This window comes from Medicago truncatula, chromosome 1 (assembly GCF_003473485.1).
Source record: "Medicago truncatula cultivar Jemalong A17 chromosome 1, MtrunA17r5.0-ANR, whole genome shotgun sequence".
Lineage (NCBI taxonomy): Eukaryota > Viridiplantae > Streptophyta > Magnoliopsida > Fabales > Fabaceae > Medicago > Medicago truncatula.
In genome coordinates, this window is record NC_053042.1 from 55,736,136 (window position 1) to 55,857,508 (window position 121,373).

A 121,373-nucleotide genomic window follows, 5' to 3' on the forward strand; every position below is an offset into this window, starting at 1 on the left:
GGTGTTTTGGCAATATTGCGACTGAGAATACAGTTTGTCAGTTTGAGCATCTAGAATATTTCAATGATGGGTGTAATAACTTGAAAAGTTTCAAATGACGATTTGGGAACCCATAAGATTACGATGACGCATGCCCACCAAGTGTAAGCCGCAAATAAGAAGGTTTGGGAACCCATAGAACTAACCTTGAGCCAATCACTCACATCCATGTCGGAGAAATTTTTTGGATCATTAAAACCAACAAGCTGCCAAGTACTTCTAGAGAAAGTGCAATCTCGCACACAATGAAGAAAGGTCTCTTCAGCAAGACCACAATGAATGAAAACAACTGAGGGGGAGATATTCCTATGGTCGAGATGAGAGAGGGTGGGGACAGAGTTGTGGCAAGTCAACCAAAACAGAAACTTAAGCTTTTTCAGAAGGTTTAATTTCCGAATCCAAGTCCAAGAGCCATTTTGATTAGAAAGAGGTAGAGAGCTAGCGCGGGACAACATCTATGTATACCCACTTTTTTCTTTCAAAAAACTAAATTAGCCCACCCAAATTGGCATCGGGGGAGAATCGAACCTGAGACCTTGAGAAGGAGCACACTCCTAGGTCTCAAGTCAATACCACCTAGCCAACCCGAGTTGCATGTATACCCACTTTTGGTAGTGTATGTTTCATTTTTGTTTGTTGTCCAAATGAATGTGTCGTCTATGGAGGCATTAAACTTGATATGCATACTATTGATGAGCTTAGATGCCATAGGAGGGATATGCGAGTTCAAAACCTGAGTATGGAGGTCATGAATGTCTATGAATGAATGCCAAGAGAAACCATCTTTGAGTGCATTTTTAGTATGAATAATGGAAGACTAAGTGGGTGAATCGGTAGCTTGAGTGCAAGGGACAGGAAAAAAACAGATTTTTTTTTTGTCTATCACTAAACTACAACACAATTGTCTCACACACAAGTTATCTAAAATACAAAAATAGTTTTTTGTCCACAAAAAATCATATATAACAAAAAATGATTCAATACCGTAAAAGTTTGCCATGTGCTGTTATGCCTTGTACTTGTTGTTTTGTCATGTTCTATTCTCCCTTATGTTGTACTGTTTTGTCTTGCATTGTAGTGTCCGATACATATTGTTTAACAAATCAAACACACCCTTATATTAAGAGACATATGGAATACTAAGAGCATCTCTAACGGGGAGTCATTTATTTAATAAGTACATCAACCTATTAATGACCCCATTGAAGGAAAAAAAAAGTGGATAGTTATTACTTACCAACAACTATATAACGAGTTCCTCTCTTAAACAACTAATAAGTCTCTCTTTCATTTTTCAATTTCTTTTTAAACAGTTAGCATATATTAATTTATTTATTTTTTTTTATAAATAAACGATGTTACCCAAAAAAATCTATCTTAGATTCTTTTTAGTTTATTACAATTATGGATGCTAAATGGTCCAATAAAAGAGACACAGATAGTATATACCACTACCTCCGGTCCTTATTATAAGAAAAAATTGATTTTTTAGTTTCATCGTGTAAGTGATGTATCTAATTTATATTTATAATAAGATACATTAATTGAATCAAAAAAGTTAATTGTTTTTTGTAATAAGGACGGGAGAGACTATATTGAAGAGGGTGGGGCCGAATCTGGTGTGTGCAGGAGTATGAAAGTGTTGGCGTAACGTTACAATAATCACATTGAGCAGAGAGAGAGAGGGGAAGAAAACTCAAACTCAAACAAAAAGCGATTCGTCGTTACGTATAGATTGTGATCTCTTTTTCTTTGAATTTCATTCCATGTCGCCAACAACGAATAGCTTCTAACTATTCGGATCTCTGTGCTGTGCTTTGAGTGTTGAATTTTGAGTTTTGAGCGATGGCAGCAGCACCTGCAAGAGCTCGTGCCGATTACGATTACCTCATCAAGCTTCTTCTTATCGGCGACAGTGGTTCGTTATTTCATTTCATTATCTTCCAGATCTTCATGTTATCCATTATTTATCAATTCAATTCATATGGGGGATATTAATTATCTTTACTATCACGCACACCCAATTTTACATAAATTTAATGTAATCTTATATACCAAAATTTGTTAAGAATAATGACCATAACCCGGGTAATAAATGGAAGATTACTAGAGAATAGAGGTCATAGGAGATGTTTCATACGAGGCCACTGTTCTCAATGGTGCAATTTCCACCATTACAACTACTTGAACCATGGGTGCCACGAGAATGGCAGTTGCCATGGCTTTTCCTTCAATATTCTCAATATCATAAGGTTCATATGGCCATCCGTTAGTTAAAATTCTACCATGCCATGGCAACGCCGCTATTTTTTTTAATGAAAATTTAGGGACGACTCACTCCATGCCAGGAGACTCACGAACCTCGTTCATGATTTACAATGGATTTTATATGTAATCTACCAGTTTCATAATTTCGGACTAGAACTCATGTCACAGTTGGTGTGAGCGGAAAGTCTAACTATATGTGCCAATCGCAATTGGTTCATCGCTGCAATTTGATGGCCTTGTATCTTGTTTGGTTTAATTTTTCTTATAGTTTAAAAACATCTATCCTTTTATTTTTATGTTTTTTCGTACTTTTATGACTCAACTATTTGTAGGTGTGGGGAAGAGTTGTTTGCTTTTGAGATTTTCTGATGGCTCCTTCACAACCAGTTTTATCACCACCATTGGGTTAGTATCTGGACACTTCTTTTATCCCTTGTAATAATGCTATAAGAGTTTCTTTCTCTTTCAATATGCTTTAGAAATACAGCTAACTTGGGCCTATAGAGTTCGTTTGATATATAATACTTATTAAATCTCATTTTTAAATATAAATACTTTGTCAACGTTGGTACCGAATTTCCTTTATCTTATACACATAAGTAATTGTACTCAAGCAGACATATATCTATATTTTTTCTGAAAATAAAATCTTATTATAAAAATGTATGGCAGCATTGATTTCAAGATAAGAACCATTGAACTTGATGGCAAACGCATTAAGTTGCAAATTTGGGATACAGCTGGTCAGGAGAGATTCCGAACCATTACTACAGGTATGTGTTTTGTCTTGTGCAAACTTGTTCATGAATTCAAAATTGATGGTTGTCCACTTGGTCTCCTACACTGGGAACTCGTAATTAATAGGCTTACGTGTTTACCCACATTCCTGTAGAAGTTAATTGAAGTATTATAGATGTGATTATTTAACAATGTGCCGTTAAACAGAATTAGTTATACAAGCATTATCAACAATTTTTGTCCACCTGGTCTCCTACTTCTATTGCTTGCTCAATTTATTTGATGAAAGGAACATGTCTTAAGATGTTATATTCTGTTGCAGCTTATTATCGTGGAGCCATGGGTATCTTGCTGGTTTATGATGTTACCGATGAAGCTTCTTTCAATAGTACTCTCCTTTCCCTGGTTTAATTTTCTGCTTAAGACAATTCATTTTGATGTATTTATTATGCACCAATGGCTGAAAATTGCAGGCTTCATTTCTCCTAGTAAATTGTATTTCCTTCTTATTTCCCCATCCATTCTTGTTCCTTGTGACCTCTAATACTCTCTGATTCACATTTAACTAGCCAGACAATCAAATGATCTGTTTTTATTTTTATTTTTTATGATTAAGCTTCCATTGTTTATTCTGCCTGTCTTTTGATGTAGCTCGCTTCTTTCTGTTCAGATATTAGGAATTGGATTCGCAATATTGAACAACACGCTTCTGACAATGTAAACAAGATACTTGTGGGAAACAAGGCTGATATGGATGAAAGTAAACGGGTATGTCCATCTCTGGGCCCTTTCTACTTTTACTTGACATCTTAGCTGTTTGTGGTATGAGGTTAGTTGACAAAGCAATTGTTATATGATTGACTCTTCTGTCCATACCACATTTACTCACGGATCTGAGATTTAGTAATATCTGTCTGCTTTCTGCTGTTTTTGTGTTATATTTTCCTTCAATACAAACATAAGGTGTTCTTTTTTCTCTAGGCTGTACCTACCTCCAAAGGTCAAGCTCTTGCTGATGAGTATGGTATCAAGTTCTTTGAAACTGTGAGTTGCAATATGCTTGATATTCACATTTTGTTTACATTATATGATTTCTATATACTTATTTTGAAGAACACATGCAGAGTGCAAAAACAAACATGAATGTGGAGGAAGTTTTCTTTTCAATAGCAAGAGATATCAAGCAAAGGCTTGCAGACACCGTTTCTAGTACTGAGGTACCTTGTTGACTCTTTCCTATCTTCATTTTTGTAGTCCCGAGAAGTGGAAGTTTATGCATGAATGGAGTCTTCTCTCCTCTCCATTATTTCCTTTTCTTCTATAAGTAAGAATTTGCCAACAATTACTTATTCTGCTAACTTGCAGAATAAGTACATAGTTTTGCTGCTTCTTTCTTGTTTGGCTTGTTTCTCAATGATGATATTTTCTTCTATGGTGGTTCAGCCCCAGAGTATCAAGATTAACCAACAAGATCAGGCAGCCAATGGTGGTCAGGCTGCACAAAAATCGGCTTGCTGCGGTTAATGAAAAGAACCAGTATCTGCAGTAAGAGGGTGCAGGTTCCCAGTAGCGCTCATTTGGGTGCTAATGTTATTCTGATGACAATATTAGTGGAGAGCATGTATTTGTTTCCTCTTTATCTTCCAACTTCACATGTCGTGTTTTAAGATTTACATTTTAAAGTTTTTTCTCGTGTAATTGGTGGAATTTGTGCTGACTTATTTAATTGCTTCAATTTCGTCTTTTATATGTAGTCTCTAACTCTTGAAAAGATATCTTGACAAATAGATTATGGCAACACTCCAGTTACAAAGTATACCAGTCCCAAAATTATAGTTGCTTAAGAACATAGAAACAACCATAAGAATGTTTTTACATGATAGAAACGGGAAGCCTTGCATAAAGAGCTGGCATTTGGTAAAGAAAAACTATGAAGATGGAATGCAGAATAACTACATAGTTTGGTTGCTTCTCTCCTTTATGAATGGGGAGCCTTGGATAAAGTCCTGGGTTTAATTTAAATACAATATTTATTTTGATAGAAGAGAAGGCCTATGTCCAATTTTAATTTAAATACAATATTTATATGTTTTATATTTTTTAGCATATTAAAAACATCACTTTTGGTCCTCGTGATCTTAACTTAGTTGTTAGGGAGATTGCAATATATATGCAAGAGTCGGGATTTGAACACGGAAACTCCACTTATTCACTTAAGAGACGATTTTTTTAGCCGAAAAGCCAGTTGACAACAATAAAAAACGTCACTCTTTTATAAAACAAATGTCACTATTAGCAACTCATTTCTTCTGCATATAAACAGGTGCTAGCTAGCCATGGTATCTACTAGTGTGGTTCATACATCACGCTATTGCTTAGAGAAGATGGATTTTTTCCTAGCTAAGGATTATAGTTTTTGAAAGTTATAATTATGCAGAAATTGATCACACGGATGACATCCTCCCAATTCATCCATTTCCTCAATGTTTTGAAGGAAGTCTGAGAAAACTGCATCAACTTCCCCTGGCGTGAAAGGCAATGTCTTGAGCGATAAAAGTCCTACAATATTAGTTTGAATTTGTCAACTCCGTCATGCTCCTGCGTGACCCCGCCTTGCCCATCCGATCATTTCGCATCAAATGCACTGGATGCCATTTAAAGATATCAATCGATTTGTTCCTGTTGCTGTTCAACGAGGACTTGTGAGTTTCATCTTAGATTTGTCCACTACTTACACTCATTTTAAAATCACATTAGGTCCTACACTTGAAAGTGTTTTCAGTTGTAGAAACCTTGTGGTTATTAATAAGCTTCTCGAAGGGTGTCCCGTTGTAGAGGATTTGCAAATCACTGATTTACTACTCGGAAAGTAACGGAGAGTTTAAAATCTTATCCAATTTCGTCAAAGATAATGTTTTGAATTTGCAGAGAGGAAGGGGATTGTTGGACAGAGACCGAGTAACAATGCTATTTTGTTAAAGTTACAATAAGTTGAAATTGATTTCTAATGTTTGTCTAGATGTCCAACCAACAATGTCAAGCTTTTCTTAACATAACTCACCTCGAGCTTCGGCTTATCTTTGTACCCACTTGAACTGCTTGATCAAAGTGCTCCAATATTGTCAGAATCTTACCCTTCATGAGGTTTTTACTTATGTCATTGATCAATTTTATAAATTCTGCTTTCAATTAATTTATATATTATTTTCCTAATTTATTTATGTTATTTTGTTAGTTTGATGGACATGGAATTGGTGACAAAATGTGCATGAAACCACGGAATCTATTTGCTCCGGATTGCCTTTCCTATAAACTAAAAACATGCTCTCTTATAGGTTTTAAAGGATCGACTGTTAGGATTCTATTTATAGCGTATATTTTGGCTAATGCGAAATTACTGAACACTGACGATTAAAGCCTCAAAAGGGGATTTAAACAGAAAACACCAAACTCTGATGCAACTATTGCGGTGTCCAAGGGGCTCTCCTACATGTCGAATTTTATTTGTTGAGGAAGGTTAGTGGATGTCTACTTTGGTTTCAACTTTCTACTAGTTTCTTACTTGCTAGTTGCTACTATGTCTATTATATTAGATTTAGATATGTAAACTTTTCTTTGATATTAATATGGTAGTATTGAATGGTTTCAAATACATCAAGTCTATCACCCTTAAAAAAAATAAAAATACATCAAGTCTATTTCATTAGCTCCTCTATGGCATATATTTTCAAATAAATATTTGACTATTACTTTTCCCATTTTATGGCCTTCTCGCACGCTCTATGCAAATTACGAAAATGTCTTTGGATTATAAAATTCGGAACATGAATGCGTGTTCCGGAACATGAATGGTATGTTACTTCATCTTTTTTTTTTTTTGACAAAATGTTACTTCATTCTTTTGTAAAAATTATATGTTAATGTTATATTATGTACCTAAAAATAACTCATTCTTAACCTCAACATGTAAAATGTTTTATTTAAATAATTTTCCTTTTATCGAATATTTGGCCTTTACCGTAAATGATACCTATTAACTGTTTGTTGAAATGTTTCTTCCACCTGTTTATATATATTGCAAAATTCTGATGTATTTTGTGGTAGATATTTAACAAAGAGAGTTCAATTCTAATTTGGATGAAAAATGTAATATTAACAAAAAAAATTGTTGCTATAATCTTTCAAAACCCTTTTATTCCAATAGGGCGATTTGTTTTGAAGAAATGGGGGAAATAAAGCGATGCCGATTTGCTTTGTTCATGAAAATAGGAGATTAGGTGTGAGCATTAGGGTTGTTCATGAAAATAGGAGATTAGGTGTGAGCATTATGGTTAAAACAGTAAAATTATGCAATAGGATTTAGGTTAAAATTAGGGCTTACGGGTTAACTTTAATATATAAGAAGATTAGCTGTGAGCATTAGGGTTGTTCATGAAAATATGAGATTAGGTGTGAGCATTATGGTTAAAACAATAAAATTATGCAATAGGGTTTAGATTAAAATTAGGGCTTACATGTTAACTTTAATATATAAGAAGATAAGAAGATTAGATGTGATCATTAGGGTTGTTCATGAAAATAGGAGATTAGGTGTGAGCATTAGGGTTAAAACAATAAAATTATGCAATAGTGTTTAGGTTAAAATTAGGACTTACGGGTTAACTTTAATATATAAGAAGATTAGGTGAGAACATTAAAGTTGTTCATGAAAATAGGAGATTAGGTGTGAACATTAGAGTTAAAACAGTAAAATTATGCAATAGGGTTTAAGTTAAAATTAGGGCTTACGGGTTAACTTTAATATATAAGAAGAGAAGATATTTATTGTAGAGAGAAAAAATAGAATGAAATAATAAATGGTTAAGAGTATTATAGAAAACACACATAATTTTATCAAAAATAATAAAATTTATTTGGTTTTTTGGATAATGCAATTTCTCTAAAATGGACATGTATTTTAAAATAGAACTAGTTACAAACCCGTGCTTCGCACGGGTTGAATTATGTATTTTTTAAAAAATTCCTCTAAAGGAGAGATGTTCAAATTACGGAACATTGCTATTCTTCGTAATTTTGAGAACGAAGGTCGCGTCCTTCGCACGGGTTGAATACTGTTTTTTTTTTTAAAAATCCTTACTATATGTTTGAATAAGTCAAATGAAACTGATTTCCTAAGATAAAATCCAAGTGTACTAAGCCAATCCCAAAATGTTACGGCACTAAATAAGGACCATCACTTAATTATTTAAATTCAACAATAGCTAGAATTATTCAAGCCAATTAACATCACACCATATACTTGAATAATTAGATCCTAAACATCTCAAGATACCAACAAAAGTCCTAATATATGTAGATTCTACTACACCGCGATTGCAGAGAAGTATTTCACCAACTGTTGTGTATCGGACAACACTCAAGCAGCTTGATCCAATTCCAACTTCCAAGACACATAAACCATCCTAACCACTGCAAAAACACAGGTGCAGATGAGCATGACAGCCGAAGAATGACACAATAAAAACAACCGAGCAGACCAGCTACAAAATCTCATTAACCTTCCATTAATCTAGGACAGAATGACATAGTAAGATTCAAGCAAGTTGAGTTTCAAAACATATATTAGGATTAACCAGTATCTTATAGGAGCTTTTCTCTTATATTGAAAGCACAGAGTATGCATGGTCATTTTTATTCACATAAAGAATAAGCTGTGTATCATAGATATTAATTAAAATGCTTGAATTGTCTGATATTTGAACTTGACAAAATAAAACTTATTCAATAGTTGTTGTAAATTGGAAATTTATCTAATACACATGGTCATGGTTTTTCTTTGAATTGTATATGTGAGAGAGACAAAAAGAAAATAACTTTACCTCTAATTTTGGAGATAAGGATATTCTTAGATTGAGAAATGGTGCTTTGACGGGGAAGACAATCGTATAAGACATTGCTTCAGTCGACCCTGATAATGATGAAGCAGAGATTTAGTCTTACATTGAGCACATTCGTGTTCACAAGTCTAATCATAGATTGAGAGACATGATTATTGAACTTCAATAGGGATGACATAGAATTATGACTCATGTTCAATAAGATATATGTATAAAGGGGTATAACTTTATAAATGTATTGGTAAGAAAAATGTTAAAACCATATCATCAGTTTTTTAGTTTTTTCATGACAGAGGCACACATTGTCTCAAAACTTAGGTAAGCTACCAGGGAACCAAGAAAGAGAATGAGTTACCATCTCAATGCTCTTAGTAAACATAACGTGGCACAACTTTAAAGTGTCTATCAAATGCATATTTTTGAGCATTAAAATTGCCATTGTTACTTCTAACAAATTCCAATTGATAAAATTTTGCCAAGAAATGCAAGAACTAAAAAACAACATAACACTACATTTTACGACAAAACACAAAGGTGTGCATGGAAGAAGGATTACAAAGAAAGTCTGAAATACACAAATCAACATACTAAGACACAAAAACACCTATAGTCCAGGACCAAATGCAAGAGAGAAATGTCACACTAATAATAATACCCCAGCAACAGGGACACACCTTATAGCTATATAGAATATTGAATCAGCCCATAAACTGTGGAAATGCAAATACAATTGAAAGATCTACTCTAATCCTGCTTCACCAGCAACTAATCTTTAATTACTGATTGGAAACATCTCATGACTCAATTGAAAGTATCCAGGACTGACTGAGACCTCAGTAAATTTTCAGTCAGTAATTGAGGCAGGTGATTGAAATTTCAATGAACTGAATGTCTCCTAACATGTGACTTTGACACTCTCTAATTGAGTCATGAGATGTTTACAATCAGTAATTAAAGGACCAATGGCAACAATACATAAATTCAAATTCAGACAGTTTGTGACAGTGACTACACCAGTTGAGATTGTTATTTTCTGAATGTTGAGCTCTAATTTATTTTAAGCATCTACATATTTAGAAATACAAAATTAAAAATACAAAACTCATAAAAACTACTGTCCTGCAGTCCTTGAGGTAGTCACCACTTTCTTGGAATATGCCTATTAGCTCTAAAAATTTGATACACATACCTGAGTTATTTCTTCGGAAGTGTCAATCATTCGTGCTCTGCTTTTCAAGTTTGTCACAACAGCATCAACATCCATATTTATACCTCGCCTCAGATCCATTGCATTCATTCAGCTGCTACTGATTTGCATCCTTCCGTAAATATTGCTCGGATAAGAACTGTAGCACAGGTGGTTCCTGCCTAAATTTATACCACTCATTAGTCGGGAGACAAAATGCACAATATCAGCATGTCAAATGTGGCCTTATTTAGATTTAATTTCTAAAAAAGCATAAGATACTCCCTCCCTCCACATTTTTTTTGGATTTTACAATCCGAAAGTAAGACGCACGAGAAACTTGGAGGTGATGAAAAATTCACAAATTCATTATCATAAAATTTGTTTAGAAGTGTCTCCAGAAATTCACAAATTCATTATCATAAAAATCTCTCTAAAATAAAAAGAAATTGAAAGAAAATGAAAAAAGGATCATGTGTCTCTAACCTGTTGCATCACAAAGGGAACTACAAAACCATTGGTATTCATGTTATTGTGAAGAAGTGTTTCATAAGGCACAAAATTCATCTCTTGTAAATATTCATAACTATCATCATCATCATCATCATCAACCCTGTTAATTCCAGAAGTTCCTTCACCATCTTTTCCTCTACTATTACTCCCCATCATAAACACAAACCAAGATTTTTTATAAAATCAAACACACAAATATTACCTTGATTTGTGAAAGGTTCAGCAAGCCACTCCCCGCAATTAGAAACCTTCTATCTATCATCATCGCTTGAACCACCCTCTTATGCGATATGATGTGTTGCTGCAACTCTATGGGAAACTGCAAATTAGGAAGAGATGTAGAGAACTCTATGAAAACAACAAACCACAAATATTTATCTCACTAAAACATAATCATAAACTACCCAAGAGGTGGGTTCTACAACTAAAGGAACTCACCTTAAACATTTTTTTTAAAGTCTCGACGCTGCTTACGTCCCATTTCAGCTCCTGCTATGCCCCATAGGCACTTTTCTCAAAACAGCTTAATTGCAGCTTATGGCCTCTGCATGTTCCGAATTCATTCCAAACATCAACCCACACAACCAAACACTTATGAACAACTTTTAGATCATTTATTCAGCAACTTAAACTTCAAAATCGCTTATTTTGCAATTTTCATGCCAAAACCCGCATAGCTTTTTCTGCAGATTTTCAGCACTACAGTCCAACTTCTAATGTGTTTTCTGAATTCATTCTTGATCCAAATCGTACAAAATTTATATCTAAACTGTAGGGAATTGAGGGCAGAATCTTAAAATCCAATAATTTCTCCATTTTGGGTTACACAGCAAAATTTTCAACCCATAATTCATAATCAGTCCAATACACTTTTTCTAACAATCTATCCATAAAATTCAGTCATGGTTCAACCATAATCAGTCACTTGTAGTTAGGCTAAACCAGCATTAAACAAAGTTAGGCTAAACCAGCATTAAACAACATTGATCGATCATGCATTCACTAACCAAATCTAGAACTTTAGTTTCACACCAAGCCGATTCATAAAACTCAAATTTTGGATTATTTAAAGTCAACCATATACCTTATAATTCTATGACAGAACAGCTGTGTTTAAATAGCAACTGGGACATATAGGCAAATCATAAAATTATGAAATTAAACATGAAGAAACTACTATATGTCCAACGCAACTGGTCCTACTCGAAAAAGAGTTTCCAGTCTTAAGATATTAACTTTCTAAGCTGACTGACACAACATAATTTGTAAAATCGAACAGCTGATTTCATAAAACCACTATAAATCACATAAACAATATAAAAATATAAGACTTGACAGTATTAAAGTAGTAAAAGTAAGCTTTCCAATCTAATTGGTTTCACTCAAAATTGATTCCAATCGCTCAATCTATACCCAATTTAACTCAGCTACGTCATAATGTTTTTATGCAGAAAAATAATCATATTTGTTTCACTCACAACCGCTACATGGCATATAATTTATCCAATAACAACTAATTCTCCTCTTACACAGCAAACATAAATTGTTTATCATGAGATACATAATAATAGTAATAATAATCTCAATGTCACTTCTAAATCTATCCAAAACAGAATTTGTAAAAGAAATCAATAATTAGAACATTGATGCTACAGCATGCAAACAACAATAGAGCAAGTACATTCATTAATCATAAATCAATTTTAGTAACCCACCCTAGAGAGGTTTTAAGGTTTGGGTTTAAGACTATGTTACCTTAGATTTTATCCAAAAGAGAGATACTTGAATCCCTAATTTTAACTTGATTTTGCAACTTCCATGATGGCTATAGCTTCTTCAATGGTGACTTCTCCTTTTTCTTTACTGTAGATGGAGGTTGCAGCTACAACTCTCTTCTCTTCCTTGTCTCTCGATCTCATAGTTCTCCTTACTTCTCATTTCTCTCTTTCTCTTTCGGTAACCCACTCCCTCTCACTGCCTCTTCTTCTTTTCTTCTTTTCCTCTTCTACGTTCAGCCCCTTTCTTCTCTCTCTCTCATCTTTCTTTTCTTTCTAATTTAATTGTAGATTTTTATATTGGTATTACCAAAATGCCCTTCTCTCAAATTACAGGATTACTAAATTACCCTTTAGGAGGGCAAAAATGGAAAAATAAAGGACATTCATTTTCTTATTAGTATTAGTATTAGTATATATAGAGGAGATAAAGTTTGCAAAATTAAGAAGGCAAGCATAGGTAATGATGCAATTCCTTCAAAAAAAAAAAAGGTAATGATGCAATTTGCAAGGCAGGTTCAAAAATAGATTATGGTGAAAGCTGTCGTAAGCGGTTGCCAACAGACGTAAATGAATCATTCGACAAATTTATAAATTGTATTTATATATGGAGGAAACATAAATTTTAGATTGCCTCATGCTTAAACTCCCCTAAAAAAAATTGGTCGAGCCTGTATATATCATTTGACAGTTTATAAAGATACAATTATCATTATGTATTAATAAAAATCAATTAAAAATTTGTCAAAAAAAACCAATTAACAACTTTACAAAAAAAAAATCATTTAATTGATTCAATTAAGGGCCCATTTGTTATAGTTTTTTCTAATATTTTGGTAGTGTAATATATTTTTTTAATTTTTTTAATAAATAAATTTTCAAGAAAAGTTTCAAATAAAAAATTCATTTGAATAACTTATCTTAAAATGTCATTCTAAGCATTTCATCATTTTGTTATAATTTTATAAAATTTTTGGATACTAAAATTTTTAAAAAATCACTAAAAAAAGTTATTTCAAATAACTTTTCCTAAAACTAAATTCAGTTTAATCTTATTAATTAATTCTCATTATCACATACATACATACATACATATATATATATATATATATATATTTAAAATTTCAGTATTCAAAAAAATTATAACAATAAAGTGAAAAATAATAGCTTATAATTTGAAGAGAAAACTTAATATTAGATTGAAAATCGAATAATAATCTATACTATATACAAAGAAAACTACCTCTTTCAGCACTTTTAGGCTGAATTTTTCCTTTCTAAAAATACCCTTAATTTTCAATACAAATAACATATGTAATAATTAGATAAAAATAAATGTAAATATTGAAACAAATGTAACAAACACGATATATATATATATATATATATATATATATATATTTTCCTTTATCATTTAAAAAGTGTAACAAACTATATGAGTATATTTATACTTACTTTTTCATGTCCTCGTGAGTTTAGCTCAGTTGGTATGGATAATGCATAAAATATGCAATGTTCGGGGTTCAAATCCCGACCACCACCAAAGGAAAACTTACTTTTTCATTATCTCAATTATACCTTTAAACAACTTTTTCTATAATAAAGATTTTTGTTGGTGTCATTAAAAAAAAAAAATTAGATTATATATTTTTTTGTTATATTATTGGTGTCATTGAAATAAATAATTATAATTAATTTGGTCTTTTATAACTTGAAAGCAACAAACATTTATATTTTTAGTTTAATCAAAATTAAAATTTCATAAAAAAATACTGTTTATAATTTTCAAACGTTAGCGCAATAAAAAGAATGGAAAAACGAGCACGTAAGGGCCCATCTTTTCGCTAATAATAATAATAGTTTGAGTTTTTCTATTTACACCCCATATTTTTCTGGTTACACCCAAATTTTCTTAAATTTTTTTATAATACCAAAATTGCCCTTTTATATAAATTTTCTTAGAACCCTAATTTTATTCATTGTCAGTGAGTTTCACCCTCTTTTACCCCACAAAGCGATCGATCAAATAATTTGATGTTCAATATCAATCTCCATGAAAATTAAAGAGTGAATCAAAATATTTTTCATCTATACTCAATTGGATATAAGTAAGTGAATTTCTTCTTCTATTTGCTAGTTTCAATTTTTTTCCTTCAACTGCAATGATGCACTGTACGATTACGGTTTTAATTTACATTGGCAAGGTTAACTTAAATTCAGTTTAAGTAGGTTCATGTAAACTTAGTTTACATGAACCTACTTAAACTGAGTTTACATGAACCTACTTAAATTGAGTTAACATGAACCTACTTAAACTGAGTTTACATGAACCTACTTAAACTGAGTTTACAAAATCGCAGAACAAGGAAAACACAAAATCAGAACTGAGAACCCATAACAAGAAAAACACAATCGATTGAAGAACAACACTTGCTAACCTGATTTGCTTCGAATTTTCTTTGAAATCATGAATGGACGTGAGAAAGTATGGTTTTGAAAATCTTCGCAGAACACAATCGATCGATTGGAGAATTATGGTTTTGGAAGAAGGGTTTTGGGGTGTAACCAAAAAAGAAGGAATAGGCTTTTTGAAAATCAAATTTTATGAAAGGGTAATCTTATCATTTTGGGGTGCAACCATGATTAACTAGGGTGCAAGTAGAAAAACTCTAATAGTTTTAGACTTGTCAAAAAATGTAAGTTAAGGAAAGGGAATATAATGTAATTTACTTTATTTTTATAAACATAATAATATTGTCATGTTTATATTTTCCTTAAAAAAAAATAAACATGACAATATTATTATGAAACCATATGTAAAAATATTGATAGCAGAATTGTAGTGAGTTCTAGAAAATGGATTTGGGACCCACCAAAAAAGAGAAAGGATGCATGGACAAACACAAGACATGAGATGAGATTCAGTGTTTTCTGGAAACAAATGATCCCATTTGGCAGTTCCATTGAAAAAGTTGAAACACAACAACACTATCACCAACTCAACAATCACATCGTATCAGGTTCTTCTTTATTTCTATCCTCTAACTTCGCTGTTTCTCTTCCTCCTCTTTGCAACCATCATTCATTAATCAATCAATATCCCAACATTTTTATAGCTTCCAATTATTCTGGAATTATATATTTAAATTTTTTTTTAGATTTTATGGAATTTTTGTTGACCTTTGACTATCTTTTTACTTTAGAGTGAATCACAAGTTAGTGCGTGAACTTATGATATTAGTAATCCTATATACTACATTCATAGCATTTCCATTTAACTGTTTCATTACTGTTATGTTGCGTCGTATAGAAGATATGTTGATGCCATTTTGATATCAATTCCTTTCCCCTGTGCTGCCTTTTTTCATTTGGTGCATAAATTCAACTTCTGTATCACAGTTTATATTTATCATTTCTACATGAACATTTTCTCAGTAGATTTATGAGGTATATCTGTTTTGTTTTAGCCTTTTGATGAAATTCTCATCAATTTCTTGTTATGGGTTGGTTATTGATAGGGAAAGAGTGATGTGTAGTGAATAAAGACATTGAGTGAATTTGAAGGCATGCATTACCATCATTAAGTAATTGGTGATACTCTTGATTGTCCAATCTCCTGAGTGAGCCATGGGATGGTATAGGGCTGTTTCCGGCATAGCACAGCATTCAATTAAGAGAAACCTCTATCGAGGTGGATCCTCATGTTATGCGAGAAGGACCACAATCGTTCCATCAACAAGTAGAAACTTTCAGACAACAGTTTTCAAATCCAAAGCACAAGCTGCACCTGCACCTCGCCCTGTTCCCCTTTCTAGGCTTACCGACAATTTCTTAGATGGGTCGAGCAGTGTCTATTTGGAGGAGCTTCAAAGAGCATGGGAAGCTGATCCAAACAATGTAGACGAGTCTTGGGACAATTTCTTCAGGAACTTTGTGGGCCAGGCTTCCACCTCTCCGGGAATTTCAGGTCAAACAATTCAGGAGAGTATGCGATTGCTGTTATTGGTTAGAGCATACCAGGTTAATGGCCACATGAAAGCCAAGCTAGATCCTTTAGGTCTTGAAGAACGTAAAATCCCCGATGAGTTAAACCTGGCCCTTTATGGGTTCACCGAGGCTGATCTGGATAGAGAATTCTTTTTGGGTGTGTGGAATATGTCTGGATTTTTGTCTGAGAATCGTCCGGTGCAGACCCTTAGGTCTATTTTGACACGGCTCGAGCAAGCTTATTGTGGAAGCATTGGGTATGAGTACATGCATATACCTGACCGTGACAAATGTAATTGGCTAAGGGAGAAGATTGAAACCCCTGCGGCCACACAATTCAGTCGGGAGCGTCGTGAGGTTATTTTTGATAGGCTTGCTTGGAGTACACTTTTTGAAAACTTCTTGGCCACCAAGTGGACATCAGCAAAGAGGTTTGGGCTTGAAGGGGGAGAGACTCTTATTCCTGGAATGAAAGAAATGTTTGACCGAGCATCTGATCTTGGGGTCGAGAGCATAGTTATGGGAATGGCACATAGAGGAAGATTGAATGTTTTGGGTAATGTAGTTCGGAAGCCGATTCGTCGGATATTTTGTGAGTTTAGTGGTGGCGGTCTACCAGTGGATGAAGTCGGGCTCTATAAAGGAACTGGTGATGTTAAATATCACTTGGGAACTTCTTATGATCGACCAACCAGGGGCGGGAGGAGAATACATTTGTCGTTGGTGGCAAATCCTAGTCACTTGGAAGCAGTAAACCCACTTGTTGTTGGAAAAACCCGAGCGAAGCAGTATTATTCAGATGATGCGGAAAGAATGAAAAACATGGGTGTTTTGATTCACGGAGATGGTAGTTTTTCCGGACAAGGCGTAGTTTATGAAACTCTTCATCTTAGTGCTCTTCCAAATTATACTACAGGTGGGACTATACACATCGTGTTCAACAATCAAGTTTCGTTTACAACTGATCCCAAGTCAGGAAGATCTTCGCAATATTCTACTGATGTTGCCAAAGCCTTAAACGCTCCCATATTTCATGTCAATGGTGATGACGTGGAAGCAGTTGTCCGCGTATGTGAACTTGCTGCTGAGTGGCGTCAGACTTTCCATTCAGATGTGGTTGTCGACTTAGTATGTTACCGTCGATTTGGCCATAATGAGATTGATGAACCTTCTTTCACACAGCCTAAAATGTATAAGGTGGCCCTTTTATTTATTATTCTCTTATTCTTTAAATATGCATATTGCTTTTTGACAAGTTAATCATATATTAAACTTTCTTGGCTATGTATAGGTCATCCGAAACCATCCATCAGCTCTTGAGATTTATCAGAAGAAACTTTTGGAATTAGGGGAGTTAACTAAAGAAGACATTGAGAAGATACACAAGAAGGTCACATCAATTCTAAATGATGAATTTTTGGCCAGCAAAGATTATCTTCCAGACAGAAGAGATTGGCTTTCAGCATATTGGTCTGGTTTTAAGTCACCTGAGCAGCTTTCACGTATCCGTAACACTGGGTATAGTAAATTGATGTTAACGTTGCATTAGTCTTTCTGTTGTTTGTAAAACAGCTGAAATCTATGATCAATCTTGTGCAGGGTGAAGCCGGAGATTTTGAAAAATGTTGGGAAGGCAATCACAGTCTTACCTGAAAACTTTACTCCTCACAAAGCAGTGAAGAGGATTTATGAACAGCGTGCCCAAATGATCGAGACAGGGGAAGATATTGACTGGGGTTTTGCAGAGGCACTTGCCTTCGCCACATTGATAGTTGAAGGTAACCATGTTCGTTTAAGTGGCCAGGACGTTGAAAGAGGAACGTTTAGTCACCGCCATGCTGTAGTTCATGATCAGACAAATGGGGAGAAATATTGCCCCCTTGACCATGTGATAATGAACCAGAACGAAGAGATGTTTACTGTTAGCAATAGGTAATTTTCTTCCACATGTTTATGTAATGGTATTGAGAAAATAAACCAGGTTTACATGGTTAATTTTCTGATTTTTTTAGTCATGCAGCTTAAGCTCCTGAATCTTAGAATTCATATCTGGCTTAAGTGGTCGTCAATGTTGCTACTTTTTTTTAAGTCTAGCTAAATTTAAATTTGTTGCTTGATTTGTAGTGAAATGTGATGTTTGTAGTACCCTGTTCAAGATGTATGATCCATTTACATACTAAGTATCATTGCTAGGAATTATGATACGTGCCTTTATCTTGATTACTGCTGGATTTCATTTCTCATATAATATATTTATAACACTTGATACTTATGTTGAAGTAATGATAGGTTTTTTTTTTTTTTTTTTTTTGTCTCATGACTAAGTAATAATTGATATGCTATGCAGCTCACTTTCTGAGTTTGGTGTTCTTGGATTTGAATTGGGGTACTCAATGGAAAATCCTAATTCATTGGTGATCTGGGAGGCACAATTTGGTGATTTTGCGAATGGTGCTCAAGTCATATTTGACAATTTCCTGAGCTGTGGTGAGTCTAAGTGGCTGCGTCAGGCCGGGCTCGTTGTGTTACTTCCACATGGTTATGATGGCCAGGGCCCAGAGCATTCAAGTGGGAGATTGGAACGCTTTCTTCAGGTTCTCTATTTGTGAATCTATGTTCTTTTTTCCTTGAAACTTCTCTGAAGCATTTATTCTTTCTGTATGAATCTGGTTGCCAATTATGGTCTACTTTGTGATCGACATACAGCCTTGAATTAAAACAATTTTTTTGGAGGCAGATTTAGGATGGTGGTGTTTTTAGTGCACACAAAAAATTAATTTAAATAATTGTCTCGTTGCTTCGTTTGGAAGTTGTTGTCTTTCTGCATGTACATCCTTCATCTTTCAATGCTATTCATTAGATAAATTGAACCGTGTGTCTACTGAATTCTTTCCAGATGGCTGATGACCATCCTTATATTATTCCCGAGATGGATCCTACTCTTCGGAAACAAATTCAGGAATGTAATTGGCAGGTTGTGAATGTTACAACTCCAGCAAATTTTTTCCATGTTTTACGGAGACAGGTTCGTAGTTGGTACAATAATTGATAAATGTTAGCTTTGTCACTTGAAGTTATATTATCTAATTTTCTTATTGTTGTTTTTTGTTTTATCGCAGATACATAGAGAATTCCGTAAACCTCTCATTGTAATGTCCCCTAAGAACCTGCTTCGCAGTAAAGCTTGCAGATCAAATTTATCTGAGTTTGATGACGTCCAAGGACACCCTGGTTTTGACAAACAAGGAACCAGATTTAAGCGCCTCATAAAAGACCAAAATAAGCACTCAAATGTTGAGGAGGGTATTAGGCGTCTAATACTATGTTCTGGAAAGGTTTGCGACCCTCATTCAAACTGGCTGTTCATCTAGTGGGTTTCATCTTAACCATATTTCCGAACATTACTCATTGCTTTGACTGTTTTCTAAATATGCTTTTTATGATCGTCAATGTCTTATAGGTTTATTACGAACTTGATGATCAACGAACAAAGGTAGATGCAAAGGATGTTGCAATATGTAGGGTGGAACAACTTTGTCCTTTCCCTTATGACCTTGTCCAACGAGAGCTCAAACGATATCCAAGTATGTCTGTTCAAAATTCTCTTTAGCAATGGATTCTGATTTTTTTTATTGCATGTTGAGGTTTGATTATGACATATTGTATGCCTGTTGTCGTTAATAGTGTGGAAACTAGTTCCTGTTTGTGTCTTCTCTGCTTGACGTTTAATTTCAATTTTTACCCTATGATATTGTTGCATCTTTTACCTATCAATTTAGTAAGAAGATCAGCCATATCGACACTGATAGTGTTTCTTTTTTGCTATCAAAGCAAGAGTAATAATTTGGAGTTCTAATCTCTGCTTGTTAGTCGGGAGGATTCGAAAGCATCTAGTTTTCTTTTCGATAAAAAGTTTTTTTTAGCTCCTATCACTACCAGAAAAAATGTTATTGAAATTAATTTGAATTCTTACGGTAATAGATTTCTAGATGTCAAAAAATGTGGACAAAAGCCAAAGTCAATTCATTAGAACATTATTGAATTGATGCTCACATTCCTCTAAATGTAGGAAAGCTTTGGACTTTGATGTGTGTGAATGTGTGAACTAATTAGTAGAACATGGCTTAATCATCATTAAATTTTGGGTTAAGCATTATAAATATTGAATTGCAGGATATTAATCATTTTAAGTCTTCTGTGCTAAACATTTTACTTTTTTTGTGCTATAGATGCAGAGGTTGTTTGGTGTCAAGAAGAGCCAATGAACATGGGTGGATACACATACGTTTTACCGCGGCTTATAACTTCCATGAAGTCTTTAGGTAGGGGAGGTTATGATGATGTTAAATATGTCGGTCGTGCTCCCTCTGCAGCCACGGCTACTGGTTTCCTCAAGGTTCACCACAAGGAGCAAACTGAGCTAGTTGAGAAAGCCCTTCAAAGTGAACCGATCAATTATCCTTACTAAGGGTTCTGCATATACATTATTTTGCTTCTGAGAAGGATAAGCACCTGGTTTGGAGGGCAGCTTATAATTCTATATAATTCTTAATTGCAGTCCCCGTGAGCATAAGTCCAATTGGCATGAGACGTTGCAATATGAAATGGCCGGGGTTCAAACTTCAAACCCCGAATTCCCACTTATTCATAATTTCTAGTTACTAAGCTATTTGAAGAAGAAGAAAAAATCTTAATTGTGTCTTTATATAATTTTGTGACTTGTGCTAGAGGGCTTTAAAATAACATAGCCTCTAGAATGATCATTGGTCCCTCCAATAAATTGTTTGTCCTTTAATATACCAAACAAAGGTTATGAATTGTGAAGTGTAACAAACAAAATGTATGGGCGAACAACAAATACAGACAGGTTATATGCTGCAAAGGAGATTGTAACCTTTTTTGTCTCATATTAAACAGATACTAGCCATCATGAAAACCTCAAAAAAAAAAAAAGAAGAAGATAAAATACTTTATCATATGTCTTGTGTACTCATTTACTAAAGGTTGGAGTCGTTAATATAAAAATCCTCATACCCCTTGAAATGAAATTTGCATATCCACAGACAATTTAAAATTGAAAAAAATAATTAATTTGCTTTACAAAAACAACAAGACAATTAAGAAAGAAAAAAAAAACCAAGAGAGTAACTTGTAAAATATAGTCCGTATACTATGATAGGGTTGTTTGACGGAAAAGATGGCGTGGCTGTCACTTGCGTTATTTTTATGGCATTGACCATCGCGTTCATGACTCATCCATCCATCAACTTTTTAATTTAAATAAAAGTGATTATCTCACTTAATAAAATAATCGATATTACTGTGTTAGACTTAGACAGTCTAACTTAGACTTGCAAGTTGTTTTCAGACTTACAACTTTGCAAGTTACATATACCCAAGGCTTTGCAAAATGTTATGATAATTATTATTTATTTTATGGTTTAATTACTCTTTTGGTCCCTTAACTTATTTTTTGATTTCATTTTGCTCCTTTAACTATTAAAAGTTTCGTTTTTGTCCCTTAACTTACTTTTTGGTTTCGTTTTGGTGCCTTAACTATTAAAAGTTTCGTTTTGGTCCTTTAACTTACCTTTTGGTTTCGTTTTGGTCCCTTAACTCTTCCTCCTTCAACCGCTTTGGTCCTTTATGTTAGGATGAATGTATTAGAGTTAAGGGACCAAAATGAAACCAAAAAATAAGTTAAGGGACCAAAATGAAACAAAAAAATAAGTTAAGGGACCAAAACGAAACAAAAAAAAAATAAGTTAAGAGACCAAAACGAAACTTTTAATAGTTAAGGGACCAAAAGAAAACTCAAAAATAAGTTATGGGACCGAAACGAAACTTTTAATAGTTAAAGAACCAAAACGAAACTAAAAAATAAGTTAAGGGATCAAAAGAATAATTAAGCCTTATTTTATAGAAGATGAGAAAGTCGAACTTTTTAACCTCTTGATTACCTCAAGCCACCAAATCTGCCTTATATTCCCAGACTACTAACTAAGTTTCTATCTATTTTGCGTCTAGAAGAGAATTAGTTTTTCAAATCAAATACCAACCAGCTCAGTCCAACTCATGATCATACACTTGAATCTCAATCTCATCTAATTACAGCACCGGCTGCTATCTAGAAGCCCTTTTTTACCATAAACAATTATTTGATTCAATTTGGAACTTAACTATTTTCAAACTCATTGTACAACAATTTTTTAAATATTATAAAATCGTTAGTATCATAAATTAATTAATAAGTTAACTAAACAAAACAAATAAATATATTCGTGGATCTCCAATTACCCTAGCTAACAGTCATGCTTACAATTAATTAATATCTTTTTATGGCTCCTTTCACACCAAACAGCATCTAGTCTAGTCAAAGGAAAATCAAGTTCAACGAATACACCAAATTATGGATCATATATATCTAATTCTTCGTATTTGCTTGCGTCATACCAAATCAAAGTCACATACACAACAACTCACAAGTTAAGTGTGTAACAATTTGTTCACACATTACACGCTCATACCAACATTGTCAACAATTACAAGTGTCTAAAATTCTTAACTTCTAACAAACTTAAAACCTTCCTTTAGTATAAATATGTCACACCCTTAATTTGAAGTCTCATAGAGTTCCAATATCCTTAATTTCTTTTTCACACCCTCCATAATATCTTTCATTTTTTTTTTTTTGCTTGTTGAATATTTTGATTAGTAATTATGAAGAGAGAAAGAGAAACTGATCATAACACTAATAGCATAACCATGGCTAAATACTTGATGTTACTTTCTGGTGGAAGTGATAAAATATTTGATCAAGTGAATTACTCTTCAAATTTCAACAACCGTGTGTTTGAGTGCAAGACATGTAAAAGACAATTTTCATCGTTTCAAGCGTTGGGAGGACACCGAGCGAGTCACAAGAAACCGAGGTTGATGGAGATGACTAGTGATGGTGATGATCATCATGGTTCAATACTTACATCAACGACGAAGGCTAAAACGCATGCATGTTCTATTTGTGGATTAGAATTTGGAATAGGACAAGCTTTGGGTGGTCACATGAGAAGACACAGAAGAACAGAATCATCAAAAGCTAATAACTCAAATGGAAACATGCATAATTTTATGACTACTACAACTACTAGTAGCAGCAATAGTGGTTGCAGTACAATTGATAATAGTACTAATACTGATTCAGCAAAGAGGAGCAAGGGAAACAGCAAGAGATTTTTGTTTCTGGATTTGAATTTTACACCTTTAGAGAATGATTTGAAGTTTTTAAAGGTTGGACAACCAACTCCTAATTTGGTGGATCGTTTCAATTCAATTCATTAATTTTATAGTAATAAACTTTTGGAAGGTCTAGTTATATATTGTACCATACATACATAGGTGGATGAGTACATTTTCGTCCCATTTTGTATTTTAATTTATTGTTTGTAAATAAATTGTTCTGTTCTTGGATACATAATAAATTCATGTTATCATTAGTATTAATAAAACATGTAAAATTGTCTGATTATTTATAAATCAATTTTTTCCTTGTTTCAATTGTAAAGACATGTTATAGTTAAAGATTCATGAAAACCTTAAACCTATCCAATAAATTTGAAATGAGTTATGTTATTACCTCTTTGATCCTCTACGTATGTAAAATCTGTTATTGTTTTGTCATATAATTTGATATATAGAAATCAGACAATGATGTGTTTTTAGTTTGGATAAACAACTATTTTACAACTTATAGCATAAGGTAGTCTGGAGAGTTTATGCAAACAATTTGGAAAAAGAAAAACACAATTTACAAATATGTCATAAGTTATTTTCATAAATTCTCGCAAACAAGTTCGGCAAAATCTCCTAAGGTAAAATATATTGCAACATTAACATGTATTGAACTTCATTAATAGAATTCATTCTCATGAATGTTTCATTATGCTCTGATGTGTATTTATACAATGATATTTCTTGGGCCTCAAGTATCTCTAACTTGGACATCAAGTATCTTGAACATCAAGTATATCTAACTTGTGGCTCAATTATCTCTAACCAATATACAATATATTAATAATTTATACAATGAATATTTTATATTCTAATACGCCCCCGTAGTCGAAACGGGAGGTTGACGGATGTTGAGACTATCTCTGAAATCATCAAATAATTGCAGCGGAAGGCCCTTGGTAAAAATGTCAACTATTTGATAGCGAGATGAGACATGTAGAACACGTACTTGACCTTTAGCAACCTTTTCACGCACAAAATGGATATCCATTTCAATATGTTTTGTGCGTTGATGTTGAATAGGATTACCTGACAAGTCAACAGCACTAACGTTGTCACAGTAGACAATAGTGGCTTTGATGATCGGACACTGAAGTTCTAATAAGTTTCAAAGCCAACAAGATTCAGCAACAACATTAGCAACACCATGATACTTTGCTTCAGCACTAGAGCGGGATAAAGTTGATTGTCGTTTTGCAGACCAAGATATCAAATTATTTTCAAGGTAGACACAATATCCAGATGTAGATCTTCGCGTATCTGGGCACCCTCCCCAATCAGCATCTGTATAAGTGAAGAGGGTATCAACTGGGGAAGGAGAGAGGTGTAGTCCATGGTGAATGGTACCCTTAATGTACCTAATAATTCGCTTCAAGGCAGTCATATGTTGCTTGCGAGGATCATGCATAAATAGACACACTTGTTGGACGACATATGCGATATCAGGTCGTGTGAAAGTTAAATATTGCAATGCACCTGCAAGACTCCGATATTCAGATGGATTATGATAGGGGTTACCTGAGAGGCCACTGAGTTTTGCTTTCGTGTCTACGGGGGTAGAGATTGGTTTGCAAGATGACATGGAAGCTCTCTCAATTATCTCTTCGGCATATTTATGTTGAGAGAGAAAGAGAGCACCTGAATATCTAGTGACTGAGATACCCAGAAAATAATGATAGGGCCTAAATCTTTCATAGCAAATTCACAACTAAGGTGAGACATGATGTACTGACGAAGAGTATCGGATGAAGCAGTAAGGATGATGTCATCAACATATAAGAGAATGTATGCTATGTCATTTCCATTGTGATAGATGAACAAAGAATGGTCACATGCACTATGTGAGAAGCCAAATGACGCAACAAAATCAGTGAAGCGTTGGTACCATGCACGAGGGGCTTGTTTAAGGCCATATAGTGACTTATTTAGTAAACAGACATAATCAGGATGGTGAGGATCACGAAAGCCAAGAGGTTGATGCATATAAACAGTTTCATTAATGTTACCATGTAAGAATGCATTATTGACATCCAATTGATATAGACACCATGATTTTGAAATAGCGATACTAAGGACTGTTCGTATAGTTGCTGGTTTTACCACCGACCTAAAAGTTTCTCCACAATCGACACCAGTTTGTTGATTAGAACCATTCCCGACTAGGCGAGCTTTGTATCTTTCATTATGCTATGATACCTAAACTAGATAGTTAGTTTATTCCTTGTGTTCGAAACCCAATTTTTAATTAATACTGTTATGCAGGCCCGACCTTGGGGGAGTGCAAGGTGCTCAACCAGGCCGAGCCTCCAAATGCTATGGGTCTCAAATAAAAAATTAAGTCTAATACCCACTCCCCACTTAAATGAATAAAAATATATGTTATATCATTTTCTTTCTTCAGTATACGTTTGAGTTTTTTTTTTAGACTCTAGTTCTCCTTTTTGTACATAAATCTAATCATATCAAACTATCCATAATTTATATAATCACTTAATCAATCAATTTGGAAAGCTATTTCATTGAAAGAATCACAACAATCAGTTTTTCCTTCGCATAAACCATTCGTTTTACCCTTTTACACAAAGAGGAGTGACAAATCTAAACGACACCGTTAGATAAATTTTACCTCTTTCACTTATTTATTTTTTAATTCCTTTCATGCTTAGAAGTTTTTCTGATTCTGATTTTTTTTAATGAAGTTTAGCTACACAAAAAAATTACGTTTTATTTTACTATGAACTTATTTTAAAAGAGAGTCGATCCTCCTATTTCACAGGAACGGCCCTGTTGTTATGTTATAGTAAAGTTTAACAATATATATATATATATATATATATATATATATATATATATATATATATATATATATATATGTTGGAGTAAAATGTTGATCATTGATTAGTTAGTTAGTCAACCAATCTAGAAGGGAGTTACTTTCCAAGTACAAATGCCGTGCAGTTGAATTAAGTGGTGAAAACACTATCTAGAAGCCATTTCACTGTGATTAAATTGTTTCATTAGCACAATCTTATTTCAAAGTTTTTGATCAAGGATTTTGACGATTTTAAATATTGGTACCTAACTAGTTAGAGTAAGCGGAGTAATTTAAGCATGAATTAACCAGCAGTTAGTTAGAATTAAATATAATCCCCACAAGCGTTAATGACAAAAAAAAAAAAAAAAATTAGTCTAGGTAATAGAGGTTGTCCACAGAGTTAGAATTTGAGTAGAGAAGTACCCTACATGAGATTGTGACAATTTAGATAATAGTACAAGTTAAATATCAGCTTATTGGTGGTGGCTGTACGACGTTATATATCTAAAACTAGAAAAATCTGTTGTTTAGTCTTAAACGTGGAAGAGTGATTACATGCAATGGAGTGTGAGAATATGATATTAAAAGTATATACTTCACTGTCATCGTCATTATCGTCACATCTTTGGCCACCTAGTAATTGTCTAAGTTTCCTTCTCAATAGCATTTTCCTTCATTTTGTTTAGTCTGGTCACATTAGACTTTACATCGACACCACAATTTTAGTCCTGTAATTAAGTGATTTATTGACTTTCCTCACAATGTAAAATTAAACTCCTAATTAAAATTTGTCATTTTTTATTTTTACACAAGTTGTACATAAAATAGAGATAAAGTTTAAAACAAGTTTATAAAGAATGACAATTATCACCTTATAAGTTGGTGTTACAAGGATGAATTAAATCAAGTATAAAAAATCTAATATAATATCATAGTGTATTCATTCATAGCTGCGCACCATTTATATCACACACTAAACCCAATGGTAATGGGGTTATAGGTATATTTGGTAAACTCAAGTCTCATATAGAATACATATAAAACTTAAAATGAGTTTACATAAAATGACACTCTTCACCTTATAAATTGATTTTGTAAAAATGAATTAAACTTACTATGGTGGATGAATTGCATTAGTTTTTGTTACTTGTATGATGATGATGGCTTGAACTTAATTGTTTTTATCCAAACTGTAATAATGCCTAATATACATGCATAGTAATATTAGATTGTTGACCTTTTACATAAAATTAAAAGGATCATGCATAATAATATTATATCTTTCAAGTTCATGAATATTATGTTTACGAGAATTAATTTTGTTATTCAAAAAGATCTAACGACACAAATTATTGATATATATTCTATAATATCCCAAAACAGACTAAAGTTACTTTGTGATTAATTATTTGATTTTTTTAAAGCACATGATCTTTTACCAAAATTTACAATTTTTTAAGAAGAAAATTTCTACTTCGTTTTGTTCTAGAGACATTGTTTATTAGCGCAACATTGAGCATTAGATGTGTATATTTTGACAAGCAAGCGTTAACAAAAGTTAAATATTTTGAATAGTACTGCTCTCCAAAGGGTGACCTTTATGTGTACGTCACTGAAACGAGTTTTTGAGGTAAAAATACTAAATATATAAATAAACGGTTTCTAGAAATAGAAGTGTCAGACCAACTAGTAATATTGATTTGGTCTAAAAACTGCAACTTGGTTTTTTCTCAGTCAAAACTAGAAGAGTAACCCTCCTCACCTGTTTCACTTCACACACACACACACACACACACACAAACCACTTGACCAGTTTTTATGATTAGGTAGGGTCTCCCAAATTGAATATCACCAGCTTTGGCTGATTGCCTTTGCAAATTAAAATCAGGACTTGTTTGTTAATTTAGCTTCTTCAAGCATTTGGCTCATCCACGTTCCGAATTATATGTTAAGGAAAAGTCACGTATCTTGCGTGACAAATTTCTATCCAATATTTGAGGAATATTTTAATAAATATCATGTAAGTAAAATATTATGTTCATCATTTTCTTTTAAAAATTTATGCCCTCTAAACTAAACAGGATAAACAACATATAGGATAACATTATTATTATATGGGTAAATACCTCTTTTCGTCCTTGTAATATTAACGAATTCCGGTTTTAGTTTCTGTAAAAAAAAAGATTTAGACTATGTCCCTGTAATTTCAGATTCTTCCACTTTTGGTCCCTCATTTCACCACATCAGCAGAATCTGCATACATGACACGTAAAATGAGGGACCAAAAGTGGAGTAATATGAAATTACAAGGACCAAAAGTGGGAGGAATCTGAAATCATAGGGACGTAATTTATGCAGATTCTGACGTGATGAAAGGAGGGACCAAAAGTGGAAGAATCTGAAATTACAGGGACATAATCTAAATCTTTTTTTCTACAGGAACTAAAACCAAAATTCGCTAATATTACAGGGACGAAAAGAGGTATTTACCCTTATTATATACAAAGCAAATATCCAATTTGATCTCTGAAGCTGTAGGGCTGTATCTTGTCTTTCATAATATTATTTCAAAATGATCCCTAGAATTACAATTGCATTATAACTTTGTTTTGGTCTGTTTCCTAAAAAAATAAATGGCTTGGTGACTTTCTGTTATCAATTGCATTATCAACACTGGTGCAGAGACTTTGTTATTAAAAAACTTTGTTTCAAATGCATCTCTGACTTAATATAATTCTACACAAATTAATGGTATTTAAAATGGCATCTATTTTCAACTGGTCTCTTCTAAGTAAATTAATCAGTTTTCCATCACCATGATATGAATATGAACATGTTCGTCATCCATGAGCAAATCTAAACCCACACGATATTTCCTAGCAAGCTCGCGATTCTTGTCTTGGTGAGTGACACAAGACATATATTGTATAATAGTACGTACACCAAATAGTTTGAAACTTAAGCTGAATTTCCTACAAAATACAGTTGAAGTTATATATGTTTTTTATTCCTCATTTGCTTTGACATAACTATTAAGTATTATCTATATTTTTTGGTTAGAATAATATGGTACAGTTGATTTGCCATGATTTTTAACTAATTTATAACTATCTTAGGAAGTAAATCTGGACTCCTGGCAAGCAAACAGGGGAAATCTAATTTGATACAAAAGGAACATGTTCTGTCATTCCTAGCAGTTACTAAAGGTGTAGATAAGTTGTAGCAAGAGCTGATGTATCTTGCCATAGCACAACAATAATAATAATAACGACCAAACCAAAGAGATGTAAAATCATTAATCTTCCATTCTAAGGGGTAAGTAAGAACTAAGAACCATACCGTCTTAGAAGTGCATTTCAAGTGCCAAGAGCTATTCCAACTCCACAAAATTATGCTTGACATTTTTTTAGAAATCAATTTTGGAGACTAAAAACAATTCTACTAGAAGCTAATACTAATTGCAGGTTTTAATTCTATAATTGATTCTAATACACAGTTATAATTCAACTCACTTACATAAATGTATTCAAACACAAATCTAATTTAGGATCAACTTTACAGAATTAAATCACTCAAAATCAATTCTCGTCAAAGCTGAATTAATTAAACATACACAGTCTCTAACAAGAAAAAAAGGTGATAAAAATCTCACCTTTTTAATTTATTTCTCAGTCGGGGAATGTCTGTGTCACCGTATACATGTGGCTGCCAAATGTGATGTAACAAGAAGAAAAGATAAAGTCTATGTTGATTTGGGTTGAACAAATGAGTTGAATTTCGAAAGCACTAATTACTAGTGGAGTATAACATCAACAAGAGAAGTGAAGTATGAAATAAGTCGGTGTGTTTGTAAGCGGTGAACCTGTGAATGAAGAGGGATGTAACTCATGTTTGGATAAATTACATAATTTGAAGCTTATAGCATAAGCTCTTACGAGTAAGCTATTACTATAACACAAGTTAAAATAAAATCAAATTGTTTTCATGTAACCTATAAGTTGTTTTCTTAGAAATAAGTTAATATGTCTCTCTACAAAAGTGTCAGAAATGCTTACGTCAGTAGATAAGTTGGACAATCCAAACAGGCATGTAGTCTAGGTTGATGGCGATAACATTTTGGTAATTAGGGTCTGTGAATTATAATAACAGACCAAAAATAAAATAAGAAATAAGTTATGTTATGCAATTAGTTATACAAGTTTGGCAGAAGCACGTAAATCAGCCAAAATTGAAAAGAAATGTAAATCATAAGTAACTTAAATATTATTATTAATACAGAGAAGATTAAACAAAAATTACATGATATGCAGCTGAATATAATAACCGGAAATAAGGGAATGAAAGTTGTGAATTTACATATTGGAATGAAATGAAAACATACAATACAAGGTTGGTTTGAGTGAGTTATGAAGATTGAGGAGTACTATGACTATCTCATTGGTTGGTGGTTTGATCATTTTCAAGATCAGGGAACTTTTGTTTGAATGAATCTTGACGCTGTAACCACATCATGTGTCCCTTCAATTCAATGCAAATCAAAATATATCATTCTAACAGATTCATTCATTAAGTAAAAAGAGAAGAAAATAGGTCATGTAATAGTTGGTGTTGTTACCTGGAGAGCAGCAGCCCAAGTGATAAGGAAAGATGCAAACCAGAATTTCTTATCCTTCATCACTTTCTTCAATTCCATTTTCCAAGATTCTTATTATTCATTCACACACACTTCACTCCAACAAGAAGAAGAAGAAGAAGAAGAAGAATGCACCGTCATTCGTCGCTGCGTCACGCGCTCCTGACCTGACATCACATCAAACCTCTTCTAATTGGGCTGCCCTTTTCTACAAACCCAATATTGCTCTTTCGCAATGAAAACCAATTGTATATTTCATACACCTCAAATTATAACACTACCTCCACTAATTATTTTAACTTCTTAAATTATCCTTAATTCTAATAGATAGAATATATTTTTCAATTTTTCTGTGTGTTCCGGCAAAGTTAAGTTTATCGGGACATGCCAATAAAAATTTATTCAATTTTGACTCACCTTGCAAGGTCATGTGTCCAACTCCCAATGTCATGTGTGATTTGTAAGTATCTTTGTTAGCGTTTGACGACATTTCCTCTCTATTTTACTTCAACATAATCATCTCTAATTTTCCTCATTATTCTCCCCCCATCCTCGTCAAACACCCCATTATAAACTTTTTGTGGTCGAATCCACACATTTTAAATGTGAATAAATGAGAAATCAAAGGTTTAAACTCCGACCCTCTACGTATTATTATATTTGTAATTACTAACAAAGATATTCTTACATGTCTTAATTATTATAGTCTTTTTATTTTGGAATATAAGTTTGTAAAGCTCAAAATTCTGTTTTTTCAATTTTTTATTATTTTGAACCACTCATACAATTCACTTGGCATTTAAAAAATAGCGATGGTGGATGAAAATTTCAAAAATCAAGTAGATGTATTTAAAAGAGACTACCGTAAAAAATAAAAATAAAAAGATAACATGAACTTTTCGCTATGTTTGTGGGGTAGGGGAACCAAGTGTGGGGTATAGAAAATACCAATAAAATAGACCTATCAACTGTTTCACTTCAGCCCTTGATTTTTAAATACTTTAGTCTTCTTTTCATTTGTTTTTATGTTCTTGTCTAGTGTTATCAAATATTTCTCAAAATATCTTTTTTCTTATATTCTCTAAAAAAAACTTTTGCTTATATATATATATATTAGACATAAAGAAATATTTATTAAAAAATATCAAATATTTGACATAAAGAATGAAAAATCATAATTATAAAAAATCTAATGTAAATATTAATTAAAAAATATCAAATATTTCTAAATTCTATAATAAATAAAAGTGGGGACCACTATTTGTGTATGTATGATTTACAAAGAAAAAAGGCCTACAATGGAAAATTAACAAAAACTATGATAAAAGTTAAAATACATGTCCAATAAATAACTAAAGACAAGTTTAAAAGGTCTTTCTCTTTCTTTCAAAAAAAAAAAAGATTAAGAGTCTTCACTGGGTGGGAGCAACGGATGCTCAACACGGTAGTAACTTTTATAGATAATCATATGAACTTATTTTTGTTATATAATTAGTTTCCACTTCGTCTATGCATATTGTCTATATTGACTTTGTTTCGCAAGACTTTTAGCTAGCTTATACTTTATTTGACTAATTTATAAATTTGTTTGACCAGAATAGAGATGTTTAGTAAGTTTATTTTTTGTTATATTTTTTTTTTCATATCCTATTTTTTTTAGTAGCAGCATTATAAGTTTATTCTTTTTAATTAAGCATGACCCTAAATTTATCTCCTCAAACTAGTGTTCAAAGTCACCAACAGATAAAGAGTAATCGAATTCATAACTAACAAACAAATAAATTATAAACTAGAAGTTAAATTTGTGTTCTGCTCCTTGAGTTGAGCTAACATTGAGTCAGACCAGATGCAGCAATAGCATTCCACATAGATAGCTCAAAAAGGAGGATTGAATTCAAAGTTTGAAACTAACATAAACACTGACTTACTAACATTTTCCTATAAAGAAAAATGCATCAATAGCAATAATAGCACAAACTAATCTCTTTTCTACCAGCATTGGCTACATGCATTGAACTCAACAAAAATATTTTTATGTATTTCTATCAAAGTTAGTTGTGACCAACATGAAGATGGGAGTAAAAATCCATGTTAACATTACTCCAATTAAATTGTAACAATCAAAAGGAATGATCTTTCAGGCCGACAGTTTGCCTGACAAGTAGAGAGAAAGCTTCTCTCTCATTGCGTAGGCAGTATCGTCAACAAATTCGCAGGTTTGATCTTGATAGTCTGAATCGTGCTTGAGGCACAAGGGCATATCATCCAGCACTTCATCCTCCAGATGGATAACTATATTATGTAGTATGCAGCAAACAAGAATAATTCTTGGTAATTTGTGCTTGTTAGGCTTCTGCATCACTCCTCCGATTATCTTCCACATCTCCTTCAGCCTTGACAATGCTCTCTTCGCTACCATTTGGGTCGCAGCAACCCTTTTGTTAAAATCAACCTGAACGTTAGAGAGGCCTTCGCCTTCATAAGGAGTAAGAAGCCATGGCAAAAGGGGGAACCCTGTATCGCCAACTATATATTCCCTCAACATTGTTTCGTCCGGAAGTATTTTCTTACCTCCGTTTAACTTCTTCCCTTCTTCAGTAAGATTGAAAAAAGCCGAGCTTCGAAGAACATGGTCATCACTCACACTTCCAGGCCATCCAGTAACTATGTCACGGAATCTCAAATCCGAATCCACAATGGCTTGCAAAACCATGCTGCATTTCTTCTCGGAATCAAGCCATACACTACTCTCAGGGTCTACAGTGGGAGAAGTCATCAATATGTGTGTGCTGTCAACTGCACCACAACAGTTAGTAAGGCCCCGAATTTTCTCAAACTTGGACTTTATCTCTTCCATTTCCATTTCAGTTGAAGGCCAGCTAAGATGGCAGAGTCCTCTCCCTTCCATTGCTTCCACAAACCGCCATGTTATATGGGAAACAGTTGACAGGTTCACCCGAAATGAGTTGCCGATGGTTGTCAACGAGTCACCAGAGCTAAGCCTTCTAAGAGCAATGGCCACTTGGTCGTTCGAAGATAAACGTTTGCCATTTAAATCAGCACAACCAGAGGATTTGGCCAGCATATCTTTTTCCACAAGAGAACATATATAGTTGAATGTCTTTCTTGAGATCTTGAAAACTGATTCGAATTTCTCGATATCTTTAGATCTAGCTAAAGGTCCTAAAATTAGCAACATTAAAGCACGAGCAAGTCAGACCGACAGTAAGATTTTACAATAAAAAACATATTGAATAAGTATATTACATCGCATCGCATGTTATGCAATGATAGACATTGGTGGGTTTAGTACCACTTGTACTTCGCCTAATCACTAAAATGTTTGTTTGATGTTAAAAAAAATGACAGACATGATCTTCTCTATACTATGCTGCAGATATAATCAAATTACAAATGAATTTCAAATTCTTTGTATGAAAGCATTTGAAACTCAGTTTCTTTGAATGACATGTTAGTAAAATCATTTCAGTTAATTCTGCAAACACTTAAAGATACAAAAACATAAACATCACTGAAAATGAACACCTAGCAGCTCGTTTATGAAGGAATTTTGATTGAGAAATCAGCATAGTAATGAAATGGTTGAAGGTGTTTAACTGATATATTTATAAAAGGGTTCATACCTATGAATTCCTGATTTTATTCTTCTTTCAAAACATGTTCAGTTGTAAACCAGAGTATAAAGTTTTCAACTCATAAGAATGCATTTTAATATTAACTTTATTTGAGTATATCATTCTAACATTTACTCCCATTTATCATTTTAGATAGAAAGATATTGACTTCAACAAAATATCCCAAACACAGTCGCACATTTAATTTAAGAAAATGCTAGATATCAAAAATGATTTTATCAAGAAAGATTCAAGAATGACATGACAGAATATTCACCCTTAGTAGTTGTCACTTGTCAGCGAAAAACTAAAAACTCCCGATCATGCGATGAAATATCATTACAGATGAGATTCAAACAACGAGGATGAAAGCTAAAACTCGTTGCTACATAACATCTATGCATAACAAGGGAAAGAAATTCCACAATTCATATAAAAACAAAGCACAAGATACCCAAAATGTTATGTAAAAGCACATTGAGTAATTGCCTATACGAAACACAGACTTGAAAACCGCACACGACACTTACAATGTAAAAATTTGGAAAAATGAATTAAATAAAAGAGATACACGTGAACAAACAAAATATAAGTAGTTGAACAAAATTAGAATCAAAATCTACAAAATTTCTTAACAAAAAATAAATAACCTATGCAATATAAACACATTTAGGTCAAATAATGAGATTACATTCATAATGGAGTAACAAAGCAAGATTTATAAAAAAAAATAAAAATAATAATAATAACAACAAACAGTACCAAAAAAATAAAAATGAAAACTTTGTATAAAGAAAAAAAAGGTATACCAGTGATTCTTTTGGAGAAGTGATACCACCAATCAGAATCAGAAGGGTGATGAGGCTGAGAGTAGAATGGAAATGGGGTGGTTGCAATGGCATCTTTGTTATCGTTGTCACTTTTCTTTCTCTTCTTCACTCCTCTGATGGAACCCATTAACAACAAAAATAAGAAACAGGGAAGATAACCTATAAATCAAAAGTTTAGGGAAGTAATTAAAAGTGATATGATATCATGTGTGTGTGTGTGGAAATTCATAGCGTGAATAAATAATAATATGAATGAAAAAGTTTAGGGAATTAATAATAAAAAGCATGTATATGGAATATGGATGAGTGAAATATGTGTGTGTTGTGTTGGTGAAGAAAAGAGAAGAGAATGATGAATTGAAAGAATAACAATATTACTGACTGACTAAGGCAATGTTCATTCAACCGCACCACTTTCTGTCGTACCTGTAGGACAACGGAAATATGACTCTAAATAAAATAAAATAAAAAACAAGGTATTTTGATCCCTAAATATTTTTATTAGGAGCCACAGCCCACAATAGGATTTCGTCTCTAATGCTAAAGCAATCTCTCTCAACTCAACGCTCACATTAACTATTTTTTATGTAAGAACGGATATGAATGTTTATGAAGACTAATATATAACAATAATTAAGCATATTAAAAAACTAATATCACAATATTAATAAAATATTTTAACGTAATTATTTTAACCAACTAAATACACAATGACACATTACTTTGAAATGAAAACTAAAATGACTATTAGCCAAAAATCAATTGCAATCAACTAGTATATTTTGTACTCACATTTGCTATAATATTATTTTTTTATTGATGTTGATCCAATCAAATCTCGTATGTTGTCAAATATCGAAACCTCTTGCCAATTGGAAAGAAAAAAAAAAGTATGTAGTACAGAAATTTTAGAAATGTCAGGAATGGAATACAATTAATAATATGCATGACTTTTTTTGTAAGAATAATAATAATATCTATGATTTTTAAGGTATGAATAATTAAAATCAAATATTTTTAATGCTTTAGTAATTATGTTTGATAAATCTTGACCAAAAAAAAATTATGTTATAATATTATTTTTAATACTTAGTTATAATATTATTTTACTTTATTTTATTTTTACTTTGGGGGCTGCCGTAGCCTACTTTGAGAGTCGGTGTTGCCTTGGAGGCTGGACCACACATTGTGCCCAATTAATTCAAATTATTCCGCCCGATTTAAAATGAGTGTTAGTTTAGTCAACTGCACATATATTAAGAAATGAAATAAAGTAGTCAAATGTAATAGAAATTTTACCAAATTATCTTAATCAACTATTGATTTGTTTTTCATTAAACAAAAAAAAATCTTTGAAAGTAGTGTAATATAATATTAATTGAAGGGTACAATTGAAAAGAAAAATTATTACTGCATTGAAAATTGAAAATAATATTTATTATGAAACATTTTTTTTTTGCTAAAAGACACTCATTTTAAAAGGAAGTGAGTATTTATTTATGAAAATTGTTAATCAGACACGTGCATAGTGCACAATGTGACGAAAATACCTCTTTTTTAAAAATTAAAGTCCTTAACTTGATAATTATTAAAAAAAAAAATGTGTAATTTAAAGTTTATTCCTCTTTTTGAAGTTTACATTACACGAAAATGTATACTTTAAATTGGAAGTTTACTTTCTTTTGTAAGCTTCATGTAAATGATATGTTTTTTTAAAAGAGTCTTGTTAACTAGTGCTTTAAGGGCACCGATTAACATTTCCCTTTTTAAAAAAGGAAAACAAAGTTTAATTAATATGATCCGTTAATGTATCATTATTTTACACATGTATAAAATGACGTGTTGTCAAATCAATTAATGGATATGACAACTCTTGTATTTTCATATTCATTAATTGACATGACAGCATATATTAAATATATGTGTAAAATAATTGTATATTAACATGTTTGGCGACATAGAAATATGATGTGCTTAAGCAATGATAATTGACCCTTAAATTGATTGTTCTTCAACATTCAAAATATGGTGGAAACTTTCAAAGTTTGCTTCTCTAATAATTTTCAAGGTGATTCATCTGATAGATTCATCAGGTGGAACAATAATAACCTCTATAGCGCCACCCTTAATGTTGATGGTAGTTGCGAGTTGCTTAGGCTCTCCGGTTAGAGCTAGGTATGGTGGAGTTTTACGTGATGATGCAGTCAGGATTTTCGGCTACTTTCAAGGTTCATCTGACATTTTGCATGCTGAACTATATGCATTTACCAGGGACTTCTTCTTGCCAAAGACATGAATATTATTGATCTTATTTGTTACTCTGATTCTCTACATTTCATCAACCTCATTCTAGGTCCTCCATGAAGTTCCATGTCTATGCGGTTTTGATTCAAGATATATGGGAGTTAATATGCAGGGGTCAGAGTTCGAACCCCGGACACCCACTTCTCCACATTAAAATGGGTGAGCTTTAATCACTTAGGCTACTTGATAAAAAAAAATGTTGCAAATTTATTATTCCTCAATACAAGATCAAGTAAATACGAGATTATAGTATATTATAGGTCAAATATATCTAAAGGTCCTTTAAGTTTTTCGTTTTTTCCCAAAGCGATCATTTAAATTTCAAAAGTCTCAAACAAGTCCTTTTAGTTTTTGAATCGTTTCAAACAAGTCATGTTGTAGATGGCATAATTTGTAATTGCTTCCTTGAACTCATCGTTGGTACCAAATCTGACTCCTAACACCCACTTAAAATTATTCATCTTTTTAGGGATGACAAATGGTGGATAATGCTCTTTGTTGCTATCATCTGAATCATCATCATCATCATCCTCTAAAATGACTTGTTTGAAACGATTCAAAAACTAAAAGGACTTGTTTGGAACTTTTGAATCTTAAAGGACTTGTTTGAGACTTTTGAAACTTAAAGAACCACTTTGAAAAAAACGAAAAACTTAAAAGACCTTTAAGGCTTTGTTTGGAAGTTTGGAGGGGAAGGAAAAGAAAGGCTTTGAGGGGTGCAAAATATGAGGAAAAATAGAGAAATCTTTCAAAAAATTTAAAAGAGTAGTTTTTTAGAGAATGATAAATTAATGCATATGATTACTTTATTTTTAATTTTAAAAATATTATATCAACATAAATTAAATTTGAAGAATTCTTATTAACCCCCCAAAACCCTCCTCCAATACAATTTTTTAGTTCCTCCAAATGAGGAGAGTTTTGTATTATGAAGAAAAGTTAACCCCCCCCCAAAGCCCTCCTCTCCCATTTTCCTCTATTTCTTCCATTTACTTATTTCTTTTTTCTCAAGCCTTCCCCTCCATTCCCCTCCAAACTCGGAAACAAAGCGATGCATTTGACCTATATTATATTCTACCATTATAATCCACATAAAGATAAATTAGACGTGTAACATGACTTGAATGATTACATTGATCACAAGTGTTGCTCATTGTTTTTTTGTATAAACCCGTCTAATTGAATAACCTTACGGATGAGGGTAAGACCTCTCTCATCTAACATTAACGATTCAACTCATAACATTCCAACAATAACAATAATCAAACATTATCCCACTAATAGAGTCGGCTACATGAATTGATGCAGACAAAGCAACAAATAATTCTCAAATTATGTTCCATCACTAACTTAACTAAAAACTGCACAGTAAAACAAATTTCAGCGACTCACTCAGAGTTCTTCTCTAGGACTTCTACAGCTGACCAACTGCATCAGAACTTGTGTTGCTCTCATCCTCCCACTTGGACGTTCATTCTCAATCTTTTGGTTTCTGATATCTGCTGATTCCAAACACCCTTCTAATGATCCAAAACTAGAACGGGAATATGACATAGACCCTCCATTCTTATCAATCTTCCTTACAGCATTTCCTCCAAACCCTTCACATGTCTCAATATCCATCCTTTGCCTACCCTTCTCCTCTGTCTGAGTCGACGCATTAGTCGCTTTCTCAGCAAATTCCCTGTATGTTGTTGCCTTGTAAAGTTTGTAATCGCGCCGCGAGCCCTTCGCGGTGGAAGAAGGGGAGTCTGCATCCATGCTACTAGAATTGTTTGTTTCATTAGAACTTTTGGAGCTTGGCATCGATAGTATTGTTTCATAGGATCTAAAGCTTGAAGGTTCTTCTATGAGTAGTGTTCCTTTAAGGACATACTCATGGCTGCTACTCGGGTAAATTAAATCATTCTCGGATAAATCTTGCCACACAAATCCATTCCTGTAACTCCTGAATGAAAGGAAGGATAACATCATCAGCACTGTTTGAAAAAACCTTAGTGGATGAAAAACATTATGTATGACCAATTATTGCATATACTACCTTTTTGTAGACCAAGAATACATGTTAGCAATTCCTTGTCCTCGGAGAAAACTCAATCTATTTATCACATCTGATCAAAAAAATAGAGTAACAATTTGAGTTTGAAAGAAAAAAAAGTGAAACTAAATCAAATTGAGTTGTCTGTTTTCTTACTATATATTAGTAGCATTTACCTTGAAGACATAGTGTTCCATGTGAAGAAGAGATTGAAACATACATGAGATGTGGATGCTCAAGTTGGCCATTTCTAGAAAGGTAGTAAATTACTGGAACTTTAACCTCAGCCTCAGTCTCCAATGTTTTCCTTTCCATGGAAAATTGATCTTTCCTTACTACTAAAGATTTGGTTCCTATTTTTGTGAAGGTAGTGAACTCTAAGGTATTATTACATTTGGGAAGATGTGGTAGATAATTGGCATTTAAAAGTGAATTGTGGGGGGTAGGTTTGTCTGTATTAGATTTTGAAGGCAACAAGTCAAACTTCTAAATTTTACAAAGGGAACATGTCTTTTGTTTGTTTAACTTATTCTACTATTATTAACATACACCTGAGATATTCACGAGGCATCAACTTGCATGTTTATGGTCAAATATTATTTGATCGTTATCAATTACAGTACCTTCCTGCTCACGGACCAAACTATGCTCAAGACAAAATTCTCATTCTATTCATTCATATATAACAGAGTCAAAAGTAGTCCATCCCTTGAAAGTTGAAAAAAATCATTCTATAATACAACAAGGGAAACAAACAAATGGAGACAAGTTTCCCAGCAAACAAGCTGAATATGCGGAACCTAGTAATATGAGTTCAAAACTTCAATTGTAGAGTTGAGAATGACGCGTGCACAAAAAAGCATTATGATACTCCACCAACATATGCATAGATACTTGAGTCTCTTAACCATTTGATCTAAGGTTTGATTTCTGATTAGTGCGTATGAAAAAACATTTTTTTGAAAAATGTCATCCCTTTAAACGAATCTCAATTACTTGAAGGGAATTAGTCTCGACTAATGCGCATGAAGAATACAATTGGTTTTAAAAAAATTGATTACGGCTTAATAGTATATCAAAAGGGGCTTTGTCAAAAAAAAGTATATCAAAAGGGGTCAAAGGGGCATTCTTCAACCATTCGTTTCTTTCAATTCTTTTCTTTGGTTTTTAATGAGACCAAACGAATTGTCATATCAAGAAAATAATGGTAAAGATAAGGAATTTGTCAACTTGTTATATTATAGAAAGTAGAAACAAAAGCTAGTGTCAAACTGTCTACAAGAAAAAGACAAGAAAAGGTGTACGACTCTTCCTGCATGATTGAGGTTTTAATTGAAATGGGTATGTATGCTAGTAAAAAATGTCTATCACACAAACCCCACATAGAATGCCCTGGTTTTCATATTGGAGAAATTTTGTTGATGACTTTTTTATATCAGTGGTGCATGTCTTAATTATGGGTTAATATACATGTCAACTTTTTAAGTATGGATTAGCCAATTATTGGTGGATTGTTAACATTTGATCAACCAGTCAAAAGTAAGGGATGACTCAATCAAGAGCCCATCCCTCATCATGAAATTTTGAGCTTGAAATCACCCATTCCTTGGATTTCATTTTCTGTTAGCAAGCAACCCATGATTCTGAGTAATGACTATTGCATAAGAAAAAAACTTCGCCCACCCTGCATTCCTAACTCGATATAAACATTATTTTAGTCAATTTACTTGTTCATTTGATCTATAATCATCATACTTTGACTATCAGACTAATCAAATTAAATTTAGTAAAACTTAGCTTACAAACCAAGCTACCTATGGTTTTGGTCAAAGTGTGACTTTTCGTCTTCCAGGATGAAAACTCGATATAGCGTCTGAAAAATAGTTTATAAGCTCGTGGTGAAAAACCATTACCAAACAGAGCTTTTTTTGTCAAATGAGCTTATAAGCTATAAGCTCATTTGAGGGTCTTACCAAACAGACCCGTGCAGAAAATGGAAAATAATTCACAATAACCAAATACCATTTGCTTACAGTTTGTGGTCTGTATGAGAAACCAGTAAAGAAAAAGTCCAGCTACGAACGGAAAAGATGGAAATAATCCACAAACAAGCCTTTAGGAATACCACCAAGCTAAGGTACAACAAAATCAAAGCTTGGTAGGTTTTTACTATTAATTCACATAAAAATTGGCTAACCATTTGTGAATAAATTAATAAACTTCAAACTAGAGAATTTATCTGTCCCCCTACATTTTTTCTTGCTTATATCAAAGACTGAAAGGGCTAAAAATGACAACAATATGGAACGTGTCCACTACATATACTGTCCTATTTTGTTTTGTTTTTCTTTTCAAAATTAAACTACAATCAAGCCGTCCTCATGACCAAACGATATCAAATCAACAATGACATTGAGTTTTCCTGCATGCTTCAAAGTGCAGTAGAAGCAGCTATTTGTGGGTTTGGGCATTCCGAGAGATTATGTCCTTTTTGACGACACCCGTAGCACATCCTATTCTTCCTCTTGCCACTTGCAACAGAACTTGGTTGCTCAACAGAACTTGGTTTTCCTCCTGCACCTGGTTGCTCAACTGCAAATGATTTTTCACCGGCACCTGATTTTTCACCGGCAACTGATTTTTCAGCTATAACTGATTTTTCAACTGCGATTGATTTTTCACCTGCACCTGGTTTTTCAACTGCAACTGATTTTTCACCTGCAACTGGTTTTTTGTTCAAAGGAACCGCACAACTTATCCTGACAGGCCTTCCAAACAAGACACTTTGGTCCAATGCAAGTGCTGTCTTCAGTGACTGACTATCACCGAAATCAACGTGAGCATACCCTCGAAATTCTCCCGTTTCCTTGTCCATACCAAGTCGTATGGCCTTCACATTGCAATTTGAGAAGAATTTCCTTAGTTCTTCCTCTGTTATTTCCCATGACAGACTTCCAACATATATTCTATTATATCCCTCCTTCATTTCTGGAGTAAATCGGGTTGCTTGAGTTGCTTTACATGGTTGAATTTTAAGAAAGAGTCCTCCCCTGTTAACATTAAATGTTTTATAAGCATGAAATGAAAAATGAGTGAATGCAGCGAATTATAAAATATTGATAGTGTTACTAACATGTCAGCTCCATCAAGAGCCAATGCTCGTTTGGCCGCTGCTTCAGTCTGCAGGAAGAATGCCACAGAAACGTCAACAAGTTGTCGAAATGCTCCATAATAAGAATCGATTTTTGGAATTGTAAGGTGTTAACTATAAGTGAGAATAAACTCGAAAATAATATATGAACCGATGGAAATAGACCTATAATGTATTGCTAATATAGCCTGCTGAAACATTGCAATCAATCCTACCATATAAGGAAGCACAAAAAGAGTTTCTAGATTTGACTTGAAATTGCAAAATACCAACAAAATAAAGCTAAAAATGCTTGTTTTAGCCCTCACCTTAAAACTAATTATGGCAATCCCTCTAAACTTGCCAGTGTCAGGAAAAGTCATGCAATTAATTTCAGTGATGGTGCCACAGCCTTCAAAATAACTGTGAATGTCATCCTCACTTGAATAGTAGGGAATTCCTCCAACATAAACTTTTGTAGCAACATCACCATTTTCTTGACTGCATGGACATTACAGAACAGATAATCACTTAAAAAACTGGGACAGAAATCTCATTGTATGTCAAATAACAACAACAGTAATAACAACAATCAAGCCTTATCCCACCAAGTGGGGTCGGCTACATGGATCAATCGCCGCCATAATGTTCTATCATATATCATAGCCCTATCCAGCTCATTAATCTCTAGTCTCTAGATTCATAATAGTTTCAATTAAAGTTTTTCTAGGTCTTCCTCTGCCTCTAGTGATTTGACTACTCTCATCTGATTTACTTCCCTTGGGCTTTGTTTGGGAGTTTGGTGGGGAGGGGAAGGGAAGGCTCTGGAGGGTTGGAAATATAGGGGAAAATTGTAAAATCTTTCACATTTTTTTTTTTTGAGGGGATCTTTCACATTTTTTGAAAGAGTAATTTTTTAGAGAATGATAAATTAACGTTTATGATTAATATATTTTTAATTTTAAGAATATTATAACTACTTAGATTGAATTTGAAAAATTCATCTAAACCCTCCAAAACCCTCCTCTAGTACAATTTTTGAGTTCCCCCAAATGAGGAGGGTTTTGAATTATGAAGAAAAATGAAACCCCAAAGCCTTCCCCTCTCAATGTCATCTATTTCTTCCACTTGCTCCTTCCTTTTTTTGCAAACCCCTCCCCTCCCTTCCCCTCCAAACTCGCAAACAAAGCCTTACTATAGAATCTATATGTCTTCTCTCTACATGTCCAAACCACCTAAGCCGAGTTTTTTACCATCTTTTCTACAATAGGTGCTACCCCAACTCTCTACAATATTTTATATTTTCAATTATAATTCTATATCTAGCATATTACTCTTACCACACATCCAACGCAACATCCTCAATTATAATTCTATTATTGCATATCAAATAAATAAAAACAAAAAATGCAGCATTATTTAATCTCAGAAACACTACTATATTTCTTTCCTTCACACAAAATCAATATTAAGTATATGTTTGGTTCCACTTTTAAAGTATCATTGATTTTGCCTCCAGAATTGATTCAAACTTGCGCTAAAATTTGTAACAATTGCCTCTACAATTGATTTTTAGTACCAAATTTATTGTTCAAGCATATTTTACATGAATGTATTCAATCATAAATTCATTCAAAATCAATCTTTGTTACCATAGAACCAAACACACATTAAATACAAATCCAACCATTACATTGTTTGAGACATTTATCAACTGAACAAAATTAACAATGATAAATCAACCTTCATAAGTAAGAAAGAAAAAGAAAAAGAAAAAAAATAGATAAATCACCTTGTAGTGGTAGTAGTGTTAGCCAATTCTACAGATTGTGGCATTTCTTCTTGATGATTAGAATCATTCTCCTCTGCAATTTTGGCCTTACCATTTTCCTCTGCAGTTTTGTTCTTCTTTCTCTTCTTCTTCAATTGATTCTTCTTCTTTTGCTTCTCCTTCTTCATTGATTTTTTTGCATTCTTAACAACAACCCCATTAGCCAGATCTTCATCATTCTTTTTCACAACCCCATCAGCCACACCATCATCCTCCTTCTTCACAGCCCCATTAGCCACACCATCTTCATTCTTCTTCTTCTTCTTCTTCTTTTGCTTCTCCTTTTTTTCAATTGATTCATCTTCTTTCTCTTCTACCTTCATTTTCCTCTTTTTGTTCTTCTTCTTTCCCAAACCCTCATTACCAATTTCCTCGTTTTTGGTTCCTTCATCTTCATTGGATTGAGTTTGTTGCAAAGGACGAAGCTTTCGGAGTTTCTCTCGCTTAGTTAAAATGGGTTTGTTGGTGGAAGAGTTAAGAAGAAGTTTAAGAGAGTTTGAAGATGAAGAAGAAGGTGGATTAGATTCAGCGTTAATCTGGTTTAGGGTTAATTCAGCTCTAAGCTTCTGTTTAAGCTTTTTGTTTGATAGAACCATTCTCAATCTTACGCGAAGAATTTCAACACTGGGTTTTTGGTTCTACTTCAATCAATTTTTAGGGTTTCGATTCATTTGGGGTAAAAACAATGCAAAACGACGCCGCCTCCTGAAGCTTTTTGTTTTGGTTTTCCTGTGTATGTAGCTTTAACTAAGAACTGTGAAGAGAGGGAGGAGACGGTGTTTTGGGCCTTGGGTTAAAACAAGTAGGGAAGTTATTTTGGGCCTTCCGGGAAAACCCATTTGATATTGGTAGCTTCGTTTTTACTTTTTCTTATATATTCGCATACACAACATATTGGAGGCCTCCATATGTTTTTTTTTAAGCAGTCAAAATAGCTAACTGAAATTGACACCAGGGATGATTAAACCTGAAATTTTGAGATGCACACTCAAAGATCTCAAGCTAAATTGGAGCAACAATATACCATCACAATTCCTTCATTCCATGTTGTTTTTTGGGTGCAATTTTATGACATACCAACTAGATACATGATCAAAGGAGAAAGTTTTGAAGATTCAATGGCGAGTTAATAGAATATATATGACTCAAGTTTTTCTTCAGATTTTTTGAGAACTTTCATAAGAATTAGAGTATGTATGAGTGTGAAAAAGAATCTTAAACAAGGGGAAAAATACATCTAGCCAATGGAAAAGGGAAGACCGATCGATTCAAATATGAATGATGGGCTCAACATTGGATTGGTCTAATGTTTTTAACGCGCGCTTCCTTGATGATATGCACGTGTTATAAGAATTTTGATCATCTCACTTCAAAAATTGATCTTTACCAATTGAAACTTACCAAAATATCCCCAATAGCAGTTTACAATCGTTTGCCCCCAACGGTAGTTAACTGCTGCTTGCTAAATGAACTAATGACAGCTAACTGTCATTGAGTTCTAGCTTACATCAGAATAGCAACAACATCTCCCACACTTCTCCAAAATACAAATCAACCTCTTTTCATTTGCTTAACATGTCATTTTCTAAAGACAATAGAAAACGATAGATGATAATTTATAGTTTAATTTCATCTTCGTTCAACTCAGACAATTATATTACATATACACGATTAAAGAAGCCTAACATGTCATTCTCCCTAAGGATGTTGTATCATGTTGTTGGATTTTAGCTAATTCATATAAGTTTATGAAAATGTTACATTGAAGTGTCTTGCTTAGTATAAGGATTCACTAGTCTCTTTTAGAAAACTCAAAAGAATTGAGAGAACATGTTTTGTATTCTACCTAATGAGTTATGCATATTTTCACATCGAATTTCTTCATGTAAAATGAGTAATAACGAAAGAGAACATGTTTCAATATTCTTTTGAACTTTATCATACTACCATGTCAACTGACACGTTTCAATAGACAAAGGAGCATGAAAGTTCAAAACAACATCTTAAAAAAAGTAATTGCCTTTTTATTCATTTTTGCAAAAAAAAATTAAAATAATCCTTCCGAGATTTTCTTTTTTAATGAAAAGGATTTTTCATTGACCTCTATTTCATAATAAGTCTCCTTTTTAATCTCAACTGCTTCTTCTTCCTACATACACAAGTTTTCATAAAAAGTTATCATTTAAGACATTTAAAGAGTGCTTCATAGACACTCGTTAACATTAAAAAAAAGACTAAATTAATCAAATGATCCCTCAACTAATTCTCAGTTTTCGTTTTGGTCCCATTAGTCCAAAAATCATCATTTTGGTCCCTCAACGTTTGCTCCGTTATTCGATTTGGTCCTCACCGTTAGTCTTTTAATTTTTAATATTCATGATGCGATTTTAACCATTTGATTGCATGTCTATTGTTTCTAATAGTGAGCCATCATCACCTAACTTTTTCACATTTATTCATCTCCTTCAATCTTCATCATTATGTTCATATAAACCCAAATTTTTTTAACAGTCAGACCAAAAAAATGCTAGAATTGATTGAATACTTCACTTAAATCTCAAATTTTCATCTATAAACATCACTAGAACAATTGTTGATCCATTCGAAATTGCATATCTAACATAAATTCAAAACCATTTTATGAACAACACCATTAATTATTCTCCATCAGAATCCATTGTTCCTCATCCCTACCAACAACAACAACCTAAAATCCAGATTCAACCCATCAAAACATTAACAACAATAGGGAAGAGATTTGCATCTCCACTAACATGTATTATTGTTGCTATTCAAATTGTTGCTGTTCTACCTCGTGATACACAAGAACAATGGATGCATCACTCTCTTTTGCCTCTGTTACCTTGCCTCCTCAAATAACAACCCTGACATCATTATCAAATCAATTCAACAACAAAAACATCATCATCAATTCTTAGAACTCCAACAGGGAAAAATAAAGGATGATGAAAATACATATAAGGGACAATTGATTTTAATTATTATATGACCCTTGTAAATTAAATAAAGGACGATGAAAGAGGACGCTATTGATGATTCTGTGCTCGACAGAGAGAAGGAAGGGAAGAAGCAGAAAGGAAACGACGATAGTGAGTGATAAGAGAAATTATATACTGTTTGTTGAGAGAGAAAACATGAATTGGTTTTGTGAAAGGGTTGTAGATCGATGAACAATAGTTAATAACAGCCAGAATTAATAATAATATTTTTTATGGGTTAATCGTAAATACAAATCTTGTTTCTAAAAGGAACCAGTTTTTTTTTTTAATGGGTTTTATGAGTTCATGAATTTATGAATTTCTTTTTCAGTGATGGTGGTGTAGGGATGAATTTATGATGGTGGTGTGTGATGAATTTGGGAGAAGAAGATATGAAGATTCCTGGAGACGAAGGCATTGTTGGTGATGAAGGAATTCTATAATTTTTTTTTGGGAACGCTGAGATAGATCTGAGAACGAAGATGAGAGACAAACCATTTTTTGTGGATTTTAATATATTTTTTTTGTGGGTTGTTTGAATTTTTTCTGGGTTTATTATTAATAGAAATCAATGGTGATGATGATGTTGTTGTTGATGATGGTTGATGTTTTTGAATTTTTCTGGAAAAAAATCGATGAAGATGATGAAAAAGAGTTAGGAAGAAGATGAAGGAAGGGGGAATTAATTAGTTGTTGTTGACTCACTATAAGATAAAATACACTTACGTAATCTAATGGTCCTCCTTTTTAAAAAAAATCAAACGGTTAAAATTAAAATAATTAATAGGATCTATGGTGTATCACTCTTAAGGTTGGTTCACCATAGACATTTGAGGGATCAAAATGATGATTTTTAAACTTATGGGACCAAAAAGAAAATTGAGAATTAGTTGAGGGACTATTAGATTAATTTAGCCTTAAAAAAAACATTGCTTTACATAAAGGTTTCTAGTTCGATAGAAAATGATTTGCTAAACTAGTTCTTACAGCAAATAAAAACCATCATCCCTCTTTGTAATGAAACTTTTTTACGAATTGTGATAAAAAAAAAAAAATAACTAGCATATCATGATATCATCATTATTAGCCTCAATACAAAGATGCACAATTTTTTATAAAAGAAATTATATTTATACAACCACTTTATTATATTTTTTTGACAACTTTATCTCTTATATTCACATTATAGTATTGTTACTCTCTATCTCTCTCCTTTTTTCTCTCTCTATTATTTTGAACTAACAAGAAGAGAGAAAATGAAAGTTATCATCAAAGTTGTTCAAAATAGTTGTACATATATCACTAATTTTTTCTTAAAATGAAAATTATTATTAACGTGAATGCCCGAGCAGAAGATGTACCCGGATATCTAAAAAGACTACAAAACACTTCCTAAACAGTTAATGTCAACCAGATAGTTTTTACATTCATTCTATGCATTTGAATTGTTCATGGTTTATGGAATGTAGAGTCTTTAATCTTTTAAGCTTGATAACGGGTTTGAGTTAGTTTGGTAACAAAAATGGTATTTTGTAAGTCAAATCCGCTTAGACCAACAGAGAGATTAAACTAATCAATCTTCAGATAATCAGTGTCGTCTCTAAGATTTTGAATATTATTGTGTGTGAAATATAAAATTGGTATTATAATTTTGTATTAAGTAATACCATGTACGTACGCACGCACGCACACATACACACACGTGTAAACACACACTTAAAATAAATCGAGATCTTACCAAAATGCTACCAAACTTTATAGATATAGTATATTATGATAGAAGTCTCTACAAAAGATGGGATGATAATTAGATTTCTTGATTCAAATTTATGTTATTTTAGTTTCTAATGATTTCGGCTCATAAAATATTCATATTAAAAAAATATATTAAGTGAGTTTTTATTTCTTATAGGAACCGATGAATGAGTCTTTTAACCTTTACTCAAACTATGAATCATTAAAAGCCCAATTAACCTTCAACAAATTATCTTCTAGTACACTCTTTTCTTCTTATACTTTATCTCGAGTTCTTTGACTTCGTCGCTTTCCTCTCGTGCAGTGGTCACATTCTTTTGGTATCTTGACAAGTGGAAATGCAGTTTGATTTGAGTGACTTGTTTTGCACCCACTCCTTGTATAAAATTAGGCAAATTCAATGGTACATTCAATAAATTTGGATGTATCGGTACACTAAGTTGTAAAATTAATAATAAATGAGTTGTTTTTTTTTTAAGAAAAATAATTATTTTCTATCTTTGACAACTAAGATAATTAAATTTTATATACCAAAAGTTTCGACGAAATAAAATTTAATTTTTAAAATTTTTTATTACTCATAACAATGAATATTGATTATTTTTTATGACAAAATGTAAATTTTGTAATATGATCCTTATAAACAATGAAATGATTATTTTTCTTATGAAATGATGTTTTATAAAATATAAATATTGACAAATACCTTTTATCACTTTAATTTATATATATTTTGTGAAACAAGAGTACCGGTACACTCAAAATTATGAGTGTATCATAGAAGTTCCCATAAAATTATGCCCAATGCATTCTATAACGCCCCGATTATTTCTCCTTATAAATGACTTTTCCCGGCACCTTACGAATTCTTTCTGAGCATCTCAATATCAAAAGGGGCATAAGATTCATTAGGGGTTCCCTGATCATTGGGTAGGCAAGTTGGTGCAAGGCTAAAGCCGAGTTGTAACTGATACAACCCATTGTCCCTACGAGTGGTGCATTAGGGAAGTCACCACATAGATACAACACTTGTTACTTCTTTCCACTTAGGGTACCATCGCACTTTGTCTGCTTTAAGTTCAACCAAGATCTATGCCCATTTTTTTAGCATCTTGTGCCTGTAAGTCTAGCAACCGAAAGTCTTTAATAGGCCAACAATCTTCATAACCACTTTGAAAAACATCGCTCGTCATCTATACGTAAAGAACTAATTGACAACACAACAATCGTTTACCTGTCTTTTCACGACACATGTTTAACGTATAAAAAACATCCGCCAAGACTCTTGACACCTTTTTTTTTCCTTTCCTTTTCACACTTATAGTTATAGAAGACCCATATTGCTGCCAAACTAATCACATTATCTGCACTTGGAAACAAAGCTAAACCATAGATCGTCAAAGCCAACATATCCATAAACTTTTTTCCATTCTCCATTATTAGCTAAGGCTTTCAACAGATCCTCTAAGTACTGCCTTTTGATACCACTGGTTGTATTCGTGTTTTCCTTACCTATAAGGTGGGTCATAGAATTGTAATAAGCAGGAAAGTGCCTCTATCTAAACATCCACCCTTAACAAATCCAAGATCTTTCCATACTTCTTCTTAAAGTCATCACGTTCTTCACAAGTTAACCGCTCAATAAAGAGATTCAAACTCTCAATATCTAGTTTCTTGATCATGACGGGTAGTCTTCCTCGTTTCTACTTTCTCAAAGATATGCTCCGTATTTAAAATGCTCCAACAAATTCAACCTACAAATTAGATTTTTATTGTATAAAAGATAGGCTCCATAGTCAACATATTTTTAGATTTTATTATAGTAGAAAATATTATATATCCACTGTTATGAGCGATAAAAATTAATTATTATTTTATTTCACTGACAATTTTAGTAAATATAATTTTAGTTTAAATTTTTTGAATATTTTGTGCAAAGTATAGAGAGAGATGCGTGGGTGATGTGAGCTTGGAGTTTTTTTTTTTAAGAGCCAAATAATTTTATTAATCCCTTGCTTTAGACCCCAAACTTAATTTAATTTTTTTAACTAGTATATATGTATATATATTACTAATAGTAACGAGATATTCAACAATTTTTTAAGGTTCGATGTTTCCATGTAAATGTTGATTTAGTGATTCATGCATATAGCAACAATGAACAAACATATATATGTTCAACTTAACTTTTTGTTTTTGGTGGAATATAGCTAGTTTCCTGTTAAAAATCATTTTCCAAAATCAATTCATTCAAAATCTTAAACGATGATCATACTGTCGTACGATATTTAAAAGGAAATGATTGACCAACTATGTGTTTGGGTAAATATGTTGGTTAGGTTTAGCGGTTGTTGTACTTGGATGGTGCAACAATGTAGATGCAGCAATTGCTGAACTATCTAGTAGTTATAGAGGATTTAATTTGGTGTTATAAATACATGCTAAGATATTATGAAAATGATTAACCTTAATTATATTTCTTAATTATTCAAACCAGTTTGACAAAGGTCAATTTTGTTTAGTTGTACAAGTTCACTGTTTGCAATGATAGTAAAGGTTTGAGCAAAATATGTAATTAGCAAAATAACAAAATAGGGTTTACTAAATCTGGTCTAGAATATACATAATTTTACTCAACTTCATGGCTGTATATATACATTTTAGAAAATCAAGCAACTACGTAGTAAGATGAATGAGCCGTGTATAACTGATTTGGAAAAACAATGGTATTAAAAAAGAGCCGATCTTAAGGCTTTTGGTGCATTAAACGAATCAATAAAGCTGTGCCTTTTTAATTATGCAAATGTCTTATAATTTTTGTTGCAAAAAATTCATTCAGACAAAATGGGAACTATATTGAGGTTGATGATTACAAAAGGTTGAGCTCAAAGAAAATGCAAAAGAAACCGACAAAATGTACCTTTTACACTTCCATCCTTTGGAACACATAAACAAGCATAAACAATGATACACACAGCTTGGAACTATTTTTATCACATGAATGCTATCTCCACAAACAAGATACTTAATGGTCAAAGATATATGTCATGATGAGTTTCCTTTACTTCTAATCAATCAATAATAATCACCATACCCAGAATGTGCGATATTGTTCTTGGAGATTACCTTGTAAATGTTAGCAATAAAATAATCATCAACCAAACTACATTTCTTTCTTTAATATATGTCATGAAAAAGAAAAACAAAACATGGGAAAAGTAAAGATTGAAATGTTGTGATGAAGATAACATTTCAAATAATAGTTTTATCACTTTCAGAATACTAGAAAACAAGGCATCCAAGGTTCAATAAAGGTTTCCACTTGTCGTCACTAGGACAAAAATGAGAGGGAGCCATAATTTTTCTCAATGATGACCTTAAAATTACCATCACCATCCAGAAATTAACATCAGCACACACATTATGACAATCCCACAAATTTATCTCTCTCAGTCGTGTGCAGTTTTCTACTACGTGCCCGACTCCTTTCTCTGTGATATGATCACACCGTTCCAAGTCCAATTGTAGTATCCCACAACAACTCTTTGAGATCACATACAATGTTTCATCATCAATTTTTGTCTTTGACAAGTTCAACACCTCCAATTTGGAAACTTGAAAGTTCATTGAAAGTAGATTCAGTGTTGAACAAGATCTCATGTCCAAGTGAATAATTTTACAATATCTTAAAACTTCAACGATACCGTCAGATATGCAATAGCAATGGCAATATCTCAGGTCAAGCACTTGCAAGTTTGGAAAAAGAGAAGCCAACATTTTGATGCTTTCATTCTTCAACAATGGATTGCGAGCCAAATGGAGAGACTTCACTTGAGGGTATACAACAAAGTCCAGCAAAGAATTAGAGTTCTTATCACAAAACTTTCCAATATCACTGCATTCCATTATGATCTTGCTGAGGAAAGGACAGTTCCTAACTAGTGACAGCAAGGTTAATTCAGTGATATTACAATGGCTAAGGTTTATAGACAGCAAACTACCAAGAACCGTAGACAACCCAACAACATATTGATCATTCAAATAGAACGAATATTGAAGATCCAAATGTTGTAAAAATTGACATTTTGATAACAGACAAAAGATTCCAGCATAACTATAATCTGTACAATTTTTGAGTGAAAGTCTCTTCAAAGGCAGACCTTCCTTTGCAAGAGATGAGAGCAAATGGTCTGATATACGCAAAGACGACAAATCAAGACAGGTCAGACCTTTCAAATTCCTTAAAGAGCTAATCATCTTCGAAGTAGCGTACATTCTTTGACACCCATCTATCTCAGAGGAAGAAATGGAGAAAGACTTCAAATTTGGTGTCTTGCGGATGGCAGAAGTAACGCCAGCATTGGTTAAGTATCTGCTGCAACCAAACAAGATTATCTCTTCAAGAAACTCAGAGTTCTTGCAAAGATGGAAGAGTGACGAGTCGTCAATGTTGTAATGACCTGATAGATTAAAAGAAAATTAGAGTTACAAGAAGTCAATGTTCAACTTCCTGCTGGAAAATGAATTTTGGGTTAATAGGTCTTTACCCCCCTGTAATATAGGGCATTTTTGGTTTTGCCCTTGTAAAATGAAGATTTTCAAGATTGCCCCCTGAGCCCTGTGACTCAGCAGAATCTATGATGTGGCACCTAGATGGCCTTTTCTTTTTATTTTTTATTTTTTTTGCTTGCCACGTGTAAAAAATAGTTTACACGTCAATTTTATTTAAAAAAAATTAAAATTTAAAAAAACGAAAATCATATTTTAAAAAATCTGAAAATTAATAAAAAAAAATTAGATTTTTTTTCCGAAAATTAAAAAACATTTAGATTTTTTTCCAAAATAGAAAATTGTCTTATCTTTTTCAAAATTAATAAACATTCAGATTTTTTTCGAAATAAAAAAGTTTTTTTAATTTTTTCTACAAAGAATGAAAATTCTGAAAAATATTTTAATTTTAAAAATTTGGATATAAATGTTTTTAAATTCCAACTATTTAATCTGAAAAAAAAAAATTGATTTTAATTAAATTTTTAAAAAAATTTTAAATTTAGAAAAAATTCTGATTTGTTTTTGAAATTTTTGATAAAATCCAGTTTTTTTTTTAAATACTTCCTAATTTCAGAAAAAAAAAAAAAAATGCTTTTATGGTATACCATTTCCATTCTCGAACTTAATATGATTCCAAATTTTCCAAAAAAAATTATACGAATTAAATTAAAATTATAAAATTCGAAAAAAAAAAAAAAGTATTATCTAATTTTTTTGAATTTGTAAAAAATATTTGAATTTTTTTATAATTATTTAATTTCAAAAAAGAATTTATAAAATTTCTGGAATAAAGATTTTGAAATATAAAATATTTTTTTATTTTAAAAATTAAATTAAAAAAATCTGAATGTTTTTTCTGATTTTAACAAAAATCCGGAACTTAATTTTTTAAAAATATCTGAATTTTTTTTTTGATTTAAAAAAAAAATAGATTTTTAAAAAGAATCTGGAATTAGGAAGTATTTTAAAAAAAATCTGGAACTTCATTTTAATTTTTTCTGAATTTTAAAATATTTTTTGTTTTTAAAAAAAAAATAGATTTTTTTTTATTTTTTTTTTAATTATAAATGACATGTAAATTATTTTTTACGCTTGGCATCCAAGAAAAAATTGAAAAATAAAAAAAAAATGCCACATCATAGATTCTGCTGAGTCACATGGCTCAGGGGGCAATCTTGAAGAATCTTTATTTTACAAGGACGGAATCTAAAAAAAAAATTTTACAGGGGACAAAACCAAAAGTGCTCTATATTACAGGGGGGGTAAAGACCTATTAACCCATGAATTTTAATGAATTTCTTGATTCCAGCCAAATATGAGTTGTATGTAAAGTAATATATGTTTGAATCCATTGAAATAAAAAATTATGTTGAACAATAAATTAGAAGGTAAAAATCATTAGTCAATGTAATTGACAAAAACATACATTAACAAAATACAAAATAACAAGTTTGAAGCAAGTTTCCTTTATCTAAATGAAACCAAACAGGCAAACATACATTAACAAAATAACAACAGTTAAGGTTTAAGGTAGCTTACTATTAAAAGCTCCTGAGAGATCAACCTTGCGGAGTTTAGGAAGTGTCAATGGCAATATATATGTATTGCTTTTAACTGATTGAGGGAAACTAATGTCAAGTTCTTCAAGGAAAGGAAAACATTCAGCAATGATGATAAGGTCAGTTTGACTGACAAATAACATGTTAGAACAAGTGAGAGAGGTCAAAGTTTTCATCTTTGCTGCTAAACTTTGAAACCCATCTTTAGGGATGTAGTGATTGGAGACATCAAGCGATTTGAGGTGCATAGAGGAAAAAGATATTTGGCGGAGAAGCGTGTCAAGGTCACTGTGGAAACACGTTAGGTCGAGGGATATGAGGTTGGTAAATCTGTGGAAAAGGCTAGGGAGGAAAGGGATGGTTGGATCACATATTTTGAAAGATGGTCGACAACGGTTGGTGATGGAAAGGAACTTTTTGGAGACGATGGAAAGAGACTCCAAACTGCGGTGGTTGAGAAATTTGATGACATATTCCCAGCAATCTTCTGGTAAATATGAATATTCTGCCATTGTTTTTTCTTGTACCGATCAGTTTTATTGTGAATATGAAATCGGTGATGTGTGGTAAAACTCTAATACCCTAATACGGTCATCGTCTACAAAAAAGAAAGAAAAGAAACCCTAATACCGCAATCTATATACTCCTGTATGTGTTATGGTTGGTTCCTAAATTAGGTCTAAATCATAGCTCTCAATATAAGATATGCAATTATCGACAAAAAGAAATACAAGATATTGAATGATTTTATTTTATTTTATTTATAATAAAAAGATACTATGAATACCATAATTATCTTAATAATTAATTTAAAATATCAGATTTATGTTAGATTTGAATTCTAAGATTGTTGTAACAAAAAAAAATAAAAATTCTAAACCCTATTCAACTGCTAATGTGACTAGATTGTTAATTAGCTGATACATAATATAAGCTCTATTGTCCCCGACCTTACTTCAGTTGGTTGGGATACTGCATGAAATATGCAAGATCCGGGGTTCAAACCCCGACCACTACAAAAAAAAAAAAATATAAACTCTATTCCTTCAAAAATAAAAATATAAACGTTATTCAAATTGTCTTGTTTATTAGGACAATTAGGCCCTGTTTGGATTGACTTATTTTAAGCTTATGTGGGTTTATCTGCTCCCATAAACCTTTTTAAAGGTGTTTGGGTAAATCAGTAAAAATAACTTATCATAATTTCATAAGCTGCTTATGCCATAATTTAATGCCCAAATTTTGAGCTTCACAGACAGCTTAATACGGAGCTTATGCCATTATACTGTGACCTGCTTCGATTCCTTTTGTTCCACTTTTTTCCAAACATATATTTTAATTATTATGGTAGTTATCTTTGGCGGTGCATGACTAACACACGTAACAAGATATGTATTTTTTTTTTGTTACGTAACAAAATGAAACTGATTAAAAAAAAAACAAATTTAACTTGCTTTTTTTTAGGCTTAATTGATCTGCCGGTCCCTTAACTTATTTCTTTTATTCAATTTGGTCCCATAAGTTTTAACTTTCTCAAACACGTCCCTTAACTTATTTCTTTTATTCAATTTAGTCCAATTTTAATAATTTTAATCCCCTAAAAAAAAACCGTTGGATTACGAAGGTCTATAAAATTTTATAGTGTATCACCATCACCTAATTTTTTTACTTTCTTCTTTGTTTGTAGTCTATCAATAACAGCAACAACAACCCATTTTTAATAAAGAATCTGAAAACTCCATCTTTAACAACAACAACAACATGTTTGTTCAAAAAAAAAAACACAACCCAGACGGAAACAACAACAACACCATATCTAATTTGCTCTCTTTCGATTTCAACTCAACAATAACAACACTAGTGGCAACAACCTCTTAAAAAAAAAAACACTAGTGGCAACAATTCCTCTTTCAATAATAACAACAGAGTGAAATTTTCACTTCCTCCTTCTACTCTTTTAACGTGTCCTTTCTTCTTGTTCTCAATGCCTTTTTAAATTCTTCTCAATGCCTTTTCATTCTTCTTTGTTTAATTTTTAGATTGGGGATTTTTTTGTTGTTTGAAAATTGGGGATTTTTGTGTTGTTTGATAATTGGGTTTTGAGATACAGAGGGAGAACAAGTTTGACGATTCATTTTTAGAATGTTTTCATTTTTCTGGGTTTGATAATTGGATTTGAATAACGATAATATATAGCTGTTGTTGTTGTTTGACGGTGGTGGTGCTCCGGTGCTGAAGTCACGGTGGAGGAAGAAGAGGATGAGATCACAACAACATACATACAGGAGCGTTTGGCGTTCTTTCACACAAGGAATTCTGCAAAACGTAAATCAGCTTATTCAACCTAAGAAGGAGAAGCTTGGATAGTTGTTGATGATTTGAATTTTTCAGATTATGAATTAATTCTTTGTATTTGATGGAAATTGTTTATGGGTTTTTTTTTTCTGGATTTCTTTGAACGTTGGATGAATATATGATGATATTGATGAATAAGAAGAGGGAGGAAGATGAATAAAGAAATTAAATAAATTAGATGTTGGTGATACACCGTAAAATTTGATAGACCTCCGTAATTCAACGGTCTCTTTTTTTAGGGGACTAAAATTATCAAAATTGAATCAAATTGAATAAAAGAAATAAGTGAAAGGACGTGTTTGAGAAAGTTAAGACATATGAGACCAAATTGAATAAAAGAAATAAGTTAAGAGACCTTTAATATTAATTAAGCCTTTTTTTTATTAAAGAAAGCTTATCATATATTATTATATTTGTGTATGGTGATGTTTAGACTACTTATTTACATTTTTTTTTTTTGAAAGATAGACTATTTATTTACATCTCTAATGTTAATTTTGTCTTTTTTTTTTGTTACGTAACAAAATGAAACGATTAAAAAAAAACAAATTTAACTTGTCTTTCTTTTTTTTAAAGAAAACTTATCATATATTATTATACTTTTTTTTACAAGTATATATTATTATACTTGTGTATGGTGTTGTTTAGACTATTTATTTACACCTTTAATATTAATTTTGTCTTATACGAATATTGATAATTTTTTTTAAGGATGAATATTGATAATATATTATAATATTGTTTTTTACATCTTGATTAATTTTATAAAAAAAAAATCTTGATAATCGTTGTTGGATTCTTTGATTTTTTTGTTTTTAAATTAAAAATTATATAATTGCTTATGTAATGTCACATCCATACACTTCAATTTATGTAAATACTTTTTAGTGTACATATCTAAACATAAAAAGTTTATCAAAGTATAAGAACTTATGATGTAAACTCTAATGTTATAAGCATCTATATAAGTTGTTTATCCAAACGGAACCTTATATTTGTGCGTGTAATGTGCTATTCAAGTTCCAAAATAAACTCCTCAAAATAAAGTTCCAAAATATTGGTTTTGGATTACAAACTACTTTTCTTTGTAACGGATCTACGCCTTCTTAAGTTTTGAAGTTGAGGTTGAGTGATGCCTTTCCTTTTGGGTTGTGATTTGTGGATTTTTTTTTTGGGGTCTTCGATTACATAAATACATAACAAGTTAATTACATTTGACATGTATTGTTATCAACAACTTTTTTATAACTGGATATCTTCACACATAATTGCGGAAACTAATCCCTCAAACATTATAGAATTCAAATAGACGACAAACTCTCCTTAAGAGACATGAATAACTTTTATTTTTTGAAACAAAACATTATTATATTAATTCAATTTGTCATAACAACTTATGATTGTTCATAAATGAGAGAAATACTATTTTAAAAGAGATCAAAGCTACAACTAAACTATTCTAACAAAGTAATATCTTCTTTCATTCATTTAGTTGATGATCGCTACATTCACCAATTCTCTGTTTATACAAACTAGAAATTGACATATAATCTAACAAGAGAGGTGCTAAATGGTACATCATTTTTTTTACGAAATTTGACGAACTTCATATATGCAGCATATCTTCTCATTTATTTTACTAGAAAAAATTGGAAGATTAAATTAAACAAATACTAACATTAGATTAAAATAATAACAAAAATACAGCACCAATTTGTAGAAATAAGAATAATAATAGTGATCATGTCTCTTTAAAAAATAATATAGTGATCATGTCTCATACCATGGACGATAAAGTTCACTTGATTTGCAATAAAAGGTGTTAAAGAGATCAACTTATTTCTTAGAAACCGACAAAATAGGTATAGGAGATACCAAACCAACCATTGATCGTCCGTGAAATTTCGTATGCACGGAATTCACACCATTCAGGATTATTCATCTAACAAACTAAACAATAACTCATCATACTGATCTCTTTAGATCTTTGTAGAAAGGTATGACTCATCACGTAATATAACTTGAGTTTATTCTATTCTATTAGCCTATCTTAATTCATTACATGTATTTCCCTATTTTATTCAATTGATAGTTCATTTGATTCTATTTTGTGTGTTTCCATCAATTGCATACTATTATGGTTTTCGATCATTGAAAAACTCAAATCGGGAACATCACATCGCTGTTATCTGCCACCACTTCCCTTAATAATTAATTCTATGTATGAATTGATTTCGATCGGTATGGTGTTTAACATGAATGAATAATTGAACATCTGAATGCAAAATACATGGATATATAAAATTAATTTTATGGTTTTGGTAACAAGGAAAACTCACTTTCAGGCTTTGTTACATTAGCACAAATTGATAGGAAATCAATAAGCTTTGTTACATTAGCACACAAATTGATAGGAAAACAATAAAATTATGCGACCGAGAGAAAGCATACACACAAAATAGAAACATGTGAGCCATTGATAAAATAAAATAGACAGTTGAGATTTGATCAGGGCGACCATTGAGAGTGCAAACAGCTCTATGGAGTTGGGCCTCCAAAATTTTGGGGTCTAAAATATTATATTTTTGATATATTATGCAAGTAAAAAATGAATATATTAGTAACGTGGTAACAAAATCAGGTACGTGAATATGGCCAAGTGGCTGTGTCTTGTGCTAACCCAAACGTCTTTATCACTACCAAAAGGAAAAAAAACCAAACGTCTTGGATTCAACTCCTCAAGGCTCAACTTTTTGTCCTTTGATTAATTTTTTTATATAAATAATGAATATATTTTTAATAAAAACACAATATAACTTTTTTTCCGTCTTATTTTTGATAGAGCGGTTCTTGTAATTATTTGTACATACTTTTTTGTATAAAATAGCAAAGTTTTAACAACAAACGTTATAATTATTTTCTATAAAAACACCCTGAACTTTTGTTTTACCTCCGTATAAACTAAGGAAAATAACAACTTAAAATGTTGATAAAGATAAAGTTGTATTTTTATATTATTGATTAGAATATAATTTTTTTGTGTTAGTTACATGACTATTTTTTATGTTTAGGGATGTTAGTTTCAATTAAATAAAAGATTTTTCTTTGAAAAAGCAAATTATTTGATTTTAAAAGGGGGCCTATTTTTATTATAAGAGTCGGGTCTTCAATTTCATAGGAACGACTCTAAATTTAATGTCGAATGAAACATTGACATTTTGAGACCTAGTGTCAATAGATCCTTGCTCTCTATATATATTACCTGCAATAGTATAAGATTGGGAAATTATCGAAAACATACTTCAAAAGTCCATTCACATAAAGTAAGAATTTTAGAATTCTTTATGGTCAGTAGTGTTTCATCAAAATCTTGAGCACTCAAATCCCTACAACTTAGCCCTTATCTAAAATCAAGGATGGCATGACACAAGTTGAAATGAGATCCTGGCCAAATCCGAGGAAGAGGTCCGCGATAACGAAAAGATTTAAGTTTAGAAGTGCTAAGATGAAGAGACTTCAATTGCAAGCAATCTAAGATTGTTAACTTGAGAAACTTTGATTCAGATTCAACGAACAAAGATTGCAATCCACAACAATCAGTGATCATTAAATTCTCAAGATGATCCAAATTCGAGACAATTGAAGAAGTTACCTCACTTGTCAAATAGGTTAATGATTTCAAACAGAGACTTTTGACTAAGAAAGTTGGGGGAACAATATTATAGATGAAGTGTTGCTCATTGAGCTTGAATTGCAGTTCATATTTCCTCTCAATCTTGTCCTTCTCAGAAGAGAAATCAAGTTGCAATAGCTGCAAAGAGTATATTGTCATCATCAAAGTGAAATTGAAGCTTTCACGGTCGCTTTAATGGATCCCACTCTTCAAAATTTGTTAGAAATTCAGCAAAAACACTAGTGATATCTTCTATAGTTCCATGTTTGACAAGAACTTGGTTCCACAAGTTTCTCCATCTAGTAGATATGATATGAGGCTTGTTTGAAGTGCATATTCATTAGGTAGAAGAGATATTATGCAGCCTAGAGTTTCATCTGGCAAATTTCTAAAGATCCTCTACATTTTCTTCCATTGAACCTCTAATGTTTCAGAACTGGATTAGGATATATTAAAAGAAAAGATATTAAAAACTTAAAATACCTTTTGGTATACTTTATGTTATAGATCTGTTGGTCTTGGTTTACTATTTCTATTGAATTCAATGCAATGATGTGAACTATGAACCAACTATATGCTATTTCAATATATGAGACTGAGTATATGTTTGTACAAGATACTACATGACATATGTTTTACTCTACCGGTGAATTAATATGATACATTACCCCTTCATTAAATATATATTACCTTAAAGTAATATGCTATTTTAGTATTATCTTAAAGTAACGTTTGCTCTCAAAAAGAAAAAAACTTAAAAAGTAATAAGTATATTTGTCTTATGCTAAACATGTCACAAATTATATTTGTCTTACATCATAAAGGAAAAGTTATCCTCAAGTAAATATAAACTTTCCTTAATTAGTTTACTGGGATTAATACAAAATACATTAGAAGGGGATGCAGTATTTCACAGTTACAATCTTATATCATTAATGGGAACTATATTGAGCTCGGAAAAGATGCAAAAGAAGCTGACAAAAGGTTCCTTTTACACTTCCATGCTTTGGAACACATAACAGCACATAGACAAGTATAAACAAAGATACACACACAACCTGCAACTATTTTTATCACATGAATTCTATCTCCACAAACAAGATACTTAATGGGTTTCCTTTACTTCTAATCAATCAATAATAATCACCAAAACCAGAAAGTGTGATATTGTTCTTGGAGTTGGCCTTGTAAATGTTAGAAAAAAATCATCATCAACCAAACTACAATTCTTTAATATATGTCATGAAAAGGAAAAATAAAACTTAGGGAAAAATGAAGATTGAAATGTTGTGATGAAGATAACATTTCAAATAACTGTTTTATCACTTTCAGAATACTAGAAAACAAGGCATCCATGGTTCAATAAAGGTTTCCACTTGTCGTCACTACAAAAATGAGAGGGAGCCATAATCTTAATTTCTCAATGATGACCTTGAAAATACCATCATCGTCCAGAAATTAACATCAACACACACCTCACGACAACCTCGTATATTTATCTCTCTCAATCGTGTGCAGTTTTTACTACGTGCCTCACTCCTTTCTCTGTGATATGATCACACCGTTCCAAGTCCAATTGTAGTAGCCCACAAAAACTCTTTGAGATCACATACAATGTGTCATCATCAATTTTTGTCTTTGCCAAGTTCAACACCTCCAATTTGGAAACTTGAAAGTTCATTGAAAGTAGATTCAATGTTGACCAAGATCTCAAGTTCAAATGAGTAATTTTACAACATCTTAAAACTTCAACAATACCTTCGGATATGCAATAGCAATGGCAATATCTCATTCTCAGGTCAAGCCCCTGCAGGTTTGGGAAAAGAGAAGGCAACATTTTGATGCTTTCATTTTTCAACCGTGGATTGCCTGCCAAATGGAGAGACTTCACTTGAGGGTATACAACAAAGTCCATCAAACAATTACAATTCTTATCACAAAACTTTCCAATACCACTTCTGATCTCGCTGAGGAAAGGACAGTTCCTAACTAGTGACACCAAGGTTAATTCAGTGATATTGGTACAAGGGCTAAGGTTTATAGACACCAAATTACCAAGAACCAAAGACAACCCAACAATATCTTGATCATTCAAATAGAATGAATATTGAAGATCCAAATGTTGTAAAAACTGACATTTTGATAACAAACAAAAGATTCCGGCATAACTATAATCCATAGAATTTTTTAGCGAAAGTCTCTTCAAAGGAAGACCTTGCTCTGCAAGAGATGAGAGCAAATGATCTGATATACGCGCAGACGACAAATCAAGACAAGTCAAACCTTTCAAATTCCTTAGAGAGCTAATCATCTTCGAACTAACGTACATCCTTTGATTTTCCCGTATCTTACAGAAAGAAATGGAGAAAGACTTCAAATTTGGTCTCTCGCAAATGGCAGAAGCAATGCCAATATTGGTTAAGTAATTGCAATCAAACAAGATTATCTCTTCAAGAAACTCAAAGTTCTTACAAATATGGAAGAGCAACGAGTATGTAGTAATTACCTGATAAATTAAAAGAAAATTAGAAAAATGAATTTTAATGATATTCTTTTGGAAAGGTTTAATGAATATTTTTTTTGTAAAATTGATTCTAGCTAGATATGAGTTGAATATATGTTTGAATTCAATATGTTCAACAAAAAATTAGAAGGTAAAAAATCATTAGTAAATGTAATTAAACAAAACATACATTAACAATACAAAACAAAGTTTGAAGCAAGTTTCCTTTATCTAAATGAAACCTAACATATTTTAACAACATGCAACTAACATCGAAGGTAGCTTACTTAAAAAAGTTGTAATTACCTGAGAGATTAACCTTACGGAGTTTTGGAAGTGCCAATGACAATATATTTGCATTGCTTTCAATTCTTTTAATTAGGGAAGTTAATGACAAGTTCTTCAAGGAAAGGGAAACATTCAGCAATGATGATAAGGTCAGTTTTACTGACCGAAAACATGTTAGAACAAATGAGAGAGGTCAAAGTTTTCATCTTTGCAGCTAAACTTTGAAACCCATCTATAGGGATGTAGTGATTTGAGGTGCATGGTGGAAAAAGATATTTGGCTAGCTGAGGAGTGTGTCAAGGTCACCGTGGAAGCACGTTAGGTCGAGAGATGTGAGGTTGGTAAATCTGTGGAAAAGGCTAGAGAGGAAAGGGATGGTTGGATCACATATTTTGAAAGATTGGTGATGGAAAGAGACGCGGTGGTTGAGAAATTTGATGACATGTTCCCAACAATCTTTGGTAAGTATAAATCCTATGTCATTGTTTTTCTTTTCTTTGACAAAGCTTTAGTTATCTTTTCTTGTATTAATAAGTTTTTATCCCCTGCCAATTAGAAGTTTTTTGATTTATTCCCGAAAAAGAAATTTTTTTTGGAGATTCCCCTTATAATTTATAATTTATAGATTATTTGATTTTAAACCCGATGACATATGACTGGACAAATACGATGATATGGCATACTGATTGTATAATTAATTTTCTTTTTTAATAATTTTAAATACACATGGCATTTTAAATCATTTTTTTAAAATAATTAATTAGAATGGTATGTCATTATTATTTTTTTTAAATAAAACTTATTAAAAAAAATATCTTCATCTTCACAACATAAATCTTCATCAAGGATATTCTAGATCTTCATCATCCCAACTTAAATCTTCATCCAAACTTATTCAATAAACATCATCAACAAACCCAAACATTCATGGCATAATCCAAAAAATTCATGAAAAAATCCAACAATAACACAATTCTTTAACAAATAATCTTCTAATAAGCAACACATTTCTTTAACAAACTCATTTATCTTTCCAAATTCATCATCTTCCCTCTATCAACAACACAAACACATCTTAAAAAATAAAAAAAAATCTGGAAACGCAATAACAAAAAACAGTTCATCATCTTCCCCTTCAATTAAAACCCATTTATCTTTAGATTCTTCATATTCCAACAATAACAGCCCAACACCAGCAACATCCCTCAAATCCCCAAGCCCCAAATTCAAAAACCCATTTTCAGATCAACAAAAACATAAATTTGGATAGCCCTAGATCCAAATTTATTTTCAGAAAATTTGCAAAACAAGGTTCCAATTTGAAACCCATAAATTCATCTAAAGAAGAACAGATCTAGAATGGAAGAGGGAGATCACTAGCCATCAATTTGTGGTGGCAGGGAACCAAATTTAAGACCTTCTGCATCAGACTTGTTACTGGTATTTTGCACATCTTCCTCCCCTTCAGCCAACTTACTAATATTCAATTATAATTACAGACATTGAATTTGTTTGCTCTTTTAACTTAATTTTCCTTCAAAATCATTATAGTGATTCTGCCTATTGTCTGCAGCATCCATTCATCACTTGCGAGTATCAGGAATCTTGTTCAATATCACGCGAATAAGGGTTCCAATCGAGTTTGTGTGTGAAGGAGATTGAGCGGAATTTTTTTTGGGAATTGTGAGAGAAGAAGACGACGAGGGCAAGGAAGAGGAAGAAGATAGAGAAAAAAAACTGGGATGTAAGAGGATGAAGAAGGGTTACGGCAGAGAAGAGATAAATTATTGATTTTAATGTTTTAAATTCATTAAATTAAGTTTTACTAAAGGAAATTCAAATGGAATTAAAAAATTTGGAAAATAAATAAAAAAATATCAAGTGCCACCTCATTAATTAATGCACAGTCAGCATGCCATATAAACTAATTTACACAGTTAGATGTGCTTAGGATTCAAAACCAAAGAATCTATAAATTACAATGAGGAATTTTCAAGCTTTTTTTTCTCACGTGGTAAACCAAAAGACCCCAAAATGTCATAGGGTAAAAGCCTATTAATCCTCTTTTCTTTTACTGAACAGTTGTATTGTAAATTTGAAATCGTGATGAATGGTTATACTCTAATACCCTAAAACCCTTTGGTATATATAAAAGAGAAAACAAATAAAATCCGACTAAATAAAATCTTTTTGTTTGTTATGAAAATAAGATAACAAAATAAAAACTTAACTTATAATCTAAAAAGTAAACAAATCTACTATAAATAAAACAAAAATATTTTGTTGGAGTGAACTCAAGTTTCTATTAGAAGTGATTCTTTGTCCACAAGAGAATAAGTTTGTTTATGACGTATGTTTGAGAGATGAAAGATGCCAAATGATTCAATTTCAAGCATGCACACTATGGATGACAGGAAGCCCAGCAACAACAGAAGCAGAAGCCTATGGACTATGGCATGCACTGCAGTGGCTATAATTATTGAACAATCATCATATTCAGATCGAAATGGATTGTATGCAGGTTGTGGAAGTTGTTCATTAAAACCTTGCAGCAGGAAGTATGATCAATAAGTTTAAGGAATTGTTGTTAATCAACACCAACTTTCGGGTATGTTTTGTAGGGCGATAAGCCAATGGAGTAGCTCGTTAATTAGGGAGGGCATCTCAATCCTATGCTAGTCCCTGTATTTTTTATTATATTCACCTTGTATTGAAACTATCATTATTGAAATGCATTAAGATGTTTTGCCAAAAAAAAGAGATCATAACATTCGGTGAAAAATAACAAAATTATACAAAAGGATAAAGGAGATATCATGCAGATAATCAATGATTGAACTATTGTCCATTCATATAGTTATAAAGAAAGACAATCGGACATGCTTTCCCTAGAATACTTTAAAAGAATGAAAAGAAAGAAATAAAACAAGATCTACAAAGGATAAGCGACAACTTTCTCTATCGGAAATGGCTAGACTTCCGCAATGTGACGAATCTAGATTTGAATTTTGGCTGGTAGAGAGATCCATATTTAATGTCTAATGCGTCTCAAATATGATTAGGTAGATCATTGCATAATTGCTACATCCAAATTGCTCCCACTTGACGTCTCTATCTTTGGAGGCTTTCCCTTGACTAGCTGAATTAATATTTTTGCCACTGAAATTTCAGCTATTGGATTTGTGAAACCCTTGAACTTTACCAATTTTAGATGCTCCAATTCTGTATATTTAGTTGCTTGAATTGAGCCTAAATTTGACTGCGGAGCTGAATAACTATTACGATCAATCTGCATCCAATCAAGTATGATAAAACTGTCAAAAACATCAAAATTATATGTAGCAAAATAGAGCATCAATTATTGCTAGGTCTTGCTTGCAAAGAATTAAACAATTTCCATAAGCTATTCCAAGAGTTTATGAAAATTAATTGAAAACAACTTATGAACATGTCAAAAGTTTTTGCAAACAGTCCCATCAAATTTATGCGAGTAGATAAACTCAAACAGTCCTACCGTTATAACAAGTTGCTCCAAGGCAGGGCATAATTTCAAGAAGGAGATTAAGGCATTGATGCTGTTTTCATTCTCATGGTTGTCAATCCACCACAACTCTTTCAATTTATAGAATATAAAACTTCCACTCGAAGGAGAAATTGATGGCCATATCAGTGTCTGCAAGAACTTGGAGTTAAATTATGCATAGGAAAAAAAATGACAACAATGAGCAATGAAGCACTGATACGTTGACATTTATAATAAATTGAGAAAATAAAATAATTAAATGTAACCATGTGTGTCCGTGTTCGACATTGACACATGTTCGACATCAGGCATACATTCAATTTGAAGTGTCAATGTTAGATAAACAATAAGCGACATATATGTATGATACCAGCAATAGTATAAGATGGGAAATTATTGAGAGCATACCTCAAAAGTCCATTCACATAAAGTAAGAACTTCAGAATTCTTTATGGTTAATAGTATTTCATCAAAATCTTGAGCACTCAAATCCCTGCAGCTTAGGCCTTGTCTGAAATCAAGGATGGCATGGCACAAGTTGAAATGAGATTCTGGCCAAATCCGTGGAAGAAGCCCGCGATATCGAAATGATTTAAGTTTAGAAGTTCTAAGATGAAGAGACTTCAACTGCAAGCAATCCAAGATTGTTAACTTGTGAAGCTTTGATTCAGATTCAATGAACAAAGATTGTAATCCACAACAATCGGTGATCGTTAAATTCTCAAGATGATCCAAATTCGAAACGATCGAAGAAGCTACCTCACTTGTCAAATAGCTTAATGATTTCAAATAGAGACTTTTGAATAGGAAAACAGAATGGTAGGTGAAGTTTTGCTTATCGAGCTTGAACCGAAGTTCATATTTTCTTTCAATTTTTTTCATCCCATAAGAAAAATCAAGAAGAAGCTTACTATTAGTTGCAATAGCTGCAAGGAGTGCATTGTCATCAGCAAAGTGAAATCGAAGCTTGCATGGTCGCTTTAACGGATCTAACTCATCAAAATTGGCTAGAAATTCAGCAACAGCACCAGTGATATCTTCCATAGTTCCATGTTTAACAAGAACATGGTTCCATAAGTCTCTCCACCTGGTAGATATGAGGCTGGTTTCAAGTGCATATTCATTTGGTAGAAAAGATACTATGCAGCCTAGAATTTCATCTGGCAAATATCTAAACAGATTCTGAACACTTTCTTCCATGGAATGGTAGCTCTAATGTTTCAAATTTGTATTAGGATATTAAGAGAAAGAATATGAAGACTCAAAATTAATGTACTTTGTGTTATGAACCCTGTGGATGTTATTTATCCAAATATTCAACCTTCCAGTCAATATTTACCGGTCGCGGTCTATTCTTCCTGTTGAATTCAATTCTATAGTATGGTCTATTTTTATATTACAATAGAATCATTTTTTTTTTTTATTACAATATGGTATGGACTATGAACCATCTCTGTTTAACTTTATTTGCTATAGCGGATATCTCAATATAATATATATTTGATTAGTGATTACTATAAGCTATAGATTACGATTCAATATATGATAATTGATGAGACTGGGTTTATTTTGGCAAGATATTACAATGACGTATGCTTTTTATATTTGATTAATTTAATAATATGTCCAAAGCGTGAAGGCTAAAAATGAAAATAAAAATAAAAATAAATTGAGCAAGAAATGAAAAAATATATATAAATATAAAAATGATTTTGTTTTCTTTCAATCAACATATATCTATAGGATATCCCCATGAGCTCAGTTGTCAGGATATTGTATATTATATGCAGGGCTGAAATTCGAACCCTGAACACCCCACATCTTCAGATTTAATTATGTATTGTGTGAGTTATAGCCACTACCAGCTGAAAAAAAAAAAAAAAAAAAAAAAAACATATATATTCTGGATAAGTTTGGATATTAATGCCATTTGAAATAATGTATACTTGTCATTCAAAGCGACTTTAATCAAATAAATAATATCAGTGACGTTCAAACTGAGACTGAGACCAATACTAATGAAGGTGACTTTGCAATAAGTGGTTTGTAAACTTGACCAATTCACAAAATCTATAATCATACATTTAAGATTTGCCAAGATGTTTCAACCGTAGTGGTACTATTAATATTAACCTAAAGTGACGTAAACATATCAAATATATAGTATATATATTTGTCTTATGCTAATTCCTACGGCATATGGAAAAGTTTTCCTTAAGTGAATTATTAATAAAAAAACTACTGATAAAGCAGATATTTGTTTAAGCTTGTTGTTGAAGATAATGGATTCAAGCGCAAGTGCTCCTATTGGAATTGATTTCTTATTGAGTGAATTTCATATCAATCTTTCGATGATTTTATTTTTGGGGGCCAATGACTTCATTTTTAGCTCTGTGCAGATCAAATAAAGTCAACAAAATTAACATCACAGTAAAGTCAATAAAAAACGCATTTGTGACCAATGTGACTTTTATGTTTCAATTTTTAGAACTTTCTTGTTTGGATAGTGTCATATCCTAAATTTTGACCATTTTTCTCTGTTTTTACACATTTTGTTCGTACTTTTAAAACCAAAAATGTCCGTCGTTTTAGACAAAATTTCGGCAGAGATACCCCAATTTTTGACCTAAGATTATATAATGGGGGTACATAATTGTGTGAACGAAGTAAGCACTAGAAAAATTTTATTTGGAAATGATAATTAATTTGGTCATTATCAAAAAGTGTTTTCTTGGTCCCCAAGTTTTGCTAAATTATTTTAGAACGCAATCTAGAATATTTTGGAACACAATCTAAAATATTTTGGTAGAAAATCTAATATATTTTAGTGCTTGATCTGAAATATATTTTGATACTCAATAATATATATTTATGTACTGAATAACATATTTATGTACTGAATAATATATTTTTGTACTCAATATGATATATTTTGGTAGACAATCTAATATATTTTAGTGCTTGATCTGAAATATATTTTGATACTCAATAATATATATTTATGTACTAAATAACATATTTATGTACTGAATAATATATTTTTGTACTCAATATATTTTGGTAGACAATTGGCATATTTTTGTACTAGATGAATTACTTGTTCCCAAAGTTTCTCACCTATTAGTTGTGAAGTTTCTCTATAAATAGAGGGCTCATACAATGCATTCAACACACCGAAAACACAGTTGATGATTCCTGTGTTTTTCCTCTCTTCTCCCTTCTTCGACTTGTCTTGACGAGTCTTTCTTCTTTTTCTACTCCTTTCTGTCCTTTTCGGTTTCAAGGTATTTATTTTTTATTTTATTTTGCTCTTAAGTTATAAAAAATGAAAAAAAAATTAGATTATGTTAAGAGATTTTGTGGTGATCCAACCTCACTACAAAATTCTCATGCTTTAGCTTTAGGTTTTATTTATCATTCAAAATAACAAAAACATCCAAATAACAAAAACCACCAAAAATATTTTTTTACAATAAATCTTGATCTTAAATCAAGTGACCGTCTTTTTATTTTATTTTTTTAATCAAATTTCAATCAACTTAATTCTACTTCAAGTCCATTTTCTTTTAAATTAAAAAACACAAACAGATTCTTATTTGCCACTTGACTTTTCATTTTAAAACCTTTTTCAAAACTAATAAAAAAACACAAAACCGATCAAACGTCAATTTCTACCCCGAACTACGAGGTTTTAATCCCTCATGGGTACGTAGGCAGAGGACCATGTCCTTCCAAATCAAATAAAAATAACCAAAAACATATTTCTTCTCCCTCCATTCTTTCACTTAGATTTTTAGGTAATAATTTTTCAAATAAGCAAATGAATTTAGCACAAGATAATCTAGGTAAGAGGTTCCTATGGAATATCATAGACGCTTAGGGTGCTAGCACCTTCCCTTTGCGTAACCAACCCCCGAATCCAGGTCTTAAAGGTTTTTACTCATTTTTTCCCTCCCACGAATAAAAATCGAGAGTTCAAAGATTGAAGGTTCAAAACCAATCAATGGCTTGATACCCGAAAATCACGAGCACAGATAGCATTCTATTATATAGCATGTCTTTTAAAATGATCGAAATAAATCTACATAAAAATATGCACAGATTTTGTAGAACCGAATCTGATGGCGTTTTTCTTGTTGGTCTTTTTGAATGATGATATTATATTGATCATTTCCTCTTGGATTTTTGTTTTTGGTGGAAGATGATCCTCTTGACTTGGTCATCAAGAAACCTCTCAAGTCGGACTAGTTTAGCATTATTAATTAATCATCTTGTGCCATATGGTCAGGTCACAGTGCATATCATGAAAACATGCCTCCAAAATGCATGTCCAATGCTATAATTTATTTTCAATCATTATTAAATTTAGGTTAGATTAGACAAGAATGAACAAATTCATTTTTTTTTTTACCTTTCTCTTTCAGCTTATTAAAATTAAAATACTATCAGTAACCAACATTTATCCATTTTGGCACTATAATGTAATGAACAAATATTGGTAATCACTTCTAGGCAATAAAAATATTGAATACTCCCTAAAGATTCTACTGCAGTATTATTGATCCCTCAATAATATGTAGAGGGACCAGAATACATGAAATAAAGAAGAAGAAAAAATAATAAAAATTCTAGAAGTCACTATTTGAAAGGGGTTCATGAACGTGATCAGCAATGAAGATATTATTATAGAGAATGGCAGCAGTAGCTGAACCAATGAATGGGCCAACCCAATAGACCCAATGATGAGTCCATGTTCCACTAACAACAGCAGGCCCGAAAGACACAGCTGGGTTCATTGATGCACCATCAAAAACACCACCAACCAAGATATTTGCACCCACAATACAACCAATTGCTAATGGTGCTACAACACCAACATTCCCTCTCTTTGGGTCTATTGCTGTTGCATAAACTGTATATACTAATCCAAATGTCATCACAATCTCAAAAACTAATGCATTCCACACAGACACACCAGAGGATAGAGCAAAACCTGATGTTTCCTGCATATATATATATATATATATATATAAAATCTAAATGTAGCACTGATATCTCAAATTCAACTAGTGTTCAATTTCTGTTTTATAGTTAAAATCCACTTTTGATCTTCTAATTATTATTGAATTAAGATTTTAGTCCACTCGTTCTAAATCTCAAAATTTAGTTCACTTCACAAGTTTTTGAATTTTTCTCAACTACCTGATTTTGAGCTTAATTTTTCTTATATGTCATCTTTCATTAACGACATGGAAATACATTTCATGATATGGTGATGGTGATTTAAATTAAATCTTAATATGTTATTATCCAATTCAACATTGCCACGTCATCAAATGTATTAACAAGAGAACACATCAACAAAATTAAACTAAAAAGTGCATTTGAGCCTATATTTTAAATTAGGTGAAGGAAATGCATGTGTAGTAGATTCATTTAGTTACCATTCCAGCAGTGCATGAATTGAGAAGAATGCAAGCAACAACTGCACCAAGTAACTGTGCAATCCAATACAAAATACTTCTCAAGAAGGTAATGTTTCCTCCAATGAAAGCACCAAATGTGACTGCAGGGTTCACATGTCCACCAGAAATGTTTGCACCAACAGAAACAGCCACAAATAACCCAAATGCATGAGATAATGATGCAACTATGAGACCTTCAGGAGTGGCAGCTCCATTGTTTGTAAGTTTATCTGCCACAATAGCCAACAAGCTATATATCTTCAAATTCTCAACAATTCTAAGGCATTGAAAAATAATTATCTTCTAATGTCACAAAATAAGTTTCTAAAACACTTATTGCTTACAATAAACTAACTAATAATTCGTTTTCAACGCTCTATCTTTTTATTGAGTGAAATTATCGTACATCTCACCACTTCATTTAAGATCTATTTCTAATATCAATCAATAATTGAACGAGTATAAAAAAGATAATGTTAAAAAATGTATATGTAATAATATGTAATACTCTTCAAAAAGTTATCTATATTACTCACTATAGGCCATGCCAGAGCCTTGGCCAGCAAAAACAAAAATGAGCATAGAGAAGAACTCTGCAAAGGCTGCTCTAATTGCAGCAGGATTGCTAGCCTCTCTAGGAGACCCAATTGCTATTCTGTAGATTGCCATTAATTAATTAAATCAACCTTAACATACAGAAACAGAAGAAATGTGTTTTTGTTAATTTTATTAATTTTTCTAAGAGTGAAAATAAAGTGTGAGAGCTAATCATTTGGTGTTTAAACAACAAAGGTAAGTATTAACGGCTAAAGAAACGGTCTCATTCAATTGTTTAAGGGTAAAGACCATGTAGAATCAGTTTATACAGCCTAAGAGTTTGTCACATGATTACTATTTTTGGCTCTTGTTTTGTGGCTGTGATGTAACTGCATGGTAAGATCAAAGGGTTGAGAATTTAGATAGTTAACTTCATGTATTCACCATTGCAACAATTTATCTTTATAAATTGACCGGCCATGATGTCATTGAAATCAACAATGAAACTTGACAAATAATTGACACAAATTGCACAAATTCATTTAGTTCACAAATTTTGGTATCCTCCTTACCCAACTACATAGTAATAGTATATTCCCTTCCTTCCAAGTTGTTTCTCACAAATACTAAGTGCACAATATTTACTAATGGATTTTGGAGGATTTTTCTTTGCAAAATTCGTTCGGTGCAGGCAACTCCAAAGGTCTAGTTCAGTGGTAAAAAGACAGACCCTCTTGGATTCGAGTCTCATTAATACTTTTGCAGAGAGGTAAATATACATACCTTTGAACCCGTCACTTTAAATTTCTCGACCACTAAAAAAAAATCACTCGGTGAAAAAAACTCCCTTCCTTCCAACTCTATAACCAGAAACTTTGGAATGAAAAATAATTAGAAAAATATTATTATTTTTTAAAAAATAATAAAAAATAATAATATCAAATTTTAAGTTTTTTTTTAACATATAGTTTCTGAAAAACTCAAAAAAATCTGATAAAGAAACACAAATATTTTTTGTTTTTCTGAAATATTTTTTAACAAATAACTAATACAATCTGGAAATTTAAAATTTGAATTTTATAAGTATAAATACATAAAAAAAAAAAATTAAGAACAAAATGTGGATATTATATGTTTTGTGCGTATAGAAGATCCAGCTGAGGGGGTATAGGAAAGATTTTTCAAATAATTAAGATAAAATAATAGTTGAGAAGAGACATTATCCAATTAAATGAAAAAAAAAAAAAAAAATAACAAGTTTCATTCTTGTCACATGACCACAAACTCCTAGCCACATCACAAGGTCTAAATTCTACTTACTATCCACTCAGTATTTCTTTCCATCTCAAAACTGAAGCTCTATACCACTCTTCTTCACCACTATGGTAGTTTCTTCTTGCTCTTTAACCTGGACTTCATCCTACTTATCCCATAAGGTGTGTTCATGATATATTTTGTTTTCTTCATTGCATTCACACTATGTTCTTTATACATAAACAGCTCATGTGAACTGTTTCAGCTAAACTTGCCACATTCAAATCATTTGCTTCGGAATACTACAACTTCATCTTCTAACAATGTCTCTTGTGCAATGGAAACAACTTCCAGTACAGAAAGTAAGAGCTTAATCTGTGCTTAAAATAACTACTATCAAGTTTACATTGACTTTACAATGAGCATGTCAGTGTTTGTGCTAATCAAGAATCAACACTTATCAGAAGTAATCTACCTTTATCAAAGCTTGATCTGAGTTTTCTTTTTATTTATTATTAGGACACTGCCAGAGAAGACCACTTCTGTTGGGTATAGGAGCATTAACAGCAAATTTGCTACCAGCAAATTCACTCTTAGCTGAAGGTATTCATAATAACATCTTTGTTTGGATATGTAAAGAGGAGTCACAATCTTCTGAAATTTTGAAATTCAATTAGTCCTTATTTTGTAGAAATACCAGACAGATACCGATCTTTTGTCGACTATGAAGATGGATATTCTTACATTTATCCCTCAGATTGGAAGGTAAAATTCATCATATTGGTTCACAAAATGTTATTCCGTTGTTTTCATATTAACTATCACATTTGAAATATTTGTCCACCTCATCATCTCTCATTTTAAAATATCAATGAAGCATTGATTAAGTTTTTTCACAAATATACATTTATTTATTGTATCTCAGCTTAGTTATATATTCGCGTAACTATATTAATAAGGGTGCTTCAGTATATTGCGTTGATTTTATCACATGAATTAGTACACTCAATGATCTTTGTAAGTGTTTGTGTAATGTTGATCAAAACTTAAGATAAGACAGAGGAATTAGTTTCAACAACCAAATAATTTTCTACAAGTTTGTCACTTGTCTGGGTGATCTTTTCCCTAGGAATTTGACTTCAGGGCACACGATTCTGCATTCAAAGACAGATATTTACAGTTACAAAATGTAAGGGTGAGATTCATACCAACTGAGAAGAAAGATATCAGAGATTTGGGTCCAATGGAAGAGGTGATTATGATTTAGATTCTGTCTTAATGTTATGGAGTCTAATTTATAGTTATACACTTAGCCAGTTTGCGTCTTAATCAGGTTATAACTGATTTGGTGAAACATAGATATACTGCACCAAACCAAAGACCAACAATATATGACATGCAAGAGGTTTCTCATTTCATTTCTTCTCCAATTTGTTTTTTTCAAAAGAATATTGTAGGTTTTGATGGCCAATGCATATTGACAAACAATCATTTCTGAATTCTGAATGCAGCGGACGATAGATGGAAAACATTATTATACAATGGAATATGTACTTACATCACGAAATTACGCTAGTGCCTCCTTTACAACACTTGCCATAGGAAATGGTAAGTAGTCTACCATCTCAAATCTCAGTGTGATATCCAATAAATGTTCTCTCAAAGAAAAGCTAACTCAATATATACTTCTCTGTCCTGTTAGATAATACAACAAGAATCTTCATATAGAAAAATGATTATAAGTGACACAGGTAGAAAATTAACAAAGAATGTGCAACCCAGATAGAGAGACAACATTGAGAAGACTAATTATTCAAATGAAGCCAATTTCTTCGAAATTACACGACTTCAGTGTCATAAAAACAGATTATACTGTTAATATACAGAAGTTCAACTGCATGAGTTTTCAATGCAATCAAAGGCTCCTTATGTAAACTAATAAGTAATAACATTCATTCTGTACAGGAAGATACTACACATTAATTGTGGGAGCCAATGAAAGACGATGGAAAAAAGTACGAGATCAGCTTAAAGTGGTAGCAGACTCCTTTAGGCTCCTTGACATCTGAAATGTTACATGACAATGCAAGACATGTTCCAATTTTTCCTTACACGTCAAGATTGAAATATATGTAAATTTTTGCAAGTGAATGATATCATCTTCATCTATATCATACAAATACAAAAGCTCAGTTTCTGTATTGCATACAGAGGCCATCCACTTTGACACATACATTGCATGTGAATATGATAAACTTTATAAATCACTGAGAATTACAGAAGGATGTAGGTTGCCATCAAAAAGTTTTTAGTTTATAAAAAAACGCTATAAAATCATGAGAAATTTTTTGTGCCAAACAGATCTATTTTAAAGAAATGAACTTATACCCTATTTAAGATATCTGATATATGCTCATGAATAGGCCTTGCCAAACAGATTATATAACAAGGCACTAAACTGTCTCACTCACTGCTACCTTCAAAGTCACATAACCATCACCACTTAAGAGGTGAAGAAAATTGTAATGAATATAATTTTTTTTCCTTTCTTTCTTGATGATACTAATCCAATTTCAATTGTGAAAGCCAAGACGACCAAGACACCAAATCCAAACAGACACAAAATACATGGAAGTTAAGGGCAATATAACTAACAAGTACTATACCACATGCTATCATTGGTTTTATACCTCATTTCACCTGAAAGATAGTTGTGGCCATGAGGGTAATGAATAGATAGAAAACTTGAGATGACAATTGCAGTAATAGTAATATAAAATGGAAAGAGATTAATCATAGTCCTTCATTTGATAACATGAAAGTTATACTCTAGTTATTTCATCAAGCAAAATAAAAATAAAAAATGCATTGTTCTGCTAAAGAGAAACAGTTCTTCTGTATAGCATTTCATCATCACTCTCCTCTTCCTCATCTGAAACTATGTCATTCCCGGGTAGCTCTAATTTCCCACCAATACAGAATGAAGGACCTATACTTTCGGTTTCGATATAATTGCCCTGCAATCTCTCTTCAAATCTCTGGTCACTACAATTCAGCATCCAATTCAATGAACATTTTATCCCCTTGGTCTTGAGCCTCTGGTATCTAGGTTTAATCCTAGATTCCAAACTATAAGTGAAGTATTCTGGAAACTCCACAAGCTCTTTTACAGGTCTCCCCATCTCACTTTTGAAGAAGTAATAACTGTTCTTCATGAGCTCAACTCGCAGCGCAACCAATTGAGGACACTTGATCACCATACTAGCCACATCCTGCGACGGTATTGCCCTACCAAGTAAAAACTCAACCGGTTTCATAATCACATTTTGATGAAGACTAACCACCTGTGGCATCTTCTCCACCACCCTCGCAAACCCTTCCGGATCAATCTTAAGCTTCAAACTGAAAAAATATTGCTGCGAAGACAATTTCGCCTTAAGAGGCAACCCAATAATCAGTGGATACTGAGCAATAACCGATGGCAAATATTCCTTCCTCAAACCAAAACTAATCAAACAATCAACATTAGGTTTCACAGTCTCTTCAAGATCATAACCAAGTAAATAAGCTCTTTTCTCCAACATCCTAGCTAGAATCCTCTTAGGCAACCCTAAATTAACCAAGTAATCAACAAGAGGCTTTATCATAGTACCAACTCTCATCCCTAAAAAATAAGGATATTGTGTAACCATAGGACCAATATCCCTTGGATTAACACCAATACTAACAAGATAAGCCACTGAAGTACTCATAGTACCTTCAAGCTTAAACCCTAAAAGTTCAGGATATTTTTGCAAGACAAACCCAATATCATCTTTCTCTACATCAAGTCCTCTAAGAAACTTAATAACAGGAGCAAGCTCAACAATAACACTAGCATGCAAAACCTGTGGATAATTCTTAATAAATTCACCAAGTTTAGACCTAGAAATCCCAATTTTTTCTAAATACCCTAAAACAGGAATCATGTTTTTTCTAACACTACAACCCAAAATCAAAGGATACTGATTTATATCATCAATCGTTAACCCTAATTTCTGAATAAACTCAACACGTTCCCTCATGACTTCAACGGTTGAAGGAAGCTCCAAATCCTGCAATTCATCAGGAATAATTCCCAAACCCTTGAGATAATCGAAGATGATGACCCGCGAAACGAGTTTCTCTTTGCGGCCTTGAATCACACCCCATGTAACAGTAGGCATCTCGTATTCCGGAAATTTGGAATCTTGGGTTCCATAGAGATTGAATAGTAAAACCCTAAAATTGTTTGAAATTTGGGGATTTGGAAGTGGATTTGGATTTAATTGGTGAGAAATTAGCTTGGAAACATTAACATTGCGTGATGAAAGTATATTGAGGAATTTTCTTCTTGTGAACATTGATTTGACAGTGGAAGTGAAGCACTGAGTGCAGAAATATGGAGTGTGATGAAAATGAAGAAGGTGACTTCAAGTGTGAAGAAAACAGTGTTCCTAAAGAAATTTTGAGGTTTCAAAAGAGTAATGAATTAAGCATAATTCACCACCGGTTGTGCAGCACGGGCATAATAGAGTGTGAGTTTGGGAGAAACCGACAAAGACGTGGTTGAAGTGTAATGTGGACGTTGTGTTCCATGACCGTAATCATCTTATATCTTTTGCATGTTGTGTTAGAGACTCCTGTGGACAATTTATTCAGGCTCAAACGAAATGGCAGCGGGCAAATATGATCATTTTGGAGGGGGATGCAGTAGCCTTACTCGAGGTCCTTCACTTTGCTGATGCTAACAGATGGGATGGGTTGTCTTTGAGTGTGATTCATCTACTCTAGTACAAGCTCTATTGTCTCCGGACCATGGTGATTCGGAATTCTATGTTATTGTTTCTAGTATTAGTTATCAGTTATCTTTACATTCTAACTTCAAGGTAAAGTTTGTTATGAGACAAACAAACATAGTTGTTCATACTTTAGATAGGGCGACATGTTCTTGGACTAGTCACCGTATTTTTAATTCTTATCCTTTTGAGTTTGATTGTTTTTTTTATTGGGTACTTCTTTTTGCATCTGTTTTTTTTTATTAAATTATTTTCATAATTAGGCATGATAAGATAGTGAAATTCCACATTAAATAGATGTAATGTAAGTTCGGATTTTCCTCAAACTAAGTTAAAGATATGGGACGAAGCTAGCAAAAAAATTACGCAAGGGTCAACTATGAAGAAAAAAATAAATATTTTCACATAGGAAATTAAAGGGTGAAATATATTTTTAGTTCCACAAGTGATCATTTTGTAGGTTTAGTCCTTCCGAAAAAATTATTCAATTTTTTCGTCTTGCATTTATGCTCTATAACAAAAAATTAAGGACTAAAATTAAACAAAAATATTTAAAACTTAGCTTAATAATCACAAGTGTTGTAGAGACTAAAAACAAATTTAACCAATATATGAAAACACTATTATTCAAAATTAGTTCATTATTTGTGCAGGAATTGACATTTCGTCTTTGAGACACATTTCGTCTTTGATATATAATGATTTTATGTTATATTTTATTACAAGAATCAACATTATTGAGATTTACATTGATTCTTTTGATGTTCCAACATACTTCATCTGCAACATTGTTCTTTACAAGTTTCATGTTTTTGGGAGACGCCATGATCAGCCGCATTGTAGATTTCGTGGACTTATTCGTGTCTGGTCTTTAGCTGCCACATTATCCCTCTATTGCAATAGATTATATGTTGTGGAAGTTTTGGTTGTGAGCTCCAGTTGAGTTTCATTCTTTTATCGAGATGGTTTATTAACGTAGGATTTTGCGGTTATGTTGGGATTTAAACACTGTTCAAATCAAGATTTGCTTTTGGGTTGTCGTTGTCATAATAATTTAGATTTTACTTATGAATTTTATATTGATTTTGGGAGGATACGAAAGTTTTATGATTTTCAAATTATGTATCTTCTATGAATAGAAGAACTCCTTTGTGGAAGATCGAATTCGAGCAAGAAGATGAACAATTAAAATTTAAATGATAATGATAATATATATATATATCCCCTGAAAAATAGAATTGGTTACAAGGTGTAAAAGTAATTAAAAAAATTGGATTGTGCGGCGTGGCTTATTATGATTGATGTATTGGAAGAGTATCTTAGAACGAGTGACTTTAGCATTTTTATAATTTCTAAATTAACAATAGTTATTTAAAAAAGTTGGACAAAATACGTTTTAAGAAGCCAATTTTATTCATAATTGACTTTTTACTAAACAAATTAATAATGTCTTTTCCAATATAAACAAATAGGTTGTATGTATTTAATTTGTTTATGATTATTTTCATGATAATTTTTATTGTTGAAATAGTTTTCTCTAGTTGTTATTGAGATCGAAAGTATCAAACCAATACAAATAAATTTATCAATTATGTAATACATTATTTACACATGTAAGCGCAGTAACAATGCGAGATAGGGCTCATTCAGCGAGTGCAAGGTCTTATAGACACTATTTCCAATTTACATGTTGTCACAAGAATGAAATGAATTAGTTCATTCAATTAGAATGCAACATGGGGCTCATTCATTTAGTGTATGATCATGGGAGAAACTCTTACTTGATCACAAGACCAACACCTCACATTTAGACACACACACAAGAAGTTAAAAAAATTAAAAAGAAAATGATTAAAGGGATATTGATTAATGTGACTATTTTATTTATCTTTTATTTTTTTTGATTTACGTGTGTGTGCTTAAATTTTGTGTCTAAATATTTGTGCCTATACAAGACTTTCTCTCATATAGGTATCCCTGCCATCACAAGAATAAAATGATTAAAAAAAAACGCAATTGCAAGCCACAAGTACAATCTGACTCATCTTTAACGCCCTTTTTTATTTCCTGATATTAATTAAAATTTAAAAATAATTATATTCATGGAGAATGTACAACACAAGGAGAAAGACTAATCGACCCAACTTTCAATAAGTCTTTTTTTTTTAAAGAAAAAACAAGGTTAATTTATTTCATTCCATTTAAAATTAACGGATACAAAATAGACGGTACAATTTTGCCTCCAGAAATGACAAATGTATCAGTTTAATCTCATTGAGTTTAACAAACTTTGATCCTTTCATATGCTCAAATAAGAATGCGCAACTTAAAAAAAGAATAAATGGTATTCAAAATTTACTAACAATTTAATCTGAGTTTAATAAACTTTTTTTTAATAATCATAAATATTAATTTATCATTTTATAAAAAAGAATAAAAAAATATTAAAAATTTCTCGATTTGCTGTTTTTTTTTTTCAACCCCAAAACCCTCTATTTAAACATGGCAACGGGGCGGATCGGGGGCGGATTTAAGCATCCCTGCCCCCCCCCCCCGTCTTCCATGCACCCGCCTCCATCTTCAAACCATATCAGGGGTAAAAATTGAACACCCAACCCCGGCCCCAATGGGGACAGTCTCCTGGCCCCGCCCTCACCCACGAAAACTCTATTTTTTATAAAATATTTAAAAAATGCATATTTTTTCATAGCAACAAAAAATAATAATTATATTAAGGAGAATGTTAACAAGTGCCCCCGGAGCATTGGTTAAGCAGCTAAAAGAGAAAAGATTTTATTAAAAAGTGGTGTAATAGTTAGTTAGTAAAAGTAACCGTTTATGTTTCAAAGACAATTTTTCTACCTATGGATTCCTTAACCAGTACCCCGGGGCACTAGTTAACAAGACTTTATATTAATAATTAAATATCTCATAAACTTTTTTCAAAAAAGGAAAATAATTATAATAAATATATTTCTAAAGAGTAATAATATATTAAAATAGGTTGGCCCTTATAGAGTTAAGATTAAAAAATTTATAAAGTAAATTTCAAAAAGCGGGTGCGGGGCGGGTGTAAGCATCCCCCTCCCCCATACTAAAAATTCAATTAAATCGACTTTTCCTCGTTAAATTCGGAGCGGGGCGGTTGGGTCTGGTGGGGGCAGGTTTTGTTTTCATGTCTACCTCTATTCCCCTCCGTTCCAAACTCCCAAGGTACCAATGTCTTTGGGACAAATAAAATATAAAACCAAAGATTAAGAATGAAAGGAGTGGTATAATATAAATTACCCCCTCAGGTCACTATTATAAGCAAAAGTTCACTTTTTATATTCATTCAATAAATGATGTATGTGGTCTATATAGAAACCACATACATCATTTATTAGATGAACCTAAAAAGTCAACTTTTACTTATAATAGTGACTGAAGGGACTACACTTTTTACCCAAAGTCATGACTCGTGAGCTAACACTTGAAGAAGCGTTAATATCTAAAAACAAATTAGATGTGACGGTGAAATATACTTAATGCATTACATGTCATTCATGCATCGAAGAGATAGTTTTACATAAACACAAATATTTAGGCATAAAATTTAGACACACACATAAATAAAAAATTTAAAAGATAAATAAAATAGACAAATCAACTAATATCACTTTAATCCTTTTCTTTTTAATTTTTTTAATTTCAAGCTAGGATATAGCAGTGCGATTCCCTTAGCTTACGTTAGTATGTTATTTTTAAATGAGAAATGATAAATAGACACACAATTTTAGACACATATACAACACCATGGGTAAAACAGTAATTTTAGTGTGAACTAGAGGGGTAATTTGGTAACACCACTCCCTTATTCTCATTTTCTATTTCTCCTTCTTCTCTTCCCGTCAGTCAATCTCTTCTTCTCTCTGGTATCTGCAATCACACTGCTTTTCACCACCACCATCACCATCCTCGTCATCACCACCACCATCACCTTCCTCGTCAGTCACAACCGCCGCCGTCCTAACCATTCCTTCTCATCTTTTGTGTCGTCTTCCTCACCACCGCAACCACCATCAATCTATTCAGATCTGCTCTCCCTCACGCCGTCGCCGGTGAATCCTCTTCTCCCTCACACCGCCGACGACCTGTTCATATCACTAAAACCACACCGGTGACAACTTTTCCAAAAACAACACCTTCCGATAATCTTCTCTACGAACCTGTCAGTGACGATGTCGGTGGGATAACTTACGACTGGATCGGAGACGACCGGAAATCCAGTACCTCATCGCCGGAACATTTCAATTGAGACCGGAGTGTTGCTGGAGAGAGCTTTGGATAAAGAAAACATGGTTTTGTGTAAAGGAAGGAGACGGTGGTTAAAGGCAAGGGAGAGAAGAAAAAGAAATTAAAAAAAAAAAAAAAAAGTATTAAGCAACAGTGAATATACGGATGGTGTCGTATATGTGTCTCAACTTTTGTGTTTAGTTATCATTATTGTTTTTAAATATACTTTAGTATGTTAATATAAGTAGATAAGTTGAAAACAAAATTGAAATTTAATAAACAATATAAATGTTTGTTTTCGGCAAAATACACGTGGAAATTTGACTCTATTACAAAAGACCCCACCTCCACTAACAAAAGAAAACTTGTGACTCTTGTAATTCAAGCATTGGATGGATGCCTCTAAACTATAGCTAATTATGTACAGAGGTTACAACAACAATTTTCACAAATTCAAAAAAATACATTAATGAATAAGTTCGTGATTCCATCATCCAGACTCGAAAGACGTTGAGTGAAAAAGGAAGCCCTGTAAAAGAGTCACAAGAGCTGAACTTGTGTTGATACCACCTTCCTGTCATTGTACAACAAATCAATAATATACCATGGGGACAATAGCGTTAGTCTAAAGTCTAAACTGTTGTCTCCAAAAGAATTCAGCATCCACAACCCAAATCATCCTCAAACCGACCAAATTTCAAAATCCTATCTTTAAATCTACATTGTTCCTGCTACAGTATCCTCTTCCTATGCCTATCAATGCCGTGCGCCAACCCAAGCTTCATCATTCCCATACAAACCTCCACCTGACATTTAAAATTTTCATTGAGCGCAGCAATCACCAGTGATTCAACTCAAGCAGGACATGAAACAATTCTCATGACCAATATTAGTCAATTACTCACATCTACACTCCCACTCTAAACAAGCCGATGCTGACGCAAAGCCTTACCAAAATGAGGTTGCATTAATCGGACATACAAACCATTCTTTGCCACCAATGAATCATGGGTCCCCTCTTCCACAATCCGTCCTCCATTAAGCACGACTATATTGTCAACATGCCTCATCATGGCAGCCCTGTGAGCTATTAAAATAGTAGTCTTGTTTCCCATTATAAGAGTGTCAAGAGCCTCTTGCACTACTCGGCTCGATTCTGATTCAATTGATGAGCTAGCTTCATCCAACAACAATATAGGTGCATTTTTCAGGATTACCCTTGCAATTGCAATCCTCTGTTTCTGTCCTGGAGTTAAGTCAACACCTCTCATTCCAACATGAGTATCGTAACCATGAGGCAGGCTACTAATGAAATGATGAGCATTAGCTATTCTTGCCGCCTCTTTCATTTCAGCTTCACTGGCATTATGTCTGGCATATATGATGTTTTCCCTTATGGTTGTTGAGAAGATAATTGGTTCCTGCTGAACCAGACCAAGGTGGCTCCTTAGCCATTTCAGATTATATAGTTTTAAATCCCTCCCATCCAGTAAAACTTGGCCAGCAACTGGATCATAATATCTCTCCATCAAAGATATAATAGTGCTCTTTCCTGACCCTGAAACTCCCACAACTGCAATTGTTTGTCCCCCACTGACTTTGAGACTGAAATTGCTTAATACCAGCACTTCAGGCCGAGTAGGATAACAAAAATCAACATTTTTCAACTCAATGCTTCCATATACATTGGGTGGCTTCAAGGCTGAGCTTTCATCAGGATCAATTTTAGGCACGCGATCTATAATTTCAAACACTGAAATGAGAGATTTACGTCGCTTGAGTATGTAAGGAGCCAATCCAAAAGGCTCCACAAGTGCAAATGTAGCAAATGAGAAAACAATGTACTCCTTGAGTGCAGTAGATGCTTCTACATAACTCTTGTTTATACATATTGCAGTGTACCAGAGTAGAAGGGCATTACAAGCAAAAAGTAGAAACTGTGAAAAGCCGAATGCAAAACCAATGGCCAATCCATGAAGAAAGCTCTGCTTAAATATTCTATTTAACTGCAGCCTGTAGAGTTCCATTACCTTATTACCAGCACAAAATGCAACAACAGTGTAAATATTTCTAACTGCATCTTCAAGAACCAAAGATGCCTTTCTGTGCATTTCCTGTATGCCCCTTGAAAAACCAGCAAGCCACAATTTCTGCAAGGTTCAAAGAAACTGCCTTAGTACGTGCATTATGCAAATGATAAAGACGAATTAACAAGTTCATTATGCTAAGCCAGCATTGTTAAGTCATTCACATATTTAGCAACAGCAAGTACAATAGCTTTTAGTAATTGAAATTAAACAATGAACACAAATCAACATAAATGAGAATTTCCGTGGATGAAAATGAATTTCAAAATCGCTGCATTTTGCTAGAGACATATTTTTCACAAACTAAGTTGACGTGAAAAAGAAATAAAAGTTCGCATACCAACCACTCAAGAATATTACATGGCAAAACCAAAAGAGTAGATGCATACCTGGGCAATAGCAGAAACACAGAGAACCGGAAGTGTAGCTAAAGCCACAAGAGCTATTCTCCAGTGCAGCAAAACACCAATGAGAAAAGCAACAACAACTGCAGCAATGTCCTGTATAAATATAGAAAGTCTGTTGCTGAAAGCAGCTCGTACAAACGTAGCATCATTGGCCAAACGCATGGATAAATTGTCGGCACTGTTTTCCTCATCATCGTACCATCCAATTTCATTACGTAGCATGGCTGCCATGTTGTGTAAACAGATTTAGTAAGGCTCATAAGTTCAAATTGTTCTAAAAGAAAGCTAACAAATATCTTGTGCAATGCCTGAACAATTTCATGAAATATAACAAATCAAATTAAAAGATATATTAAAATTTAACTTGAATGATAATAGTTTTTTTTTTAAGAAGCTAAATTAGCCCACCTTAATTGGCACTAGGGAGAATTGAACCTGAGACATTGAGGAGGAGCACACTCCCAAGTCCCAAGCCAATACCACCAGGCCAACCCAACTGGGTTAATGATAATAGTTATTTTAGAACATTTTAATATTTACAATGACCCCATTATATTCATGTTCATCTGAAAATGTTAAGTATTAATCAAATAAATTAAGCAAAACAAATATGTCATTTCATTGAATGGTTAACTATGTTATTTTATTAATCAAATAACTGATTCCATTTGGTTAATGAAAAGTTCACATTTGTGTCAGAACATGAAGATAACTCATGACCTCGAGAAATGAGAGTATGATGTGACTTCATGAGAATTGAGAATCAGAATTCAAATTTAATATATCAGGGTGGTTACTGGAGATTCTAAAAAACAAACATGCGCACCTGAGAACATCATTCTCCGGACTCTTTCGGTCATTTTCTCTCCCATTATACCAAAGTAGAAATGCTGTAAAAAGTTGGCAACAACTGTCACAATACCCATGCAGGCAATGATCAAACACCACTTGTCTATCTCCCCCCGCAAGTGATGAGTGTCGTCAATTCGATAGTAAGTTGTCACCACCAGGCCGATAACATAAGCAAGAAGTGGATTGAACGCACCAAAGATTGCAGCGCCTATGCTTCCTAACACAGCATAAAGCCACTCAGCAAAACTAAGCTCTGCCAGTCTCCAAAATGAGGGTTGACCTCGATGCCGTGCATCCTTTGTTTCGTTCATTTTCACTGAAAATTCATCAGAATAACTATCTGGTCTGCTAAATGTTTGTGAATGGGAGCGTTCATTTTTAGGATCAGATGTTAAAAGAGGTGAAACAGGGGATTCTGGGTCAGAACCATTTGATGTTTGACGATGCACCGACTGAACATCAATCTTGGGTAACTCGGGTAATCTCATTTCAAAGCTATCCTGCCTTTTTATTGAGGGCTCTTTCTCGGTTGAATCCAAAGACTGACCATTTTCCATCATCTTCTCGGGTGGTGGACTCTGCACTTGTGGTGATTCATGTAAGTTAAAGAAGCCATCTGAAGGCCGAAATACAGCAGAAACTCTTTGAAGAGAAGGTGACTTCATCATTCTAGGGGATGATGGTTCTTTGCAGCTATGACTCTCTGAAGAATCTTTCTCAATTTGGAAAGCTGCAGTCTTCTTGTAGTTGCGAGCAGGCATCCTGCATGACAATAAACAAATACATGATTTCCTATATCACTTTTGAAATCCCGAAAACTGTTTAGAACACGATAAATATTATTGCAGTTCTATGATAATACTTTAATGAAAGAAAAAAAAAATAATGATTATTTATATATAATTGCAGATTTCACTTCCACCATCACAATATTTGTTTTTAGAACGAGCCATTTATTATATTTTCCATAAAAGAGACAATAGTGCAAAGCAAAGGCAGAAGCATGATTGCATGCAGTATTAGACCTCTTTGGAAGTTTAGTGGCCTCTTCACATCGAAGTAGCTCTGCATATAAGCCACCCAGGGACAATAATTCATCGTGAGTACCCATTTCAACAAGTTGACCTTCCTCCATAACTGCTATATAATCAGCATTTTTTATAAGACTAAGCCTTCGAGCAATAATTATTGTTGAGCGCCCCAGCATAAGGAGATCCAGAGCCTCCTGAACAGACCTTTCAGCCTCAAAATCAAGTCCGCCAGTAACCTCATCAAGCAGGAGAATTGATGGATTTAGAAGCACAGCTCTTGCAATAGAAAGCTTTATTTTCTGTTCTTCGGTCAAAGCTAAACCAGCCCTGCCAATCTGAAAGACAGAAGCCCCAGTTTGGGAAGTGGAGTGAGAATTTACAAATAATTGAAAGAAAAAAAAAATTATAGGCTTCATTTGATATTCACCTGTGTATCATAACCTTTATCTAATGAACTGATAAAGGTGTGTGCATGAGCTATTTTAGCAGCCTCTTCAATTTGATCCGTGGTGGTATCCCTCCCATATGCAATGTTGTCTCTTATACTCAAACTGAGCAAAGCAGGTTCCTGGGTGACCAGTCCTATTTGGCTCCTCAGCCATTCCAGTTTCAAATTCTTGATGTTTTCACCATCTAAAAGAACTTCTCCTGAAATCACAAATTGGAAAATCATTTAAATCTTTCACCGTCTAAAAGAACTTCTCCTGAAAGCACAGATTGGAAAATCATTTAAATCTGAAATGACCTATAGAGTAATTTGAATGAGATAGCATGAATATGCACTGTGAAGGGTAAGACAATTACCTAATGTTGGATCATAGAACCGCTCCATGAGTGGAATAATACTACTTTTTCCAGAACCATTTCTGCCAACAAGTGCCACAGTTTTCTTAGCAGGAACTGTGAGATAAAACCCACTTAAGATAGGGATTTCAGGGCGTGAAAGATAACTGAAGTATACATTCCGAAACTCTATATTTCCTTGCACGGACACAGGAGCACTTCCGTCATGATCAAAAGACGAGGATGACCGGCTTATCATCTCGAATAGTCTATAGGCAGCTATTCGCCCTTGATCAAATGAGTAGAAATTTGTCGCCGCTTGGTTTAATCCCCTTAATCCAGTAACAAAAATGGTAAGGAAAATATAAAAACAAATAAGAAAATATAGAAGTTAGGAATGATGCTTACAAGCCACTTAGAATGACAGCAAACAGAGCTGTTATAATTTCCCCGCCGTGAGCTTTTCCGTGTATAACCAAGAACCTTCCAACCCAGAGTTGTAATGCACAAGAACATATTGCAAGCCCATATGTAAATCCAAGGCCAAGCCCTTGGACAAGACTTATTAATATACCATATCTAAGAGTAGCTTGCAGTGACGTTGCATATGAATATTTTGCCAATGTTTCATTTGTAAATGCAGACAAGGTCCGTATGTAGGAAACTGCCTGCGTCACAAGAAATTATAAACACTCAGAACCAACGGCACATGAATAATTCATCAAATAATGAGAACTTCACCATTATTGCCAATTCACCAAAATCAAATATAAAGGAAAAAAGAAAGATAAAAGCGCAACATCTCCAATCTTACAATTAAATAAATGTATTTCCTTCCAACCATAGAGTAAACCTCAAAACTATTCCATGTATAATAAATTAACAATGGGTTCAATGAAGCATGTAGACAAATAGAAGCATCAACCAAAGATATTAATAATTTTAATCTATGTATTTGTAACAATTTAATAAGAGCACTCTTTATCAATACCCTTATTAATGGCCTAACCCTACACCCTCCCATTTATGCTAAAAAGTAGGAGAGAAATTTCTCCTTATTTCACCATATACAGGTCATGGGTGGTAAAAAGGACTGCTGGAGAATATTATTCAATCCATAACTACAAGCAGAATATTTATAGTTGAAATTTTGAATCATATTATTTCACAGATGTTTCATGAATTATGTCATGGTTTTCTCTTCCAATTTAAATGAACAAAAGATCATCCGTTTCTCTCAAAAAAATTGTTGTCATCTCAGTAACGGCCACGTCAAGCATTTCTATTTCCGTAAAATAATAAATAAAACAGATAAAATCATATTCTACCAAAGACTTCTTGCAAAACTTCTCTTTAGATGCCCCGTCACAAAATGTAAGACCCTTAAAGCATGAATAATATTATTAGGATAAATACAGAACCAATTACACGATATGAAAGACTTTCAAACAGATTCCAGTCCTTTCTTTCACTACATATTAAAATCACAATCCCCAATTGGAATGATACATTGAATGTTATGTCTTAACTCTCAAGCATACCATTTGTTCAATAATACAATGCATAATGAATAATAAATCAAGCAATAAATAACCTGTTCAGCAATGCTGGCAGCTTCGGCATATGCATCTTGGATATTCTCTGCAAGCCTATGAAGGAATATATTTGATATTCCTCCTGCAGCAACAATAAATGGACCTGTAGCCAATGTTATCAATGCTATCTGCCAACAATTGATAAAAGCAATAACAAGACCACTGAAGAATGTAGCCATATTATGAATATAATTCCCAACCTGTATCATTAGAAGTCAATAAACATATTGTCTGAGATGCATGTGTCGAGATATTAACCACAAAGAATAATAAATTTGCAGAGAGTAAAACATACTTTTTCACTGAGTGCAGACTGAATGAGCAGTACATCACTCAATACTTGACTCACAATGTCTCCGTTATTTCCATAAGTATCAAAGAAACTCATATCTTGGTTAAGTAATACTCGAACATATTTTGATCTGATGACGGCTGTCTGCCGTTCTCCGGTAAGAATCCAACATGAAACCTCTTTTAAACAAGAAAGAAAAATAAGAACAGCAGGAAACATATATTCAATATCTAATGAAGATTCATTATTCGTGATTAACTTACCAATCCAACCAGCAACAAAAACACCACCAGCGATATAAACAATGGTCAAAGCAAGCTGCGAAAGAAACAACAGCAAGGGTAAGTATTAAGTAAGTATAAGTCAATTTTTAACATCAGAGTCACAAACAATGGGTCCTACAAAATATTTTTTTTTGAAATGGGTGTCCTTCAGAATAATTAAATTTGTAATGTCATCCAGTCTGATTATTAAATTAACCAGTTGAACCAAGAGCTAGGTTTTAAAACATAATCTATAGTCTGTTGTAGGTCAAACCACATTAAATTATGTCACAATTTTCCTTCAACATAATTGTTGTCTGTGCAGCTGCAGACAACAGCTGAGTTCTATGTATTTGTAAAATGTTGAATACCAATGTGATGGAAGACCCGCTAGCATCAACAAAGCCTGTGTTTAAAGGTAAGATTGTCGCAATCCAATATTAGGGTTTAGTAGTGTGATGGAAGACCCACTAGACTCCTAATTATATTTTTTTTTTTGTCAATAATCTGTTTTGGTAATTTTTGTTTACAGTATGGGAAATAATTATTATCACGAAAAAGTTGAATCACAATGTGCAACCAACAAGTATGATAGGATCATTTCAATTTTACCCCTCCATGATTTCCACCAAAGTGGGAGATAACTATATGATGCTCTTTTAATATACATACGCGTAACCCCATCTGTGAAATTCGTGAGGAAAATCCTCTGTGATATTTAGCACTCCTCTTACGGTATTTAGGTTGAATTCATGCTTGGCTTGTTACTTAGCTGATATAAAAGCTTAATTTGATATATTTCCCAATATTAGGGTTTACTAGTAATATGACAATGATTGTAATACCCACCCTAGTTGATCCAACGGTCCTTGATTGATCACATCCATTGTTCAAACACAATTATCTTGTGAATTTACCTAAATCCACTCCCTTTGAAAATTATCCTTCCTTTGACATAACCCCAATGAAACCTCAATCCTCCACGAAACACTAAACCTAACTGTTTTGCAATGCTTGCATCCTGCCATAAGCTATTGTTTTAGAGAGGTTATAGAAAACAAGAGCTCGTAAGATGATACGCCCCCAACCAATAAAAGACTAGCTTCGACATCAATCTCATCCGTCATAATTTGGTCGACAAACTAAGTTCTAATCACTCACCCCTAATCCTTCTCTCTAGATTCTCACTCTCCAATTCTCCATTTTCTTAACACTTAACCAATTAAAGCTAAAAGAACAACCAAACAATCTCCAGTATCACTCTCAAATAGCTCAAGGAATTTAATGTATTGATGACTAAATCAACAAGTTAAGCATGTTTACTACATACTATAATAGTCCACCTAATTTTCATGAAAAACCAACTCTTCAATCACATCAAACTACCAAACTAATATAACAGTAGAAATCACTTTATTTTCACTAAATTAAAACTAAAAAGAACACTGATTTCAAATTGCAATAAAAAAAAAATGAAACGAAATCGAACCTCTTTGAACCTATGAAACATATCCTGCTCCTGAGGAACGCGAATAACTTTAGCAAAGTAATGCAAGTAAACAACAAGCGCAGTTCCATGAGCCGCCGCAGCGATAGAACCAACCACCATAAGAAACCAGTCAAACCGGTCAGCACACGCAAATAACCGAGAGAAAGGAACAGCAGCTGGCGGCGGTTCAATATCCTCCATCTCTTCCATCTCCTCCTCCGCTTCCATTTGCTGCGACGCCGAAGTCTCTCCTCCGATGTCCATGAACGGTGACGGAGACTCCGGCGGCTCCGAAACCTCGGAAACAGGTGTTAATGGTTGCACATGTGGTGGTGACCACCCGAATAGACCTCTAGAAACCATCATCTCCGATCCTAGTCAGCACCGGAATTCAAAAATTGGAAAAAGTTTCTCGACTGAATTGTGAATCAGATCGGTAACTACTTTTTCTGTTGGGGAAACGACATCGTTTTGAACGCCACCGTGGCGGCGCGTGGGTTGACTCGGTCAACAAAGTTCCGTTCTAACAAAGTTTTTTCTTCTCTTCTTCTTCGATTCTTCTTCAACTTTGTTTTTTTTTTTTTTTTCTATCGAAGTTTTCGGTTAGGAAGGAAATAATTAGAAAAGTGTGAGCGAGCGTGTGCTGTGAAAGTACTAAGAAGGAAAAAACACAGCACGGAGCTGGAAGATGGAAGAAAGGGTGTTTTGGTAAATTGAATGGGAATGATGGTGTTGGTATATGTGTGAACAGCTGGATGATGTGGAAGTAAATTACGTTTAGATCCTTTGTAAGAGTCGTTGGAGTGTAGTGACACGTGCGAAATATTGGTGTGCGGTGTTTTAATTAATAAAGATGAGAAATTAATTAAGTCATGGTCATTTATTGAAATTGAATTAAAAACTGAAGAGAAGAGCGCTTTTGGTTCTGGCGTCTTTGATTGGAATTAAGAGACGCTTTTTTGTCGTGCCAGTGCATTTCCTCTGTTCACTTTCTCTTTTTCCCATCTGTAATCTAACGCTGTGTTTTTTATTCATTATTCATTTAAATAAAATTTAATGTGCTTCTATTTTTGGATTTAATTTAACCTTCTTTTTTTAACATCCTTTAATAAAAAGACATTTCATTTTAATTACAAAAAATGTTATGTTAATATTTTGTAAGTCTTTTTTTTTTTTTTTGGTAGATAAGGTCTGCCCTGCTTACGAAATTGGATTATGCTTCAATTGATAAGTTCCCATTAGATGTTGGTATGAAACTAATTTACACCCATCATGTATCCCATTAAACTATGTTAATATTAATTTTAAATTTTAAATTCTTTTATGAAAAGCTACTTTTTGTTTAATATCCTTGCGTGTATAACAAAGGATGAAGGTGAATATTAATAGTAACACCATATAATCAGCAATCAGCTAACTGATGCAATTTTCTTAATTAATTTTACTAGTTAACTCTCTTTGCACCTTATAACTAATAACAATATTGAGAAGGATGTACCAAAAAAAAAATATTGAGAAGGAATAAATGTCTTTTAGAGTATATGATCAAATAAGTTACGGTATTTTTTTTATAGGTTCTCTCCATTATATGTAATTTATTTAATTAAAATATTGAATTAGATGTTTATTGGTTCTTATCTATTCAGATATTGGTTTGTCGTATTATGTGATTCTAACACATTCTGTTATTAGATCCAAAATTTCTTGGTTGATTGCCATATATTATACTTTTCTCTTACTAATGGAAAAGTTAAGCAATTTGCAGTATGTTTTGGAGTATTTAGATTAGATATGAATGATTTTGTGAGAAAAAACATCTTTATCACTTTAGAGATTCTATCACTTTTTGCGGTTAAAGAAGGTGAATAATTAGTTTTCTTTTTGAAGAAAAAAATGAATAATTTAGTTAACTTTATAAAAGTGACTTTTTTTTTTAAGAACTAAAGAACAAGTTTGAGGATGTTGCATTCTATTACATCAAAACGAAGCTTAAGATTAAGTGTAGGAGGAGAAAAATCCACACTTGTCGAGTCAAAAGATTCATGATGATCTAAGGTTACTAGAAAATCCACATAATTTTCTTTTAAGGGAAGAAGATCCACATAACTAATTTCTTATAAATACGGGCATATGAGATGAGATAGTTTATTAGAATGTGTGCATTATATTTAATCTTTTAATAAATTGAAGGCACAAAATTTTTAAAAAAATTATTTTTTTAAATTTCTTAACATGTGTCCTAAGAGCACAAGTTAACACTATTCAAAGAATAAAAAATGTCAACCAACATAGGTTGACAACATTTAATGTAACTTTGAATGATTATTTTAGCAAAAATCTCGTGACATTTAATGTAACTAATTTTGAACACAATTTTGTTATATTTTACTCCATCCGTTTTAAAATGAGTGTCGTTTTAGCCAATTGTATACATAATAAGAAATGTAATAAAGTAGTCAAATGTCGTAGCAATTTTACCAAATTATTCTAATCAACTATTGGTTTGTTTTTCATTAAACAAAAAATAATACTATGGAAGTAGTGTAACATAATATTAATTGAAGGGTACAATTGAGAATAAAAAATTATTATTGCATTGGAAACTGAAATTGACATTCATTTCGAAACAATTTTTTTTAAGCTAAAACGACGCTCATTTTAAAACGAAGTCTAAGAAATGTAGTTTTAAATATCATTTTTTATATAAAAAAAGTTATCGTTTTGATCTTATTAAGATTTTTGTCAACGTGTCTAACAAATCTAAATTAAGAAATTATTTTTTTTAAGAAATAAAATAATTCAATTTTCAATGTATTGAATAGACAAAAAAAAATTATTATTAAAACTTGCTATTTATGGTCTTTAAAGGACGCCTTGGTGACACTTGTTATCATTTTCATATAATTAATTCACACAACTAAATCAAATTATTATTCAAAAACTAAATGAGTGTGACTCATTAGCTAAGGAATATCAAATTTTCTAGAGAGTGTTGTGAATTGTGATATCTGTGAAGCGTGAGTACAAATCTCACATTAAATGAAAGAGTTGAGGTTGAACAATATATAAGCAAGATGATTCGTAAATCCAATGTTTTAAAGTTTTACATGAAGAAGTGGTGTCCAACCCATTTGTGCGGTTGCTCTTAACCTAGTGTGTTGACTGTTGATTCAACTTAGTGAGACTCCCCCTTATTTGACCCAAAAGTGGTATCAAAGCTTAAGGTTCGACAAAAAGTTCGACCGACTCCTCATGTCGAAGGTCTTCACGACAACGGTGGTCAGACGACGTGTATCGCTGGTGCATGGGACAACGACGGTACAAGTACAATAGTATGTGGATGTAAAAGCTTCCACTTAAAAGGGATTGTAATGAATAGAATGACTTACATTGTTTAGAAAATTGAAGGTTGAACAAAATATAACTAAAAGGACTTAAAAATCTAATGTCTTTTAAGGTTTTAGATTAAGACATGGTGCCTTATTCAGTTGCGTGGTTATTTTTCATCCAATGGGATGATCCGCCAATATCCCCATACAATCCAACAATGGTATGGTTCGACTTGATGGGGGACGGAAGAGATTATTGGTGTCAGAACACATACGCAAGAAGTCACATGTGTGTGTGTTTAAGAGAGAGAGAGAGAGAGAGAGAGAGAGAGAGAGAGAGAGAGAGGAAAGAAGAGAGAGAGAGAGAGAGAGAGAGAGAGAGAGAGAGAGAGAGAGAGAATTGAGGTTATGACTCTTAAACTCAATGTTAATTAAATTCAATAAGACTCCCCCACAAATATAAACTCAATATTAATTCAATCCAATGAGACTCCCCTACATAATCCAACAGGGAGGACGACAGTTCGATCCCAAACATATTTTTAGAGTGGGGCAAAGATTTTTTAGTTACGACGTAAACATCTAAGCAGAAATTAATCTTGTTATCCAGATAGACCTAAGTTTGTTTTATCAATTAAGTTGAAATAATTGTTAAAAAAACTAAGTCAAAATGACCTCCATGAATACCTTGTAAATAAAGATGGTATAGAGAATAAGGTCACCATCAAACACCTTAAAATCAATCTTTTAGTGATATGGACAACAAAGATGCACCTCCAATGAAATTAATGGTGCATATAGTTGATTCAAGTAGAGATTTGCAAGTACAGAGCTTGATGATAGTAACCCACGAAAGCTATTTTTTTTTAAAAGAGCCTCCGCCTAAAATTATGGCCCTTAAAATTGGCATCAAAGAGAATTAAATATAAATTTTTTGAAGAAACACACTTCAAGATTTCAACCAAACATCAGTGGATCAAACCAAATAGATTATGTGGACAAAAGAGTTTTTCTCTTCTGAAAACTAAGATAAATAATATTGAATGGTTTGTACTCGTTTTCTAGCCTTAACATGTTCAGTATTTAGGACGATTAGATTATATTAGCCTATAATGTTGGAAAAGATATAACAATAGATATAAATATGCTATGTGTTTGTAGAGATCGTTCTGCGAGTCTTTACTAATAGTTTAGAAACCTATATGTTTGACTTGATTATGTGTCATATATACACTATTTTTGTATGAGTTATGTTAACTTATGCCCGGGCACGGGCACAAGTTAAGAACTAAAAAAAGAAATGAAAAGTAAATTTTGCATTGAAAAAAATAAACTTTTATATCAGCTATTTATAGAATTCAATTGGTAAGTTAAAACATTCGATTCAGTCTGATTTGTAATACATTCTTTAACACCAACTTAGAAAAGTTGCAACAGAGAAAGTAGAATAAACAGAGTCAGTTCATTGAAATCCCTACACAGGACCGTCCCTGAGAATTCGGAGGCTCGGCTCTGGGATTAAAAGGAGGCCGGTGATAATACCCAAAGGTGAAAATGACTACCGTATACACAGGGTCGTTCCTATATATTTGGAGGCTCGACTCTAATATAAAGATAGGCCTCTAATAAAAATAAAAACATAATTTTTTTTAAAAGAGCAATTATCTATTTAAATTGAAAATAATATCCATAACGATAAAAAAAAGTTGTTAAGAGTCCCACATCGGTTAGGAGTTGACCTAAGAATTTGTTTATAAGTGGGGCAATCCTCACCTCACAAGCTGCTTTTGTGGGGTTGTGTTAGGTCCAACCACGATTTCTAATATTTATTGTAATTAGCACAGAAAAATCAATATTCTAATCAATAATATAAAAATACAACTTTAAACGAATATATTTATCAATCTTCTATGTTATTTTTTTCCATAGTTTGCACAAAGCCAAAATAAAAGGTTTATAATATTTTTTTAGAGAATAATTATCATGCTTGTTCTTTCAAATAAAAAATTATAATATTTATTGTTAGAGTTTAACTATTTTATACGATAAGTATGGATAAAAAATAACAAGAACTGTTCTAATAAAATATGAAGAAAAAAAAAATTATATTTTTATTTGTAAATATACAATCCAATTTGTTGAGAATTTGGTTGAATTGGAGAGAGGATTGAGAATAGATGAGCCTCAAATCCATATAAATTATGTCTAAATCAAAGCCCTCACATACTAAAAAATAATAATTAAAGAAAGAAAAGAAGAAAAAAGGAAAAGAAAAACACGGATCCTGGGAGAAGAAAATAGGAAAAGCAAAACATATAAAAAAATAATGGATGCTAGGTGTTGAACACACTTCCAAGGCAATGCAAGCTCACTATTGTACCGCTGGGCCGCTTGAACAATTCTGATATTTAATTGCGCCATATATATTTATTAATTTATTTACATGCAGCATATAAAAATAAATAAAAATTGGGCCTCCAAATTTAGGAGGCCCAGCCCAATAGAGCTGTTTGCACCCCCTTAAGGCCGGCCTTGTCCCTACAATGCACATATGGAGCATATAACTGCGCTTCACAAATAATGACATCACCATCGAGAAGAACTTGCCAATAACAGTTTTGATTGCAGAGCAGCCATAAGCAAGTTGGTTACCTACAAAAGAATTGTAGCTAGCAATCCTCACCTATAAAAGCAAAACAAACAAACAAAAATATCAATTAAGGAAACACAATGGTACCATGTAGTTTTGTTTGATATGTATCATCATCCAAACAATCAATGTCATATTTTCATATTTTAAAATAAATTCAAATGTTAAACAAATTTTACTGGTATCCAACTAAAGTCCAAAGTACATGAGAATATACCTTTAAGGGTCCAATCCCTTTCACAAACCCAATCATCATCAAAATTTCTTTAAACTACCGTTCTTTCAATATAACGTGCGTATTTCAAAGGCAACGTTTAGCATGGGAAAATTGGCATATTTCTCCATCTTAGATCAATTTAACAAGGGCCATTGATTTAATGTTAATAGAGATCAATGGATAAGATTGCTCTTAAATGTTTACCTTGAATTTGGATGAATTTTAATTTTAAAAAACTGATGTACCATTATTTGAAGTTGTACAAATCACCTAGGTTTGATATATTTATAAAATTAGAACATGTTGAAAACAGTTTTGTTTTACTTTCTGTTTTTTTTTTTTTTTTTATCAAAATCAATATTTCATTTTCTTTATTATATAGAAAAACTCGATAAATGTTAGTATTTAAATTAATATTTCTTCATTCGTTCGGTTTGAAGTCAGAATCACTAACTTCTTTAACGGTTAACTCAAACTAATAACTCTCTATTCACTTTGTTTATTATAAATTTTTATATTGATATCATTTATTTGAGTTGTTGTTTGACGTAAACAGGATATATTTTAGAATTAATTTTTTAATTCTTGTGTTTTTCAGGAATATAGTTGAACTTGTTCATTTCCTTTGGCATGTGGTAGAATTTGCCATGAACTTCTTGATTTTATTTTTATAGTTTTTTATTTCAAAAACAAGGTAAATTTAGTATTATTAAATGATGACCTTAATAACTATTTCACAAATAATATGAATTTTGACGATGTATATTTATTATTTTTTATGAACCAAGTCATATTCATGTAAAAATAAAAATAAATAAAGTGATAATATTTATTTTTGGAAGAACGTTTTTCACTAAAATCTGAAGGGTAAATAATTGAAATCTTTTCTTTTTTGAGGAGATTAAGGAAATAAAATCTGAAGTATGAAAATGTTAGTCACATTTTTTGGTCTATGTTTTTATATTAAGTTTTCTTTTTATTGAGAATGGGGTTGGAAAAGGTTAGCAGGAGTGTTAAAAAAATATTGTATCTCCCTGTGATAAAGAAATAAACAAATTAATTGGGTTCAAATTATAATTTTGAGTCAAGGGTACAAATCCGAATATAAAAGAATAGGGAGTACAACTCATTACAAGTAAAACAAAATTGATCTAAGATGGGAAAATTTGATAATTTGCCCATACTAAAACTTGCCTCCTATGAGTGTTTGAATTTCACATAGGAACAAAACAGCTCATAACACACTCAAACACACAGTGTATTGGTCTCAATTATAAAGCCATATCATGTGACATTAAAATACGATCTGAAAAATCGCATACCGTAACACACAAGTACAAATAAATAGTGGTGATAACTTACCCAAATAAGGAGTGTCTTGGACTGGGGTAGAAGTAGAAGTCGAACAATCCAAACAAACAATGTAGCTCAAAACTACAAGACAAAAGGACCAAATTGCCATGCTAGCTTTTAAGTCCTGGTAACATTGTGAAGTGCTTCTTATTCTTGTTCTTGATGAAAACACTAATCAAAACCATTTCAGATTGCAACGAAGTATTCAACAACTCAACACACTAATTGATAAAAGAAGGTTAATAATTAAAAAACGAAAGCTTTGCAACCTATGACATGAATTTTTGTTTTCATGCAAAAATAATATTAGGACAAATTAATCGTACCTCATTCATACCAAACTCAACCACAATTTCTTGAGAGGCACCAACTTGTTTGATATTGAACTTGTTGATTAACGTAATAACTGAAATTGCTAAGATGGGCTGAATCACTAAATCATCCATCAACATGAAAATTACATTTTGATCTTTCATAGTGACACCACTTGTTTCTTTACGATTCATAGGTTGCAAACATCGACAACACCAGAGGAGTTCGTTATCACATGATGTAACATCATAAGGGCATCCATTTGGGCACTTATGCAGCGAAATTCCGAGGTTGTGATCATTAGCATTTGGAGTTCTAAAGTTGGAGAGAACATAATTCTGGTTGAGGTTTTGGAGAGTACTACTAGTGTGATGCAGATTGCCTAAGCTACCCGCCAAATGCATGTTAACGTTATTGCTACTTATGAGCCTTAAAACTGTGCCAAAAGACAAGTGAAACATGTTTAAGAGAGAGTCTACGGCAGCTTTTGATGCTTCTGCAAACAGAACTTTGTTTTGCTTTGTGTCAACCGGAAGCTTAAGGGTCATTTTGGTGGAAGAAGAAGCCATATTGAAAGTGTACATTAAATATAAAACCAGAGGCTATTCATTTATAGGCAGATTCACAGGGTTGCAGTTAAATTTTTTATTTTCTTTGAAAGGAGGGTTGCAATTAAATTTAATTAGATTGGATAGGGGAAGACACATAAAATCGTACTAGTAAATGTATTGGGAGTATTTATTACTAAGAGATTGGAAATTGGAATGGAAAAGTCCCCTGGCCACAACAATGGTGTCGTTTAATTTAGGAAATGAAACTTTTTTTCCACCACGGGAAAGTCCCTTTACCCAGGACACCTTTTGGTTTTGAACTGGCAAACAAAAAGAAAAAATTAAACTCAGTTTATTATTTAATGTTATTTTTATGCTTACTACTGCACCTCCCCATTTCTTAAGTACACTATTTCTTTTATATTTTATCGCTTCAGCTTGTGCACGTTTTCTTCTGATCTTGCCTCGCCATATCAATCTTTTCGCCAATTTTGCAGTGCTCTCATTTGCTCAACTTTAGCCTATATTTACATATATTTTCAATGCAGTAAATAAATACTTTTTATATGCCTATCTCTAAATTCATATTGCAATTAAATAATGGAAAGAAAGAAATATTCTAAGAGTTACTACCCCCTTTTAGTTAAGAAGTATTGCATAAATATGACCCCATTAATCAAGGCTTTTGATACTACTTCAAAGGACACATAAATACATTAATTTTTTTCGAAGGAAATAAATACATTAATAAAAGGTAAGATCAAAACAGAAAAAATGAAAGTTTGCTCTTACTAAAATGTTTATAAGTTTACCTTTTCAAATTAAACGGCACCCACAACAATTGATAATTCACGGTTATTGTCTAACAATTGCAACTTGCACCCTTTGATTACTATTTTAAACAAAAATTAACATTTTAAATTCATTCAATAAATTATACTTTTAAAAGTTTTTTTTAGAGGTTTACTTTAAACTTTTAACATTCTATAAACAAATAAATTTAATAATGCAACATAGATTTAAATCATTATTTAAAATAGAAATAATGAATAGTTAAGTATACACACATTAAAATTCATTTTAGCATTGTACCAAAAAAAAAAAAAATCATTTTAGCAATTTTACATCCAGATCAATTTTGATCCAAGCTATTCAAAAAGAACACGAGTTGATAAGAATTATACTTCAATGTATTTAAGCTCAAGTCAATTTGCAATCAACTCAATTTTAACCAAAATAAATTATTTCATAAACAAGAGAAAAGACTATTTCACGAATTTGAGAAAACCAAATTTCTTCTTCTACCTTCCCTACAAATTAACCATGACCAAGATAACATTTTTGTTGTTGTTGGTGGTGATATAACCAAGATAGCATTTTAGTAGCTCTATCAACTATCTCCGACACATTTACCACATTTCCATCCACCGTTTATTTTAAGTGAGATACAATTAATACCAACCATTCACTAATTAAGAATGATAAATGTACAAAACGAGGTTCGCAAGCTTGCCTCTTATATCTGCTCTGTTTCAACCTCCTTTATTCTTGGAAACTTTTTTTTTGAAAGATTATTCTTGGAAACTTCTTATGTATATAATGATGATATATGCATGAAAGCTCGTCGTTTATACAGGTAATCATCGATAAAATTGACGTCCATGAAATATTTAATTTATTAGGATAAATTTTCAATAAATTTTGCGAAAGTTTAATTGTTACTCCCTCTATTACTATTGATTATAAACAAAATTAACTTTTTAGATTCATTCGATCAATTAATTATGCATGTGATCCATATTATAAACTACATACATCATTAATTAAATAAACTTAAAAAATAAAATTTGCTTATAATTAAAACAGCAGGAGTATTAATTAGTGCTAGTTGTATAAGTTACCTCTGAATCAAATGAAGTAAAGATAAGAACAACACAGTAGGAACCACATTTAAGCAAAATAAATCCTTCCGAATGAAGCAGAAACCATCGAACAAAATCAGAAAGCAACGACCACATTATAAAAACCAAAATACATTGACCTCTTAAGAGTTTAAAGACTTAAAACAAAACATAAAATACTTCTTCAAACATCTTTCTTGATGAAAACACTGGTCAGGACAGTCTTGGATTGCAAAGAAGCTTTAAGTAACTTGATGCCCTGTAATAAAAATAAAAACCAATGCAATGTGAGTATTAAAAAAAAATTAATGACATATTTAACAAATATAAATATCAAATAACAATATACTTTACCTCATCCATTCCCATCTCAACAACCTTTTCCTGCAACGCACCAACCTCCTTGATATTGAATTTGTTCAGCAAAGTAATGCTTGATATTGTTGACATTGGCTGAACGACTAAATCATCCATCACCATAAATGTCACAACATCTTTCACAAAACCATTCGCAGTCGAAATGTTCTTTCGGACAGCCTTCTTTCCAATATAATCCATTTGATAGGCCATAACTTGACTGCAATTAATACAACGAGTTGAGCTATCACATGTGACATAAGCACACCTGTTTAAGCATCTATAGTACAAAGTTACTTCATCTCCTACGATGTTATTGGCATCTGCATCATTTGCGGGAAGAAAGCCAGCAATTCCAGCAGAAGAGACAGGAGCTATTGGGTTCAAGAGTTCCTCCTTAGTTTGGTTTTGTTCCATATAATTATCAGACAGAGTTTCAACACTATGATAGAGGTTACCTATGCTACCAACCATGCCATTTTTGGTCAGTAGTTTAACTACTGTACCGACAGGCAAGCGAAGCAAGTTAAAGAGAAAATCTATCACAGCTTTGGAAGCTTCAGCGAACAGAACTTTGTCATTTTTAGTGTCAATGAGAAGTTTGAGGGTCACTTTGTTGGGAGAAGAAGAAGTTGAAGAAGCCATGTTGAAAGGATAACAAACCGAGATGCTGTATTGTTGATTTATATAGGCCGATTCTAAGGAATAATGTGGTATAAAGGCATATTGCAGTACTATTTATTAGGCTTATTGATGTGTTTAGCCCTTGCAATTAGGCGGTATTTAAAAATTCGTCCCTGTAATTGCTAATCCTGGCATTTTAACCCTGTAATTGTTAATCGTTTAAAATTTCGTCCCTCTCCCCACTTAATCACTGCCACGCCACATGAAATTCCAAATTTACCCCTGGGTTTCCAATTCTTTCTTCAATATTTTGTCCTCTTCTTAAGGGCAAAATTGAAATTTCATGTGTGACAGTGATTGCCACGTCATCAAATTAGTGACGTGGCAGTGATTAATTTGGTCCAAGGACCAAATTTTAAACGATTAACAATTGCAGGGTTAAAATGCCAGGATTAACAATTACAGGGACGAATTTTTAAATGCCGCCTAATTGCAAGGGCTAAACACATCAATAAGCCCTATTTATTATTAAGAGCTTAGGAATGTGGCAACTGTGAATTCCCATGTCAATGTATTCAATCGAGATTTCAGTCAAACAGTTTTTTGAGCTTACAAACAATAACCAATTTCAGGCAAACCATGCAGGAGCGTGGTTGTGGCTGTGGACTGGTGTAAATGACTAATCTACTTCCCACGCATTAAAAATTACTTAGTGTTTCCAAAGTGTGTGAATCTTAAAAAATAAAAAGAGTCTATTTTTAAATGTACAATTAATTTATAAGAAATTATTCGTCCAGTGTAAATAAAAGAGTCATTGAAAAATAAAAGACTTTATTCTATGGTCTTAGCCTCTTGGGCAAAAAAAATAAAAAATACAAGACTATACTATGTGAATTCAATTGAGTAATGATTCTCCTTAGAGTTAGATATTTGGATGATGTAATTGAATTTTTTAAATAATTTAGAATTTTAAGCAATTCAAATAACTCAATTAAATTACATTCATTTTTAGATATTTTTGTTTGGATGAACTAATAAAAAAAATTCTATTGTCAATATTTTTGGACTACTTTTATAAATTTTATTTTTTGGGGCTAAATTTGAAAATTGAAAATAGGGGTCAATTTGCAAATTTCAATTTTTTTTGAGAGCTCAATTTATAATTTTTGACAAAATTATCCATTTGGGGTTGGTCTAGTGGTTGACTTGGGATCTTGGAGTTTGCTCATCTCAATGTCTCAGGTTCGATTATCTCTAGTGCCAATTCCGGTGGGCAAATCCAAGCTTTGCTCTGGCTTTTAAATGGAGCCACTGCAAGTGGACGGTGGGATTGGTCCCCTCATATTAGTCGGTTCTTGGATCGGATACTGAGTTTTTAAAAATTTGAAAAAATTGAAGGGTAAATTTGTAATTTCCAAAATAGGGGTCAAATTGCAATTTTTTGGAAATTAAAATAGGGGTTAAATTGAAATTTTTTGGTAATTTATTGGGGTCATTTTGAAAATTTTGGAAAAAATGATTACTAAAAGGCAAAACTTGGAAAATTTTAACAATGAAGAAATTTAAAATTCTTAACTTTTAGACGTCATTTGAAATTCTCAAACTTTAACTTGAACAAAATACTTCATAAATTTCCATCATTTTAAAAATTCTTCAAATTATCATCCAAACAATAAAATTTACCTAAAAATATTTGAATTCCCTCAAAACATTTCTCCATCCAAACAACAAAGTCTTTATACAAGTGAATGATTATACCATAAGCTAAGCCTATCATAGAGTATAATTGCTTGCACAACAAGTAACAACTTTCCTAACTAACTTCGTAAAAAGTCGGAGCTATACCATTGTCTCCAACTTCCTTTAAATAACTTTTAACTATGTCTGTAGTCTCCTCAATAGATGAAGTTGAATCATCTTCACTTACTATCTCATTAATATCCCCTCGCAAGTTGGAACTTGGAAGATGTTGACCACGCCCAACTTGGGCAAGAGAAAAAGGCACATGTAACTGTGAATTAGTGAAAAAGACTACTAGAGGATTGTGGGAGGAAACTGATAGCAACTTCATAACAATATCAACTTGAAGTTTCTCACATACTAGATGACAATTTATCTCTAAGTGTTTGGTCCTTCCATGAAAACATGATTAACAAATAACAACTATGTTTTGTGCACTCTGATTATCACGATATAGAATTGGAGGACGAAAGCATGTGACTTGCAAGTCACGAAAGAGATACAAGAGCCATTGAACTCACATCACAACTCACAATTGGAGGATGAAAGCATGTGACTTCAAACAATGATTTAAAGACGGTATTTTGTTGTTTCTTGGTTCTCCATAAAATGAGAGAAGAGCCAATGAAAAAGCATTAGTCTAAAATTGATCTTCTAGAATCAATAAACCCAATCCATTGAACCAAGCAACTGCATTGAAAAATCTCTTGGGAAGAATGCGCCAAAGCCATGACAATGCTTAAGATATTTAAGAACTCTGCAAATAGCATTGTAATGAACATTGGTCGGTTATGAAAGGAATTGACTAAGTCATTGGGCGATGAAGGTGAAATTTGACCGTGTAATGTTGAGACAGAGTAGGCGCCCAACGAGTCTTTTGTAATATGGAATGTCATAAAAAAATTTAGTATCATTATAATGCAGCTTTATAAAAAGATCATAAAGTGTAGATATAGGTTTTGAACCAAGCAATCTAGAGTCAACAAGCAAATCTAAGGACTACTTTCTTTTGCGGTGTAGCTACTTCCAAACCAATTAAGTACTTGATGGTTCCATTCCAAGGTCCTTATTTTGAAGGAATTGTTCAACACATATTTTATATGTTGAAATTCATGCAAAGAATCACCTGCCAACATAAGTAAAAAAAGAGTGAATGATGAAAAATTTTCCCTTACAAAGAGGTAATGGTTTGAATCACCCTATTTATAAGCATGGTGAATCAATATAGATATCAATTTATCATACCATTTCCATCTTCATGTAATTCACCATGCAAAATTGCAAAATTTACATCAAGCTTTTGTTGATAGATGTTAGAGCTATTACAAGCCTAAATATGGTGATTTTAGCAACCAGTGAATATGTGTAAGAGTAATCTAACCCTTCTATCTGATTGTAACTTTTAGCAACTAGTATGGCTTTAGATCTTTCTATACGGCCATTTCCTCTATGTTTGATCTTATAAACTCATCTTCATCCTATTGGTTTGACTTCAGATGGAAGATCAACAAGTTGTCAAGTACCAATTTTATCAAGAGTAGCAAGTTGAGCTTGCATTGCCTGAGTCCAATAATCAAACTTTATTGCCATAACATAAGATTTATTTCCAATGTGTGTATTGAGATACTAAAATGACAGCGAGAATAGGACAAAATTGGAATACAAAATAAATTTGAAAATGATATATGGAGTACATTACCAAGATGATTTGGTGCATCATGAAATGAAGCACAAATGAAACCTTGATAATTTGTGTGATTGATGAGGTGTTAATGTTGGTAAGACATGGTTATCTTCACTTAAATTATGATTATAAGTTGATGAGGTGTTTTTGTTGGTAAGACTTGATTATCTTCACTTAATTATTACAATTATAAGTTGAAGAAATGGGAACAACTGATGGAGAACCAGCTATAGTTTTGGGAACCGAGAGCGTTGACAACGTTGCTGGATTATCTTACACGGATGCAGACTCTGACTTATAATGCAAGTCTCTGAAATATTTCCAATTATGAGTAGGAGATGAAATTTAAACCTGATATGGTAAAATGTGCTCATCAAAAGTAACATTTATATAAATGAAAATATATTAGAGAATGGAGATCTAGAAGAAATGAGTCCTTAAAACAAACAAAATATCCTAATAAGATGGATTTCCTTGCTCTTTATGTGGTTTTGTAATACAAGTTTGGAGGGAAGGGAAGTGGAAAGCTTTGGATAAAAGGAACGAGGAAAGAGAAATAGAAGAAAGGGTAGTCCCAAGGGGGGTTCGCATTGCAGTTTGAATCGATTTTGAGACATAAACTCATCGTAGCCAAAGATAAAATTATAAGTGGTTCGATTTTGGATGACAAATTTTAAAAATGTCTTCTGATCTAATTTAATGTGGTTTATTTTGGATATCCGAGTTACAAATTGTAATTTTTCTATATTAATATTAATACTATGAAGACACATTAAATTAATCGAATGATATATAAATTATTATTACAAAATGACCATATTGTATTTGAAATTGAATAGGGAGTTTGCTTTTTCTTCATAATAACGGAGGTACTTGAAAATTGTCTTGTAGGAGAATTTTGCAGAGTGTAGATAAATTCTTTTAATCCAATTCATGTTATAATACTTTTTAGAAAAAAATATATGTGATAAACATTAATTTATCATTCTCTAAAAAAACACTCAAAATATACAAAAAAATTTCTCTATTTTTTTTTCCTCCCAAAAGCCCTTCCTTCCATCCCTCTCTAAAATCACAAAGAGTGTCTTAGAAATTCAAAATGATTTTGCAATAATATTTGGCTGGTTCATATAGGCTTTAATCTATACAAGTATATAAGCTGTCGAATATTAAGCACAAGAGACAAGACCATGACGGATTTCAGCCTTTAGAATCTTTTACTTCAAGAGTTTGAACAAAAACTCCCAAGACAGCAGAGAGGGAGGAAAACTCAAAGCATAGTGAATCTAGTAACAGGCATACCCAAGCTATCCCTAAATAAAAAAGAAGAGATAAAAGGGGAAGGGTAGGTCCACCATTGAGTGGAGTATAAAGAGAGACTTTGTGCATTTTTGGCAAGAGCATCTGCCACCATATTGCCTTCCTTATGGATATGAACACAAGTACTAATGATATTGTCACAAAAGTGCTTGCAATTATGCCATCTTGTCCTCATGTGATAAGCAGTAACCACTCTCAGTTTCTAAACAAATATGATATAAATGCAATTCTTGAGCTTTGTCCATAGCCAGCATAAAAGCACAAGGGTGAGTGCCCACAGAAGAGCCATCACAGTTGAATTTGATAACTCCACTAGAAGGAGGAGCCCAAGCAACATCATGAATTGGAGTGTGTCTTTTGATTTTAAGAGGGATGGTGAACAGCCTTGACACTTTATAATCCATCATAGCAGATTTACCATGAACCATGCTAAGATTGTAACCAAGATGTACCTCAGCAATAATAGAATTAAAAATAGTATAGTCATATATAGCAAGTTTGGTATTGTGAAAGTATCTTTGGTTCCTCTCTATCCAAATAGCCCAAAAGGTGTGAATGAATAAGAATACAATAGGTCTAGTTCATTGAAATCACTATATCACAAAAATGTAGTCATGTAGAACATAATAGTCAAAAACCAAAATTGTCATTCTACCCATTTTGATAATATTAGTACATGATAAGAAATAGACAAACTACTCTTTCGGATCCCATATAGTGTTTCTCAGAAAATCACTTGCCAATACCAGTTTTGATTACAGAGAAGCAACAAGCAGATTGGTTACCTACAAAAAAATAAATATATCAATTAGACAATTTATCACTAAAATATTTAGAAAATGAAAGAGCAAAATATGAATTTTTTAAAACACGGAAGACTCCATACATAAGAGTTAAGGCAAATTAACACAAGTAAGTGATGGACTTCAAGAAGTTCATGATATTAACCTAAAGACCCAAGTTTGATTCTTCGTAGAACAAATTTTTTGTCAAAACTTTATTTACCTCCTAACAAAATTTCGAAAAACTAGAGCCCTAGTCCAAAACTCGGAATGTTAACGAAAAAAAATACATGAAACTAGACTTGTTCAGCAATGGTTGACACAATATAAAGGTACTTCGAGCTTCCAACTAGTTTTCTTATGCTCAGAGCAAACGTGTTTGAATTGTATCGCATTTAAAATTTAAATTCAATAACAAAATAAGAGCACATGTAATGAGTATAAAATTTATAAGTTAGTCAGAAAAGAAGTTTCTACGTTGTTATAAGACTCAGATTCTGTCTCCAAACAGAGCATTTCCTAAACAAGTTATAATGCTATTCAATGAAAACCATTCACAAATTCTTAAAAATAAGTCCCAGGTACAAATTTTAGTGATAACTTACCGAAATACTTGCTTTGGAATGCGGTAGATGACAATCAAAATAAACTATGTAGCCCAAAACTACAAAAGGAAAATACCAAATTCTTCGTAACATTGTGAAGTTCTTATTCTTGTTCTTGATAAAAACACTTGTCAAAACCATCTTTGACTGCAATGAAGTTTTTAGCAACTCCACACACTATTTGAAAAAAAAGAAAAAAGCGAGCATTTGGACATTTTGATCTTTCATAGCAACATGACGTGTTTCGTCCCGGTTCATAGGTTGCGAGCATTGATCACACGATGTAATACCATAAGTGCATCCATTTGGACACATGTAAACCGAGATTCCTAGACTGTGATCATCATTTGGAATTGTTGGATCAAAGAGAACATAATTCTGGTTGAGATTTTGGACAGTAGTACTAGTATGATATAGATTTCCTAAGCTGCCAAACAAATGCATGTCATTGTTGCTCATGAGCCTTACAACAGTACCAAAAGACAAGCGAAACATGTTTAAGAGAGAGTTTATGGCAGCTTTGGATGCTTCAGCGAATAGAACTTTGTTTTGCTTTTTGTCAACCAGAAGCTTAAGGGTTACTTTGGTTGAAGAAGAAGCCATATTGAAAGATAATGCATTAACAGAGAGGCTAGTATTCATTTATAGGCAGATAAATACATGAAAATAGTGGAAGATGTATAGAAAATTGTAAAAGTAAGCTTGGTATTTATTACTTAGAGATTGGAAATTGGAATGTATGAAGTACCAGTGGCCACGGTATTGCTAATTTAATTCGATGTATTTATGTACAAACAGTTGCCACCACTTATGAGTAATTAAAGCTTAATTTTGAGTTCTCTTAATCTCCTCTGCAATTGGCCAACGTTGGTAGAGTACCTCGATGGTTCACACAAATTTGTTAAATTGATTTTATTTTTTAAGATTGTTAATAAAAAGCGACGCACAAATAATACTCCATCCGTCCATATATTTAAGCATCCATTTGATTTTATTTTTGTCCCTAAATGTAAACTCCTTTTCAAATCACTAGATGCATTTATTATTTTTTTCCTAAACATATCCCTAGTTAATATTACTAACTTGTCTTAAAATATAAAAAGTCAAATTTAATACACATACAAACAAAAGATAATTTGATAATATTAACACACAAAATAGACACGCATTAATTACACTAATAATTTTTCTTAAAAAATGTGAAAAAAGCAAATGGAGGTTACATATAGGGACGGATGGAGTACTTAAGACCACCAAAACGAATACAAAGTATAATGACTAAGGAGTACTTAAATGTTTCAAGTAAGGGTCGTGGACCCTAATGATGTCAATTACTGCGACCTTTGGTCACTATTATCAAAAAAATAAAAAAATTTAGGGATTAACAAAAGGGTCATGTTAACTTGTGCCCTTAGGGCATATGTTAAGCATTAATTTCATTCCACTAATGGTAAGTATTTAATGAAAAAAAATTAATATTAAACATTTTGAACAATAAATTAACATAATTTCCAATGCATAATTTTCATTATTGGAATTCTTATCATGTGCCTTAAGACACAAGTTAACATTTCCCTTAACAAAATTAGTTAATTGCAATTTTTTTTCATGCATGTTACTAAAGTATCTTGTTGACATTTAATGAAAAAACTGAATAACCTTGTTGTAATTGTGACAAACATTTGAGATTTTTTTGTCCTTCTGATAGTAACCAGGTTTACAAGTTAATAGAGTAAAATGACACTAGTTTAAAATGAACAGATATCTATATTAATTACGCCCTCCATCCCAATCCCATAATATCTGACACAGTTGACCTTATTATGCATGCCAATGCATATTTTTGAGTTGAAATATCTTGAATAATATATTAGAAACAATTATGAAAATTTTATATCGGCACATGTATAACATAGTTTCTTGCTTGTTGCTTCCATTGTCGTCATTCTGGGTAAGGAATCCTGAAATTTCAGTTGACGAGCTTTGAGCTCTTGGGTTTAAGAGTACATCCTTAGTTTGATCTGGTAGCATGTAATTCTGGTTGAGGTTTTCAACACTCTCATACAGATTCCCTAAGCTACCAACCATGCCATTAGCGCTTAGCAGCTTCACAACAGTGCCGATTGGCAAACATAGCAAGTTGAAAAGAAAGTCTACGACAGCTTTTGAAGCTTCAGCAAAGAGAACTTTCTGATTCTTTGTGTCGATAAGAAGCTTCATGGAGACTTTGGTGGAAGAAGAAGCCATGTTATTGAAAGGTAGGTTTTACATATGAAGCAATAGGAGAGGCTATTCATTTATAGGCAATTTCGAAGAGTTGAGCATAATTGCACAATCAATCAATTAAACAGGGGAAAAGCTATAGAAAGTAACTTCCTATTAATGACTATGAGCTTGAAATGTGGAAAGCCAGCAGGCCCTTGCAATGAAAAGTAGATTACAAACTTACTAGTAACAATTCCGTTTAAAACCACAAAAAAAGAAAGAAAGAAAAAAAAACCGTTTTAAAAAAAACTTACAAACAATTGAGTAAATTTCTTCCTTTAAAACAAATTGAGTAAATTTATGTGTCATATAGAAAAGACTATGGCTCAGCCTGTAAAAAAATTACAGGCCAATAGGATAATTAATTGTTGAAGTATCTTATAAATATAAAACGAAATAAAAAAGATGGTATGTTTAATTAATATTTAATTTTTTCAATTAAGATAAAAAATGATAGTTATAACCTTTTAAGCTATAAATAAGCCACTATATTAGAGATGAAAAAGAGTAAGAGAGAAGAAAATAGGCTTAAACATACTTTTTACCCCCTAAGTTTGTAAAAGTTATAATTTTGACCCTCTTTTAAAAAAATGACAAAAGTGACCCTCTATGTTTACCCGCTTTTGCAAAACCCCAATTTTGACCCAGTCAACCATACTTGGCATGCCACCTATGTATTTTTTTAATTTTTTAATTTCTTTTATTGCACGCGTATAATTAGTTAATAAAAAAACAAAAATTCACCAAAATAATTGTTTGGCACGTGAGAGCTTCAAAGAACAAATGGCTATTATCATCATCAGCTTCTATCTTTCATTTTTGGTTTAATTGCACTTTTGGACCCCTATCTTTCCAAAAGTTGCGGTTATGGACCCCTAACTAATTTAAATACAAAACAACCCCCTATGTTTTGATTCTTTGGCAGTTTTGGACCCCCAAGGCAAAAAAAAAATAAAAAATTGACATGTGGCACCTGACTTAGGGTGCCACGTCAGCGTTGACCGAGTCAACAATGGACTGGGGGTCCAAAACTGTCAAAGAATCAAAACATAGAGGTCTGTTTTGTATTTAAATTAGTTAGGGGTCCATAACCGCAACTTTTGAAAAGATAGGGGTCCAAAAGTGCAATTAAGCCTTCATTTTTTTCCCTTCTTCTACCTCCTACTCACATCAACTATTTTATATTCTATGATAAAAAACCCCAAATTCCCTCTTCATCTTCTCAATCATAATCACACATAACAACTAGCATTCCTTCACTCTTCTTCTCTCAACACAACACAAAAATACCTTTTTTTTTTTTTTTTTTTTTGTGAAAATACACATAAATAAAACAACACAAGGAGCCATAGATCTGAAACGCGTTTAGCATATTGGTTTGACAAATTAAATAAAAACAGAAGCATGGTTTCTGATTTATGCTCAAACACCCGTTGTGGCTGCGGTAACGTTAATCAGAATTTTCTAGCATGGTGGCGATGTTTTCCGGTGTGGTTATCACCGGAGCAAGCTCATTCAAACATGGTGGTAATTTGTCGAAAATCTATTAGTGGTGGACAATATCTAACAATAAAAATGGCGTTTGAAAAATCAAAAAATATCTCCAATCAAAAACTAAATTTAAGGATGAGATATAGAAGGAAGAGATGATAAATATTATGTACTTTATTTTATAAATGGTGGTCATAAGAACCATGGTGGTGGGTGGCCGGAAAAAGGGGCAGTGGGTTAGGAAGAGGAAGAAACAACAATGAGGAAAATAAGGAAGAAAGAAGAGAGAAAAGAGAACCTCACGTGCCTCTCCCTTTTTTTAATTTTTTATTCAAATTATACACGCGTGGCAATTTTAATAATTTTTAATTTAAAATTTACACATGTGGCATGCCAAGTATGGTTGACCGGGTCAAAATTGATGTTTTGTAAAAGAGGATAAACATGGGGTCACTTTTGCTATTTCTTTTTAAAAGAATGCCAAAATTATAACTTTTGCAAACTTAAGGGATAAAAAGTGAGCTTAAGCAAAGAAAATATGATCTTTGTATTATTCTCTTTACGTGTGTACTTTACAAAACAATGCGGGTCATCTCTAAGACAAATAGATACATGAATAATGAAAATTGAAGACCACTAAGTCGAAGAAATAATAGCTTCACTTACTAATAATAAGAGTTATAAGAATGTGGAAGGGGAAAGAAGTGAACATCCATTACTAAGAAGTTTAATTGGATATGTGCCATATCATTGGAGGGTCTCTTAATAAATTGTAAAGAGACATTTTAGTCTAAATGATTTAAATCAATCAATAATAGCACATTATTTCTCTAAACACAGCCTTCTCCGCTAAAGATCCTTTAGATTGCAACTAAATATAAATATGTTGTTAGAAATTTGAGTTCAAGAGTATGTCCATGAAATTCTAGTTAGTACTAGTGTAATAAAGTTTGCATTGAAAGTAGAAATAGTACAGTAACTAGAGAAAACAAATGATAATTCATGGAATTGAGCATTCAAAAATGAACTAGACAGCATTGCAAGCACATTTTTAAGCAGTACTACTAATAAACTAGAAGAAGAAGAAGAAAACCAAAATCCCATGTTCTGTTAGCTAACTTCATAACATTAATTTTGAAGATAAATGAGACATTATTCCTTGCATATCAATTTTCCTTCTTGAGGAAAACACTTGTCAATACCATTTTGGATTGCAGAGAAGCCTTTAGCAACTTGATACCCTGTTACAAAAATAGAAAGAAAAAAAAAATGTAAATATCTAAAAAACTGAATAAAATTGAAGTGTACAGATCAGAAATATATATTTATTTTAACTTACCTCATCTATTCCCATCTCAACAACCTTTTCTTGCAAGGTTTCAATCTCTTTCACTTTGAATTTGTTCAACAGTGTGACATGGGCTGAATCACTAAATCATCCATCACCATAAAAATTATAATATCTTTCACAAACCCACTCTTAATATTGGAAACTCTCTTTTTAGCAACCTTCCTTTTTCCAACATAAGAAACTTCACTGCTCATAGTGTTCGGGCAGTATACTGGACTAGACCCAAAAATATGAGAATGGTCATTGGCAGACAGGGCAGTACAACGAGTTGTGTTATCATTTGTTACCTCAAATTTACACTTATTTGGACACATGTATAACTTAGTTCCTTCATCTTCGTCATCAACGTCTTCATTCTGGGTAAGGAAGCCTGAGATTTCAGTTGAAAAGCTTTGAGCTCTTGGGTTTAGCAAGACATCCTTCGTTTGAAATGGTTGCATGCAATTTTGGTTGAGGTTTTCAACACTCTGATACAGATTTCCTAAACTACCAATCATGCCATTTGTGCTTAGGAGCTTAACCACGGTGCCAATTGGCAAGCATAGCAAATTGAACAGAAAGTCTATTACAGATTTTGAAGCTTCAGCAAAGAGAACTTTCTCATTCTTTGTATCTATAAGAAGCTTCAAAGACACTTTGGTGGTAGAAGAAGAAGAAGCCATATTGGTATTGAAAGTTAATAGTACTGTACTACATTAGAAGCAAATATTAACCCAAAGAGTTGCGTGTGGTTGTTGCACAAATAATTAATTAAAGAGTGGAAGATCTATGGAAAATCTTTAATCAGTTAGTTTAGCCAATAAAAGCATTCACTCAGTGCAGAAGAGTAGGATTCTTTGCAACAATTCATGGTAAAAGTAATTGAATGTTCATTGGCTTATAGTATAGTTGTGGCAAATCTTTACTGTCATTATGAGCCTAGGTCAAGCTACTAGTACACTACATTACTTGTTTACAAAATGTTTTCTAATTTTAGACATAGTATCATTTTACTTGTGTGCGTGATTTGCGTACCGGACCAAATAATACAAATATGGATACGGTATAACTGTATTAGATAGAGATATAATATTTTTTATATTGAAAAATTAAAAAGTACTCCCTCCCTTCCATTTTAAAAGAGCTTTTTGATCATTTCACAAGAAAAAATGTACATAAGTGAAAGAGAGAGAAAAATGATTTTGAGTGTCCTTATAAACTATTGGTGCATCATAAATGCAAAGTAAAATATGTCGAATTGAGAGTTGTGAAAGTAGTATTAAGTAGAATATGTCGAATTGAAAGAATTAGAGTTATTAATTAGAATATGTCGTACCGGACCAAATAATACAAATATATGGATACGGTATAACTGTATTAGATAGAGATATAATATTTTTTATATTGAAAAATTAAAAAGTACTCCCTCCCTTCCATTTTAAAAGAGCTTTTTGATCATTTCACAAGAAAAAATGTATATAAGTGAAAGAGAGAGAAAAATGATTTTGAGTGTCCTTATAAACTATTGGTGCATCATAAATGCAAAGTAGAATATGTCGAATTGAGAGTTGTGAAAGTAGTATTAATTAGAGTTATAATTGAAAGAAAAAAAAGTAATTAATATTGTATTGAAAAGTTAAATGAGTCAATTTTTTTTGGGACAATATTTTTTTGGTCAAATGCATCTAAATGTCCTTTAAGTTTTTCGTTTTTCCCAAAGTGGTCCTTTAAGTTTCAAAAGTCCCAAACAAGTCATTTTAGTTTTTGAATCGTTTCAAACTAGTCATTTTAGAGGATGATGGTGATGATTCAGATGATAGCAACAAAGAGCATTATCCACCATTTGTCATGCCTAAAAAGATGAATAATTTTAAGTGGGTGTTAGGAACCAGATTTGATACCAAAGATGAGTTCAATGAAGCAATTACAAACTATGCTATATACAACATGACTTGTTTGAAACGATTCAAAAATTAAAAGGACTTGTTTGAGATTTTTGAAATTTAAAGGACCACTTTGGGAAAAACGAAAAACTTAAAGGACCTTTAGATGCATTTAAGCTTTTTTTTTTTACAAATGACTCGGTTATTATTGGACGGAGTGAGTATTTTAGTATTTTTGATAGTTTGCTTTCTAGAAAGAAAAAAAAAGTTGTGACAATTTAGCTAGAGACAAAAATTTATGTTTTTTTCTAGCATTTACTACTTGGTTTGTCAAATCTTATGACCAATTTCTAAATCAAACATGTTACAAAACAAGCTTTCTAGTTCAATCCCATGTATTTAAGTGGATAAAACGCAAACGGAATATAGTAATTTGATAGTTCACACGAACATTGCACGGTCAAAACACTAAATTACTGTTAGAAAAAAAAAGGGTAAAATGCATGTTAATAATGATGAGTCAAATGAGAAATTAAAGGATATTCGGTAGCTTAGCATAACGGAACATGGTTAAAATCACTCATCCGTCACATTTATAAGCAAAATTCATATTTTTAGGTTTATTAAATAATTAATTTTTTTTTAGGGAAACTTGCTTATAGTATTTTATTGATAATAAGAGTTTCAATACAAATGAGTATTTCATAATAAACCGCGCGACTAGCTAGTAACATGGCTTCTCTTGCAAGAGAATGGGCAACCCTGTTAGCTTGTCGCATAACAAACTTCACCTTAGAGTTGGAAAATAAAGCAGTAAACAAAGAACAACAAGAAGAAATAATGCAGCCGAATTCGGACGTGTCATTCCTGTCAGAGAGAAAAGTTGTTGCACCGTTAGCTTAGCAAAATTCATATTTTTAGGTTCATTAAATAATTAATGTATCTAACATATATGTACATAGACCGGATATATTATTATTCAATGAGGCTAAAAAATTGTTATTTTTTGCTTATAAATGCGACCAGATGGAGTATCTATCAACGTATTGAGACTTGATACGAATTTGACCTCCAAAACTCACCACGGCCTTCCTTTTTACTCTTCCCCTCACATCCAAAGTTCATTTTTCATGATGTAGCACTAGTGAGTGGTGTTGCGTTCGCCTTTATGGCTGCACCACCAGTTGAGTCGTCGGTGCACAGCCGCAACTACTCCTTTGATCCATCTCTAGAACCTTTGGGTTCATGCTCTCCTCTTCATGGGTTTTGTTTCTTTGAAAAGTTTTCGTGGATCTGGGTTCGACGTAGTTTTGGGTTCGCGAGAAGCTTTTTGGATTCATGATTGAAGGTCATTTTGTTTGTATTGCTCGTACATGTTGTGGTTTTGTTTGTAGATAGATGGTGTTGCCGTCGACCCGAGGTTGGTGGCAGTGTTCCGTCGTTGATCTAGTGGTTGGGCTGCTGGTGATTTTACGTAGCTGGTTTCGTGGGTCCTCGACAATTTGGTTTGGGTTGGTGCACCTTCTTTTGCTGTTGTTTCTTGTTCGCGCTGAAGGCTGGTTGGTAGGTGAAGCTTCTGTGGCTGGTGGTTGGTGTTTGTTTGGGTTGCTGGTGGCGTGTGTTCCGAATGTTCTTCACCGGCGTCTGGTATGTTTTTTGTTCATGATGTTCGTGATCAGACACTAGGTGGTTGAAGACTTTTGGCCTCTTTTTGATGTGGTTTGATTTCAAAAACCTAAAAGGGTATGGTTATGTTAACCCGAAAGGGTTGCGCTAATTAATAACGTATTGGAATCGTCCCTCGATCTGAGTTCTTAAGCGTATGTTTGAACGTCATTGTGTTTGGTGGCCTGACTGCTTCGCCTCTCTGATGTTTCCATGTCTATTGAGACCTGCAGGTTTCAAGTCATCTTGTCTAGCTACACTCTGGTATTTGATGCTCGAAAGAGCTTTTTTGCTTGCTGCTTTGTTCAGGGAGCTTCGCGCCGGTACACGGGTTCACTGGGTTGCGCCATGATCAGTGATTTTTGTTATGATAGATGAGGGTTGATTAGGTTTGTATCCCCTTTTAGGTTGTACTGGGCCAGGTTTCATGTCCCTCCGGTCTTTGCATCTCTCTTTTTATTTATTTTAATTTTCCTTTTTTTTTTTGGTCAAGATTTAATTTTCCTTTTTACTAAAATAAATAAATAATGGAACACGGTCAATAATCTTTTGATAATTAACCTTCTTCTATTTAAGAGGATAACACGTTCAAATAAGTGCTAAAATCAATAATAGGGAGATGGATACCAAGTCAAAACTAGTTTTTTAATAAAATGTCTTTCTATAATTTTCACTTAAAGACACTAAATTTTTTGAAATATACACAAAATTTACCCAATATTGAACCATTACAACATTTGTGACCACCAGCTCTATATTCTATTACCCCCAAGTATGATAGTTACTTTGACAAAAAAAAGTAGATTTAATTGCACTTTTGGACCCCTATCTTTTCAAAAGTTGCGGTTATGGACCCCTAACTAATTTAAATACAAAACAGCCCCCTATGTTTTGATTTTTTGGCAGTTTGGGACCCCCAGTCCATTGTTGACTCGGTCAACGCTGACATGGCACCCTAAGTGAGGTGCCACGTGTTAATTTTTATTTTTTTTGCCTTGGGGGTCCAAAACTGCTAAAGAATCAAAACATAGGGGGCTGTTTTGTATTTAAATTAATTAGGGGTCCATAACCGCAACTTTTGAAAAGATAGGGGTCCAAAAGTGCAATTAAGCCAAAAAAGTATGAAAGTTACGATTTGTCACCTAAACTTACCAAAATCAAGTTATACACCCATATCTATTTCAAATTTAACATAAGCAATGTAAGCTCTTGATATAGAGTTCCAGTAGCTACTTCCATTGGAATTAGTATTATAAAGATGCAAATATAACGTGATTGAGCATATTTATTTCATAATAAAGATATAAACATTCTGCATAAATGGCCCAATGCACTTCAAAAGAAGCATGCTGCAAACAAAACTAAGGCTAAATCTCCATGCTACTACAATTTCTAGGATATTGCTATCTATATGATCTCATCATGTAGACTGTATTTCTGCTTAAAAATGTCCACAAATTCTTGGAGCTTTACGACAGTAGCCAAAGGCAAGGTTGACATGTGGAGAAGAATATCTACTACAGGTTTTGATGTTTCAGCAAAGAGAACTTTCTCCTTCTTTGTGTCAATGATAAGCGTCATGGTTAATTTGGACTTGGAGGAGGAAGGTAAAGCCATTTCCAAGTTTGAAATATGGAGATAGGTCAAAAACACGCGAGAGGCTGCAAGATTTGCACAATTTCGATGTAACCTAATGTAACTGACCAAGTTTTTTGTCGTTGAAATAGGAATCAAAACAAACAAATGTAACTGCCGCCAGCTATGTCGATAATACAAGTTTAAATTTTACCGAGTATACCTCCACAAATATTGCCAACTGAATTCAGAGAAAAAAATTATTATGTTTGTAAAATTACTATTTTGTTCTAGGCATACTTTGCAAGGATATAATCCAATGTTATAGTTGCATACTTTGCAAGCAGAGAATCCAATATTATAAGTTAAAAAAACTACTTTCTATGTTGAGGTTCACGTTTTCAATTTAATTTGATAACGATCGTTATAATTCTATTGTATTTACAGGCATTGTTACTCATTTTAACACAATAGACTAGA

The 121,373-nt window shown here is 32.6% G+C and overlaps 17 protein-coding genes and 1 long non-coding RNA gene across 27 annotated transcripts; 4 read left to right on the top strand and 14 right to left on the bottom strand.

Moving 5' to 3' along the window:
• Positions 1-1,667: 1,667 nt before the first annotated feature.
• LOC25485703 (ras-related protein RABE1c) lies at positions 1,668-4,861 on the top strand. Its single transcript, XM_013614980.2, has 8 exons — positions 1,668-1,957; positions 2,640-2,712; positions 2,980-3,080; positions 3,368-3,433; positions 3,716-3,813; positions 4,027-4,089; positions 4,170-4,262; positions 4,489-4,861. Exons 1-8 carry the CDS (start codon positions 1,885-1,887, stop codon positions 4,567-4,569), a joined length of 648 nt encoding a protein of 215 aa, XP_013470434.1. The 5' UTR covers positions 1,668-1,884; the 3' UTR covers positions 4,570-4,861.
• Positions 4,862-8,238: 3,377 nt separating this feature from the next.
• On the bottom strand, positions 8,239-12,673 carry LOC25485705 (uncharacterized). 6 transcript variants are annotated; one of them, XR_003007908.2, is made up of 7 exons: positions 12,397-12,670; positions 11,080-11,185; positions 10,844-10,960; positions 10,615-10,741; positions 10,132-10,310; positions 8,925-9,013; positions 8,239-8,514 (listed from the first exon to the last, which is right to left on the bottom strand). It is a non-coding gene; the product is annotated as an uncharacterized lncRNA (long non-coding RNA). The 6 variants fall into 6 exon arrangements; XR_005643919.1 differs by having other exon boundaries at positions 10,132-10,741; positions 12,397-12,673; XR_005643920.1 differs by having other exon boundaries at positions 10,132-10,306; positions 10,615-10,960; positions 12,397-12,671.
• A 2,588-nt stretch (positions 12,674-15,261) lies between these two features.
• LOC25485706 (2-oxoglutarate dehydrogenase, mitochondrial) lies at positions 15,262-21,310 on the top strand. Its single transcript, XM_013614983.3, has 9 exons — positions 15,262-15,436; positions 15,935-17,600; positions 17,695-17,921; positions 18,003-18,335; positions 18,751-18,997; positions 19,300-19,428; positions 19,523-19,738; positions 19,864-19,987; positions 20,633-21,310. The coding sequence occupies exons 2-9, from the start codon at positions 16,044-16,046 to the stop codon at positions 20,869-20,871; spliced, it is 3,072 nt and encodes a 1,023-aa protein (XP_013470437.1). The 5' UTR covers positions 15,262-15,436; positions 15,935-16,043; the 3' UTR covers positions 20,872-21,310.
• A 1,642-nt stretch (positions 21,311-22,952) lies between these two features.
• On the top strand, positions 22,953-23,957 carry LOC25485707 (zinc finger protein ZAT11). Its single transcript, XM_013614984.3, has one exon. The coding sequence runs from the start codon at positions 23,124-23,126 to the stop codon at positions 23,739-23,741; it is 618 nt and encodes a 205-aa protein (XP_013470438.1). The 5' UTR covers positions 22,953-23,123; the 3' UTR covers positions 23,742-23,957.
• Positions 23,958-30,116: 6,159 nt separating this feature from the next.
• Positions 30,117-31,501, bottom strand: LOC25485708 (uncharacterized). Of its 2 annotated transcripts, XR_003007916.2 has the most exons (3): positions 31,121-31,501; positions 30,561-31,023; positions 30,117-30,367 (listed from the first exon to the last, which is right to left on the bottom strand). XR_003007916.2 is itself a non-coding variant. In XM_013614985.3 (2 exons), exons 1-2 carry the CDS (start codon positions 31,196-31,198, stop codon positions 30,940-30,942), a joined length of 162 nt encoding a protein of 53 aa, XP_013470439.1. In that variant the 5' UTR covers positions 31,199-31,501; the 3' UTR covers positions 30,734-30,939. The 2 variants fall into 2 exon arrangements, 1 of the variants encoding a protein (XP_013470439.1); XM_013614985.3 differs by lacking the exon at positions 30,117-30,367 and having other exon boundaries at positions 30,734-31,023.
• Positions 31,502-32,985: 1,484 nt separating this feature from the next.
• LOC112417286 (protein ALP1-like) lies at positions 32,986-36,102 on the bottom strand. The gene is made up of 3 exons (XM_024772817.2): positions 35,986-36,102; positions 35,583-35,762; positions 32,986-34,321 (listed from the first exon to the last, which is right to left on the bottom strand). The coding sequence occupies exons 1-3, from the start codon at positions 36,002-36,004 to the stop codon at positions 33,276-33,278; spliced, it is 1,245 nt and encodes a 414-aa protein (XP_024628585.2). The 5' UTR covers positions 36,005-36,102; the 3' UTR covers positions 32,986-33,275.
• Positions 36,103-38,999: 2,897 nt separating this feature from the next.
• Positions 39,000-40,492, bottom strand: LOC25485709 (protein UPSTREAM OF FLC). Its single transcript, XM_013614986.3, has 3 exons — positions 40,122-40,492; positions 39,949-40,018; positions 39,000-39,855 (listed from the first exon to the last, which is right to left on the bottom strand). Exons 1-3 carry the CDS (start codon positions 40,258-40,260, stop codon positions 39,300-39,302), a joined length of 765 nt encoding a protein of 254 aa, XP_013470440.1. The 5' UTR covers positions 40,261-40,492; the 3' UTR covers positions 39,000-39,299.
• Positions 40,493-42,005: 1,513 nt separating this feature from the next.
• LOC25485710 (protein gar2) lies at positions 42,006-45,654 on the bottom strand. The gene is made up of 4 exons (XM_013614987.3): positions 44,868-45,654; positions 43,405-43,576; positions 43,079-43,125; positions 42,006-42,995 (listed from the first exon to the last, which is right to left on the bottom strand). Exons 1-4 carry the CDS (start codon positions 45,500-45,502, stop codon positions 42,377-42,379), a joined length of 1,473 nt encoding a protein of 490 aa, XP_013470441.1. The 5' UTR covers positions 45,503-45,654; the 3' UTR covers positions 42,006-42,376.
• Positions 45,655-52,942: 7,288 nt separating this feature from the next.
• On the bottom strand, positions 52,943-56,282 carry LOC25485711 (F-box/LRR-repeat protein 4). Its single transcript, XM_013614988.1, has 2 exons — positions 55,751-56,282; positions 52,943-54,120 (listed from the first exon to the last, which is right to left on the bottom strand). Exons 1-2 carry the CDS (start codon positions 56,280-56,282, stop codon positions 52,943-52,945), a joined length of 1,710 nt encoding a protein of 569 aa, XP_013470442.1.
• A 6,352-nt stretch (positions 56,283-62,634) lies between these two features.
• LOC25485713 (F-box/LRR-repeat protein 2) lies at positions 62,635-65,058 on the bottom strand. Its single transcript, XM_013614990.3, has 2 exons — positions 64,608-65,058; positions 62,635-64,304 (listed from the first exon to the last, which is right to left on the bottom strand). The coding sequence occupies exons 1-2, from the start codon at positions 64,659-64,661 to the stop codon at positions 63,303-63,305; spliced, it is 1,056 nt and encodes a 351-aa protein (XP_013470444.1). The 5' UTR covers positions 64,662-65,058; the 3' UTR covers positions 62,635-63,302.
• Positions 65,059-67,332: 2,274 nt separating this feature from the next.
• On the bottom strand, positions 67,333-69,402 carry LOC25485714 (F-box protein At2g39490). Its single transcript, XM_013614991.3, has 3 exons — positions 68,521-69,402; positions 68,104-68,262; positions 67,333-67,878 (listed from the first exon to the last, which is right to left on the bottom strand). The coding sequence occupies exons 1-3, from the start codon at positions 69,310-69,312 to the stop codon at positions 67,657-67,659; spliced, it is 1,173 nt and encodes a 390-aa protein (XP_013470445.1). The 5' UTR covers positions 69,313-69,402; the 3' UTR covers positions 67,333-67,656.
• Positions 69,403-72,740: 3,338 nt separating this feature from the next.
• Positions 72,741-74,246, bottom strand: LOC25485715 (aquaporin TIP1-3). Its single transcript, XM_013614992.3, has 3 exons — positions 74,114-74,246; positions 73,557-73,807; positions 72,741-73,115 (listed from the first exon to the last, which is right to left on the bottom strand). The coding sequence occupies exons 1-3, from the start codon at positions 74,244-74,246 to the stop codon at positions 72,741-72,743; spliced, it is 759 nt and encodes a 252-aa protein (XP_013470446.1).
• Positions 74,247-75,368: 1,122 nt separating this feature from the next.
• Positions 75,369-77,632, top strand: LOC25485716 (photosynthetic NDH subunit of lumenal location 1, chloroplastic). The gene is made up of 8 exons (XM_013614993.3): positions 75,369-75,550; positions 75,634-75,730; positions 75,888-75,971; positions 76,060-76,133; positions 76,498-76,620; positions 76,702-76,773; positions 76,880-76,976; positions 77,334-77,632. The coding sequence occupies exons 1-8, from the start codon at positions 75,497-75,499 to the stop codon at positions 77,435-77,437; spliced, it is 705 nt and encodes a 234-aa protein (XP_013470447.1). The 5' UTR covers positions 75,369-75,496; the 3' UTR covers positions 77,438-77,632.
• A 481-nt stretch (positions 77,633-78,113) lies between these two features.
• Positions 78,114-79,977, bottom strand: LOC25485717 (transcription termination factor MTERF4, chloroplastic). The gene has a single exon (XM_013614994.3). It carries the CDS (start codon positions 79,748-79,750, stop codon positions 78,245-78,247), a length of 1,506 nt encoding a protein of 501 aa, XP_013470448.1. The 5' UTR covers positions 79,751-79,977; the 3' UTR covers positions 78,114-78,244.
• A 4,748-nt stretch (positions 79,978-84,725) lies between these two features.
• Positions 84,726-93,966, bottom strand: LOC25485719 (ABC transporter B family member 20). Its single transcript, XM_013614996.3, has 11 exons — positions 93,260-93,966; positions 91,771-91,825; positions 91,511-91,686; positions 91,215-91,415; positions 90,029-90,288; positions 89,642-89,952; positions 89,265-89,485; positions 88,832-89,172; positions 87,781-88,568; positions 86,937-87,178; positions 84,726-86,610 (listed from the first exon to the last, which is right to left on the bottom strand). The coding sequence occupies exons 1-11, from the start codon at positions 93,623-93,625 to the stop codon at positions 85,381-85,383; spliced, it is 4,191 nt and encodes a 1,396-aa protein (XP_013470450.2). The 5' UTR covers positions 93,626-93,966; the 3' UTR covers positions 84,726-85,380.
• Positions 93,967-98,676: 4,710 nt separating this feature from the next.
• On the bottom strand, positions 98,677-102,276 carry LOC25485720 (uncharacterized). Of its 4 annotated transcripts, none has more exons than XR_003007918.2 (3): positions 101,135-102,276; positions 100,818-101,029; positions 98,677-99,271 (listed from the first exon to the last, which is right to left on the bottom strand). XR_003007918.2 is itself a non-coding variant. In XM_024772859.2 (3 exons), exons 1-3 carry the CDS (start codon positions 101,702-101,704, stop codon positions 99,258-99,260), a joined length of 699 nt encoding a protein of 232 aa, XP_024628627.1. In that variant the 5' UTR covers positions 101,705-102,276; the 3' UTR covers positions 98,677-99,257. The 4 variants fall into 4 exon arrangements, 2 of the variants coding, with proteins under 2 accessions (XP_024628627.1, XP_024628623.1); XR_003007919.2 differs by having other exon boundaries at positions 100,818-100,979; positions 101,135-102,271; XM_024772859.2 differs by having other exon boundaries at positions 100,818-100,932.
• Positions 102,277-103,688: 1,412 nt separating this feature from the next.
• Positions 103,689-104,620, bottom strand: LOC25485721 (uncharacterized). Its single transcript, XM_013614998.3, has 2 exons — positions 103,927-104,620; positions 103,689-103,831 (listed from the first exon to the last, which is right to left on the bottom strand). Exons 1-2 carry the CDS (start codon positions 104,572-104,574, stop codon positions 103,757-103,759), a joined length of 723 nt encoding a protein of 240 aa, XP_013470452.1. The 5' UTR covers positions 104,575-104,620; the 3' UTR covers positions 103,689-103,756.
• Positions 104,621-115,518: 10,898 nt separating this feature from the next.
• LOC25485723 (uncharacterized) lies at positions 115,519-116,492 on the bottom strand. The gene is made up of 2 exons (XM_039829876.1): positions 115,780-116,492; positions 115,519-115,681 (listed from the first exon to the last, which is right to left on the bottom strand). The coding sequence occupies exon 1, from the start codon at positions 116,451-116,453 to the stop codon at positions 115,845-115,847; it is 609 nt and encodes a 202-aa protein (XP_039685810.1). The 5' UTR covers positions 116,454-116,492; the 3' UTR covers positions 115,519-115,681; positions 115,780-115,844.
• Positions 116,493-121,373: the final 4,881 nt, after the last annotated feature.

Bases quoted from the DNA above. Each gene is read 5' to 3' on its own strand.
- LOC25485710 (XM_013614987.3), bottom strand. From the start codon at position 45,502: ATGGTTCTATCAAACAAAAAGCTTAAACAGAAGCTTAGAGCTGAATTA. The intron at 43,577-44,867 runs GTGATTTATCTA...ATGTCCATGCAG, and splicing joins AACACTACTACCACTACAAG to TCAAGAAAATGGTGATGTTG. The intron at 42,996-43,078 runs GTTAGTAACACT...TAATGTTAACAG, and splicing joins GCTCTTGATGGAGCTGACAT to GGGAGGACTCTTTCTTAAAA.
- LOC112417286 (XM_024772817.2), bottom strand. The intron at 34,322-35,582 runs GTATACCTTTTT...TGCTAATTTTAG, and splicing joins CTTCTCCAAAAGAATCACTG to GACCTTTAGCTAGATCTAAA.
- LOC25485703 (XM_013614980.2), top strand. From the start codon at position 1,885: ATGGCAGCAGCACCTGCAAGAGCTCGTGCCGATTACGATTACCTCATC. The intron at 2,713-2,979 runs GTTAGTATCTGG...AATGTATGGCAG, and splicing joins AGTTTTATCACCACCATTGG to CATTGATTTCAAGATAAGAA. The intron at 3,081-3,367 runs GTATGTGTTTTG...ATTCTGTTGCAG, and splicing joins ATTCCGAACCATTACTACAG to CTTATTATCGTGGAGCCATG.
- LOC25485720 (XM_024772855.2), bottom strand. From the start codon at position 101,704: ATGTACACTTTCAATATGGCTTCTTCTTCCACCAAAATGACCCTTAAG. The intron at 100,933-101,134 runs GTACGATTAATT...CAATGTTACCAG, and splicing joins TTGAGTTTGGTATGAATGAG to GACTTAAAAGCTAGCATGGC.
- LOC25485721 (XM_013614998.3), bottom strand. From the start codon at position 104,574: ATGGCTTCTTCAACTTCTTCTTCTCCCAACAAAGTGACCCTCAAACTT. The intron at 103,832-103,926 runs GTAAAGTATATT...TTTTTATTACAG, and splicing joins TTGAGATGGGAATGGATGAG to GGCATCAAGTTACTTAAAGC.
- LOC25485723 (XM_039829876.1), bottom strand. From the start codon at position 116,453: ATGGCTTCTTCTTCTTCTACCACCAAAGTGTCTTTGAAGCTTCTTATA.
- LOC25485714 (XM_013614991.3), bottom strand. From the start codon at position 69,312: ATGGAAGAAAGTGTTCAGAATCTGTTTAGATATTTGCCAGATGAAATT. The intron at 68,263-68,520 runs GTATGCTCTCAA...AAGTTCTTGCAG, and splicing joins TATGTGAATGGACTTTTGAG to ACACTGATATGGCCATCAAT. The intron at 67,879-68,103 runs GTAGGACTGTTT...GATTGGATGCAG, and splicing joins TGGAGCAACTTGTTATAACG to ATTGATCGTAATAGTTATTC.
- LOC25485715 (XM_013614992.3), bottom strand. From the start codon at position 74,246: ATGGCAATCTACAGAATAGCAATTGGGTCTCCTAGAGAGGCTAGCAAT. The intron at 73,808-74,113 runs GTGAGTAATATA...CTATTGTGGCAG, and splicing joins AGGCTCTGGCATGGCCTATA to ATAAACTTACAAACAATGGA. The intron at 73,116-73,556 runs GTAACTAAATGA...ATATATATGCAG, and splicing joins ATTCATGCACTGCTGGAATG to GAAACATCAGGTTTTGCTCT.
- LOC25485711 (XM_013614988.1), bottom strand. From the start codon at position 56,282: ATGGCAGAATATTCATATTTACCAGAAGATTGCTGGGAATATGTCATC. The intron at 54,121-55,750 runs GTAAGCTACCTT...TTAATCTATCAG, and splicing joins TCTCTCAGGAGCTTTTAATA to GTCATTACAACATTGACGAC.
- LOC25485707 (XM_013614984.3), top strand. From the start codon at position 23,124: ATGAAGAGAGAAAGAGAAACTGATCATAACACTAATAGCATAACCATG.
- LOC25485719 (XM_013614996.3), bottom strand. From the start codon at position 93,625: ATGATGGTTTCTAGAGGTCTATTCGGGTGGTCACCACCACATGTGCAA. The intron at 91,826-93,259 runs GTTCGATTTCGT...TTTCTTTCGCAG, and splicing joins TGTTTCATAGGTTCAAAGAG to CTTGCTTTGACCATTGTTTA. The intron at 89,173-89,264 runs GTGAATATCAAA...TCTGTCTTTCAG, and splicing joins ATAAAGGTTATGATACACAG to ATTGGCAGGGCTGGTTTAGC.
- LOC25485706 (XM_013614983.3), top strand. From the start codon at position 16,044: ATGGGATGGTATAGGGCTGTTTCCGGCATAGCACAGCATTCAATTAAG. The intron at 17,601-17,694 runs GTGGCCCTTTTA...GGCTATGTATAG, and splicing joins CACAGCCTAAAATGTATAAG to GTCATCCGAAACCATCCATC. The intron at 19,988-20,632 runs GTATGTCTGTTC...TTTGTGCTATAG, and splicing joins AGAGCTCAAACGATATCCAA to ATGCAGAGGTTGTTTGGTGT.
- LOC25485713 (XM_013614990.3), bottom strand. From the start codon at position 64,661: ATGCAAATATATTGTCATTGGCACTTCCAAAACTCCGTAAGGTTAATC. The intron at 64,305-64,607 runs GTAATTACAACT...TTAATTTATCAG, and splicing joins CCGTAAGGTTAATCTCTCAG to GTAATTACTACATACTCGTT.
- LOC25485708 (XM_013614985.3), bottom strand. From the start codon at position 31,198: ATGGAATTGAAGAAAGTGATGAAGGATAAGAAATTCTGGTTTGCATCT. The intron at 31,024-31,120 runs GTAACAACACCA...ATTGAATTGAAG, and splicing joins CTTGGGCTGCTGCTCTCCAG to GGACACATGATGTGGTTACA.
- LOC25485716 (XM_013614993.3), top strand. From the start codon at position 75,497: ATGGTAGTTTCTTCTTGCTCTTTAACCTGGACTTCATCCTACTTATCC. The intron at 75,551-75,633 runs GTGTGTTCATGA...GAACTGTTTCAG, and splicing joins CATCCTACTTATCCCATAAG to CTAAACTTGCCACATTCAAA. The intron at 76,134-76,497 runs GTAAAATTCATC...TCTTTTCCCTAG, and splicing joins TTTATCCCTCAGATTGGAAG to GAATTTGACTTCAGGGCACA.
- LOC25485717 (XM_013614994.3), bottom strand. From the start codon at position 79,750: ATGTTCACAAGAAGAAAATTCCTCAATATACTTTCATCACGCAATGTT.
- LOC25485709 (XM_013614986.3), bottom strand. From the start codon at position 40,260: ATGGAAAGGAAAACATTGGAGACTGAGGCTGAGGTTAAAGTTCCAGTA. The intron at 40,019-40,121 runs GTAAATGCTACT...TTTTTTGATCAG, and splicing joins TGGAACACTATGTCTTCAAG to ATGTGATAAATAGATTGAGT. The intron at 39,856-39,948 runs GTAGTATATGCA...CCTTTCATTCAG, and splicing joins TATTCTTGGTCTACAAAAAG to GAGTTACAGGAATGGATTTG.